Source organism: Neolamprologus brichardi, chromosome 22 (genome assembly GCF_056152115.1).
Source record: "Neolamprologus brichardi isolate AB-2024 chromosome 22, ASM5615211v1, whole genome shotgun sequence".
Taxonomy (NCBI): Eukaryota; Metazoa; Chordata; class Actinopteri; order Cichliformes; family Cichlidae; genus Neolamprologus; species Neolamprologus brichardi.
The window spans coordinates 16,113,692-16,242,853 of record NC_142124.1 but is presented as its reverse complement, the minus strand read 5'-3'; the positions used below and the strand labels follow the sequence as shown (position 1 = coordinate 16,242,853).

General features: G+C 40.8%; 8 protein-coding genes and 1 non-coding gene across 15 annotated transcripts; 6 read left to right on the top strand and 3 right to left on the bottom strand.

Moving 5' to 3' along the window:
* Positions 1 to 3,440: 3,440 nt before the first annotated feature.
* On the bottom strand, positions 3,441 to 13,177 carry zgc:136493 (uncharacterized). 4 transcript variants are annotated; one of them, XM_087834946.1, is made up of 6 exons: positions 13,140 to 13,177; positions 6,975 to 7,353; positions 6,709 to 6,880; positions 5,192 to 5,370; positions 5,020 to 5,116; positions 3,441 to 3,986 (listed from the first exon to the last, which is right to left on the bottom strand). In XM_087834946.1, exons 2-6 carry the CDS (start codon positions 7,348 to 7,350, stop codon positions 3,830 to 3,832), a joined length of 981 nt encoding a protein of 326 aa, XP_087691072.1. In that variant the 5' UTR covers positions 7,351 to 7,353; positions 13,140 to 13,177; the 3' UTR covers positions 3,441 to 3,829. The 4 variants fall into 4 exon arrangements, with proteins under 4 accessions (XP_087691072.1, XP_087691074.1, XP_087691073.1 ...); XM_087834948.1 differs by lacking the exon at positions 13,140 to 13,177 and adding an exon at positions 12,934 to 13,102; XM_087834947.1 differs by lacking the exon at positions 13,140 to 13,177 and having other exon boundaries at positions 6,975 to 7,476.
* Positions 13,178 to 23,340: 10,163 nt separating this feature from the next.
* On the top strand, positions 23,341 to 42,537 carry LOC102789872 (neurocalcin-delta B). Of its 2 annotated transcripts, none has more exons than XM_006787893.3 (4): positions 23,341 to 23,527; positions 36,454 to 36,884; positions 38,704 to 38,809; positions 40,342 to 42,537. In XM_006787893.3, the coding sequence occupies exons 2-4, from the start codon at positions 36,507 to 36,509 to the stop codon at positions 40,434 to 40,436; spliced, it is 579 nt and encodes a 192-aa protein (XP_006787956.1). In that variant the 5' UTR covers positions 23,341 to 23,527; positions 36,454 to 36,506; the 3' UTR covers positions 40,437 to 42,537. The 2 variants fall into 2 exon arrangements, with proteins under 2 accessions (XP_006787956.1, XP_006787955.1); XM_006787892.3 differs by having other exon boundaries at positions 36,451 to 36,884.
* An 11,101-nt stretch (positions 42,538 to 53,638) lies between these two features.
* Positions 53,639 to 73,546, bottom strand: grhl2b (grainyhead-like transcription factor 2b). 3 transcript variants are annotated; one of them, XM_006787894.3, is made up of 16 exons: positions 73,192 to 73,546; positions 71,363 to 71,534; positions 70,516 to 70,583; positions 68,758 to 69,130; positions 68,100 to 68,158; positions 67,805 to 67,961; positions 66,922 to 67,033; positions 63,231 to 63,325; positions 59,443 to 59,601; positions 58,539 to 58,596; positions 58,223 to 58,362; positions 56,042 to 56,079; positions 55,789 to 55,880; positions 54,930 to 55,015; positions 54,736 to 54,800; positions 53,639 to 54,646 (listed from the first exon to the last, which is right to left on the bottom strand). In XM_006787894.3, the coding sequence occupies exons 1-16, from the start codon at positions 73,209 to 73,211 to the stop codon at positions 54,532 to 54,534; spliced, it is 1,809 nt and encodes a 602-aa protein (XP_006787957.1). In that variant the 5' UTR covers positions 73,212 to 73,546; the 3' UTR covers positions 53,639 to 54,531. The 3 variants fall into 3 exon arrangements, with proteins under 3 accessions (XP_006787957.1, XP_035762402.1, XP_035762403.1); XM_035906509.2 differs by having other exon boundaries at positions 68,100 to 68,155; XM_035906510.2 differs by lacking the exon at positions 73,192 to 73,546 and adding an exon at positions 72,905 to 73,162.
* Positions 73,547 to 81,675: 8,129 nt separating this feature from the next.
* znf706 (zinc finger protein 706) lies at positions 81,676 to 84,337 on the top strand. The gene is made up of 3 exons (XM_006787895.2): positions 81,676 to 81,767; positions 83,341 to 83,476; positions 83,593 to 84,337. Exons 2-3 carry the CDS (start codon positions 83,342 to 83,344, stop codon positions 83,686 to 83,688), a joined length of 231 nt encoding a protein of 76 aa, XP_006787958.1. The 5' UTR covers positions 81,676 to 81,767; position 83,341; the 3' UTR covers positions 83,689 to 84,337.
* A 4,505-nt stretch (positions 84,338 to 88,842) lies between these two features.
* LOC102790930 (14-3-3 protein beta/alpha-A-like) lies at positions 88,843 to 97,779 on the top strand. Its single transcript, XM_006787896.3, has 6 exons — positions 88,843 to 88,940; positions 90,776 to 91,125; positions 92,630 to 92,753; positions 93,400 to 93,563; positions 96,017 to 96,112; positions 96,217 to 97,779. Exons 2-6 carry the CDS (start codon positions 90,778 to 90,780, stop codon positions 96,292 to 96,294), a joined length of 810 nt encoding a protein of 269 aa, XP_006787959.1. The 5' UTR covers positions 88,843 to 88,940; positions 90,776 to 90,777; the 3' UTR covers positions 96,295 to 97,779.
* A 1,553-nt stretch (positions 97,780 to 99,332) lies between these two features.
* Positions 99,333 to 105,961, top strand: LOC102791215 (polyadenylate-binding protein 1A-like). Its single transcript, XM_006787897.3, has 14 exons — positions 99,333 to 100,097; positions 101,316 to 101,509; positions 102,280 to 102,395; positions 102,641 to 102,780; positions 102,896 to 102,990; positions 103,084 to 103,221; positions 103,464 to 103,559; positions 103,679 to 104,045; positions 104,424 to 104,534; positions 104,649 to 104,794; positions 104,900 to 104,984; positions 105,113 to 105,243; positions 105,366 to 105,458; positions 105,573 to 105,961. The coding sequence occupies exons 1-13, from the start codon at positions 99,905 to 99,907 to the stop codon at positions 105,456 to 105,458; spliced, it is 1,905 nt and encodes a 634-aa protein (XP_006787960.1). The 5' UTR covers positions 99,333 to 99,904; the 3' UTR covers positions 105,573 to 105,961.
* Positions 103,255 to 103,391, top strand: LOC118454007 (small nucleolar RNA SNORA5). The gene has a single exon (XR_004843537.1). It is a non-coding gene; the product is annotated as a small nucleolar RNA SNORA5 (small nucleolar RNA).
* A 65-nt stretch (positions 105,962 to 106,026) lies between the features above and the next one.
* On the bottom strand, positions 106,027 to 108,341 carry LOC102791506 (type-4 ice-structuring protein-like). Its single transcript, XM_006787899.3, has 4 exons — positions 108,249 to 108,341; positions 107,432 to 107,500; positions 107,210 to 107,333; positions 106,027 to 106,423 (listed from the first exon to the last, which is right to left on the bottom strand). The coding sequence occupies exons 2-4, from the start codon at positions 107,478 to 107,480 to the stop codon at positions 106,222 to 106,224; spliced, it is 375 nt and encodes a 124-aa protein (XP_006787962.3). The 5' UTR covers positions 107,481 to 107,500; positions 108,249 to 108,341; the 3' UTR covers positions 106,027 to 106,221.
* A 7,846-nt stretch (positions 108,342 to 116,187) lies between these two features.
* Positions 116,188 to 128,480, top strand: lix1l (limb and CNS expressed 1 like). The gene is made up of 6 exons (XM_006787900.3): positions 116,188 to 116,754; positions 118,964 to 119,127; positions 120,729 to 120,869; positions 121,240 to 121,335; positions 121,561 to 121,638; positions 124,809 to 128,480. Exons 1-6 carry the CDS (start codon positions 116,415 to 116,417, stop codon positions 125,058 to 125,060), a joined length of 1,071 nt encoding a protein of 356 aa, XP_006787963.1. The 5' UTR covers positions 116,188 to 116,414; the 3' UTR covers positions 125,061 to 128,480.
* The last annotated feature ends 682 nt before the right edge of the window (positions 128,481 to 129,162 follow it).

Genomic DNA, 129,162 nt, shown 5'->3' with positions numbered 1-129,162 from the left:
CAATTAATTGTATTTGTGTGTGTGTGTGTGTGTGTGTGTGTGTGTGTGTGTGTGTGTGTGTGTGTGTGTGTGTGTGTGGTAGAAGTATCGTTTTTTGTACTCTGTATTGGCAAGTACTCAGATCCAAGTATCGGTATCGTATCGGTTTGAAAAAAATTGGTATTGTTGCATCCCTAGTGCAGTGTCCGCATTTCTGCAGCTGCAGCCCCAATCCGTTTGTTGATCTCCGGCTCCCTTCTCCCATCACTCGCGAACAAGACCCCGAGATACTTGAACTCCTCCACTTGGGGCAAGAACTCATCCCCGACCCGGAGTGGGCACTCCACCCTTTTCCGGCTGAGAACCATGGCCTCAGATTTGGAGGTGCTGATCCTCATTCCCGCTGCTTCACACTCGGCTGCGAACCGCTCCAGTGCGAGCTGGAGGCCCTCACCTGATGAAGCCAACAGAACCACATCATCCGCAAAAATCAGAGATGAGATTCTGAGGCCACCAAAGCGAAAGCCCTCCGCCACTTGGCTGCGCCTAGAAATCCTGCCCATAAAAATTATGAACAGAACCGGTGACAAAGGGCAGCCCTGGCGGAGCCCATCACCCACAGGGAACGAGTCCGACTTATTGCCAGCAATGCGAACCAAGCTCTTGCAATGGTTGTATAGGGATTGATGGCCCGTAGCAATGGGCCAGACACCCCATACTCCCGCAACACCTCCCACAGGACACCCCGAGGGACACGGTCGAATGCCTTCTCCAAGTCCACAAAACACATGTAGACTGGTTGGGCAAACTCCCATGCACCCTCAAGTATCCTCGAGAGGATAAAGAGCTGGTCCAGTGTTCCGCGACCAGGACGAAAACCGCATTGTTCCTCCTGCATCAGAGGTTCGACCAGCGGACGAACTCCAGCACACTGGCATAGACTTTCCCAGGGAGGCTGAGGAGTGTGATCCCCCTGTAGTTGGAACACACCCTCCGGTCCCCCTTCTTAAAGATGGGGACCACCACCCCGGTCTGCCAATCCACGGGTACTGCCCCTGATCTCCACGCAACATTGCAGAGGCGTGTCAACCAGGACAGCCCTACAACGTCCAGAGCCTTCAGGAACTCGGGGCGGACCTCATCAACACCAGGGGCTCTGCCACCAAGGAGTTGTTTAACTGCCTCAGTGACCTCGCCCCCGGAAATTGGCGGGTCATTCCCCTCATCCCCAGACTCTGCTTCCTCCTCGGAAGACGTGTCAGTGGGATTAAGGAGGTCCTCGAAGTATTCCTTCCACCGCCTGACAATTTTCTCAGTCGACGTCAGCAGCGCTTCGCCAGCACTATACACAGTGCAGGTAGAGCACCGCTTTCCCCTCCTGAGACGCCTGACGGTTTGCCAGAATCTCTTCGAGGCAGTCCGAAAGTCTTTTTCCATGGCCTCTCCGAACTCCCCCCACACCCGAGTTTTTGCTTCAGCCACTGCCCGAGCCGCCTTCCGCTTGGCCTGTCGATACCTGTCGGCTGCCTCCGGAGTCCCACAGGCTAACCAAGCCCGATAGGACTCCTTCTTCAGCCTGGTGGCTCCCTTCACCTCTGGTGTCCACCATTTGGTTCGGGGATTACCACCACGGCAGGCACCAACCACCTTGCGGCCGCAGCTCAATGCAGCAGCTTCGGCAATGGAGACGCTGAACATGGTCCCTTCGGACTCAATGTCCCCAGTCTCCCACGGAATGCTGTTGAAGCTCTGCCGGAGGTGTGCGTTGAAGATCTCGCGGACTGGGGCCTCTGCTAGACGTTCCCAGCACACCCTCACTGCACGTTTAGGTGCACCAGGTCTGTCCAGCGTCCTCCCCCACCACCTGATCCAACTCACCACCAGGTGGTGATCAGTTGACAGCTCAGCCCCTCTCTTTACCCGAGTGTCCAGAACATATGGTCGCAGGTCTGGTGATACGATTACAAAATCGATCATCGACCTACGGCCTAGAGCGTCCTGGTGCACTTATGGACACTCTTATGTTCGAACAAGGTGTTCGTTATGGCCAAACTGTGATTAGCACAGAAGTCCAATAACAAAGCACCGCTCGGGTTCAGATCAGGGAGGCCGTTCCTCCCAATCACGCCCCTCCAGGTCTCACTGTCGTTACCCACGTGAGCATTGAAGTCTCCCAGCAGGACAACAGAGTCTCCAGGTGGAGCACCTTCCAGGGCAAAAGCCCCCAGACAACATAGCCCCTGGGATCCCTGGGACACACAAACCCCTCCACCACGATAAGGTAGTGATTCACGGAGGAGCCTGGTTAACATGCAATAGAATACCAGAATTGGCAGGTCCAGGGTGGGCGCCCTGTGCTTCACACTGAGATCTGATTTAATTTTGTGTTAAAGTGTTCCTTTAATTCTTTCTTTTGAATAGTGTGTATTCAATTCACTGTAGCAGGACATTTTCAATCAGTTATTACAGAATTTTCTGTCACATAAACTCATAAACTGTCCAAACTGTGCTTACCTTTTGTTTCTGTTGTGATACAGGATCTTCATATCAAACCATTTGCTTCTCTGAGCAATTCTGTATCCGATGTGTCCCATTCCAATGATCCCCCATCAACTCTCATCGGGTTTTGTGGTATACTGGTAGTATTGGGGTAAACAGCTATTTGGAGACCTATGAGAAACATTTTTCTGCTTGTAATAAGGTTGCTTTTCTGCAACCTTATTACATTATTACCACTAGCGGCCCAGCAAATTTTAGGGTTGCAGTTATGCTGCAGTAGGTCTAAACTGCTGGGGGATTCCCATTATGCACTGAGTTTTTCTTCTTCAGTCAACTTTTTCACTCGTATTCTGTTTATACACCTCTCTACATTCAATTATTTAATCATTATTAATCTCTGGCTCTCGTCCACAGCATGTCTTTATTCTGTCTTCCTCCCTTAATCCCAACCAGTTGCGGATTAAGGGAGCTGCCCCTCCCAGAGCCTGGTTATTCTTCTTGTTGAAAAGGAGTTCTTCCTTCCCACTGTCACCAAAGCAAAATTAATGAATTAAAAAGTAGGCAACACAATGGTCTCAGTAAAGGAAAGAAATGAGTTCCAATAGTGACCAGTAGAAAACCACCACATTCACACGGAAAATGGGGTACACAAGCTTTATTTTTCTTTCAAAGCTGGAGATTTAATTCTGGCCAGCAGTCCAGGGCATAAGGGCACCATGGTCAGAGTTATCAGCCTGGTTCCAAACAGGAAAAGATGGTCACTCATAAGGACAAGCAGTCACATATCAGCCTTGCAACTTCCCCAAAAAGACTTTCCACCCACCTAAAAGGCCTTGTGTTAGTAGGAAGTGAGTAATAATGAGTAAAAATTATAATAATAATTACACATATTTTCCACTGAAATGATATCAACATACTTTAAAAACATGTGACATGTAAAAATAAGAAGTTTAAAAAAAAAAAATTATTAATTAAACTGTCATACTTCACATACATACTGGATTAATAAACTAAGAGTGGTTGCATTCAAGCTGAAACTTTTCTTTTGTTCTTTGACTTTTATTGCAAGTTTTTTGCTAACGTGAACATGAAACAGTTTTTCCTCAAACTAATTAAAGTTTCAACAGTCATTAGGTTTTCTTAGAGGAAGTCAGAGATTCAACACAGTTTATCCTATAGCAGGAATATTGTCCTATTCTTCACAAAAACCTACGTTTTTACAGTTTGTTGCCCAACAAGTGTCCACAATAAAACCAAAGAGCCAAAAATAAATCTCTAACTAACACCAGCTCACCTTCTTTTATAGGAGGGACAGAAAAATAGAAAAAATTCTTGGCAATATTAATTAAAATCATTTCAACTTGACTTCATTGGGAACAGGTAGGCCATTCACAGCTGCTACGGCGTTATCCACCATGCACTGAACCATCTGTTTTATTGTAGCATAGGTGTAGGTGCCAACGTGGGGTGTGATGAGTACATTAGGCAGGCTGAGGAGAGGGTGATCCCTGCACGGAACACAGCAAGAAAAGCATCAGGAGACAGCTGATGTTCATTCATGCTTCCTTTAATTTTCATTCCATTTTGTGTGACTGCATGCACAGGCTGGTAAAGGGGGGATATTTTCCTCTCCAAACAAAATGAACACATCAGAGAGAAAGAAAAAACGGCTCCGACTGAAACACCACAGAAGACAACAAAAGTGCATGATGACAGAATCATTTCCATTGTTAATACCTAACCAAATCACGAACACTCTCAGGGAGGTAGGTGGAATATTGTCACAATCTACAATGAAAAAATACTCTCATGAATTTCTCAAGGCAAAAAAATTGAATACTATTCAATGGCCAAGTCAGTCACATAATCTGAACCCAATAAAACATCCTTTTCAGATAGTGAAGACAAAACTGAAAGAAGAGAGACCCACAAACAAGCTGAAAAAGAAGGCAGATGCAGTAAAGCTCTGGCAGAGTAGAAAACACAGCATCTGGTGACACTCATTGGTTCTAGACTTCAGTAAGTCATTGACAGCAGAGGATTTTTAAACAACTGTTGAAACCCGTCCTTATATTTAGCTTTTGTTTTTAGTTTTTTTAATTAATTTTGAGTGTCTAAAAATGTGTAAATGTATATATAAACATGTCTGTAATTCCTAAAGAGTTAATCTATTACTTCTGTTGAACCCCTTGAATTAAAGCTGAAAGTCTGCGTCTTAATCAGACTGTTTGATTTAAAAATCCACTGGGTGGTGAACAGAGGGAAAATTACAAAGATTTTGTCTTTGTCTGACAAATAATGGACTTAACTGTACATCTTGAAAAAATATTAAATGTAAGATTCTTCAAGCATCACACTGAAACCAGCACTGCATGGCTTAAAACACAACTTAAAGGCTCTGTTTTGTTCTAATAAGAGTCTGTTTACACTGTACGCAAGAAGCCATTAACCTTGAGTACCTCACATGTAAGAGTTCATCATTATTATTATGTGATGTACCGCTCTGGCTGCAGAGCGTGGGTGTCTTCAGAGACATATTACCTGGGTAAAGGTTCAGGATGAGTCACATCTAAAGCTGCTGCTCGAATTTCTCCAGACTGCAGAGCTTTGACTAAAGCATCCTGATCAACAACCAGACCTAAAACATGAAAAGTCACAAAATCAGACTGAAAGCCCAGAGACTGGTGAAGACTCGCAGTCACAGTATCCTCACCTCTGCTGACGTTGACCAGGGTTGCAGTGGGTTTCATGAGGGACAGCTCCCTGTGGCTGATCAGGCCTTTGGTTTCAGGGGAAAGGTTGACAACGAGCACAACAAAGTCGGACTCCCTCAGCAGGTCATCCATGTTCTCACAGTAACTCGCCCCCACTGACTGCTCATCTGCAACGCTCCTGAACAGCACAAGAAAAAAGCAATCACAAATGTACAGTTAATGCTGCTGCATTTATTAATGTCAGATTTCTTTAAAAGCTGGGATTCAAAAACACTATAGTGTAAAAGCATTTGCTTGTTTTCCTTCACACGAATACAAACTTGAGTGACATCCCATTCGGAATCTATTCAACTTTTCTAGGAAGAAAAGAAAACCGGTTCCCACTGTTTCAATTGCTTGGAATTGTTTGCCATTTTTGCAAACGATTCCCTTATCGATTCCAGTCGCCCCGAATGACGTCACCACATTGCTGAGCGTCATTTACCTGGCAGGAAACACGGCGCCTAAGCGGCTCAAACGCTCAAAAGTTTGATTATACTTTACGAGAACAGAAGACAACAGGGCAACTTGCAATACTTGCAAAGTGGATATTTCATTTAAGGGAGGAAACACTACGAATATGCAAAAGCATTTGCTCACAAAACACGCGATAACCTTAAATGAATGTCGTGTTTTTAATTCCGCTCCGGACTCGTGAATCTCAACCCAGCAGCAGCGGTAACGTTTGCACGTCCTCTCCCGTTAATGCGGCAGGTGAATAATCAACTAACAGTGCATATTATGTTAGCGCGATCTGCCTTATTACAAAACCTGCCATTACTGTGCATTTAGGTGACCATGATGAGAGAGACAGACAGAGTCTGGCTGGCTCAGATGCTGGCAGTTCTCGCTGCAGTCTACCGGTATCGTCTCCTTTCAGGCCAGGATAGACGAATGTCACCGAGCAGTGACTAAGTTTGTGGTCAAAGGCTGCCACAGCAGATGGCCCCGATTTTCAGTAAGTGAATGTGTTTAATTGTAGGCAGGGACATTACTGGATATTCTTGTGTAATTGCTACAGAATAATTTATGTTATACTTTGTTATTGCTACAGAAGAATATTTATTTTATTATTTTACGTTTACAATTTTTTTTTCCTGGGGACCCTGTGACACCACATTGAAGAGCCGTAGGCTGTGGATCTCTTAAGATCTCACTGTTGGGTTTGTAAGGCCATATTACTCCTAAATTTCTATTTTGTTCAAAGAGAAGTTATAAAACAAAGTTCTAAGCTATTCAACCTTAGTGTTCTCCTTTTTTAAAAAGAATTGATAAGAGAATCGATAAAGAATCGAATCAATAAACAGAATCGAAAACAGAATCGTGAAAATCTTATCAATACCCATCCCTATTTACAGCGCTACATCTGAGGTTTTCCATTGGGTGAGTGAATACTTCTGGCAGTAGTGAAGTACTGTGTATCTATTCAAGTCACTTTAGCAGGATTTTTTTGATCTGTTCGATGAATTGGTCTTACCTTCTGTGTCTGTTGTGATACAGGATCTTCATATCAAACCCTTTGCTTCTCTGAGCAATTTTGTATCCGATGTGTCCCATTCCGATGATCCCCAGAGTCGACCCGGTGACTTCGACTCCCATCAGGCTTTGTGGTATACTGGTAGTGTTGGGGTCAACAGCTATTTGGTGACCTATGAGAAACATTGCCATATTTCCCGTTTAAATATCTTTGGGTTTTACTCAAACTGCTCCACCCTGGGATCAGATTTGAACCTTTGACCTCACCTTCAACTATCTTTCTTGCGGATGCCAGCAGCAGACCCATAGCCATATCTGCAGTGGCGACACTCACCACGCCATGCGTGTTGGCCACCTTCACCCCGAGACTGGTGATGTACGGCACATCCAGGTGGTCGATGCCCACTCCTCCATTGGCGACCACTTTTAGTGATGGAAGCGAGCTGAGCAGCAACGGCTCGGCTGCAGGGTAGTTGTTCCACATCAGTATGGCCTGGATCTTTGGGCCGTGCTGCTGGGGGTTTTGTAGAAAGTCTCTGAGGCAGATTATGTTGAAGTGTTGTTTTATTATGTCAGTGACCTCTTCGATGAAACCCTGCTCGCCCACCTCTGAGATCAGAGCCCACGGTTTGTCCTCTGCCATCGTCTGATTGGATAAAGCACAGGATTCATAAGGGAGAGGGTAACCAGCAAAGAAAGGCACTGGGACCAGTTCCCACCTGTTTCCAAACTTTACACTATGATCTGGATTATTGCTTAGCATTGACATTAGTTAAAATCCAGTTTTATCTTTTTTTATTATCCCCAAATGTATCATCCAGATGACTAGAACCACTGACAGGTAAAGTGAATGACAGTGGTAACCAATGCTACGGTGGTACCTGTCAAACGTTGACGTGTATTTTGTAAATAGTTAGTATTAAGTACATAAGAATTGCTTTTTCTAGTCCATTTCCTGAACATTGAAGTTTCACTACGGCAGACCCACGTCATTGACAGCTGCCGTGACACAATTACGTAGCCAAGCTTGTAGTGCATTTTGCTTGGGAAGGTTTCTAATGAATCGCTGCATTCTTAAAGATTTTGAATGGAGTCAGGTGACCAAACAGAAAAAAAACCTTTTCAAATGGAGTTTAAAAAATTAATAAATAAATAAATAATAATAATAATAATAATAATAATAATAATAATAATAATAATAATAATAATAATAATAATAATAATAATAATAAATGTTATTTATGAGCACCTTTCAAGTCACCCAAGGACACTTTACAATAGGATAAAACACTTAGTAAAACAATGGCAGAATAGGAACAATAAAATAAAAGCACAAAATAAAATTAACAAACAGTGGATTCACAGTGAATATGCAGATTTGAACAGATAAGTTTTGAGTTGGGATTTAAACTGTGGGAGAGAACCAATGTTTATTATTTCTGGGGGCAGAGAGTTCCACAGTCTGGGAGCAGAGCAGCTGAAAGCTCTGCTTCCCATGGTGGTGAGGCAGAAGGAAGGTACAGCAAGCTGGATAGAAGAAGAAGAACGAAGTGAACGGGCAGAACAGGTAGTGGTTAACAGATCAGAAAGGTAAGGAGGAGCGAGGTTATGAATGGCCTTAAAGGTGAGCAGAAGAAGTTTGAAAATTATCCGGAATTTTACAGGGAGCCAGTGAAGTTCTTGAAGAACAGAGGTGATGTGCTGGTAGGAGGGGGTTCTGGTGATAATGCGAGCAGCAGAGTTCTGAACCAGTTGAAGCTTATGGAGGGATTTTTGGGGGAGACCATGCAAAAGAGAATTGCAGTAGTCAATACGGGAGGTAACAAGACTATGGACAAGAATGGACGTAGACTGGGTGGAAAGAGAAGGAAGCAATCTGTTAATGTTACGTAGATGGAAGTAGGCAGAACGGGTGAGATTATTGATGTGAGATTTATAGGAAAGTGAACTGTCTAGGATGACACCAAGGCTCTTAACCTGAGGAGAAGGGAAAACTGTGGAGTTATCGATGGTGAGTGAGAAATGGTTTGCCTTCAAAAGGTTGGATTTGGTGCCAATAAGGAGGATCTCAGTTTTATCCTCATTGAGCTTTAGAAAATTAGAGGTAAACCAGGATTTTAACTCGGATAGACATTCTGTAAGGGAAGAAGGTGGGAGGGAGGAATCAGGTTTGCAAGAGAGATATAACTGGGTGTCATCAGCAAAACAGTGAAAATGAAGATCAAATTTGCAGAAGATGGTACCTAGAGGGAGGATGTATATTATGAAGAGAAGAGGGCCTAAAACTGAGCCTTGGGGTACACCAGAGGTGACGGGGAATAGACGAGAGCGGAATGATCTTAGTTGAATAAACTGGGAACGGTCGAGGAGATATGATTGAAACCAGGCGAGGGGTGTGTCAGAGATGCCGAGAGAGGAAAGTCTGCTTAGAAGTACAGAGTGAGAAATGGTGTCGAAGGCTGAGCTCAGATCTAAAAGGACGAGAATGGTGAGAAGACCAGAGTCAGCTCCAATTAGAAGATCGTTAGTGACTTTAAGTAGAGCAGTTTCAGTACTGTGACATGAGCGAAAACCAGATTGAAATCTCTCGTAGATGTTATTATTAACCAGGTGTAAATGAAGTTGAGCTGCAACCACTTTTTCAAGTATCTTAGAAATGAAGGGTAAATTGGAAATCGGACGGAGGTTGTTAAAGTTGTTAGGATCTAAAGAAGGTTTTTTCAATATAGGAGTGACTAGAGCAGTCTTCAATAAGGAGGGAACGATACCGGTGGTGAGAGAAGAGTGAATGATAGCAGAGATGAGTGGGAGTAAAGAAGAGAGGCAGGATTTCACAAGCCCTGTGGGCATGGGGTCAAGATGACATGTGGCAGGCTTTGATTTACATATGAACTTGGAAATATCAGATAAATCAGGAAGATGAAAAGTGGAAAATGGCTCAAAAAGGAGATAAGGTTCTGGAGAGGGCGTAGACACAACATTTGATCTGAGTTGCTGGTGGATGTTATTGATTTCCGTAGTCCAGAACAGCATCAAGGAGTTGCAGGTTTCAGAGGAATAGAAGTGCAGTGGTTAAGCATTGGGGGGTTGAATTAGTTTGTTGAGAACTGAAAACAGAGTCCTTGCATTACCCTCATAAGAACTGATAATACCAGAGTAGAAGCTTTGTTTGGCCTTGTTGATGGAGTCTTTATACTGAAGTACGTGGTATTTATAGATTTCTGAATCAACAGTTAAACCAGATTTCTTATATTTATGCTCTAGCTGCCGAGCTTTGGCCTTCAGAGCTCGGAGGTCAGAGATAAACCAGGGAGCAGAGCGAGCCAAGGAAACACAGTGGGTTTTTACAGGAGCCAGAGAATCAAGGACAGTGCGTAGACAATTATTATAATATAACAACAAATCATCAGGAGTAGAATAGAAGTCCGGAATCTGAACATTGTCCAAACTGGTAGTGAGAAAGTCCATATCAATGTTCTTGATGTTGCAGAACAAGATGAGACGGGTTGGCTTGGTAGAAGAGCAGCAGAGAGTGACATTAAATGAAAGGAGGAAGTGGTCAGTTATGGGGATTTCAGTAGCAGAAAGATTTGAGGGAGTAAGACCAGAACAGCAGACCAAGTCCAGGGTGTGTCCTTTAGAGTGAGTGGGAAAGTCGATAAATTGTTTAAATTCAGAGCCTTCGAGACAGGAGGAAAAGTCTCTGGTGAGCAGAAGGTCATTATTGTCCATGTGAATGTTGAAATCTCCCACCAAGATCACATTTTGGGGAGAGAGATGAAAGATGGGTTAGTAGATTAGCAAAGTCACTGAGGAAGACAGGGTTAGGTTTGGGGGGGCGGTATACAGTAGCTATGATGGTGGGAATGGGTCCAGTCAGCTCACATGCAACGACCTCTAGAGAACTAAAGGTATCAACGTCAACTGGCAGGACTTAACGTTGGAGCAGATTCGTTTAGCTGAGAAAAGTCATCAGGTTGTTGCCAAGTTTCAGTTATCTGACCGTAAGTCAAACTTACGGTCAGATAGGAGGTCTTGGATGAGAGGTCCCTTATTTGTCAACGAACGAATGTTTAGAAGACCGAAGTTGAGTGGAGTATCTTCTTTTTTGCTAATTACGGCGGGCGCCCTGGGCAGGTGGGCTAGAGATCGATGGTTGACAGCCCGATCAGGGTTCCTGCGAGGGCGGCGAGTAGCAGACCAGAACGATTTAGTTCCATTGGAGTTATGGAAAATCCTGCGGGACCCGCGATGGATGTATCTCCGGCGAGGCTGGAAAGTGATGCCCGGGTGGTAGTGGAGCTCCGCCGGCGACGGGAGCGATAGCTGCCCGCGAAGGCGCAGGAGCTCAGCGGCTGTATAGCGGAGCAGTCCAGCCGTAGGATGGTAGACGAGCGTCAGGAGAATCCAAAATAGTGCCGACCAGCTCAGGAGCATCTTGGTCCACATCTTCGATTGTGTGGAGGAAAAGGAGCCGAGCCGGCCGGAGCAGTGAACAGGTAGGCTAAAATAGCTCAAACAGTTAAGCTAGTGCAGCTCACTGAGAAGAAGACGTGAGAACACATTCAGCTGAAATAACAGAAGTTGAGGACAAGCGTTGCAAATCAATCCCTGGCAGAGATCAATCTGGTCCTGAGTGTGAATGTCCCTGTTCATTCAAATCTGAATCCAAATAATCCAATTAGTCCAAATAAATCCAAATAATTGAAAAATGTACCGGTGAGTAGCGGCAGCCAGACGCGCCAGCGTTCACTCAAGCCGGAAGTCCGGCTTCCGGCTTGAAATAGATGTACATGGTTGTATTTTCTGTGATAGTGAGTTGGCAAATCTTTTATTTCAGTGTATTACAATGCAGTCCTTATAGTTGCAGGCCAGGGGACTCATCGTGCCCCAGGATGTGAAATAACTGTGAAAATAATCAAGATTGGAATCTGTTCAATGAATACTACCAATTTGCTTTTAACTGAAATATTTGTATTCACAAATGCAGAATTTTCAAGGCTAACCCTGACTTGACTGGAAGAATTATCTAAATCTGTTTAGTAAGTTTCCGAAGGTATTTAAAAATGGATCAGCCCTTAAATTATTCTCATTACTTAATCATTTTAAGTTAATCTTACTGAGTGACCCAGAATTATGAAGAACAATTACCAATTAACAAAAAAAGTTTCAACTAATTCCTCTTGTGGGACACCCACACTGTATGTGTGCAGAGCTTCAGCTCCATGCACTCAATGACTCTGGAGAAATTAAAGGACATAATAGTTGGCATGAAATTCTCAGTTGATTACTCTACCTGTGCGCCAACATTCACAAAGATGCCACAAGATTCCAGAGAAATTAAAGGAAATTTCTTCTCAACTTCAAGAAGATTTGACTGAATTTCCAATAGAGGTAAATCAAATGAAAAATTAAAAAACATATTCTCTTCATATCCTCACTTTCATTTCTTCATTTACACACACACACACACACACACACACACACACACACCTTTACTGTGTCTTCAAAGGCACACTATAATAAACGTAATTCTGATGTGTCAATCCTTTTTTTAGTCTGTTGAACAAAAATAAGCAACGAAGGAGAAGTGCTACCATGCTACCATAAAACTTAGTGCAGAAGCGCAAGAAAATTTAAGCCGCAGATAAGCGGCGGTTAGCTTCACGGAGACCATTTTAAGGTCGTTAGGATTCTCAGCTCTCTTTTCCCTACTCCCTTATGTACCATCCTACTCGCTTTCCTTGACCTCGATGACATTTTGAAGTCAAAGAAAATGAGTTAAGAAAAGGAGACAAGGTGTGCTTTTGGAAGGTAGCCCTAATGTTTTCTTAAAATCACCACTTTTTCATTGGCTCGGTGTTTTAGGTTAAACGCTCTGTGAGACTGTCCGGTCACAGCCCACCCCTGGACTAGGCTCAGCAGGATAGTCCTCCCCCAGCTGCTATCAGGGCAGGAGATGTTCACACCTATGCGTCCAAACTGCAAATGAATCGTGCATGAGCGAAGCCGCTGCCCCCGCACTGTCTGTAACGCAATCAGTTCTTCTTTTACTGTTATGCTGTTTTGTGGATCACAAGGTTTAAAACTACTTAATGCCTTAAGTCCAAGCCCGGATAAAGGAGCAGGGTTGGAATTGTGACATTAAAAAACAATAATTGCTAAAAGAAATTACATTTGTATTTCTAAATAAATTCTAAATGCATTTAGGACGTTTTTTACTCACTTTATGTCTCTTCCACGATGTTTTTTCTCTCTCCAACAACCTAGGTTACAATTACATTAGCAAGACCAATTATGCAAATTAGGCGATGAGGTCATTTAGCGACTTCTAGCGACTTTTAGCTAGAAGCGATTTTCCTTACTGTGGAGTTGGCAACACTGCTCAGCAGCACGACCCACAAAACCTATTAATGTTGTAAATTCACTCACAGTTGTTGAGCTCTTTCCCGGCTGCTCCTCAGAGAGGAAGAACTCTTTAAGGAACGCGCGGGATTTCAAAATAAGGGCTCTTAAAAGCAGCGTGACTTGAAACGACAGGAGTCATTCTAAAGAAAGATGTCTCCTTAACATGGATTTCTTATTCCAACATTTAAACTTAGATCATATTATTACATAACTGGACGTCTTTATTTACTAAAAATGACAGCTCACTTATTGTTTTTAATCTTTTTTCTATATTTACTTAAAGACCTCATATGCAATCTTTTGTCACTAGTGTAACTTTACTATTTTTAAATTTTAATTTAATTTTAATTTCAAAGCTTTTAAGCATTATTAATACCTCAGGCTCTTCATGCAAACAGAGTCAGAGAGAGTTATTTCGATCACGTTTGTTCATAATGTGATTGTTTACTTATTACCGTAACAACGACAATAATCAAAGAACAATTAAAAATTAGTAACGAGGCAATCCTTTATATCTTAACCCTTATGTGTAACCAAATTCAACAGGTGTAGACTTATTAAACAACGCGTGGGGACATGTATGACAGTTATAGACAGATATACTTGACAAAAGGAGCTTTAACAACAACAACAACAGCAATAAAAGCAGCTAGCATTCAATATTATTATCTTATTTTTTTTATTCATCATTTCATAAGAAGCTTTTAGTTAAGGTCACTGCCCCACTTGAGTGGCTCCAAATTGTGGTGGTTTTACACACTTGCCTAACAAGTGAAAGACCCCCAGAGATGCAAATCCCTTTGGGGTTGTGTCAGGACGAGCATCCCACATAAAAATAAAGGAAGAAATTAAGAAATCATCCTTAAGGTGTGTGGAGAGGAGCAACAAAGTAGTGAAAAGAAATAGGTTTGCATAAAAATTAAGAATTGTTGAACACAGGAAAATAGATGCTCCTGCTGAAAAATAGTATTATCACTGTTTAAGGAAGTTAATTTGATTTGAAAGATCATATTTGTTAAGCAAAAATACAGAGAGACTGAAAGAGTCTGAGGCAAAACTGACTAGAAGAGAATAATAAAATAGGAATAAATGGGGATAGTAGATCCCTTACTGGATTATCAGCCTAATAAAAGATTAAAAGCTAAATAAGTTGAAAATGGAGCTGATTGAATTGAATAAATACAAGTGCAAAAAGGATGAATTGGATCTGAAGCATAAAATAAACTAGATCATAATTATAATATATACAAATTAATAATAGCAATAATAACAAATTTAAACTAATATTAATACTATTAATAATAACATAGCTGGGATGAAAACCAGATAAATAAATCACACAAACACATAATAAATGAAATAGGGAGGTTTGTGTGGTGTTTGGCAAATATAGAAGGTAGTGGTGATGATCTAAGAACATCTGAACAACTTGGTGTGGAAGGTGTGACAGAAAAAAAAAATAAGAGCCTATTTTGGTTAGAAAGAAGATACAAGAATCAAGATGCCATCAATAAATAGATCTAAGTGAAATGCAGGAGTGTAGAGGATTTCTAATAATGTCTCAGAGATTGCATGTCAAATGTACAGGGGGGTTTAGTTATCACTTAGCTTAGCTTTGCTATGTGTTGTCTTGCTGTTCATATGACTTGGTTTAATAAACTCTGTTCTTTGATTTTAATTGGATCTAAAAACTTGGTTACTTTCTTTAGCTGGCACACAGGTTTGTGCGGGATCGTCGCCTTAAGAACCCAAGAGGCAAGTGCTGGAGCCCACAGGTTCCTTACACGCCGGGTATAGCACAGACTGCTCATTCTGGCTGAAAAGTTATTGATATTATACATATTAATTACGAGCTCAGTAACAAAGAGCTTGTGGGCTGACAAAATTATTCCAAACATTCCAGTGCGCTTGGAGAGCAAGTGTTTTTAAAATAAGTAAGAGAGATACCTTTCAGCTGAAACCTGGGTGGTTTGTCTCTGCTGCGTCCTCAAACTGGTATGAAGAGCGAGCTGGTGGGAAAAGAGTTTGTTCTAGAGAAATATTAAACACATGACCATAAGAGGATGATTTCTTTGGCAGCACATTGTGAAATGTACTCCCTCCAGCACGGAGAAGAGAGAACGGGAAGAAACCATTGTTCCCAACGACTGGGCAGGTGGCTGTTTATTAGATGTTGATTAGTGCACCAGCCTTAGAGAACGATCAAAGGTCAGTCGCCACTGTCCATAAAGAGACAGTCCATGAAACGTCTTATATTTGCTTCAGTTATGTACACACTCGGTTTTCTTCAAGCTCAAAGGAAGTTTAGAGTACATGTGGTTTTTAAGTAATCTGGAGACCATTTAATGACCAGGCCAGTGTAAAAAGAAAAACTGTGATTAGCACAAGATCACATAACAAATGTTTACATTATGAACAGTGTTTAAACCCCCTAAATATTATGCATTGTACACGTGCAATTCATCCAAATTAGCATAACTGGAGGCTATAAAAGCTTTATTTTTTTTCACCAAACAACCAACATATGCTCAACCATAAGAATATAAGCCAGTGTAATTTATTATTAGTCTGTGTATTTCATGACGTTATTAAAAGGTATTTACATTTGCAGTATGAGTCTAACATATGGAAGAATGCTGTGATATTCCCTGTGCCTGCATCCAGTTATCCCAAATTTCTAAAAGAGTTCAGATGGGTCACGTTCACATCAGTCATGATGAAAGTCCTGAAAAACTGGTGAAGTCAGAAATTTTAAGGAAAACTGAGGCTGTGGGAGATGAAGAAGATGTTACAGTAACTCAGACATTTCTTTTCCTGCTTATCCAATTCAGGGTCACAGAAAAGGCTGGAATCTACCCCAGCTGTAGGAGGGGAGGCAGGTTACACTTAAAACAGGTCACCAGTCTGCCTCGAGGCTAACACAACTGCTCCCACCCTTACATCATTTACCCTGAACACACATATGTGTCAGAGCAGGATGGAAACAGGAGCATCTTTAAACATGCAAGACTGGGACCAGTCGCAGTTCTCGATGATTTTGTTGAACGGTGAGATGAGCCCAAATTTCAATTAAACAGTCTGACACAATGATCACTGCTTTCAGAAAATGCACTCATACACAAGAAGTCACGTACTTTAAGGGACGGAGGGCAGAATTTTTTGAGTCTAATAAATATCTTAAAAGATTTACTGATTGAAAGCTGAACTTTGAAACAAACTATGAAGCTGCCAGCAGAGGAAGAGAAACTGTCCTCTTTGTGCTGACTAAGAGCTCTTAACGACCAAAAGCTTCTTACAGCACTGAACTCCTCTCTGAGCCTCAAATACTTGGATTTCCACAAGGACACAGATTACTTTGAGCATGCAACCACTAGGTGGCATCCAGACATTAATCTGTGACTCTGGAGTAAGTGGAGTGGAGTGGAGACCTGCTTGAGACTCTGCAACAAATTAAAGCTATGAATCTTCAGGCAGCAGCCATGCTCTATCACGCAGTTTGCTAAATATATATGTAACATTATATATACATTTTAAAGATTTTATTACATTTTTAAAATCTCTTGTAAACAACTGTTCTTTAGGGAGATAGAAGACATGCTCACTTAGCATTTTAGCCTCTTAAATTTAAAATAATGACAAAGTACATGAGCGGAGAAAGACTCTTGTTCTAAGTCTGCATGTCAGTAAGTAAAGTTAGAGAAAGGTACACAGACAGTGTGAAATACTTACTTTTTTACTAAAGACAGTAAGAAAGTAATGCATGTATTTTGGTTTGAAGTGTTGTGAAATGTTGTGTCATCACATGATTTCGCATTACATCATTTAAAACTATTGATACTTTCCTTTTTAAATAATATAAAATGATCATTTTCAAATTAATGCAGGGTTTGTAGCAAAATGTAAAAATGTAGTGTCTTGTTTTGGTTTGATATTTTTTTCATGTGTATATGTGTGCATGTGTGTGTGTGTGTGTACACTTGCATATGGTCTGGTTATGAATCAGTGAACAATGATTTGTAAATTATTAAATAGTATTGAGCAGTGTAGGATCACATACGTGTAAACATCACCCTACTCTTTTTCAGACATGTAAATTGTGTTGTATAAAAAACTCAACGTTGTATTTCTTTTGCTTTGTTTATTTTCTGTTTTCATATTTACATGTCAGAAATAAAATATTTAATCAGTCAATCAGTCAAGTATCACGCTTGTCATAAATACACAGCGATAAATACATAAATACACAGTGATAACACCCCTAGTTTGGACGGTAAAATATTTGCAAAGCTTGCATACAAAGCTTGTCTAACCACCTGTCATGCACGCATTGTAAGCAAACACAAGTTTGCCAGGAATATTGCTCTGCAGCTGTAATTCTTTGAGATAAGGTAGAAATGCTAAAATTGAAGAGGGATATTTTAGGGCCACTTTTCTTGTTTGATCAAACACTTTTTGTAGTGTTGCTGCAGAGTTTTACATATCACCCTCACCTGATGAAGCTGAGGTGTTTGCTTTGATGTAATTGCTTGTGTGTGTGTGTGTGTGTGTGTGTTATGCATCAAAGCATCAGGGAAGGTCATGTGTGCAAGGCGACTGCAGATCAGCAGCTTACTTGCTTTTTACTGTTGCATAATCTCAGGCTCTCCTCTTCTTCTCCCTCTGTCCTTTCACTCCTCCTCCACACCTGTGTCTGTCTATACTTTTCTCTTTCTCCTCTTCACCGGCTCCTCCCATCCAGCTCGACCTCACCCTTAAGCGTGTACGGAGCTGCAAGCTTCTCTCTTTCTGTGGCCAAGAGTCATTTAGGCTTTCATTAAGCCAGTTCAGATCTCCAGCCAAGCTCCACTTCCATCTGCTGCCACATCTGACAGCAGGTGGCCTTTTAGCAAAGTGCTGACTCACATGGTAAATGCAGCGATTACATCTCTGCCTCATTGCACAGCACTTTCAGTGCTCTTCGTCTCTGATCACGTGATTCATGTCAGATGAGAAGGTCAAAGGAGAGTTTGGATTTTTGGGGAAATACCAGTTCTTCCAAATAAACACGTCACAATTCATTATGACAGAGTTTGTGGCGTTGCATGTTCGAGTTTCATGTCTAAAGAAAGGTGACAGGTGTTACAGCTGGCCTTAGGTGTCACACTTCACATGACACAGCAAAGAGAGAACAGAGAAAGGAAAAGTCCTTAACTACACTGCCTGTAATAGATCGCTGACATGAGGCCCATCCTTACTCTGCTTATCGGCAGCACACAGCTCTGAAGTCGGGCCTTTTTTTCTCTGTCTGAGCAGATAAAAATAAAACAAAAAACCATGCAGAGGACACAGGACTTTTATATTTATTCAGTGCTGTCTTATCTACTTCAACATTTTTTATTTTTGCTTTTCATGCATATTTGAAATGTGGAGGAAAACACAAAAATGTGCTTCATTTAGATGATTTTTTCCCCTTGCATGAAAGTACCCATGAGGGCAATTAGTGGACTTTGATATTACCATGTGAACCATAGTCAAGAACCAAAGCAAAACATAGAGCTCCGGCAGTAAAAAGTTCACATTTACACAGTTTCTTCTAGATTGTAAGGTGCAAAGGTTTGTGTTCATTTAAATATAAAAAGAAATGCAATAAAAACTCATATTTACTCTTAGATTTAAAAGCATTTACTATTTATTCAAGCTCTGTCAAATAAATGTTCCCAAAGTTACACATCTCAAAGGTGCTCTACTGGATTTAGATTGTTGTTGAACATTGTAATGTTCAAGAAACCAGTTTGAGATGATCTCAGCCATCATATGATGCAAGCAACATTTTTTTCTAATCTTCTGTTATCCAATTTCAATCAGCCTGTGTGAACTGCAGCCTCAGTCTCCTGCACTTAGCTGACAGGAGCGGAGGTTGGTGTGGTCTTCTGCTGCTTCAAAGTTCAGAGATGCTCTTCTGTATATGTTGGTTTTAACGGGTAGCGACGCTCAGTTTGAATTTCAGCTGCGTGCCTGAATGCCGTGAACTGCTGCTATACGATTGTGCTAACAAGGAAAATGAACAGGTGTACCTAATGAAGTGGACAATGTGTGCATATTGGCCTTGTTACCTCACGGCACAAACTTTCTTTACTCCCTGCATGTGCCTGGTGGTTGTAGGTTCAGACATGAGCTTCAGTGAAAACTCTGAGTGGTTGGTGAGGCCAGAAAAGCAAACCCATTTCCAGGTGTAATGAGTACCGCATACCTGACCTTTATTTAAAGGTCAGTTTTTCTTCACTTGCATTAATGTTCAAAATCCTGGAGACTTATCTCTACAACGTACAAACTGCAACAATGCAAACAAGTACATCATATCAAATGTACTTTTAAAGGTACAAAAAGGTACTCTACATTGTTTCACTACTATTATTTGAACAAACAAAAGTATCTGATTATTTGGCTGTTCAATGCTAAAAAATGAACAATAACTGAGTAAATAAATAAATGAAAACAGATGGAAGATCTCACGGCTAATTAGGGTAATAGTGACATGAACAAACGAGGGAGGCAGAGACTGACAGCTGAGAAGAAAGGATAGGGTTGGCTTCATCGCTCTGTGAATAACTACACGGGGGACAAAAGTTAGTTGTGCGTGCATCAAAATGAAACTTTTTATTGGTTAAACAACAGGACAAGTGCTCCTGAATCCCTGCTGAGATTTCCATCACAGGAACATGTTTGTTTTTAGTACCATTGGTATTGGTTTCGGGCCTTTTCTCTTTCTTGCAAAGATTTCTCTGTATTCTCTAAATCTTGGTAATCTTATGATGACAAATATTAGGTTGGTGAAGTGTTTGCATACACAGCGGCAAACCCCTTCTGATAGACTTCTAATATTGCACTTTATCTTTTGTCCCCAAAATTATGTTGTTGGCATCACATTCAGAAATCCATCCACAAATAACTGATGTGCTGACTTTGTGCCTAAAATAATTTACAAATCACAGCATTCTGTTTGCATAAACTGTATATTTTACACAAGATCCAGACAACTCTGTCGTTGCTAGAGGACATCTGCAATCCATTTCTGTCAGTAAAAAGTTGGACTATTTCATATACATAAAACACCTGTCTTCAATGACTCAGGCCACTCTGTGAAGCTGGGCTATTCTTTCAGAGGGCATCCCCTCTTGCAGGTGCTGATGTCGTGCAGAAGCAGAAACCACACACATACATGCAAAGCTGACACCTGAGTCGCTGTGAAGAAGCCTGGCACGCAACGCTCATCGTGTTCTGGTTGAGAATAAATTCACCTGCTGGGTAATCCAGTCAGCCTGAGCATTAGCCTGCCGTGCATGACGTACAGCGCAGCACAGTGAAGTCGCAGGTCAACTCAGTGAAGCTGCTTTTGTGTTCTCATTGCTTCTCTCTGAACTAGCATTTGTCTGCAAATACAAAGAGACATAAATAATACTTGGAAATCAGACATGTCTATACAGCATCAGTTTGTTAATAACTTTTCGGGCCAGTGGCTGGAGAAATTTTTGAAAATAAGAATATAAACTCACTGAGCAGCAAAGACATCATGATGCAATCCTCCATGAGAATCTGAGTGCAAGTTTTTTGAATGTGCAACTTTTCCTTAATAAGATAACAATCCTCAGCCTGTCGACTGCCAAACAGCTTAGCTCACCTCCAAACTTTGGCCACACTCCTCAGCAGGTTCAGCAGCTCAAGGCTGGCTCTGTCTGATTAGGTAACAGATAATCATTAAGAAGAGGTTGTTGGGCCTCTGCTGTGCTGCTCAGTGGCTTCTCCATCCCGAACCGCCTACTTAGCCTCGTCTGTAAAGCCGCTGTTACCTAATGATGGAGCCCGTGTAGAGCCATGGGCTGGCTGATTTAGAAAGACTCTTTGCTGTTTGAGCTGGGGCACACCAGGCTTCACTAGTGTGCGTGTGTGTGTGTGTGTGTAGCTCTTCAATGGACAGCCAGTCAGATCAATGTTATGCAAACCTATTAGTCAGAGGTTGCAGTGTTGGCTTCACACAATACTCAGGGACTCTAGCCCAGGGTCAAACATGCTGATGAGCTCTCACCTCAGTTAAGAGTAACAATCGGTTAAAGGCAGCAACAGAGAACTGCGGCTTTATATCATCAAACAGTGCTAGAAAGACATTAGTGTTACTGCATAAACTGCAGTTTGTCCTTAAACAAGCATTCGTGTTTAAATTTGCACCAATTTCAAACTTAAAAATGGACGCAATTGACGTTTGCATATATGGTTAAAACCAAAACTTTTAAATGCAGTCTAATTTTGTTATATTTTTGTACAATCACATTTCCAGAAACATGATTTCAATCGAAGATTTCTGTGTAACACATAGTTAATAACGCAATGCAATGATCCAGGTGTGTAGTGAGTGGCAATGTTCTTATACAGTGCAATACTATCTTAAATGATTTTATTTCACTTATCATTGTGACTGTTTCACTATAATCGCTTATAAAATTGTGATTTTCTGTGTGTTTGCATTGGACAATTCACAATAAAGGAATCTGAACCTGAACCTGATGTGACTTTGAATGTGATCTACTGGGATTTTCCACAAAAACATTTCTAGAGTTTGCAGATTATGATCTGAAAAACAGAAAATAACCAGTGAGAGGCAACAGTGACTTAAAAAAAACCCCACTTGTTACAAAGTATGCAGAAGAGCATCTCTGAATCACAACATCATGAACTGTGAAGCAGCGGGCTACAGCGGCAGAAGAGCACACTGAATGCCACGCCTGTAAACTGGTACAGGAAACTGAGGCTACAATTCACAAAAACTCACCAGAAGTAAACAATAGAAGACTGCAAAAATGATGATGAGCCTTTATGTTTGTTGTTTTTGCTAAACAACATAAAGGCATGGATCCATCCTACCTTGTATCAACAGTTGAAGCTGCTTATGTTGTGATCATACTGATTGCACAAAACTGTATTTGTTAAACTTTGAATGATCTACTGGGTGTGCTTGCTATCTCCCTATTTCAACAGATGGTGTTTCATGATCAGATTTTGTTGTTGCAAGCACCACCGCTATGTTTATAAGCTTATCTATTCAGGAAACAAAGTTAAGTGAATCTGAGCAAGGGAGGCCATCACCCTGCTGAATAATTATTCTGAATTACTATTGTAATCCTTTATTGCATATCTCAACACTAGAAAGAGATCAAAAGAAGCCGCGATGATTCCTGTGCATGGATATGTGATTAATGTTCATTGAACATTGTTTTGTACACGTAATGGATTGCTGTGATCAGTGATGAGCATTTTGCTGACTCGACAGGAGGGAGGGGGTTCTCGGTGTACTTCATAAGGCCATTAAGAATATACTCCCTGGAACACAGTCTGAATAATCCCTGTGGCTTTGACTTCCTTTAATCATCTTAGCCAAAGCATGGCTCCCAATGTGCCTGCATGGGAACACCTGTACTGGGCCACAGCAAATGGATGGTGGTTATCATCGTAATCACCCTCCTGTTCCTCATGCAATACTCAGAAATAAGCAAGCTCATTTATGCTGATCAAGAGAATGCAAAACAAAGCAAGTAAGCTGAACTTTAATGCAAATGACTGAAAATGTAGTCTTAGTGTCAGCTGTTTATCTTTATCATTTGAATCCATCCGAAGGTCTAGTTTGCACACATCCCACATTAGGGGAGAAACAAACACCACGGCAGGTAAAAGATACAGAATGCATGCAAAACTGGAGAAAACGTTTAAATAAGAGCCGGAGCTGCTATAAACTGTGGAAATATTCAGTGAAATGTGGCGCTGTATGTGCAGCGTTATTTTATTTTTTTAATGGTAAATTATTTGCAAGCAGTGAATAAGTAAGTAAAAGTATAAGTTATTTGAATGCTTTTTAAATTATTTTAAAGAAGTTCTTGATCAGTATTCTTGTGTGTGTGCATCAGGTGGCCATTAGCCACAAAATGACTTATAAAACAATTACTTATATATATTATATATGTTTATAGACCATTATAAAACATTAATAAACATTAATAAGCACATAGATGCTAATAAATACAGTGGGGTTATGTTTCATTTGATATACTCTTTAGTAAACGAACAACTTGTAGCTACAGTTTTTAAATGCTAATCGCCATTCAGGTGCCGGGCTCCTGTTGCCAGGAAACCGTGGCTTCCCATTGGCCGCTGCCGCTCCACGTGATGCCGAGCCTTGACGTCACGCCCAGAGGCTGTGGGGCTAAGCAGAGTGTGTACAGCGGATCGGGAAAAGAGCCTGGTAGAGTTTGGACTGCGAGCACCCGGGAAACTCCAGCTCACCTACCACACAGCTCTGCTTCCTCTGAAACGTTCACCGTCCTCGTACTAATAATGGACTTCTAAAGAGACTCCTAACGAGCCCTGCACAGCAACTTGAAAGCGAGGTAAGCTGTCGCTGATGTTGTGTTCGTCTCTTCCTTCGCAGTTTGCCCGCTTCCTCATACTTTGTTTCCCACTCCTCCTCAGTTTTCCCTCCCCGCAGCTCAGGTGAGATGACTTTACAGGTTGAAGAAGCGTCCTTGTACCGCTTCCAAAGCGCTTGCCTCCACTTTTATTCGCTTGTCTTAAATGATCAAAACAAGCAGCCTTTTTTGCACATGTTTTTCTAACATAACTTTGCAGTTACAGAGGTATTTCGCGACGCTAGCAGCGGATAAAGCTTTACCTACATTTCTAATCGGATGAAGGTGCTTCTTCTTGTCCTACATGAGCCCCCGAGAGGAGGAGTAGGAGAAGAGAGGTGTTCGTTTTCAGTCTTTGCACTCTCCATTTGATTGAAGCAGGAGTGAGAACAGGAAGTGAAAAAAGAAGGGAGTCCTGCTACCACACAAGGCTGAGTGAAGCAGGGTATCTCATTTCAGCAAATGCACATCAGTTAGCCAGTGGATTAAAGCAGGGCAAGGGTAGCTTTACTGGACTGGTGGTGCTGCTTCACCTTTGTCAGGTGAGTGGGCAATCTGCTTTCTGCAGAGTTTCTGGTTAAAGTGTGGGGTGTCTGGTCAGTGCACTAATAAGCTGTTGGAAGAAGACCCAGAAGGAAAACGCACAAAAAGGAAAGCCACTGAGAAATCACCAGAAAGCGTTTCAAATATTTGCAGGCTTCTGCTTCTCTTATCTGAGTCTTTTGCTTTTTGTTTGTTTAGTGTAGTTGCATGCACTGCAGACCACATATAAGCCTGCTTGAGCTGCATATACTTAAGGCAAAAAGTCTCTGTTAGCTTAAATAACAGAAGTCTGAGCATTTTGACAAACATAACGTGTATTTTAATTTAGAATAAAATAAATCCCACTTGTAGAGGCTGTCCTTTTAATTTCTTTTGAGGGATGGTAAAGGCTTCAATTTTATATAAGTAAAACTGAAATGAATTGAATCTTTTGCTTTATCAAGAGACTATGGCTTAACCTGACAAAAATCATGTTTAGTTTTTCCTATAGAACACACATAAAACATCCCTCTCACTCTTCCTGAGGTTGAGCAAAAGTAATTAATAAATTTAATGCGAGTTAAATGGGTATGGATTGATTAATTTGGTTAGCTCATAACAAAAAAGCTGAATATTTTTGCTGTTTAATAGCAATCAATTGGTAGCAATTGGTGCCCATTATGTGAAGATTTCCTCCCAACAGCATGTAGAGTAAATAATTAATATATAAAATATTGACTCTGTTGGTTTCAGGTTTCCATGAGACAGACCAGCAGCTAATGTAGGATTAAACTGACTGAAGCTGCATCTCTAAGTAGCTCCTCCAGGCTTCAGTTGAACTCGTGCAAATTTCTTTCTTTTTTAAGGCGTCTTTTTGGTTTCATTTTTGGATGTAAACACTGCGGCGCATTACGGTTGGGTTTCCTCTGATGGTTCCAGTGAAGTGGCCACGGGGGGATCAGACTGGGAGGTGGTGTGAGGGGGAAAACATTAACGGACACAGAAGCCGAGAAATAAATCCGAGAGTTCAGTGGTCCAGAAGAAATGGGAGAAAGGAGGTTCATTCGCATGCAAAGAAAACAGAAAACACACTCACACACGAAACCTCTAGCTTCCAGACTTCTGATTCGATTTTAGTAATTCAACAGCTCGAGCGGCCAATACAGCATAACAAGATAATTGAAAGACCTGTGGAGGGTGGAGTCGAGATAATGGCCCCCTTGGTGTCAAAAGCTTTCAGGATGTTCACAGATGTGTGCTAAATTTGAACAGATGTTCTATTTTCACCGGCGTGGGTGTCTTCTCAGTTTGTTTTGGGCCAGACTGACCGCACTGGCAGCCTGGTCTGTAGTTAGGCTTGTCTGAGCAGCAGTCTGCGCCTCTTTGAATTGAATTACACTTTTTTAGAGAGAGTAGACTGGAGGGGGGGGGGGGGGATAAAAGGAAGTGAAGGAGAGAGCTGGAGATAACACGTGAGAGAAGAAACAGATTCCGACCTGTCACATGGACTGTGTTTTGGATAGAAAGCCACATTTCTGGCATGCAGATATCTCTGACTGAGAGGGGTGGGAGTTGTTTAGTCATCTGATAGATTGACATTTCCATCTCTGTAGCCTTTTGTCTTTACAACAGGCTGTTTCAGGGAGAGACTCACATTTAGAGACTCGGTGCAAAAATAAGCGGCCCTCTCATGCAATCAGTGGCATTTTGCTGTGAGTGTGTGATGGCGTTTGTCCGTTCTGCAGCTCTGCCTCCTTTGGAGTCGTTGTCAGAGACGCTCCTTTTTTTTCTTCTTTTTTTCGTTTTTATCTTGTTCTCATTCGCTCCCTCATAATGGCTTCGGTGTCATGATTGTGGTTTTCTGCAGCGCCTTGACGCACAACGCTGTCTCACAATGGGAGCTCATGTGCGCTGAATTATGATGAAGTTGTTGCCGTGGGAAGGGAAGAAGTCATTTTTGACATTAGAGAGCAAAGTGCACATTAAGCATATGTCAAACGCCAAAAGGTTAGTCGCGCAAGCATGAAGTTAAAGCTAGAGGAGCAGATGGATTAACTGTCTGTTCTCTATATCCATTAATAAAACTGGATATTTTTCAGCTAGGCACATAAATTTGGTTTTATTTTATTTACTTATTTATTTTCTGGGGATTTACCAATAAATTGCTGGAATATTGGCTCCCTTGTCTGATATGTATCCTTGAAAAAAACAGTAGCTGTTATTTTTCTGTTATTTCACATCAGATTTGTGCTCGCTGAGTTTTTAAAGAGTATGCAGTGAAAGGCAGAAGGACTTTCTTTTGTTTACATGAACAAATGAGAAAACAAAATGGTTATTTAAAACACCAGCATCATCCCAGACTTTCACAGTCAGAAACTGGAGCTCCATCAGAGACATAATGATGTTTTCCCCCCAGATGAAATGACACACAGGTAGTAATAAAGGCATTGTTAGGATAAACACAAACAATAGGGGGTGTTAGAAGACAGAAGTGGCTAACTTTAAAACTTTAAAGCTGTTGCTCACACTGAAGGTTAGTCGCTAGGCCCAGGTTACCCTGGAAACCCTCTGATGTATTTATATATCTTGTCATAAGTCAATCACCAGTATCCTGTCATCGGCAGTGGCTTCATTTATGCGTCTCAGAGTCGAGAAAAGTGTTTCATTATTTTCTTGGAGTTGAAGGTTGTTGACTTTCAGCACTCTGGTTGCCACGTCACTGAGAATCACTTCCTGTGTGGATGAAGAACTTTAGTTTTTGTTTTAAGAGTAACTTGAGTTTTTGTCTCGGTTTTAATACCAAACTTTTACATTTTATGCAGCGAGTGATTGTTTCATCATCTGAATCATTTCTCCTTTATTTGATGATTAAGATTAATGATTAAGGGTCTGTGTGTTTTGACCAGTGGTCTATAAATATGTTTGGGATCATGTCACCATAAAAATCACGAAGTGATCAAATCTGAGAATCCAAAGCCAGAACATTTCAGCTGAATAGTCATTGATTCAGCTCTGGATGATGTTTCACATGTAATTGGAGTTGATTAAGTTTACCAACCTGCTTTGACTTTTAAGTTATTTCACTTTTCCTAAACCTAAACCTTGAGTCGCTGTCGTACTAAGTTACTACAACTGAGTTTCACTGTTGGTCTGTGCATCCTGTTTCACCGACAGAAACCCAGTGAAACCTCACTCACATCCTCAGACTGTGTTGGATAATCAGCAGCTACACTCTGACCTTACGCTAAATAACACGGCAGATAGAGTTGCTCGGAGACATTCAAGGAGCTGCTAAGGCATGCTGCACCGAACAGCCGTCGTCACTTGTAACGTGAGTGTGTGTGCTCCCAGAGCTATGCGGGCTGCAGCAGATATCCGAGGTGCTTTGAGATGTTCGGGATCATCAAGCATGTGATCGCTGATGGATGGTGGCCAGAAGATGTTTATATTTATGTGTTTTAACCTTTGACATGAGTGAAACCTCACTTTTCCAGCTGCATGAGACTACCTATGATGCTTCAGTGTGTCTTTGTGCTTCGTTTCTCCCATAAAAAATGCAGGAGTTTGTCGGCTTTGCACTTCACTCCGCTGGAATAACTCCGAAGTTCATCTATAACTAAAACTGCGCTTGTAAATAAGGCTTTCAAGGCCTTGTTGTTTGTTTTCATACTTCATTTTCATGCACCAAACGTCAGTCAAGTTGAACCCAACAAAGCAAACTGGCAGCGAGGATGAAATGAATTTAATAGAAACAGAAAGGACGCGAGATGAAGAACATTTTAAAGCTGCCAGCTGCTTGAATCTCGTCCAGTATTTCCCTTTCATTTGGAATATGTGTCGCAGCTTCCTCTTGGCACGTCTCCTGCAGAAATAAGACAGTTTATTCGTTTTTTTTTTTGTTTATCATTTTTGCCTCATGCTTCATCAAATCACCTGGTAACATCTTTGACCATTTATCCATTAAAGTGGTGGATTTACGTGCTAGTTAACGTGGACTGGCCTGAATTTTTGAATATGGAAGCACTTTAAAAAACCCCACTAAAAATAACATGGGGACAAAGATCTGTGATTTTCAGGTTTGAAGGTCATACTAAAGCCTAGAAGGCAGCATATAGAAGAGTTTTAAAGAGTTATACAGCCACAATCATCTGATCACAAATTCTTTCAAACGCAGATGAAGTGGAAGAGAACTGCAGATAAGCTACTCAAAGACGAAAGAGGCTGGTTGTGACGTCGGTTTGCCGTTGCGTAAACCGAGCCTCTGGGGGCGTTCACATGTGTCCTCGTTTAATGTGAGATGATAAAAGTGTCATTTTTAATATCTTATCACAGCTGAGATGAAACAAACTTTTGAATTGCGGGTGGAGATTGGATTGCCGTCCCCGTAGGTCTAATAATTGCTTGCTTGTTAGGTCGAGGATAGCCGCCCTCAGCTCTGCAGCGCGGGTACAGATGCATCATATTTCATTATGAATGTGTCATTCATAAACTGCCTATCTGCGATCGTGTCTCTTTCGGCCTCTCGCGCACTCCGTTGACCTCCTCAGTTCTCTGTTCTTGGATTATCTGTTGGACTGTGGGGTTAAGATTTACCTGCAGGATATAAATGGAGCCTTGTGGCTGTTGCGTAAGTGGGCAATAAGATGTTCTGGGACGAATGCCGTGTGGAGGCCCTTTGAGTCAAACAGCACGAATGAGTCAAGTGTAGTACAGTGCGAAGAGCTGTCTGCATACTAGGGCTGTGCAATTCGTTGGATTTTGTTTTCAAGACTATAAAAAGATAAAACGGGGATTGTGGTGATGCTCAAATCCATCTTTACAGCAGCGGCTTTTGACTTTCTCGAAAAACTAAGCCCACTTGCTGTCAGACTGATGCATTTTAAGCATGTTAAGATCTATTTTATGCCAAAAAAAAAAAAGGTTAAATATGTGTGTAAGTACTGAATCTTCCTTTCTACATGCGGTTGATTTCGGTGCAGTTCTTGGTAGATTTAAAGGTGTATTTTCTCTTCTCTTGGCTTTGATCCTCCTGTTGGTGCCACTGATGATGCTGGTGCTGCAGGTGTGCAGTTTGTTTGTTGGGCTGTTTTTGGAGTTAAATCTGCCTGGAGGCCCAGCAGGTGTATCCTGTCTTCTGCTAAAGACCTCAAACCTCGAACACTAAAGCTCATGGTGGCTGTGTGTGCACCGTCAAGGCCGCACTGAAAGTGACAGCCTGTTCTGGAGAGCTTCACTAACACCTGTGCAGCCTGAGGTCAGCGGCTCTATCTCAGGCCCGTTCTCCCCTCCTAGGGTGAGACTAGCGTCACACTCTTGTGCTGACCTTACGAGATGGTTGAGGGAGAGCCCGGCTAAACCGCAAAATCCGTCTACTTGTCAAAGCATTAGTTATGTAACGGTGCCATCGCTGGTCCACCTGCAGCACCAGGTAAGAGCCTTACCGGTTAATTGTTGGCAGTGATCTCACAGAGCTAGAAATAGCGGAGTTCTTAGGGTGACTGGCTGAAGAGATGTTCAGCTTTTTTCCCATCAGTATTTCTACTAAAATACACACAGACCTTCAACCAAGAGCCGTTCCTCTCGACTGTCTCAGAGGGCTGCATGAACTGTGCATGATAGTGGAAGATAGAGAGCCATCCATGCCTGAATCAAAAACACATCATTAATGGCAAACCTGCTGCAGCTAAGCTTTAATTTAAGTTGGATTTAATTACATCTGATTAACTGAGGGAGACGGTGGTCAGAGCAAAAGGTTAATGTAACATTAGCGATGTTTACATGTGCAAAATTTCTTCAATCTCATTAAAGCTCAGATCAGAACTTCACTGTTTACACGGACCCTAAATAAAATGATCGTGACCCATCATGATGTGTGTTTACTTGCCAAATAAATTGTTTTGACATCAGAATTTTCTAACCATCCGGAAATAGTAGAAGAAGAAGTTGATGTCCGATATTAAACAAACACCACTGTTTGGATTTCTCTGGCTAATGTAGCTCCTGCAGTTAAAATGTAGTGCCACCGAGATGGTTTCTAATGTGCTTTCAGATGCTTGTGAGCAAATAATGATGGTAGTAAAGTGGGTTTGTTTGCAGCTGTAACTCCTGTGGTTACCCATAATTGCAGGGTGGTGTGTAAACGGCCTCACATATCATCATAGGAGTAATACTGTGCATTGCTAAATACTTTATGTGCTTAAATCTGTCTTGTAGTTTTATACATATGTTTGTATGAAATAGTTTGTTAGTTTTTTATGAGCGGTAATAAAAAGGACAGTAAAACATTTGCTCTAATTGGCCTGTGCTTACTTACCAATTAAACTGTAAATCATCTCATCAGTCACAGATCACAGTGGAGAGAAAAGAAAAGCTCAGAGGAGATGCAAACTAGACACAGATAAACCTAAAGTTAAGTTTTCATTATATTAATTATTTGGCTCGTAATAAGTGTGCAACACAGCTCTGTGAGAGAAATGTGCAAATACAAATTAGACTGGGACAAAGGGGATTGGAGCATTAATTCATAGCCTCAAAGCATGCAAACGGTCTAATTTTTCAAGGCTGCTGTGTCCTCATCAGCCTTTGTGCCGTTCGAAGTTTAGTCTGATTGAGCTGCTTTTCGCTGGAAGATGTGGTGAAATCACTGATTTTATTAGTCTGAGAACTCTTCATCATCATCATCATCATCATCACTTTATTTCTAAAGCACTTAAAAAACCCCAACATAACAGCTCACCAAAGTGATGTATAAAAATGAGAAAACCAGAATAAAACAATAAATCAGCTATAAGTTAATTCATAAAAGCTATTGAATTAATTAGCTTTTATGAATTAACTTATAATTGTATGTGCCTGCGTATGGTACAGGTACATACAAAGGGCCAGAGTACAAGACAGATAACAGCTCACACTGGGTAAAAGCCAAGAAGTTTTAAAATCAACAAGAGATGGAACCTGTCTGACCTCCAACAGCAGCTCAATCCACATTTTAGGAGCCAAAACTGCAAAAGCTCTGTGTCCTCTGGATTTATAAAATATCTTTGGGACAGTCAAAAGCATCTGGTTAGCTGATCTAAGAGCACACAATGGTGTGTAAAGGTGAAGCAGCTCAGACAAATCAGAAAGGTTCAAGACCATTAAGTTGTGTGCTCTCTTGTTTGTACCAATTAAAAATAGTGCAGCGCCGTTTTGTACCAGCTGTGAGAGGGAGGCCTGGCTAATTCCAATCAAAAGACAGTTAAAATAATCCAGGCAAGAGGCATGGATCAGTGTCTCTGGGTGGCTTCTAGACAGGATGGACTTGAATTTTGATAGCCACCTAATCTGAAAGATAGACGACTTAACCACAGTGTTGACATGTGACTCAAGTTTTATACTTAGATTAGTGATGCTGGATTTTTTTTTATGTGGGGCCAAAGAAGAAAAGTCAAAGGTAGGGATACAGCTGGAGCCACAGGATTTAAAAAGGATGACCTCAGTCTTTTTTTCTGTAAAAATTATGGATATTTAGCGCTGTCCATCCCCTGATGTCATCGAGACAATCAAGAAAATGCTGAACAGAACCAATATTTTAAAGGAAAATAGATTTGACAGTCATCAGCATATAAATGAACACTTTCAAAATTTGATATTCATTCAGGAAGGCCTTCAGCTGGGTGTAAATAGCTTTTTTTCCCCTAAGGTAACTTGGAGATCGGCCTAAAGTCTTTCAATGATGAGGATGTACAGATCCTGAACTGGGAGGAACACTGGCTTGAGTTGAGTTGCCAGTTTTGTCTCTGCTATATCAGTTTATTCTTGTGTGATTATTTCAGCTCTTTAATGGTATGTACGGAAAATTAGCAACGATAAGCAAATTTTATGTAGAGTGAAAATAAGCTTAAAAGCAACACATAAACATATTTAAACTGTCAACATGCTTTAATCCACCTCTGCTGTTTCCTTTTTTTGTAAAGCCATTAAGGGCAATACTAATTAACCTTCCCCTTCTGGTTTAAAGTAATGGAGAGCGGACGTATTAGCTGGCTCAGTTCCTCCATATTAATGTTTAAACAGCGAAGCTGGAGGGACTCTGTGTGATTAGGACCGCAGCTAAAAGCAAGCAAACTAACAAGCAAGCAAACTAACAAGCCATCAGTCGTAGGAAGTGCCGTTTCATTCTTTTCTGAGTAATAATTCGCTTTTTTTTTCTTGTTTATTTGGGCCCACTCACAGCGATGAACGGGAGTGATTGCAGGGTCAGTCGTCATGACTACGCAGGACCAAATAATCAAAAAAATGTACCCGAATCCATCGAGCAATTAAAATGCAGATTTGAGGCTGTGGTGGCACCAGTCAACGTGTCAGATAAAGGATGAGTTTATGAATGAAGTGGAAATGTCAGAAAATGTAGGAGAAAAATAAATGTTCAGAAAGGCAGATAAGCTAAATATATAAGCTTATATAAAAGATAAGCTTCTTGTCACAGTCGAGCTGAAGGAAAAAACAAAATAAAGAGCAGCTAAACTAGTCAAATTTATCAGAAGTGCAATATATATTTCAATAACATGCAATACTTTTTCATACCACAGTCAATTCATAAGTTACTGTTTAATACTTGAAATGACTTCACATATTGTCCCCACATATTTGTAAACATATTTGAATTTATTTGGCTTTGTATGTGTACAAATGGCAAATAAAATATTTTATCTTTTTAAGCTGAAACTAAACTAAACCAGAGGGTTGGGCACACATACGTAACAGAAGCTGTGTTTTTGTATGTTAGGCGTAAAAATGTATTTTGGATGTGATAAGATTTCTTATAAAGATGGATTTTAAATTTGGGGTTCAAAGACACTTGGGGGTCTGGAATTCATAGCCGGAAATGATTTGATGTCATAAAACTGATGGGGGACTGTTTAGACCATTAATGGGTACTACTGGTTATTAACATTGATTGCCTTCAAGTTCCAACAAACCTGGATCATCTATTCACTCTGTTTGCAGTTGTCTTAGCAATCCTGGGTATGCAGAACTTGCTTCTTAGTCCTAAGCTGTAAATACTGTGTTATCTTTTCTTGGATGATAAAATGTCTGTAAGGAACCACTACTTCTTCCAGGACAACCATTCACTAGGGGGCAGAGTGACTGCTTCATGACTCTTTGGGGTCGTACAGAAATGAACTAACAAAACCTTTCAGTATCGCAGGATGTTTCTAATTTTAGAGATATTGCACTCTGATTCTTACATGTGAATCAGCAACATGATGTGAGGTTTTTATTTTTGCTCTAAATGCGGTGAACAAGTAAAATAAGCAAATAAACAAAATAAGCTGATAAGTTTTTTTGCAGGCTCAATAATTTATCAACTGATACCCTTTCATACAGTAACTTTTAGGACTATTAAAGCTTATTAGAAGTAGGATAATTAACAGATGTGCCTGACAAAGGAGAGCCGTAAAGGTCACCAGACTCAGTATAGGAATCACTGAATGCCCATAGGCTGTATATAAAAGATGGTCACAGTGCCTCAAACCTGCATTCTTTTTGATGTCCAGCAGGGGGCTGGTGCAGATTCCACAGAAGTCTGTGGGAAATCAGACTTAATGCTTGCTTACTAAGGCTTCAGTGGGAAAGGGTTCAATCTGTATCCTCCTCCTGCTTTTTTCACATTCATTTTCACTTCACCACAAAGACATTGTGACTTCTGCTACATCTCCAGGGGCTGAGCTGAAGGATCAACAGCAGTACAAACATGAACGAGAGCAGCCCACATTACCAATTGGTCGAGCTGTTTTTGCCCTCATGTAACCATACACAGCTAATGTGCTCTGTTACTTATACAACAAACACTGGTAAAATTCTGTGTAGCATACACAGACTACCAATTTTCCACAAAAACATGTGTTCCACAGCAGGCTATAGTCTGCAGGTTAAGCAAAAAAGCAGCATTCCTTAAAATCTGGTTTAAAAAGGGTTAAAAATAACGCCAAAGATCTAGAAGTCATCCTGCAGATACCAGAAGAATCCTGAGGAGCGTAATGTTTAGGGAACGGTGTCCTCAGATTAGTGTGTGTCTTTAATGGGTTTATGAAAGGATAAAGCCCCCCTCTCTGTCCATATATCAGCTATACCCTTCAGCTCCAGACTGTTTGCGTCTGTCTAATTTAACGTACATCCACCGTGCAGTCAGAGACCCCCTCCCCTCTGTGTAGCGTTTTGCTCCGGGATAGGTGTGTAAACAGGTGCTAATCTCTGTTCCCGCTGCCGCAGAATGGGAGTGAACTACTGGTAAAACAGCAGGGAGCTCTTCTGAGGTGGCTGCCACACTGTCTGCGCTCATTGTTTACTCTGAGTTAATTAAAGGATTATAGCCGCCTGTTTATGGAACATGTGTGAGTGTGAAATAAAAGAAGACGAAATTGGATTTAAGAAAAACCAATAAAAACACAGACTGTTTAATTCAAGGCGCGCGCACACACTTTCACACTTGCTGCAGGATTACTTAAACTACTGTCACTGCTAAATGAACTGATGAGGGTTAAATCTGTTTCCTGCCTTTTTTTTAATTTTATTTTTTTTCTGTAGCAGAAGTTTGATTTAATCCTCTTAGCTATAAGAGCTCATGCTGTTTCCACAGTGTGCATGAAGCTCTGTTAATGGATTAATGGATCAGCTAAATGAGCAGAAAACTGTCTGCATACATGATGATGATGATGATGATGATTAAGAAACTGAAGACTGTACCTGTATGTTTCACTCAAGAGCTTACAATAGACTAACATGTAGTTATTGTGAGCTAATAAAGTTCACATGTGTTTGTTTCTGCTACATTTTATGAGGTTTACAAGTTTCATTGTTAAGATTTGGAATAGGAAAAAGGCCAAAAGCCTGAGTGTAAACAGAGAGGTCCTGGAACTTTATTACCCTTCCTGGAGCAAAGTACCTCCACTGCTTCGACCCGACCTGACATTGCTGATTGTATCTGTCATTATCCTCGGCTAAGCTTTTTACAGCTTCCCTCTTTCTTTAGCCTGAAGAACTCAGCAGCAAGCAGTGTCACAAGGGAGGGTGCTAAACATATTAGCTACAGGGGAAGACGATGAACTGTGTCCTCTGCTGAGTTTCCTTTCCTTTCTGCACCAAATTATTAGTTATGGAGGAGTGCAACATCTGTCACACTGTGTTTATCTTACTTTCCTCAATCAAAATGAAAGAAATGCTGTCAGATGTTTTGATATCAGCTCAATAAGCCATCTCGGCTGCGATTACAGAGGATGTTGATAGCTGTGTCTGCGAATGAGCCTCAGAGTTCATGCAGGAAATGAAAGATGCATCTGCAGAGATGCATGCACAGGCAGAAAGGCATGTTATAGGTGTGGTTGTGCATCTGTCGTAGTGCTACACCATGAGAACATACAATGGTCTTGTGTTGCAGTTGCTTGTGCACAAGATCAAGCTTATGCTTTCCTTTTATCGTGTGTGTGTGTGTGTGTGTGTGATAACGTTGCATTTTTCCATTTAATCAGCCACCAAATAAATGAAAAAGATAAGATCACATAAGATAAGAGAGCATGTGCTAGTTCAGCACCACATAAGTGATTCCCCTGCAGAAAGATAAGACAGAACAGTGGAGAATATAAACAGATTTAATAAGTGACATTAATTTAATCAAAGGCATTAAATATAATTTATAAGTGGTACAAATTATTATTATTATTATTATTATTATTATTATTATTATTATTTGTATACTGTTTTTGTCCTTCCTATTTTTCATTCTTCCTGACCCTTGTGCTGCTCTAACATGTGAATTTTCTGGGTGTGGGGTTAGTAAAGTCTTCATCCAAGGGAAAAATTTATAAATGCACATTTTACCAAAGTTTGTTTGACATGAGCAGCACAAGTAAATGTGACGTTACAATGCTAGGACATGCCAAAACTCCTTAAGGGATAGGTTTACTGCAGTTTACTGTTTTTTGCTCTCATCAGGCTCATTTCTGGCTGCAGCATGCACTGATAAACACGGAGGGAGACCAGCATTTAGCAGATAATATTGGACTTTATGTTTATCAGCTGATGGCAAACTCGACTCAGCGAATGAAGCTGCTGTTCCGTGGGTGATGAATGTATATTGAGCTATTCACTCACTCATATGACAGTGCAAAACCGTTTTTCGGCTGTAAAATGCGGATTTATTGCCTTGCCTAAAAATAAAAGCTTGTGATGAATGGTTTTATGTAAATATGAGATATTTGCGTGGAAAAGTTAAAGTGTGAAAATGCATTAAGCGCTTTTATTCCCATTTATATCCGCTTCCCGCCTCCTGTCTCAGTAAGCCTTGAGGTCACTGCAGATGATTTTCTAACAATCTTTTAATGTCTTCTGTTTTCCGCTGTCAGCAGTCTAAAGCATCGCTGCCCTCACACCGACCACAGCCTCAACGCAAGCAGTGACCATGGGTAAACAGAACAGCAAGCTCCGTCCCGACGTCATGCAAGACCTGGTGGAGAACACGGACTTCACCGAGCACGAGATCACCGAGTGGTACAAGGGCTTCCTGCGGGACTGCCCCAGCGGCTCTCTGTCCATGGAGGAGTTCAAGAAGATCTACGCCAACTTCTTCCCTTACGGCGACGCCTCAAAGTTTGCTGAGCACGTCTTCCGCACATTTGACGCCAACGGAGACGGGACTATAGACTTCAGGGAGTTCATCATCGCCCTGAGCGTGACCTCACGTGGTCGGCTGGACCAGAAACTGAAGTGGGCGTTCAGTATGTACGACCTGGACGGGAATGGGTACATAAGCAAGGCCGAGATGCTCGAGATCGTAACGGTGGGTCTTGCTTTGTTTTTTTTGTTCCTTTCTAACTTTATTTCCCTCCATCTTTCTGCTTCTCTAGCTCTATGTACCCCTCAGTCTTTTTAGAGGGAGCTGCATGCCATCATGCTCCCCTGCTCATGAAACTATTCCTGCAGTGGAGCAATATTTTGCTCAGCCATCCATACCAGCTGGTGCATCATATCTGCTTTTGTGCTCTGAACCATTTCACTGCCCACAGCGGGGAAAGCAACGATGTGTAATTTAAGAAACCAGCAGTTCCTCTCTGCTTCCCTAAAAAAGCCTCGGCTGCGATGTGTCGTCCACCTTCTGATTGTCATATTGGCTCAACACTAGTTGGGACAGCTGCGCACTTCCCCATCGTTACTCTACAGGAAACAGGCTCCTCGCCTTATTGGACGAATGCTTCAGACGTCAGTCGGAGCATCACGCACGTTCTCACACAACCCAGCAATCCTGTACACATGTTGTTACATCACACGTTGCGGTGCTAAATTGAGCCGAGTACCAAAGAAGGTGTAATCCCATTCTCCAAAGTCGGTGTTGTTTATTTAAAGCGCATGCGTAAGGTGAGATGGAGCCTATATCTGGACATGATCCGATACATTAGCTGTTCCACGCCGAGTTTGAATTTAGTCTGTAAGACACAGGGTGGCTGTAGCTACAATGTAGCTTACCATCACCAGTGTGTGAATGTGTGTGTGAATGGGTGGATGACTGGATATGTAAAGCGCTTTGGGGTCCTTAGGGACTAGTAAAGCGCTATACAAATACAGACCATTTACCATGTACCATGATGAATTAAGTTTCTTTGTAGTAAAACTGTTTTTAAAAAAAAGTTATAGTCATATTATGAGGAAAAAGAGCGGTGAACTAGAAATTTTTAGCTAATCCAGTCGAAGGACCTATTTGTCCATTCATAAATTACAAGAACTACTATGCTTTCATGACTCATCCAGTGGGAAAGCTTTCTGGCCAATCAGTGGCAAGCATTCTGTTGACGTCACATTTGTGGGTTGACTCAGCTCACCTGGAATCCTGGCAGAGATAGTGGGGGGATACCAGGGTCTGCCACCTCATGGCACACCCTAAAATTCGGGCCGAGTGGGTACTAGTGGAAAAGAAGTAGCTTATGAGATGATGAAAGGAATCACCATCTAATTTTCAGTTGCAATGATGAGAAAATTCCTCACGATAACAACAAATGTTTCACTTGTTCTCCCATTAAAATCATCCCATGCAGAGATGCAGTAATGAAAGGAAGGTGGGAGAAAAACCCCACACCTGCAACCCTTCAGATTTAACAAAATCTGAATTAACAAAAGTGATTTTCTTTTCTTTTTTTTAAACCTTTTTTTTAATTGCGTAAATTTTCTTCTGCTCCATATATTTAATAAAACCTAAAACAATAATGTCAAAGAGTCTATTTTTTTTTTCTTCTGTTTTTTTTTTTTTTTTTTTTTTTTACATGAACGCTTTCTGTTTATTTCTCTGCGGTGAAATCAGACAGCAAAGAGTGAAAAATAAATGAAAGGGCCACTCTATCTTGCTTCTTCCCTGCAGAGATAAGTTGATCAATGGGTCACTAAGATGATCTTTTTTTGTGCACTTTGCAGTTGTGCTTAATGGACTCCAGTTTTCCACTGAGATATCATCTGTTTGTAATGCATTACAGCCACTCTTAGAAAGTTTGAACCTGCATAAATGGACATTAAGGTTATTTTGTTGTTCAGTGCACGAAACACTATTTCGGCACTATTTTTCCTTCAAAATGTACATACTGAAACTGTTTTCTTCCCCCATCTGTCTTCAGGCCATTTACAAGATGGTTTCCTCTGTGATGAAGATGCCTGAGGATGAATCCACACCTGAGAAACGCACAGATAAGATTTTCAGGCAGATGGACACAAATAGAGATGGTAAGGCTTCCTTATTATCTGTTCTTATTATTTCCATTTATTAATGTCAGCAAAGGATGCTCATGTTCAACATTGCAGTTTTTAAATAGTTTGTCTACAATACTTATACTCAGCATGAGTATGTATAAGCTCTGGTAGTGGAGAGAGGACACTAAGTTTAATCAAAAGCAAGCACTTTATTGGCTGTTTGTAGTCCAAATACTACATTAAGTAAAGAAAATCAGAAATCAACACAGAAAACATGGACAACATCAATAGATGATCTGCAAGGAAAATGGGACTGTTTATACACTGAGAGCTGATGGGGAGTGAAACAAATGTGAAGGCAATCAAGACGATTGTAAAGGCGGAAAGTAAAAAGGTCGAAAGCAAGGAATTTAAAAAAGGTGAAACTGCACTTCTATAAGGAGGCAAACGCTAAATAAGATCTAAAGAGGAAGAAGAGCCACAGGGTTGAACAGAGGGAACTAAAAAACCCAGGAAGAGGAATTCAAAAAACCAAGAATTCAAAACTGACACTAGACCACTAAAACTCCATAAATTCAATAAGAAGTAAAGCCTCGTCCAGACAGGAAGTGATTCCCTCATCGCCAACAGACTCCAGTCGCCACGGTAACCCTGCAACCTATGCATTACCTTGCAGTCACTTATAATCTGTGCCGCCATGGGTAGACGCTTGTATCGCTCGCCTTGTAGTTGAGAAAAGTTCATCTTAGGATCCGCCCACTTTGCGTTGCCATTTAGTAATTACAAATGATTTCCTGTGTGGACGCAGCCTCACGATCACATTTACAAGTATGGAAACCCTCAACCTGACAGTAACAACAACAAAAAAACTAGCAATTCTTAAACAGCAGTGAAACTAAAGAGAAATCACAACTTAATAATAACATTAACGGTGATGTTAATAATAAAAGCAAACAAAAAAGCTCAAAATCCACACAAAACCCTGGAATCATGACAGGATCTCCCTACAATGAGTTCAGTCAGCTATGACTGTGTCTACAGCAGCCCCACCCACCTTCTGTTCAAACCTTCTGTTTGCATGGGTTGTCTTATAAAGAGAGCCAGATTACGACACCACCCCACACACACAATGCACATCTAAATTTTGAAGGTGCTCTTCAGATTTAGAGGAAACTGTTTCACTGGCAGCAGCAGCAGTTATCAGTCTTTTTAACTGCTTTGTTTTAAATTGCACCATTACAGGAGAGGAGGCCTGTTACTTCATGACTCACTGCTTTTTCCAATTTTTTTTTTTTTAGTTTTATTGCAGCTACATTTTAAGCACAAATCCATTTCTTGATTTTTCTGTGTCTGTCCTTTAAAACTGGTTCCCACTCACAGTTGGTGTGGTTGTGCTTGTTGTCTCTTCCTCCTCCTGCCAGCGTTTGCAGCAGTTCATGGATTATAAAAAAGAGCTGAAAAAATAGTGAATATTTATTTATTTATTTATTTATTTTTGAAGCTGCTTTTTAAAATTGAACGATTCATATTGCAGCACCTGTTAAAGTCATTTATGTCTTTCACAGGTAAACTGTCCCTGGAGGAGTTCGTCGAGGGAGCGAAGAACGATCCCTCCATTGTCCGACTGCTTCAGTGTGATCCCAGCAGCGCTGGGCAGTAAAATGAAAAAAGGACTTTTTCCACTGCAGTTTAATAGATTTAACACATTTTCAAAATCTCTCCCATCTGACACACCTGAGATTTTTCTCTTCCACATGGGATACCTCGAGCTTTAGAGGCACATGAACGCAAACAGACACAGATTAACATGCACATGCTACAAATAGTATATAATCTTTCAGACTCCTACATGCACACACAGCTCATGCGCCTCTACGCCTGGTCAAAAACTCCAGACAAACACATGTGGGTTATCTCACATAAGGTACAGATATAAGTCAAAAGAACTGAAATCCCATCAAAGACTTGTGAAACGCAGAGTGAAAGCTGTGCTTTGTGTCTGAGAGGACGGCCAGTGAGGATAATTCAGCACATTTGTGAGGTACTTTGAGCCAAATCAAGTTTTGGCTGTTTGTTTTCCTCCCCTTTGTTGTTATTGAAAGCATTATTCCTGATGTAAAGGGAGTCATGCTGGCTTTGTTCTATGTGACTGACTGACTGGGTGGTTCTTTAAGTATTGCAGTGTAAATCCATGTCAACACTGGAAAAAATGAAGTAAGTAAGTGTGGGACTAAAAGCGTTCTGAGCTTACAGTAGACTGAAGATCTGGGAATTGTAGTTTTTAACCAAAGAGTAATTGTAGATGGGGATGAAAGATTATTATTTTTTGTTAATTTTTGTCTTTTGTTTGAATTTTTTTTGTACATTTTGGAGGAATGTTACATGGAACCAAAACTGACTCAGATGTCTAAATGAAGGGGAATATCGTGACTACAGATTACAACCATCTGCTTCTTTGAAAGTGACTTTTCATGCCAAGTTCTGTGTCCACACCCACACATACAGTATGTACACACATTAATTTTAACTACAAATACACAAACTTGGCATATGCATAGAAACCGAGCTGTGATTCTCCTTCAACTATAGTTCAACAAGTGTATAATTTGAAAATCAAAGATAGATGTTATATGAATATATATAGTACGTACTTATATATTCTTTTACTCTGTGGTAACATTGTAGCAATTTGCTGCAATGGAAGAGATTCATTTTAAAATGTTGACATATAAATTATTGGAATGTGATGATGAACATTTTCTTTTCTTTTTCTTGACAAACATGATGTGGAAGAAAGTTGTACAGTATATTCACTCATATTTATGCTAGAGATGTTAAAAAAAAGGAGAGGACCACACATATTGCTATGCATTCAGCTTTGAATATCATCTGCTGCATTTTAAAACTTTTAAAAGTCTCCTACACTGATGTAAGATAATAAAATGCCGGCAGTTAAGTTTTTCCACTTCTCAGCGTCGATGTTTAAATTTCAATGTAATCTTACATTTTTGCGCAAATGTGACGTCGTGTCCTGAACGTGCAATTTTTGTCTCACGTGCAAAAAATAAAAATCAATCAATTTCAAATTGATGCTGTGACAGATGTAAATGATAACGGTTGCTTAACTGACAGGTCGATGTACTGACGTTACCGTACATAACCACCTTTATTTGTGAAGCACTTTAAAATGACCACAATGGACCAAAGTGCTGTGCGGAGGAATAAATTATACATAGTAAAGAACTACAACACACTAGCTCACATGAGGTATAGAATACACATTAAAAATACAAGTGAAATTAATAAAACACACAAAACATTAAAAGTAAAACAGCCATACAATATTACAGATGAAACAAGGTGAAATAAAGTCAGCATCTCTCAAGCAAAAGGTTTTTTAGGATTTAAAGCTGAACATGATGTAAAGGAAGTCTTCTTGTCTGGATAAATGTGATATTAAGGTGGAAAAATGATAATTTAATTAACGCTGTTAACATTTCAATGAGGTAATTGGTACTACAGTCTCACATGTCATTTCAATAGCATCTTGTGGTCAAGTGCCAAATGTAGAGGAATTTTAAAAAAGGAAAAGAAAAAAACAGTATTGTATCTGTTTATACTGTACAGCTGTGACCTGTCGAACAAAAAAAATAAAATCCAAAAAACTGTCATTTTGTAGATTTTGTATTGTTAACTTGCAAAATGTGTTCTGTGTAGGATGTCCATTTTGTTATTGAAATAAAGATAAAATGGGGAAAAAGGCTTATTGTTTTTTCACTGTCTTTAATGAATATTTAATTTGAAGACACACTGTTAAGGAAGTTGACTGGAAAAATGTCTACGTCCATTAATTGCTTTGTAATTTTCTCTGCAGGCACCTCCATATGGGTTATATTTGTGATGTTACCAGCGGTCCCCAACCTTTTTTGCGCCACGGACCGGTTTATGCCGAACATCATTTTCACGGACCGGCCTTTAAGGTGTCGCGGATAAATACAACAAAATAAAACTAGTACCAGTACCGAAAAAAAGATTTATTCATAACACACGTGAAAAGACCCAGGAAAACCGAGTTAACGATAAAAACGATAACAAAATAACGCTGAAAACCGATAAAAACCCTGAAAACCATACATTTCACACCTGAGCCTCAACTCTCGCGGCCCGGTACCAAACAACTCACGTACCGGTCCGAGGCCCGGGGGTTGGGGACCGCTGATGTTATGACAGCTACAAATACATGTTTCTCCACAGGATTAATTAGTTATATTTGTGGCCTTTTGACTCCTCATGCCATAGCAGTCTTATAATCCCCAACAGATTATATACAAGGCTTAAAAAAAGTGGAAAACAATAATGCTGGATATCTGTATTCATATGGTCTGGGTAATGTGTTAGGAACTAAAGAATGCCATATTGTTTGATGGAAATGGAAATGACCAACCCACAGTGGGCCCCCATGTGGTTGTGCGTGTGCCTGACAATGTCGGGGCATGCTACTAATGAGTTGATGGATGATGAGAGATCTCCTCCCACATCTGGATCCGGGCATTACTGAGCTCCTGGACAGTCTGAGGGGCAACCTGGTGTTGTCGGATGGACCAAAAAAATAATGTCCCAGAGATGTTCAGTTGGATTTAGGTCAGGCAGCCTTGGGGGCCAATCAGTGTATCAATTCCCTTGTCCTCCAGGAACTGCCTGGATACCCTCTCCACATGACCCCGGGCATGATACCAGTCCTGCTAATGGGTTAAGGACCTTCTAAGGTCCTTTTCAGGACTCCCTGTCTCCTGGAATTTCCTCCATGCTCTTGAGACTGTAACTTTTTCTAGAGGACTGCCGGTGCAGCCTTTGGTAGGGTCCAGGTATGGCCTCATGCTACTACTAGTAACACAGATCCTAGCCAAATACAAAGCTAGTAAAAACAAAACAAAAACCAACAACAGAAAAGATGAGGAATGACAAAAATGTCCTCCAACTGTAAAACCACTCCTGTTTTGGAGGTTTGAACAGAGGGCCCTTTATCATGTTTCCACTGAGTGCAATATTTTTTGGTGATGTAAAATGGGGAAACAGAATGACTCCAACCAATTTATATAAAGTCTTATTCGTTTTAGTGTGTGGTTTGTGTTTAGTGCTAATTGGTAAAGGCTAACATGGTGATAAGCTATGAAAAAATGGCATGCTAGCATACCTGACAGGTGCCAATACTAATGCCAAAATGAAATAATTAATAATTAATAGAAATTACAAAGCATCATGAAATAAACTGTCACTGCAATTCAGGGGCGATTCTAGGATCAGAGCTTTGGGGGTGCTGAGCACCCAGAGAGCTGCTCATCCAGGCAAGGTAAACTTTACTCATCACAATGAGACTTCATCCCCGTCTCTGTCAGTCCCTGCATCCCTAAATGCCTCCAGTTGTCCCGAGTTCTCTCTGACTGCCTCCTTGGTGCATTTAAACCCCTGTTCCTCCCTGTCCTCATCGTCTGTTGTCTTCATCTCCATTATCAGTCATCATAATTTTACCCTCTCTGTGCAAGTCTACAAATTTCTTTATTAAATCACAAGTTTCTTAAATTCATCGAGTCTCTCTGTGCCTGGGTCCTCGTCACAAAACATGACATCACTGTTTTGTACATTTTAACACAATTTAATCCCCACATTTTTGAAAGACTAGCAAAACACTTTTTTGAAAAGTCTGTAACAAAACCATCAAATCTGATCAAGGTTATTAAAATGCTGCCAAAGAAGAATGGATTGGAATAAAAAAAAAAAATACATATCCTAACCTTAATTACTGGGGAAAAATGATAAATGATGCTCATAGTGAGTAAAAAGTAAACTGTGTGCATTTTTTGGACAGAGATTCACTTCTAAAGTGTATGTATAATACAATACAGATACATAAAAAATACACTCCAAAAATAGAAGAGTCCTTGAAATATACAAAATATTATTAGAAAATGGAGACACTTGGCCTTCGGTACAATGTATACAATGTATGAAAAGATCTTTACTACAGATACTACTGTGGCTCTGCAGATTTTTTCTTTTCTTTTAACCTATGTCGCCTCACCTTGAGGTTGGTAAATCTGTCACATTTTGGTGGTCAAGTCTCTCACGCATCTCTTTCTCAACTGACATCACAGCCAGGTGCTGGAGTCTGCTTTGACCCATGGTCCTTCTCAGCCAGGTATGGAGCTGACTCAAGACACTAAAAGACCTTTCACAGCTACAGCTGCTAACTGGGTTTGTTAGGGCAACCTGAATAACAGTTTTCAGTTTGGGGAAGATCTGATTATCCAGAAGACTGTACAATGTTAACATATCTGGAATGGCACCAGCCTCACTCTTGAGCTTTATAAAGTCTTTGGCAACCGTGACTTCCTCTGACTGAAGCTCAATATGGTAATGCAGTGCCAGGGCTGACAACCCAGTTTGTTTTGCAGATTCTGTATAGCAGCTTCAATATAGGGAGAACACAACTTCCAGATTGTATGAGTTGTTTGTATTAGTTGTTTGTCTTTCTTTTTCTTTGCCAGTTTAATAGTTACTGTTTTGCCTGTTAGTACTCCCTGTCTGTTTTCTTACCTGGTACTTCCTGATCTCGTACTTTGTCCTCATGTTCCCCTCTTTCCTCTCTCCCTCTTTGGACTGACAATCTGTACACACACACACACACACACACACACACACACACACACACACACACACAACAGGAGTTATAAGGTTAATGGGCATCCATTCAGTTAGCTAGTTAGTACCTTGGGTTCAATATCGGCACATGCACATATGGCAAAATAACCAGTTTCTCTCATTACATTTCAAACAGGACAGTGGTAACAACAGCAGGCTACGGACAATGTTAAGTTTTAGATTTTAAATAGGCTGTATACATTTCAATGAGATCAACAGGGCAATCAAATATCGCTAATTTTACTACAGAGCAAACATCATCGGAAAACACGTTTTCAACTAGGGCTGCCACAAACAATTATTTTGATAGTCGACTAGTCACCGATTATTATTGCAATTAGTTGACTAATCAGATCATGCATCCATTGGATGTACAGCGTACAGCTTATTGCACCAGCATTCATCTGCTCTGATATAACTATCATTAGCTTACAGCTTTAAGTGTTTAAGGTATGTGCTAACTAAAAATAAAGACAAGATGATAGTTTATTAAATTTGAATGAAATTTGCAGATTGTTTCGGTGAAGTTTAATAAACTCATTGTTATCTAAAATATAACGGGACACCGGAGTATATTCTCGAGCATCTCACACTTCTGATAATCAGTTGTCTGCTTGACGTTTATTCAGCTGTGTAAAAACTATAACTTTAATCTCAGCCTAACCGATTTACTCAGGAACAAATAAAATACTAAAAAAAACCCAAACAATAACATTTTTAAGTTATCTAAGTGACTTATATATGTTTAACCTGAGTAGCAAAAGACCGCAGTGGGTTTGAAAACGATTTGGCAGGAGTCCGGTGTTCTCACGGGCTCTAGTGAGCCTTGCCCCCGGCTAGCTATCAAGCTAGTGGGTAACAGACGTCTCCGAAAACGTCGGAGCGCTTTTGAAAATATGTGGTGTCTTGATAAACTGAGGAGATATTTGAGGTTTACCCAGCTACATTCTCGCCTGAAAATATGCTAAACCTTTATTTTGTGACCCAGAAAGAATAATAAGAGTAATATTAAAACTAACTAGCTGCCGCCATTGTTGGAAACTGAGCTGGGCTGCGCTATGAATTCTGGGACACAGCTCCTTCTTCTTCGTTGGGGTTTGGCAGCTGGCATCCTTGTACATGCAGTGCTGCCATCTTCTGTTTCAGTCCGTTATTACACTCTTAAATTCTACTACTTGTTCCTGCGTCTTTTATGATCTTACAAAGCTTCAAAGAGACATCGACTATTAAATCAGTCGTCGATGATTGTGATAGTCGACATAATCGTGACTAGTCGACTAATCGTGGCAGCCCTATTTTCAACACAGCAGGTTACCTGGTGTAATGTTTTTCAGTTAAAAAGAAACATGGTCTGACTCCTACCTAACTATATAAAGAGTAACTGAAAGTTAAATGCAGGTAATATGTCCTGTTTTAAGCCAGGCACTTCCACCTCTGCTCCGCTGCATCTCAGTCACCATCGCTCTGGCAGCAATGGTAATACGGTGGCTGGGAAGTGCAAAGCGCAACAAATTAAAAAACCGCAACAAATTAAAAATCCACAACAAATTAAAAATCCACAACAAATTAAAAAACGGCAACAAATTAAAAAACCGCAACAAATTAAAAATCCACAACAAATTAAAAATCCACAACAAATTAAAAAACGGCAACAAATTAAAAATCCACAACAAATTAAAAATCCGCAACAAATTTAAAATCCACAACAAATTTAAAATCCACAACAAATTAAAAAACCGCAACAAATTAAAAATCCACAACAAATTAAAAAACCGCAACAAATTAAAAATCCACAACAAATTAAAAAACCACAACAAATTAAAAAACCGCAACAAATTAAAAATCCTTGACGGAAAGGGATTGTCTGAAATACCGGAAGTGACACAACGATTAGCCTAATAGGGCTTTTGGAGACTGATGTCACGAGAGGGGCGTGGCCAGGATTTTTGGTTGAGGCGCCATGTTTCTGGGCCGAACAAAGCGCTAGCGAAAGAGGAGCGAAAGTACACGGATAGCACCAGCTATGGTTCGTACTTGCTGTGCGGTCGGTTGTAAAGTTAGATCGCACGACTGGCAAGGGAATAAGGTTGAAATGGTTTATCTTTTCATTCTTTCCCCACCTGGAAGCAACATGAGGCAGCTCATGTGTCGGATGTTACCAAAGACGGCGTCTAGTCTGGATAGCAGCTGTGAGACGAGCTGATATCTCTTCTTTTCCATCTCCAAATATCTGTTGGTGCTCCAGACATTTTCATTCCGGTAAGTTATAGATATGTTCATATCACTCTTTATCCGGTCTTTTAAGTCTGACATCACTAGCCGTGTCTTGGCTCAAACTCTGCTACAGGTCCATAAATCACACGATCACTGTAGCATCACTGAGTGTTGAAAAACTAAAGTCTTTCATCTGTAATAAAATGATCAGCGTTCTGCTCAACCATGTGTAATAATTGAGTTTATCATCCAGGCATCCATGAAAACGAAATTAGCAGGAAGTTAGCTCGCTAGATTCCATCTAAATAGAATATAGCATGTCCTGACTGCGGGGTTTTGGAAACAAATTCAAACGTACAGCTCTGCTATCACTTCCAACATAAATGAAGACAGAAAACTAAACAGCAGTGACGTTTGTAGGGTTACTGAAGTTTGGCTAGCTGGTGTATAACGATGTGCTACGTGACCGCTAGCGACACAGCTATGTGAGCATAATATAAACACTAACTTTTTCCACTTGATAAAAGTTATCGTGAGGATTCTCGGTGGTCAGGAACAAATGTAATCTCATGGCAGGATGCTGTAAACGGACCAAACTTCAGCCAGGAGAACTGAGATAATCCATCCACAAGGATGAATAGGATTAGTCATTCATATACTGCTGCATGGGCTGGGCTGTAGCTACATCGTAAGGTTTTAAAAACTGAGCTTTCAAATGATTAGTGGTGATAGAAGCCGAGGGAGGCCAACAGTGATCACTTACTGTTTTTAGGAGTTTGAGATTAAATAGAAGACAATACAAAACATTAAACATGTTAACAACACAAAACCCATATTAAACGCAGACTACTTTAGGCCTGGAAGCAGGATTTGTCACGCCATCACTTAAAGACCAGATAGCCTATTAGTTTTCTTTTCGATGGACTCTGAGGTCATAGCAAATTATAAAAAAAAAACATCCTAATGAGTGATTTTGCAGAACTACATTCTATTTATAGCCTTGTTAATTATTTGGCATTATTGCAGCAAACCAGCCTATGAAATGGATGAAACACATCGTGACTGGGTTCCAGCGCTACACAAGGGACCTGCTTCAAACAAACCACCATGCCAATCAGATTACTTCTTCCATGTGAGGGTGAAGAGGTGACCCTTCTGGATAAGATGGTGAAGGTTTGCTGCCGTTTTGGTGAACAGTGTGGTAGTAAAACCAGGGAAAAATGAAACTTGCTCCTGTTAAATATTCTTAAGTCTTGTGCTGTATAGATAGTGGTAATTTTTCAGAAGATAAATTGAAGTAATTGATAGTAAATTAAGTAGTATAATAGTGGGTGATATCGTGTAAATGCTGTCATGATTTTGTGTAAACATTTTGTCTTTTATAAACTATAAATGACATGGATTCTACATTGTAACTGATGTGATGTTCTATAATAAAAAAGAGGCAAAAATTAGTTTGTTTCTTTATTGAACTTTTGAACAGTGGTACTCAGTCAGTACATATTCAGTAAATGCAAATTATTTACATGGCAGTGCACTACAGGCATAAATCTAGACCCCTAGATAAAACATTATGGCATTAGAGCAGTGACAACTCCTCCACAGTAGCAGGTGGGATTTTTCTATTTTGAGGACGGCTCCTTTTACCTTTCAATATGGATGGTCTGTTTATGTTTTGATCCAGAGCTGTTTTTGGGCAGCTGAAGAGGAGAAGTCCATCTTATGGCCAACCTCTGGCTGTATCTTGGTCATATTACCAGGCAAAACCCAGTATGCAGGTTCATCTGTAACAGCCCTTGTGCCACAGATCCGTACTGTTGCTTCTACTTTAAAAAGAAGAACAGCGACATGGCTGCAGGTCTCCACGACTCCGGCCATACAGGTGCAGTGGGCGGCTTCAACCTTCCCTGTGATGCTCACAATGACCCATGGCTGTAATGCTGGTTCATTCAGTCTTTGAGAGTGCAGGACCTGAAACACACAAAGTTAATTTAAAGACAAAGACTCTAATGAGCCAAGGCCGACATAAATGTGTTTTTTATCTACTTTGTTACATTTATGATAAATGGATTGGAAAGTGTTTAGAAAGTTAGCACATACATTTAATTTTCCTTTTTTTATGTATCCATCTATAGAACGCTGCATGTTATATTCCAAATCTGCCTGTTCTCTTTCAGAAACCTGCCTTCAGAAAATGAAACTAAAGTATGTAATCACTTTCAAGATGGAGAAAGCATAAAGTTTGACTTTAGGTGACAATCATGGACACGTAACATGATAAGGAGATTCTGCAGGTCATTAATCAATGTATTATAGTAAAAAATGTATTTTTTGTGACATAGGACACAAACATGGAAGCAAGATATGTAATTAGGATTATTTCTAATAAATATGAATAAATAATTGCAATTTATTTAACCACTGAGAATAACTAAATTCTTCAGGACAAAGGCACATCAATGCACTGAACTCACTATGGCTATGTTCACACTGCAGGTCTTAATGCTCAATTCCGATTTTTTGTCTGCTTGTTCACACTACAAATAAAATGTGACAGCAAACGCGCTCCTTTGTGAACCCTCAAAGTGGCAAGTGACATATGCAAAAGCTGATGTCACACGCAACACGCTCTGTTTAGACCCAGACCAATCAGTATTGTTTGACTGATGGCCCTTAATATAAAGACTTGTTTCAGACTTTGCTTTAAGTTATTTTGTTATTTACATATGGCCCAATAATTATCATTATTGCCATTTTAGAGAGGAGCGGTGCTTCAAAGGATATGCAGATTTCTGTCAGAATCTGCAGATTATACAGTATAAATAAAATGTTCATGTTGTCTTCCCAACAGTTTCACTAACATCTACACGGGATGGACACGAAGCGCTCATGTGTTCTCAATGTCTTCTCGGACGCTTCTCCAGAGCTGATAATTGGCATATGTTTCGTGTCAGTGACGTAAAAGACGGATTCAATGCCACAGGACCATTCAATCAGCAGTTGCTTTCTAAAACATCAGATATGTATCGGATTCAGTACCACATACGAAAGTGACCCAGATCGGATTTGTGCTGTTTTTACACTGTCATACCATGATTGGATATGGGTCGCATACGGTCAAAAAAGTCCGATTTGATGCGCTTTCGCGTGCAGTGTGAACATAGCCAGAGCCTCCACATGCTCTCCCTGTAATTTGTCCCTCGTGAATGAATTTATGATTGCACTAATTTGAATGTTCGGGGGAAAATCAAACGCATTTTACTCACAGTACCCTACAAACGTCACTGCTGTTTAGTTTTCTGTCTTCATTTATGTTGGAAGTGATAGCAGAGCTGTACGTTTGAATTTGTTTCCAAAACCCTGCAGTCAGGACATGCTATATTGTATTTAGATGGAATCTAGCGAGCTAACCTGCTAATTTCGTTTTCATGGATGCCTGGATGATAAACTCAATTATTACACATGGTTGAGCAGAACGCTGATCATTTTATTACAGATGAAAGACTTTAGTTTTTCAACACTCAGTGATGCTACAGTGATCGTGTGATTTATGGATCTGCAGCAGAGTTTGAGCCAAGACACGGCTAGTGATGTCAGACTTAAAAGACCGGATAAAGAGTGATATGAACATATCTATAACTTACCGGAATGAAAATGTCTGGAGCACCAACAGATATTTGGAGATGGAAAAGAAGAGATATCAGCTCGTCTCACAGCTGCTATCCAGACTAGACGCCGTCTTTGGTAACATCCGATACACGAGCTGCCTCATGTTGCTTCCAGGTGGGGAAAGAATGAAAAGATAAACCATGTCAACCTTATTCCCTTGCCGGTCGTGCGATCTAACTTTACAACCGACCGCACAGCAAGTACAAACCATAGCTGGTGCTATCCGTGTACTTTCGCTCCTCTTTCGCTAGCGCTTTGTTCGGCCCAGAAACATGGCGCCTCAACCAAAAATCCTGGCCACGCCCCTCTCGTGACATCAGTCTCCAAAAGCCCTATTAGGCTAATCGTTGTGTCACTTCCGGTATTTCAGACAATCCCTTTCCGTCAAGGATTTTTAATTTGTTGCGGTTTTTTAATTTGTTGTGGTTTTTTAATTTGTTGTGGATTTTTAATTTGTTGCGGTTTTTTAATTTGTTGTGGATTTTTAATTTGTTGTGGATTTTTAATTTGTTGCGGTTTTTTAATTTGTTGTGGATTTTTAATTTGTTGCAGTTTTTTAATTTGTTGTGGATTTTTAATTTGTTGCGGTTTTTTAATTTGTTGCGGATTTTTAATTTGTTGTGGATTTTTAATTTGTTGTGGATTTTTAATTTGTTGCGGTTTTTTAATTTGTTGTGGATTTTTAATTTGTTGCGGTTTTTTAATTTGTTGTGGATTTTTAATTTGTTGCGGTTTTTTAATTTGTTGTGGATTTTTAATTTGTTGTGGATTTTTAATTTGTTGCGGTTTTTTAATTTGTTGCGGTTTTTTAATTTGTTGCGGTTTTTTAATTTGTTGTGGATTTTTAATTTGTTGCGGTTTTTTAATTTGTTGCGCTTTGCACTTCCCAGCCACCGTAAATGGTGCTAGAGCGAGTAGGAGAGAGCCGAGCTGGAACAAACCATTTTGGGAGGGGGGAGGGGTTATCTATACTTTTGTTGTTAAAATGTTCCATCTCAATTAAGTACTGTATGCTTTTTATACTTTTAGTAGTGTGTCCCACAAACGGCAAATATTTTCAAAAAAAGTAAGACATCTTTGGGGGTGCTTTGATTCATTTTGGGGGTGCTGAAGCACCTCCAAAACTGGGCTAAAATCGCCCCTGCTGCAATTCATCCAGACCCTAACGTGCTGGTACCCTGCACAGCAAGTAAAGGTAAACAGATCCCAAATAAAAGACTAAAGCAGAGGACATCAGGTAACCAGTTATCCCAGAATGCATTCTTAATTAAATCACAATGGTGGCAGAAAGTACTACAAACTATATGTGATTTTTTTTGTGTTTCTGTGTTACCAAATATACTTTCAAGATTTGTTTTTAGGTGACAATGTAGTGGTGTGACCTTTAAACATCTCTTGGAATTGTCAAGCTAGCTATTTGCAAATGTGCTCTGATATTTATGGAGATGCAAAGTCATGCCGGCCTAACAGCCACCTTGCCTTGCCAACATTCGGCTGCCCAGGCGGTTGGAAGTAACAATACTCACTGAGAACAGCCTGGTCCGGGCACACTGTGTTCAAGACCCCATTCACTGTAAGGACTTCTGTTAAACTGAAAGCATATTCATGAAAACTGTTCACCAAGTCACAGCAACATCTTGGATAGCTTCTTAGCTGTTATGAAACTGCAATGAAACTCAAACATTTGGAACCTCTCTGAGAACAAAAGTTGAACTAAATATTTTATAAAAAATATCAGTGGCTCCACATTATAGTTTATACATTCACTGAACAAGCTAAAAGAAAATGCCTGGATCAATCCTGGGAGGAGAAATAAAATCCCCTTTGCATTACATTAATAAGTAACATAGTAACATAAAAGAACATAGTCGCTTTGATGATCCCTTGTGAATAAACTAGCAGCTGAAAGCTTAAATATTATTGGAATAAAATAAACTCTTATTAGCTTTAGCTAACTAGTGTACCGCGCTAACTGGAAAATGTTAGCATGCTAACATTCCACATTACATCCTCTAGATTACAAATAATATTAGTTCAAATGTAGACAACTCACCTAAACTTTAAAAGTTTTAATAAAAAAAAAGTTTTTAATTAAAAAAAATATATATATAATTTTTTTTTTTTTTTTACATTTTTTTCAAACTGAAAAACCAAATGGTTTAACAAGTTTGATAAAAAATACACCTACCCTAACATAGTACAGCTCTAGCTGCTGTCTTTGACTCCAGTTCTATTCATTGTGTTTAATGTTGAGCTGCTTTAAAATGCACAAAGAAAACACACTTGTATATGTAATTTATTAGTTTGGCAACCAGACTTTTCTATGTTTAGTCTAACAGTCTTTCCTTGTGTACTAGTGAGCATGCTAGCATTTAACTCACAGACTCCTAATCACAGTTTTGCCAAAAAATGATATCGCCATATCTTTATTAATTTTTCAACACAACCAAACACTTGAGTTTCCAACAACAACAGCATATTGCTTGTCTCCAGTGAGATTGTTTTTAGTCTTCAAATGTTATTCTCATTTAGGACTAGAAATCATATTTATTTTGACCTGTAAATACTACAACACGGCTGAAATGAAGGGATATGACATTTTAAAACTTAACGAGTACTGTTAAAGAGTACTAGTTAAAAGTCACTAAAATGTAGCACTTGAAATTCTTGGATAAATTGCTGAAGAAATTTAAAATCTCATTAAAGCATTAATAAATAACATCTAACAAAAAAAAAGGCCAGCATGCAAAGCTACTAAATTACTTGGGGTAAACTAAATCAAGCTGCAGCTAAATACAGTACATCAGGCATTTCACAAGTCTACTCCTGATGTGTTATTTGGCAACATAAAGTCTGTACAGAATGAGGATAAGCATACATATTCTTTTATACAAAACAAACATGCTGTAAAACTGGAGAATATGAATCTGTGGTCCATCATTTCACCCTAAACCAGTTCATAGGAACGTCCTTTCAACAAGACAATCAGGAAATGCAATTTGCTTCATAGTGTAACAGTGTGGGAGAGATATCACGTGTTTCCACGTTGACCTCAAAGCATCTGTACAGTTCCAGTGGACTGTCTCCAGTAATGCCAGTCAGCTTATCAACCAGTCACAGCGTCTCTTTTGATTTTTTTCCCCCCACAGTCTCTTGAGTCAGTTAACAAGCTGTCAAATCTCCGTCAGCATGATCTTGAAGGCGTCTGCGTAGCTCTCGATGCTGAGGATGAAGGTGTCTTCGTTGGAGTAGTGCTCGATGATGTTATCGTCCATGTTCACCAGGATCCTGCCGCAAAAACAGCAAAAGTTTGATTTCGTGTGGAAAAAGTTCAAGCTCCAAGTTAGTTTACTCTTCCTTTTGTTTGCCTCACTCACCCTTTCTTACTTTTCTTGTACACCTTGGCTATCCTCTCCGTGGGCACGCCATATTTCTCTGATATCTACCGATGAGAAAAAACCCCAGAAAAGCAGGAAAAATAAAAAAGCAGCTTATGAACAGGCACTCGGGCTGCAAACAAACTGTGCCTTTGACATTTGTTCCCACGTACAAACAGAGAGGCATCACTCACAGCATCCATCAGGCCTCTGAGCGTGGGAGACTTCAGCATCAGAGCGTCGAACACCTCGTCTGTCTCCTTTCTGACATACAGCAGCACTGCAGACAGGAAGGAGGAGAGCAGGCCACCTTTTAGTTTATATACATAATAATGTGCCTATGATTGGAGTGCACAGACGGAAGCACTTAGAGGTATTGTGTTTGCGCGTTTGTCAAACTAATCAGCAACCATTTATAAATCCTTTTACTACTTTTCATCTGATGTCAACAGTCCTTCGGGGCCACACAAACACATTTTGTTTTTGTGACATTTTACAGACTAAATAAGCGATCGGAAATTTGAAAAATGCAGTTTCATAACAGCCGGGAGGCTGCAAAAGGAGGTGGTGTGACTCAGTGAACCTTGCAAGGAATGAACTTTCAGTCTCACAGAAGAAGAAGAAGAAGAAGTGCTTGGAAGAAATGAAAACGTAAGCATCAGTGAAGCTCCAGAACAGCTGCTAAATGTACCTCTATCTGCTAACATACAGAAGATTACCCGGTGAGACAAATCATAGATGCTTCTGAGAACGGTTTCATGTTGCTTATCCAAATAATCAGTTAAATCAAAATGATCGAATTGTTATTAAGTGTAAATAGTGCTGCTCGTATTACGTATGATGGAAAATATCTGAATGGAAAAGGTTCTGGGCACGGTGTATCCCTTTCTCGGGCCTGATTTGTTATAAATTGCATCGTTAATCATTAGAAATGTCAAACTCTCTTGCGTATTTCCCTGCTCTCCTTCCTGGACTTTGTCATTTCTAGAAGGTCACTTAAAGAAGACAGAAGAGATGACGTCCAGGTGTAGGAGAAGGCGGCCGTGCTCGTACCTCTCTTGTGCGCCTCCTCTTTGATCTGCTTGTGAGGAGACGGGCACAGATCTTCATCTGACGACCTGAACATCCTCTTCACCACCACACTCCTGTAAACACAGAACAGCGTCAGGTCAAGCGCAAGCACGTTTTCTTTTTTCCATTGCGGTGATGTGCACTTCCCCTGCCTGAGGCGGCTATCTTCAACTGCTTTCATTTCCATGACTTATATTTGTATGAAAACAGGAGTTTCGTGTTGATGCGTACTCACCCTTCTCTCTCAATCTCCTCTGTGTTGAAGGTAAACACCTGAAAAGGAAGCGTTGGGTATTAGTGGCAGAAATTAATCTTATTGAAAATATAAATACATGCAGAAATAAATCTAAAAGTCTTTGGAATTTTCTATATTTATGCACATATACGATTTACATGGCTCCTAAAAAAACAGTTAAGCAAATGAGAGGAGAATATTTTGCTCGGTTGTTTTTGGAGAAACTTCTCGAGTAGTACAGATTTCTGTTGGGGTATGTATGTGAACCTTCTAAGATGACTTCACCCCGTGTTCGAGGTAACTCATCAGGTGTAATGCTCAGAGTATATTTAACTCCACAATGTTGATGGATTTCTGAATATAAACTGGAGGTCCATTTCTACTGGATTAGGAACTTTTAGGACTTGGATAGCAGGGCTTAGCTCAAGCCGTGTTTGGTTTGGGAGGAGAACCTCTGACCAAGGAACTCCTAAACCCTGCCAAAAGTCCTCTGTGAAGAAGGAAGACTTTTACAATGGCAGAGGTCGCTGGGGAAGTTAAGAAGCTGCCCAGTAGCAAGGCACCAGGTTTGGATGAGATTATAAAGGCAACAACTGGTGAACCATCTGGTTCTTATATAGCTTTTCTAAAGTCAAAGCACTTTACGCAACCTGCTCATTCACACAAGCCCTTCTTCTATCTAAGATTCACACAGATTTATATTCCGATGGATGCATTAGATTGAAGCAACCAGGGATCCAAACCACCAGCCTTCCAGTTAACAGGTGACCTGCTCTACCTCCTGAGTTACGGCCACCCCAAATGATTTTCATGAGCAGGGAAGCTGGGCTGAGCCTTAGGGATAGGGTGAGGCTCTTGAAGGAGCCTGGAGTAGAACTGTTGATCCTCCAGGTCAAAAAGAGTTTGTTGATATGCTTTGAGATTTTGGTTAGAATGCCTCTTGGGGGCCGTAACACTATTATACAGGGTGGTGTATCTTGCAGTAAATTTTAAAATCCATGCTGAATGAAAAGTTTTACATGCAAATGTGTAATGTGTCCCATTCCAGACACGCAGCATATTTCCATACAGTAGTCAAACTCGTCTCATGCAAGTATGTCTGGAGTCACGGCTGCTGTTCTGCTTCCCCAGCAAAGAGGACGTGTTTTGATCGTTACTGGTTAAATGGCTGAGGAATGAAAGCACTTTGAAATCGGATTATTCTTTTTGATACACCCTGTATATCTCGTCAACCCTGGGAATGCCCCAGGTTCCCCCAGGAAATACTGGGAAGTGTTGCTGGAGAAAAGGATGTCTCGAATACTGACTTCCAGAAAGCAGGTTAATTTTATTCTTCTTTGACTGTATAATTTATAATTATAATTTGCTTCTTATATTCATTGTTTCATCCTTCCGGGCACAGATCCAGCAAAATATGGAAGGATGTTGAATTCTTGCGTGTTTGGATTCAGTGTTTTCATTTCTCCAAACACAATGCTTCTTATTTATACCCTTAAACTTTATTTTGGGCTCCTCTGGCCAAGAGCAGATGGACAGCAGTATCGTTCTCTTGTAGCCTTCTTGTGCACACCTTTGTTTTTCAGTCTTGTGCTACAGCTGTTACACATCTGGAGTGATTTTTATGAACCCACTGAGTCTTTATTTGTGTCTGACTGTATATTGATGGAGTTAAAACTCCTCAGAGACGCTTCAGTAACCTTTTCCAGCCGTAGGAGCAACAAAAACCATTTTTCATAGGTCTTGTTTGCTCATGCCACGATACACTGCCTCCACAATATTAAAAAGATCAGACCTTGATCCTTGCTCGCTATATAAAAACATGGTATCACTTCACACCCGATTCTCATTTCACCTGCTAATCCTCAAGGTTCACATACTTTTACCACTCACAGATAATATTAATGACTGAACATTTTCATATATTTTCATCTCTTTTGTTTAATTCTGCCAAAGACAGACTCGAGGTAAGCTTCCTCTCAGCCTGTAGGCTCTGCAGGCACGCCATTATTTGTTCCTTTTATTCAGTTTTCTTAATAGGTCTTTGTTTATCCCATTGTGTTTCCTCTTTCATGTTGCAACCTACTGAGTTGGGGTTACATTTTTGCAAAAATACAAAGTTTGCTTTTTTTCTTTTTTTTTTTTTAAAAAAAAGAAAAAGAAGAAAAAGAGGAGGTGACCTACCTGTCCGGCTCTCTGCAGGTTTCCAAAGTGAACATCGGGGATGAAGAGCACGGGCTGGGCATCCAAGTCGGTCATGGTCTTGAAATAGGTGGTGTCGGACTTCTTGGTGGCACTTATCACCCCGACGCCTCCGTCTTTCCCTGGAGATAAGTCCAAATGAAAAAAGCAGAATATGAATAGCAACAATTATTACTTATGAAGGGGAGATATATTCACAGTGATTTGCAAACTTCAAACTGAACCCTGGAGCTATAATTTTCTCTGATAATTTTTTCATTTTCATTCAAAACTAAATTATTTCTCACTCGGCTCGTACCTTTTGACTTCTTGCGTAACAGTTTTCTCTCCTCATCCCTTATTTTCCTCTCAGCTCCCTGGAAACAAAAAGAAAAGAGACATCAGTTTGTGTATACGAACAAGCCTCAGAAAAAAACACATCTGTGTGTGTGTGTGTGTGTGTGTGTAAGCTTCATTTTGTGCAGAGGATGCATAAGCTGACCACTAGAGGGAGGACTGATGTCATGATATAACTGCCTCACTGCAGCTACCTGTCTGAATATTTTACAGTGAGTGCGCCTCTTACTGGTAACTCCCAGCAGCTCAGAACACACAAGTAACTTCAGCTTAATGACTTCACGTCAATGCCACATGAACTGAGACAAAACCAGACAGCAGTTAAACTCACAGAAGCGTATTTCTGTTCAAGCTTCTGAATTTAGTTCACTGTTTGAGCTGTTATGTAATCTGTACAGAAAATGAAGGCACAAACTTCATTTATAGTCCTTTAAACTACAACTTCTTTAAGTCACACATTTTAGGCGCCTTTAATTATTAAATAAACAGCTCACAACAAAGATTAATGAGGTTTTTTTTTAAGTAAACAGGTCACAGTTCATGAAAAGAGTTTTTGAGGGTATTTATTGTCACCCTGAGCAACACAAGGCAAGTGCATTTTTATATCCATTGTATTCAAGAAAAGGCAGACACCTGATATCTCCATAACTGGGCAACTCACACCAAAACAATCTAGATGGACAAAATAGGCCAGAGGGTAAACATGCACATGTGCAATTGGAGTGGACTGTCCCTTTAAAATCTCTCCTGAGAAATGAATGAGTCAAGAAAATAAGAATAATCAAACTCACTAAACAAATATGGCGCATTTGGTTCTGGCTAAAGGACTCCACATATAAAGAAATACAGAAGAAGTGATCTATCACCTTGTCACAGAAGACCTTGATCTGTGAGTAGGCCCTGTGCAGCGGCCTGTTGCTCCGGTTGTTGTAGCTATAAGTGTCAATCTGGATCATCAGAGGAAGACCCTTCACCCCCTTCTGAGACGAGAAGTCTGTGCTCAGGCAGTTCACTGTGATGAAGATCTTCAGGGACACAGAACAAGGAAGGAGAGGTGGAAATGTTAAAATACTTTAACTCTGCAATTTAGGAATAAAAGTACACTCAGTCCTCACTTTTTTAGATACGCTGCTCTTTAACACAGATATCCAATCGGCCAATCACATTGCAGCAACTCAGTTCATTTATGCATGCAGACATGGTCAAGACAACCAGCATCAGACAGCTGTCAGACAGTATTTCAGAAACGGATTTACTGGGATTTTCCCACACAATCATCTCTAGGCTTCACAGGATGGCATCACGAGCTCGAATAACTATCTTTACAACCAAGGTATGCAGAAGAGCATCTCTGAATGGGCTACAGCAGCAGAAGACCACACTGGGTGACACTTCTGTCAGCTGACAACAGAAAATTTAGGCTGACCAAAATTGTACTCTGGAAGATTGGAAGAATGTCGCCCGGTCTGATGAGTCTCAACTTCTGCTGCAACTTTTAGATGGTGGAGTCAGAATTCGACATAAACACCATGAAACCATGGATCCATCTTGTCTTGCATCAATGATTTAGGCTGCTTGTAGGTGTAATGGTGTGGGGAAATTTTCTTGGCACACTTTGGGCCCCTTAGTACCAATTGAGTATCATTTAAACACAATGTACCCATCTTCTAATTGCTGCTTCCAGAAGTATAACACACAAAATCTCAGATCACCCCAATGAGTTCAGATGTACTCTGATGGCCTCCACAGCCATCACATCTCAATCCCACAGAGCACCTTTGGGATGTTGTGAAATGAGAGATTCACATCACGGACGTGCAGCCAGCAAACGTGCAGCAACTGTGTGATGCTAACATTTCAATATGAATCTAAATGTCTGAGGAATGTTTCCAGCACCTTGTTAGAGTCTGTCCATATTTAAATCCCAAAGCGAGCCAATATGTTTTAATTTTCAAACTCACATGTTCGGCATACATAGTTTTGTCAGCTCTGAAACACCTTTAGTTAGCCAGTGGGAGCCTTTCCCCCCCTTTTTTTTGACAGACACTTGGCTGTTAAGTGTCTAACAAACAAAATTCCTTTCCCCTGCGATGTGTTTTCTTCTCAGCAGATAAAAATCAAAAGTACAGAGATAACAGATCAGTGAGAAACTCTTTCTTTTTCATGTGGTGGTGTTCCCATCAGTTAGAAAAAAAAAACGCTGTTATGTTTCTGCTTTTCTTGTTCGTCAAGCCTCGGCACACATCGCCATCAATCTTTGGTCTGTGTTATAAATGTGCAGTACAACAAAAGCCAAGGAGGTTGGTCATTAACTTGAACCATAAAAACTCCATTAGCTACAGCAGCCAAGAGGAAAGCCTGTGGAGAAGAGGCAGGGTCAATGCTAAAGCGCCATTCTTCTATTATTCTCTGCTCTGCAGTACTTCTCTCACTTTTATTTTGTCTGATTTTTCTATTTAAACACCAAAGCTACAACCGTTAACTGCACCACCCGTTTATAAATGCATGGCAGAGCAAGGTGAGCCGCTAAAAAGAAAAGAAGAAAATTGATAAAGATCGAGTAACTGTTTCTCAACAGCACCCTGTTGGAAGACTACCAGCTTAAATCTTGAGATGACTCAGTTCTACTCATGTACTTTAGTGACATGTGGGAAGATTACTCGGCCTCATAAAATGAAAATAAAATATTACACGGGAACTTATGCTGTGCACTCTCTCTGGTTTCTACTTATGATGCAATCAACTTCATTAAAAGTTTAAAATAATAAATAAATATAATAAAAATAATCAACTACTTGTGCAAAAGGCTAATAAAAAAAATCTCCCATTTCTCTCAGAGTAGTTTGTTTGTCTTCCCGTACAATAATAACTTTTCTCTCTAGACAGATGGGCTCTTGTGTCTAAATATTATGTAGCATTGGTCCATTTTTATGCTCGGGCGGGTCAAATACTTCTGTTTTAACAAAGCTGTGTCTCTCTGATAGACACAAGGTGTTTTTAGGCTTCAGTGCCGTGACCCACGGGCATTAGAAAATAGTGAAACAGGTATGTTACACTCAACTCATTACAAGGTGGTGCTTGCAAACGTCCCTGGCTGTCACTGGGCAGGCATCATTTTTCAGTCTGCAGGGATAATGGTGTAAACAACCATATTGTAACCCAAACCACAACCTCTTCTTAAACCTAACCAAGGAGTTTTTGGTATCTGCACCTAACCTGTGACTAAAAGCAAAGGTTAAACTGAATGGAAACAAATAGAAATAAATCTCCCAAAACTGGGACAAAAACTGTGATTTCTTGGTGACAGAACTGTGACTTCTGAATGCAGCTCAACAAAAGAAGGCCAATAACTCTTAATATTTAATATTTTCCACTGCTGATGAGTCAAATCAACAATGTCAAAGGACATGCTGACATTATGCAGGGCACACTATTTAAACGTTGCATCTGCAAGCCACTGTGCAACCCACCATCACCCAAGCCCCTCTTTTTTCTGCTGTGTCTGATGTCGCAACTGTTGTTCTGGGTTTTGCAGCTGTTTTGATCTCTTTAGGCTTCACACAATAGAACAGTATAACAGTTGTAATCTTCCTTTGACTAAAGCAGCACCTGATATAAGTTTTTCTTCAAATAAAAAGCACTTAAAGCAGGAACCTCTGTTTCAGGCGTGCACACCATATCATTTGCGCTTTACTCTGAAAATAGTTCTATTGTGTTTAATTGAGGCTCAGCCTCTGGGTGTTGTATTCTTCTTTATTGCCTTACATCTTATTCATTTGACAAGCAGTGTTTTTCAACTTGCTATCAGGCATATCAGGCGTGTAAAAACATATCATGGAAGTGAAAAAGACTCTGTCTCTTTAAAGTCCTCCTGGTTTTCTTTTAGTTCTGACAGAGAAGAGCAAATACACTAAACTAGCAGGGCAGTACACCTGTTTCCGTGGTTCAACATGCATACGTTCAGGCTCAATAGTTGTGCAGATTCAGAGAGGCAAAAAGAGTGACAGAAGGAAAGAAAGACAGGAAAAGATGAACAGACAGAGCAAATATTTATCTAGAGAAGTGAGCTTGCATTTTCTCCAGCACTGTCTTTGTCCCCAGGCTGCTATTACAATGAAAGAGGCACACAACACGGAGTGATTCACATAGTCGCTGGTGCTCACACAGAAATGAGGGCAAAACAAACAACAGAGGGTGGGGACGGAGACTAGTGTGTGTGTTGGCCCTTGGGGGCACTCTGGAGTTCAAACACCGGCGGGGCTCCGTTTAAGGAGTGGCCACAAAGGAGGACAAACAGAGCAAAGCTACGCAACACTGCCCGGCAGTTTTATGACACGCAGTCAAAACCACTCCGATCACAGCGGCAGAAACCATTTGCCAACGTTTTAGGAATCAGTCGTCGATTTCAAAATGAGCGCAAGAGCGTTAGTGATGCCTACGGGTCGGGCAGGTGTTTGCATCACATTCGAAAGTGCTTTTGTTTGCCAACAACTGAATCAGCTCAAAAAACCTGTCCCACTGCTTTTTCTTATTTCCAACACGCCTCCAGCAAGAGTAAATACTATGGAGTAGTTTCTGGGAAAATTACAATGACATTTATTTCCTACACACACACACACATGCACACACACACACAGCCGTAATAAATTTGTACCTTGGCCTCTTCGTTCACATCCCAGGTGAAGGAGATGGCGTTGTAGGCGATTTCTTCAATGTTGCTGATCGTGTTGAAGCTCTCCTTGTAATCAGCTGTGGGGACACACAGGGACACGATTCATTTCAAGTATGAGTTCTTCAGCAAACAGTCATACCGCCCCTCAAACCGGTCAATAAAAGCAGGTAGCTATTGTTGTTTAAGATAAGCAATGAAATGACACGCTTCACTTTTGTGAGATAAAGCCTTATCAGCAAGAGCAAACAGAGTCTCGGGCTTCAAAGGCAGCAGGAGGAAACACAGAAGACTATTGGCCTCAGAGGACCACATTAAAAGCCAGTCAGATGAGTGCATCAGATTCATATTGTTGACCTGAGACTTACAAACAGGATGGACTTGCAGGGCTGTGGTATGCTGGCATAATGACTCATATGTGGCCTGGGATTTTATTTCAATGTAAAGAGTGAATCATGACTATCATTACTGTAAGAATGAATTTACATCTGTCTATTTTAGCAAAGAGATTTCACGCGTCCCTTCATTTTGAGCATTTAGACTGTAAAACTGTGGCGAGATTTGTGCTCATGTGGCCCATTTCCAAAGGTTTATATCGTTATTCGGAAGGAACGCCACAAATATGCAGATAATGAAGAAAGCATTGCCTGCCACGCAATTTTTTGCCACTAAGTAAAGTATAAAATGACTCCATCCATCATCTCCAAGAAATAGCCTTGGAATAAAAATCTTCGTGTGGGAGGATGAGATCCAATTGTGATCTAGGGCGAACTGTTCAGTTCAATGCCCCCCGCCCCCTTCTGTCAGTGACTGCTCATCTCCTCCCTCAACCTAACCACCGTTACAGCAATACTTCCTGCTTTCTGAACAGGTGCACAAAGCTGCAAGGCGAGCAGCAACATGCCTGTCTGCTAACAGCCCACTTTAAATAGGCCCATTCAAATGATCCATTCTGTGACGCTGCCCAGGGGCACGACGGATCCCACCTCATCCCCACTAACCCCCACGACTCGCTATTCACCTCAGATCACCGAATATCTTCGAGTTACAGGCTGCGCGCAGTCTGAGCTAGCTGTAGCTGCGGGGACGATGGCCCGTCCTCGATCGCTGGCCTGGTTTGTCAGCATGATCTTTAACGAATGTATACTTGTAGAAAGATGAGCGTGTCCGTCTGCAGATAATATCTCTCGTCTCTCTGTTGATACATGATAACGATCTTTGTATCATATATGCACACCTATAAACAGAAACTCATTACACTAGCAAATGCCAAACAGGGTGTCAAAGAATTGCAGGCTGAAAAAGCTGCCACACTTCCTCCAAACAGACGCACACATGCGATTACATGAAACCAGCAGTAAAATACCTTTAATCTCCAAGTAATCATGTTAATGATGAGATGAATTCAAGTTCTTGCTTTGCAGTTATCTGAAGACTATTTATGTATTTGGATAATAAAATTACTCTTTCTATAAACTGTGACAGTTAATGCTTAACTGTGTTTTCCTATGTGTCTATGAAGGGACCAGGAAAGCAGACAGCTACATTTGGTGCACCTGGGCAAAGCAGTCCTGGATAACAGAAACTTGCAAACTGAAGTTTTATCTTCTAGGATTGACTGGGTGCCTTGTCACAGCAGTAGCACAGTGGCTCTAGATCCCTTTAGAAGTACAGTTCAGCATTTTGAGAAATGTTGTTATTAGATGCCTCATATCACTTTCAAATCCGTGGTCACAGTCAGGAAACAGGAGGCTCTGTTTATCATCAAGACTACTATACTTTCTGTCTGCCCTTAATACACAGTAAACCAAACAAACACGACTAAAAGTCAATAATGGATCTTCCACAGGGCTTTAGGAAAACATTTAATGCCAAGATACTGGATCCTGAGTTGGCCCATGTGAATCCTAGAAAGTGCTTTAAGTGCTCAACTCAGTTGCTGCCTCTGCAAGCTGCTTTGCAACCCATCCTCCATTCTAGCTCCTTGTCCTCATGCTATAACCAAGTTGCTGTGTATACCTTTATCTCGGAAATCAGATGTCACTCCTGACCTTTGTGGGTCCAGACTTTATTTTGCTCTTGAGCTCCATGTGTATTTGTGACACACTAAATAAGCAAGCCACAAATACATAGCAGTGGTTGCACAGATTTCTAGTTTTACAGTTTTACTAATGTTAACATGCATTTGGATTGTGAAGTTGGAGTTGCTGGGGTTTCTCCAACTTCCTGAGTTGGAAATCTGACTTGATGGGTGTTCCAGTTGAAAATTCTGATTTGGAAGTTGGGATTTCCCACTTCAAATTGAATCCTACTGTAGCTGCAACCTTCAAATCTTCTTTGTAAAGTAAAGTTTTTAACCCAAACTTTTCAGGAGGAAGCGTGCATGTCATTACGTAATAAAAAGCAAGGTGGATGTAAAGGAAAAAAGGGGAAAGGTTATTTATTCCACACATAACTACAACTACAAAACAAGCCTCCAGTTGAACTCTTGGTTATATGTTTATCTTGCTTTTATACCTTAAACAACTGTCAGAAAACTGTTGCTCCACATCGTGCTTACTTGCCTAACTTAATCTAGGCATGCTGGGCCGGCCCAACCACACAGACCAACAGACAGACAAACAGAACAGACTCACAAAACCAGGGAGAAAAAATGGAGCACAACATTTACAAAATCAGCTTAAAAAATCAAGAACAAACATTAAAAAGTTAAAGCTCATAACATATTATTTAAATGTGACTTAATATATTCAAGCTAAATATTGGCCTGAATTCTGACCAATATTTTCTTGACTAAAAACGAAAGAAGTCCAAAATGTTAACGGGTTTGGCATCCTCTGGATCGTCTCTCCCGGCAGATGTAAAGATGTGTGTGAATTGTAGGCTGATTGGGACTTGTCTCGGGTTGTATAAATATAAGAATTAAGATGAAGATCTAAACTGGGGAAGAATTACTTCCAACAGACCACGACCAGCTAAGGTAACAGTGTAGCTAGCATTCCTCTCCCTGTCCCGACAAGCTGCCTATGTCTGTGTGTGCTTCTCCCATCGAATTCTCCCACATACCTCTACAGCTCCGCTCTCCGAGCAGGCCCTAGCTTGTCAAAAGGCAAACCGCCTACTCGCTTCTCACACACACTCATTCAACAAGGCGTAGAAAAAGACGGTTCAAATTCAAATGCATCAACTGAAAATCGACGGCAGACAAAAGGTCAAAAGTGTGACGATTACGAGTCTTCAGATGAGAACGCGTTTACCCGTGGGAAACGCTGTGAGACGGAGTTTCACAACTTCAAGTTGAACCCTGCTTTGGATTATTGTTTTTCTCTCTTTTCACAATTTAGTATTCTGCTCAGTCTCTCAGGTAATGTGAAAGAGATTAGAGGATTTAAGTGGTGGGTCTGAGCCATACGTAGACATTAAGAGACTCAGGTGTGTGTGCGCGTGCGACGGCCCAGCCTCTTGTCTGATGGTGGGCAGCTGTACGGCCACAGACAGACATCTGGGTGGAGGCTTGTTTGCTCTCAGTTTAGCAATGCTGTGTTTATTGGTTAAGCACATTCCAGCATAAATGTGTCATCTTGTCCTTTGCTTTGTGTGTTTTCATTCACTCATCTGTTCAACATGGGAAGGAACATGAAGACAAAAAGATGGAGGGAGGCAGTGAAAGTCTCACCGATGTCCAGGACTCGCTGTTTGGCCGTGTGCTGCCGGGAGTGCCAGTACTTCCAGTATTTAAGCTGCTCGTCTCGGTTCTTATCCTCACTGAACACCACCATGATCACACTCTGAGGAGGGAGACGAGACAGAAAACAAAACGTGACTTATGAGTCAGGCAACACCAGTCCTATCTGACATTCATTTTTATATTACAGCTTGGCTTTTATTTGTAACTTTGGACTCAGATTATCTCCAGAGATTTGCATCAATATAACAACAAAAAGGGGATGATCACCTCAAAATTTACCCAAGTTTTAATAAACTCTGTCCGAGTGATTAGGGTTAACTGTTTCCTGCTTATCCTAGCCAAACTGCTCACATCATAATGGCCAAGCTATGAAAGAAAAATCACATTTTATGAAGTTAAAGGCACATATTTTGCCTTTTCACAACTTCATACTGGACTCTATCTTAATCTGAGAGTTTATCTGCACTCTCCATCTGCAGCCAGAGCCGGGCCTTGAGATGACTACATTAGCGATAATACTCTTATTGACACCACAAAGAGAAAATAGCAGAAAATCCACTTTAAAAGTGAACATTTGGAGGAGCTTGAAACCTTTTAGCTCAAGGGGATTACTCCTGCATATGGTGACCTCATTTGGGAGTTTGGAAATGTGTAATACGATCAGCAGCCAATCACATAAAATAAGGAAAAGAACAACAGATTCCCCTTAATTTCTTACCTTTGTTTTAGCTCTGTTTTTGATCTCCACATATTCTTCTGGGCAGTATCCAATTCATAACATCTGAGTTTATATTTTTTTATTTTAGCAATTTTACTTGCTACAGGTCATGATGCCGAAACAGAGATTAAAGACAGATGTGGACATGCTCACCCGGACTTTACTGATGGGGTGTCGGAGGCGCTTGTTGGCGCTGAGCTCGTTGAGCGTCACAGCGTAGAACTGGCCTTTGTTCAAGTAGGTCATCGGCCCTTCGCCCTGCTTCTGACGCAGCGAGCGCGTGGCGTCCAGCGTGTACTGGAAGCTGTCGCTGTACACACAAACACATCGAGAGCCCCGTGACTGGAAATGACAATCGCACCGAAAGGCTCTTCTGGTTACAAAATGGTCTGCATGTGAACATTTACGCCACAGACACTGTGATAGCAGGTGGGCTTGAGTCACTTACATTCCCTCCTGATGAAATAAGAAGTCACCTGTGGCTAGAGAGGAAGGCGAGTGGTACTTCTGTTGAAAAGGCACAAAAACACAGAAAAAGAGGAAATTATTCAATATAAAGGCACATTTTAGAGGAACTGCTCAAACAATGCTGCAGGTGGAAAGACGTGAAGGTCCTGGTCAGCTGGAGACACATCGGATGGCCAAATGTAGTGAGCCTTTAACCTCTGAGTGATTCATATTTGTACATTTATCAGTCTCTGTCCAGCATATACGGTTACAAATCATCAGCAGTCCTCTTGTGTTACATTTCCTGTTTTAGTGCCTGCTTTATTTCTCTTCCCGGCATGCCTTCTAGCACCTCATCATTCATGCAGCGGTGGTTTATAGGATTATAATAACAACACAGCAAAAAGAAGAAAAGAAGCAGACCTGATCCTGTCATTGCAATGCATTCTGGTCTACTGCGCAGCTTTGGACAGTTGCTATCTTCACTGATTATCTTGTAGATTTAGGCTTTTACTGGCATCAACAGCACATAAACTACAATGCCCAATAAGTTTAACTCCAACAGTGTGCTTTTTTTGTTCAGTGTTCCCTTAAAAAGAAGCCGATTCTATGTTTATCTTCATCAGTGTCTGTTCATGTCACACTCTTTCCATTCTCACCGCGTCTCGTTCCTCTTCGTACGGACTGTCAGGCGGGCTCTGCTCGTCGTCTTTGGCGTACGAGTTGTGACTGACCGTGGTCACCTCATACGGACTCTGTTCGTAGATCACCCGCGCCGAGTCTTCTCCTTCCACCCTGTAGTGAGCCCCCCCTCCTGGCATAAAGACGGGCGCGTATACCTCGGCCTTCACCACGGCAACAGCCGGAGAGCCTCCGTCCCCCGACCCCGTCGAGCCGCTGAACTGCTCGCGCTTGGTCTCCTGGTGCTCGGTGTTCAAGGACAGGTTGACGGGGACAGACTTGAGGACCTGAACGCGGTTGTCCACCATCTCCACCTCGCTTTGGCTGCTGGGGTTGTTTTGCAACATCGGCCTGAATAAAAACATGGAATTAATAGGATTACATGCATTTCCTTGTGAAACGCACAAACTATTAGATAGTAAAATTATTGGGTGAGCTACATCTGGAGGTAAATGTCTGCTGCTCTCTTTACGGCCTCAACAAAAAATAATAATAATAAAAAAAAAAATCATAACTAGCCCTAAAACTGATGTTCGTTTTAGTAAAAGAAAGGTTCCCTGTGGTGTCTTTTGTGACCTCTAGCAGCACTGTAGGTTTGAGTTTGATGTACGCTAAAGCAACAAATGGAACAAAACAGGTAAAACATATCACTATAAATAGATATCTGTATATGAATATGCAAAATCTGTCTGCAGGAGGCAAAAGCTTTGACACTTTAGGAAGCTTTTTGGTTTGTGAACAATCAGGTTTTGGTTGCATGCAGGTAAAAAGCCTGCATGGAGGGCATAAAAGGCTAAGCATTTGATGAACTGCGATCTCAAGACCATTGATTATTATCTGATGATGTTTAATGCAGGTTTTTGTAATTTATATGAATACACAGCAGTGATTTAGCTGATTCCCAGAAAAATCACATTGCGACTGTATTTTGTGCTTCTTTTCTGTTTTTTTTAACTTCAGGGGGTCGCTTTTTGGCTTAACTCTAATAAACATGGTTACAGAGGGTTAATGCAGGTCTTTAAAAAAAATCTTTTTCAAAAAAAGTCCCTTTTTCATATTTTAAGATGTAAAAATGTAAAAATGCGCAACTAAAATACAACACATGCAGGTTTATGTAGAAGAAGAAAACTCCAATGAGAAGCTGCTTTCACTTAAAGGTTAGCACTAATTGGCAAGTCAGCGTTGAAGAGCTGAAAAATAATAATAAAATAAATGTAATGATGCTTTCAGGCACAGTTTCTCTAAACACTCACGCAGCATGTTGTCTAAATGGAAATGAGGCGATGTTTCCCTTTTTACAGATCAGTAAGTAGATAACAGCAGTTTGCTCCCAGAGCCGGAGCGTATTATATCATCAAATCTTTTGTATTCTTCTTTTTTCCTCAGGGAGCGGGAGCCTTTCATTGGCTTCAGTCCAGTCTGGGCTTCTTTCTTTCAGTATCAGTGCTTGGAGTGAAACAAGACTCACTGATCTGTGATATTTTCACACGTTCATGCTCCTGGTGTTTGTCTCATATCACTGCGACCTTAGATTAGATGACTCGCTACTATTGTAACGTAAAGCAATTTTTGAAGAAATGGCTTTTCGTATTAAACAGTTTTCATAGAACATCTTTTTAACTGTCTACTTTTATCACACTGAGCGCCCTTGTTTGTTTCCACCTGCTGCTGGAAACGTCGACCACCATGGCGGGTGCATTTTCGTGGTGTTTCGAGCAAGGCGAGTGTTCACTGACCTCTTCTCCTGTTCCTCTGTAATTTCAGTGGCTTTGGAAAGTTGCAGAAGTCTCTTTTCTTTGGGCACCTACAGAGAAAAGGAGGACAGTCAAGTCACTCTCGGTCAAGCCTATAAGGGCGCTGTAGCTCCCAGTTTAGTGTCCCACATGTCACCTGTTTACGTCAGACCTCTGTGCTGTGTAATGTTTCAGTCGGTTCAGTTAAAACAGTTGTCATTGTGGTCTGATTTAACTTATTTGACAAATTTAAATAGAAAGGAAATATGTTAATTAATATGCTGCTCTATTTTAATTAAAAAAAAGATGTAATCATTTTCGCATATTTGAGTTTATGTCCTCTAAAGTAAAAAAAAAGAAAACTTTAAAGTGTGAGACACTGAAAAGCATACAGTCCCCTCGGACATTAGCATTGTTATTTTGTATTTATGCTTTAAAGTTGACCTGTCATGCTCATTTCTAGCTCTGTATTTCTATCTTTGGACTTTGCTCAAGTGTCTTTACATGACAGTTGAAATGATCTTTATTTAGCTTTTTTAAATTATTATTTCATCTCCTTTCAGCCAGCTTTCCTCTGATTGGCTGCCCCTCACAAACAAAAAGCTCTGATCAGCAGGTGAGTGCCTGAGATGACCATATTGGGGATATCTGATCTCAGTGACATCATAAACGTCAAGCAGTAGAAAAACTGTCTAAAACAGAGTGTTTAGAGCTTTTAGACAGGTCTTACTTGCACACACACCGAGTTCATTATCACTTTTGCTATGTTGAATGTTTCATTAATGGTACAGATGCATGAAAGAATCAAAGGCGAAGGACAATAGGTGCTCTTTATGAGGGTTTTGGGCACCTTGTAGTAGTCGTAGAGCAGACCCAGGGCGTTGGCACTGTCCTCGTCTCCATTGATGCTCATCATCGCCTTGGTGGCGGCTGTCAGCGGGTTCTCCAGGTACGACCGCCACGCCTCATCCTCGCTGGTGTACGCCCTCCTCTCGTTGGGGACCACCACTACCAGACGTTTGCTTGAGAAGCACAGGGATTTAAACACTGTTTTAAACATGTACAGTTTTTTTTTGGTAGGCGATCAAAAAAACATGACAACTGTTATTTTCAAGGCTGAACTGTGATGGATGAACTGATTAGCTAGAGCAGCGTTCACGCCTGTCTGTTTTTCTCTGTGTGTTTTCCTCTTTGCTCTTTAGGCTCACTTAAGATCAGATCAGAGACCAGTTAAATACATACAGTGTTGCCACAACATCTCTCTGAGCTCAGCCAATCACAGGAAAGGCTCTAAATGTGGCAACTTGCACAATGAAATGCTCCTGTCATGTCTGACAGTGGCCATTTTTCATTTGGCTTTTATGTTTGTGGCTTCAACACACTTCTAGACATTTACACAGGAAATATTAATGAGGATTTTTTTTCTTTCATAGATCTCTGTGTAAGTGTATGAAAGATCCGCTTTCTCTATTTGACATTCGTCCCTCCTGCGACCAGTGATGCAAACCTTTATACAGAAAATAAAGGGCTAACTGCAAAAGAGAAGCTCCACTGTGTCTTCCTTATACTGAATCACACAAAAAGGCACGATGGCATGCTTTCTTTACCCGGCTGCAAACAAATAATGCTCCTGCCTTTGGATCGAGCTTGTATTGTGAAAAAGGGTCGATGAGCGATGTTTAGGAGTTTTGGAGCTTTAATCTACTGGGTTGGAGTAAATGTTAACGCTGTGTGTCAAAATAGAGGCAGACACCTGCTGCTTCCACTTATGCGGGAGACAGCAGCTCTGCAGGAAAACTGGAAAATCAACTATGGGCAGCCACACTTTGACAACCATATTTGTTGCAACATATACTTCTAATAGTGATAACGGATGAAATAATAATTGATTATCGTGTTAGGAATGATCTAGGTAAATGAAATAAGGTATAAGATTATTATGTTATAACAATATTAGACACAATTACAATTTAAATTACACAGAATTTGGAGAAAGCAGGACACCTGTAACATCTGGTCTGTATTATTAATATTATTATGACTGTTAAGGAAAAAATAACAATTTCAATTTTTAATTTTCAACAGCAAAATCCTTCTGACTCTATTAAAAATTTAGCGCTGCAGTCCAAAGGTTGATTTCTTTAAAAGAATTGTTAATAAATAAAGGAGTTTGTATATCCCGTTAGAAAACAACAGAAGAGGCCAGCAGGCTTTACAAACTGTTCACACGCAGATCCAACACGCTCTCTAGGCCTTAAATAGGAGGAGGGAAGGAAACGATGCAATGATATCCAAAAGCAGCACAAAAAGTATATTTTTTAGTTAAAGTGTTTAAAAATAACAGTCCTTGCACCCTGAAGGTTTTCCCATCAGTCAAAAATGGCGAATTCACCTCTAATGAAATCCACGGCGCCAAGCTTGTCAGCTTCTCCTCGAGGCCCTAGAACAGCTTCATATCTGTCATAAACAGTCCAAACGGAGCGAAACCGGTACGCGAGCCCCATTTTACACCCCCCTTATTATTATTTTTTTTTAAGTGTGTGTGTCCTAAACAAAGGTAATCCCGGGTTTAAAGCAGCTTCGTTTTAATAACAGACTCAAAAGAAAACACTTGAACAACTTTCTCCCCCCCGCATGTAGAAATCAGCAAAGATCCTCTCCTCTGGCTCGATCACTTACTTGTCTGTCTCCTGTGACATATTTAGCTTCCTCTACGATTCTTCCTTGTGAAACTGGACTTTCAAGTCGGAGCAGGTAATAGAGTGAGAGTGAGTTGCCAGAAGTTGGGCTACAGGTAAGTCGACTTTTTCTCGCCCCGCTTCTTTTCTCCCTGCCCCTCTCTCCCTCTCTCCTCTCTCTCTCCCTGTGTTTGTGTTTGGCTTGCCTCTCCTCCGCTCCTTCCACCTGGGCAGGTAAGGCAGCAGCCAATCCCTCTGCGTCTCCCTCGCTCACCTTAAACGTAGATTACGATGACAAACATCAGCGTGTCATACTTAGCGCATTGCGATATTTGCCTTGACTCTCTTTTAATGGCAGCCGGTCAACTTTGTGGCTCTGAATTCTTTCACAGTGGAACAATTGAGGCTGAGGGCGAGTCTGCCCGCTGATTGGCTGCTGTCGAGGGGAGAGGAGATCCGATTGGCTGCTGGGGGCAGGTAGGGGCCCACCTTACCTGCGAGCGAAGCAAAGACGCCGCAGTGACACAGAAAACGAAGACACACAGGAAACTGATTAGATTTACGGATTTTTACGGCTTCCGATTTGATTTGATTTGATTCTGTTATGATTGATTATGTTTGAAACAGGAGGACTCGAGGCGTGACTGCACAGCCTCGAACTGGCCACTCACTGCCTCAGGCTGTCTTTCATTCCCCCATCGGCTGATTTTACTTCTGACCCCTCAGATTTCAATAGTGACTCTTGTGTGTGTGTGTGTGTGTGTTCCAGGTAATCTCAGAGCAGAGCGAAGGCAGGGAGGAGCCCTGTCATTAGCTGACACAATGCCATTGTCCCCTTAATGAAGCTATTGTATAAGGAGATCCCAGTGTTTAGGAATACTCTGCCAGAGCAAACAGTGTGTGTGTGTGTGTGTGTGTGTCATACAATGACTGTGGAAGTGGTCAGGTGGGGTGCAAACAATCTGTAATTGATGAATATAAAACTTCATTTTTCTTTTTTTTTAATGAAGACGGTTGATGGACACAAGTGTCCATTCACAGAGCAGAGACACAGCAAATAAAACTATACTATATATACTCAGTATATAAACAATATGTCGACTTGTTTGGTCACAGAGAAACAAAAACAGGATGAGTGGTAGGAAATAAATTATTTGAGAACAATTCTGATATATGTTATTTTTGAAAGCTGAATAAATGGTAACATAGTTTAAGATTTTAAACAGATAAGGCTGTAAACAGATTTACAGCTTCTTCTTTTTTTAGGTTGTGACCCCCTGGACATGAGCTTTAATGTGTATTGCAATAATGAATTTAATACCATGAAGTCTAAGTAAAAGAGAATGATGACAGGTAATCTAACCCCATACTATAAGAATATCTCATTTCTATCTTTCTCCCAAGTCCTGAGTGTCAGAGAGTCAAACATATGAATCCAGCTGACATGCATCAAAAATGATTTCCTTTTATTTGCACCTCCCCCTCCCCCTCCCCCCCCCCCCCTTTCTTAGCTTTTCTTAGCTCTTAGGGAGTTACTAAGACTGTAACACATGTTCACAGTAGCCTCACCATAATTTGCTTTTACAACAAAAAAATGAGTATAATTTAATTTACATTGTTACATCTTTTTGTATGTTTTTAGTCGCAGGATTAAGAAGTGTTGCTTTATTTAAAATGTGCATATTTACCCACAAAAAACGCAGTCAAAATCTGTAAAAATACAGTTCAGTGCACCAGTTTGAAGCATTTTTAACCATGCTACTTTTTTACTGTTCATTTTCCTGTGTTTTTTTAACCTCTCATTGAGTTATACAATTTACCATTTTGGGAAATTTCCATAAAAATTGGCAATAAACTGAGTGTTGCTCATATATAAAGAAAATCCCAGCAGACCTGTGATTCTGTTTAATCAGCATTACTGATACAGCTTAAAGTATAAAACTCCTTTATTTTACTCAAAGAGAAGTTTAAAAGAAGGACCTGTATATCTATATGTTATTATAGGGTATTAGTGGTATTAGTATTTAAGTAAGCGTATAAAAAGTGAAATTCTTCTGCTGCCTTTGTTTTCTCCTTTGCATTTCAGGGGGAAACAAACCACGTTTCATCTCCTCCGAACCCGAGCAGTTGTTTAACTCTGCACCTGAGTTTTGTTGAAGCTTGAGAAACGGCTGGGGAGACGTTTCCAAACTGGTTTGATGGAAGTGTTTGCATGACAACATGCCAGCCTTTTGCTTATGAATGCTTTCGGGCGCTTTTATATGGAAATCCAAAAATTACGTTTCAGATTCAGTTAAACCGTCAGCAGTGTGTGTGCGTGCATGTGTGTTCCTGTTTGTGTGTCTGAGGATGCGTGTGTTTGCGTGCCCTGTTGGTGATTACTATCCTCCCTTGTCCAATTTGTTTTACAGAGCACCTGGGCCTTGGCTGAGCTCTCTCTGTGTACGTGTGTGTGTAAATGGGACTGCTAGATAAATACAGGTGGGGTCCCTTTCTTCTGACAACACACAGACTGAGTGAAAGAGCAACAGAGAGACAAAAGAAGGAAATAAAAATGTTCTATTCAGCTCTGTTGCCTACCTCCTTCCAGCTTTATTGCTGCATTTTAAGATGCATGTGATTAGAGAAGAAATAGATTAAACAACACCAGAGAGGTGCAAAATTACAGCGAGGGCTGTTACATTACAGAAGAGCGGCTTTTACCTAAATGCACCCAAGTCTGTGTTGACTCATAATCCATGCACGACTCATTAACGCTGCACAGAAAACAGAGTGAGATCAAAATAATGGTTGTGCATGAGCTTTTCTCTTATCTTTACCTTCCCCTACATGACTCCCGCCTGCTGGAATCTCAGCCATGGGGCGAGATGACAGCTGAAATCGTGCGAGGGCTAACGTACAAGCTGCCACAAGCAGGCCAAAGCAAGACTGGAAAGTCAGGGGCCACGAGCCACCACATACTTTTCGTGTGTGTTTGTGTGTGTGTCCAACTGTGAGGTGAAAGGTGTATCCTGCATTCCAGGCGTTTTTTCGCAGGAGCAGCAGCTTGTCTGGACTTGGCTGGGATTTTGTGTCTGAGTCTACCTGTTTGAGTTGAGAAGCACACAGCTGAGAAGGAGACAGGGGTGTGGGTATGTGTGCATGTAGGAGGGGGGATGTTGACATTCAGATGGAGGTTAGATCAAGAAGAGGTGGAGGGAGGGGTGGATGAATGACACGAGGGGTTGCAAACACATGCTTGAACATGAATGAAGTCAAACATAGAGGATAAGGTTGACTGCAGCATGGGTACTCGAATAATATTAGCTTTGGTGTCAGAATTAATACTGATGACATCCATTAAGCTTCTTCTGGTTATCCAGTTCAAGGTTTGGAGGGGATCATAGGCCTAAAGGGTACACACTGGACACGGTGCCACCCAAAATTGAACAAGCAGTTAAGAAAATGGATGGATTGACTTTGTCAGTGTAACGAGCCGATGTTGGCTCAATGCATATTTATTATTGGTATGAACTATCCAAAATGTGATGACATGATTATCAGGTGTTGTGTTTTGTTTTGTCTTTTTGCAAATCCTACAACAGAAAAGTTGGGGTTCATGGGGCTGGAGCCTATCCCAGGTGTCTCTGTGCTGCTGATGCAGTGGGTGTCATTGATGCCAGCTCTGGCCTCCCTGTGTCTGCACGCGTGGGTTTTCCTCATACAATCCACTGAGAGACTTCTCTGGTTAACTGGTGATTCTAATTTGAAGTGTTGTGTGATAGACTCTCAACCTCTGCAGCTTGCCCAATGACATTCAAACTACTACTTTAAGTTGCTCCCATATTCACCAAGGGTCACTAGAGCAGTTAAGTCTGCATTTTTGATTTGGCAGGTTTTTGCACCAGACACCTCGCAGGACCAAATCGGGGCATTTTCACTCATTAGGTGAATGTGTGACTGTGCAAACCACTACACTGCAAAACCACAACAGAAAAGGATCCTTGAGGTAATTTAGAAACCACAATTTCTCCAGCATTGCACCTCTGATGGTGTGCAGCACATGCAGGCAGTCCAACCACTCTTAAGCCCAATTTTTCTTAGTAATGAAACAAAGCGTTGCAGTGGTACTGACACAGTGCCTTTTTACTCAATTTGAGCACGCAAAGTGCTTCCTGCTACAAGTCACATTCACCCAATCACCCAAACATTCATACACCACTTTTCTCTTTGCGAGAGCACTTCTGGTAACATTCACTCCTTGATGGATGCTTTAGGGGAAATTTGGGACTTTTGCCCAAAAGATACTTCAGTGTATTAATGGTCTCTACTGGTCTCTGGTTTAATCTTTCAGTATTTCTTTGTGTGTGTCCGTGTGTGTGTGTGTGTGCCATAGTCTCCAACCTATTTACTTGCCCTCTTTCTACCCTTTAATTAGTCTGTCAGAGCACTTTAAACTAACCGTGTGCAACGTACAAACCTCAGTTTCACATCGTCAGATTTTGGTAAATTCCAGGAGCGTAAAAAAGATCTGCTTTGTCTGATAAACTACAAATTCCTTTAAATTTGTGCTAAAGCTGCCTTCCAGTGCTGCTGACTCCGTTCACCAACGGTCACAGTTGAAATATCAGAGAGCTGCTGCTGGTGAGCTGTCACCACCTTCACAATCAGCCTCTGTTTGACCAGCTTATGTCTGCCTGACCCAAGACCTCACCTCTCCTTCAGCTGCACTCTGTGCGAGGATGTAGGCGTGTGTGACTGCGCGGAGGTAAGAAATTAACTTCCCTCTCCCTGAAGGCATGATTTGCCCTTGTGATGTGATTTCTCAGAATCAGTTTTAATGAAACAATGAACAGAAACACTCGTTTCCTCGGACTGGGTTGATATCGGCGGTTTAATCTTTAATCGGGTTGATGTCTCTTTCTTCTTTTCTTCTTTCTTTTCTTGCCGTGAAATAACCTTTCGAGCGCTTCCCGTGTTGTTTACATCAATAAAGCCGGGCTGCTGAAGGAGCAGTGAAAGTTGTCGGCTAGTGGATTTGTTGTGACTGTGTCACCGCTTGTGTACAGCCTGACTGGTCTGGCAACATTGTGGCATGTCACAGTGACGCGAGCCGTGGTGTGGACTGCGGCTAAACCTGTTGGTTCGGAAAAAAAGGGAAAGCGTGAAAGGGGGAGCAGGGAGAGGAAGTGGCTAATGGGGAAGATGAAATCCAACTTCCTCTACACTAAACAGCCTCCAGAGGAGAAAAGGAGGCCTTGTTCACCTCTGACAGGGGACGTTTCTCCCTCTGTGTGAGGTTTTGCTGCCAGCCTCTTTTTATTTTTCTTCTTAATTCTGCTTAACCTCGTATAAAGTGTACAAACAACCAAAAAAAAAGTAAACATTTGACAGCAACATAGCAAAAAAGTAATTTACAACATGATCTGAGTGTGAGGAAGGAAAGCCCTCATGGTGGGAGGAGAAGACCCAAATGGAGGAGAAAAAAAAACACATCTCTTGCTGTCTGTGGCAAACCCTGCTTATTCATACTCACAATGGACAGCCAGATAATATTCTCCTCCACTGTTGAAGCTGACACCTGGAAGATTTGCTTTCACACAGCCCCTAAGGCTGGAGAACCCCACCCCAAACCTAAGCTAGCAAGTCCCTGCACAACATCCTCCAGGGTGGGGGAATCTGAGCAATGTGTGGCTTTTGTCAACCCCCCCTACACACGCTTTTCTTTCTTTTACTGTCTGCCCCCCTTCTCAAAGCATAATCACATCCTTCTCTCTTGAGAGATATTTCCCTCTTTTCACAAAAGACTGAAAAGATTATCTCTCTTTTCTTGGTATGGGGAGGTGTAGGGGGTGCGCAACAGGCCTGCTGGAGGCTTTTCTCACAATGATAATATTTCTCTCAAGAAATTCACGACACCTGTTGAGATGATCTCCGACAGGAATATGGACCATAGTGCCTGATAGTGGATAAAAATAGATCCTCCTCTCTCTCTCCTACCCAAACACAGTGGCTGGATTACTCTAATGTGATGAAATGAACAAAAACACACAAACAGCAAGTTTTTTCCTGTTTTCTTCACACTCTTTTTTATAATTTGGTGTTATCGAGACAGCTTGTCTGTGTATCCATCGTGTGATGACTGCAGCTGCAGAACATTTACATATTAGCTGAATTTAGTCAAATAACGAGTGGCGGTGAACAGCTTCACTGTGACCAGTGTCAACGACAGAAGAGATAAACATCTAATGCAGCACAGTGAACCACATGATGGTGCGTACAGGCCGTGCTGCTGCAGTGTTTGCATAGCACTGCGTGGTTAAAATATGTATAATAAATGTAAAAGTGCAGCAAACCTTTGAGGTGAGATTGTTACGATGATACGTCAGGATGTTAAATTTTACTCCTGGTATCATGTGCGTTTCAGTGTTAGTGGACGCTGGTGGCACACTAACAAATTCCCCCACACATCATACCAGTGTTCACTGTGGAGCACGGCCGGTTCCTCCTCCAAAGAGGCCCCCTAGTGTTTTTCTGAGGAAGCTCATTTCTTTTACTGTGGAGATTTTTGGACTCTTTCTGTACCAACTGTTTGCTTGTGTAGCAAGCAAGCAAACATCCACCTGTAATCCCAGTGAAAGACACAGAGAAGAGACAACACCAGTGATGAAACACTTCATAATAATTACAGCAGAATGAAAATATCACAGCTTATCCCTTTATTCTAGTGTAAGTATTTGTAGGTAAATATTTTGTTATTTCAAATAAAGTGCGTTGAAATTCCATTTAATTACATGTGAATTACACCCTTAGTAATGGACCTTATTATGAAGTGTTACCTGACCTGACATATATAAAATAGCACCATCAGCACCACCAGCTGAAAACCTGGCATATCTCTGCATGGCGTGGAGTGTGGCCTCAAAAAATTTGAGGAACCCGGATAAGTGGAGGACAAAGAAGAAGTGGCAGACCTAAAAAATCTACAGGAGATGAGCAGTATCTGAAAGTCGTGTTCTTAAGAAACCGTAAGAAATGTTTGATTGAAATCATTGTGATGGATGAGAGTCCTTCAAGAAGCTGGAGAACTATTCCTCAAGAAATTGCAAGAAATTTTGGCTAAGAGAGTTCAGGCAGTGTTGAAGGACAAAGATGTTCATACTTTGGTATGAACATCATTGTCCTTCTGCCTTTTATCTTGTATTTCCATATGTGTTTACATATGTTTCAATAAATTGCTGCACCTGCTTCCCATTTTCATAACTCAAGATACAGAAATGAGGGGTGGCTCGAGACTTTACTGTGCACACAGCTTAAGGGAAAACTTTACAGGGAAAACTTTTCAAGGTTGATGATTTAGAGTTGAAAATGCAGAAGTTGATAATTATTCTTCATTTGCTCACAACAAATTAAATATTGTAAATAAAGATTTTCTATTTGAATATTTCATTCATCAAGATTTTATTCTTTTTGAGCAGTGTATACAATAGTAAGATTACCATGTGTCAGTACAGAGGAATAATGTCCAATTTTGACTAATGTCCAATTTTAATTAATGGTAATAAAATAAGTCCAATTATGTGAAACGATTACTTTTACATTTTCACAAAGTGAAATATCTTGTGATATTAGCTGATTTAAAAGAAACAACACAACGCAATTGACATAATTGGTTAGGAAGTATGTTTTTCTGGTAATAAGCGTCTTTCTTTCTTTTTTCTTTTGTTAATTCTTGAGCACATTCCTTATTTCATTGGAGTTCTTCTGAAAAACTGGAAATAAATGTGGAAAAACTTCAAACATGGAGATTTACATATGATTAATAGATATAATAAATGAATGAAGATGAAAACCCAAGCGTAATATTTGCACTCTTGTGCTCTAAAGAGCAGTACTATTGATACAAAACTGGGTACACAATGAATTTTAACTCAAGGCTCATCATATTATGTTTAAATCAAAAAGCTTGACTTGATTTCTCAGTCAGTGTGGGTGTGGAATCCTGTACATGAAACTACAGTGACTGATCTAAACACTTGTACCTCTGTAATTCAGACACTAGGGGGCGACAGTGGCAACATTCTGTGTTTTCAGCACGTCGATTTGAACAACGGTGCATTCAGGGATCCCTTCTATATTTGTACATATCAGCCCACCTTTTACTTAGATTTGGTTAATCTCGTATGCTGTTCCTTTACTTTCTGCATCTCAGAAAAAGAATTTTGGCTGACCACGAAGAGGACTTTATGGTATATTAAAAGTCCTCTTCGTTTGTTCATGATAGTTAATGAACAAACGAACACAGGTGCACTTCTGATATCTTTAATGACTGATTATTACCTTATCCTGCAATTCGCAATGCAGTTTTATATACGATGAGAAAATGTTTTATCTTGTATGTTGTTTTATAATTTTTGTCCAAATACAATCTCTTAAGCAAACATTTTAGTCGCTAAAATCAGTGAAAGTATATAATTACCGAATCTTTTCATGGTCAATGAACGGAGCGTGACGTTCACCTGTCAGTGTGAACTGTGCAGCTGTCACATTTGAGTGTGCAGGCACCTAGCAAACGACACGTACTCCCATTTTTAAAAGGTAAGGGCTCTTATCTCTGTAAACATTTATTCGCTATAATATAAGAGTATATAGCTTGTCCGTAAGAATGCTACTCCCGGCGAGCAGTGAAATCTCCATATGGTTAAACCGGCGAAGCTAACACGAATAGCACGTACAGTGTAAACGCTACCAACTGTCAGCTAGCAGCTGGATTAGTGAAGACAAAGTGGCGTTAACATGAGAGGACGATTGCAAATTATGTTGTAAAACAGAGGAGAGCAGCAGACAAACGACGAAACCTCAAAAAACAGTAAGAGCTGAGTAAATATATCACCGACATTAGCCATTTTAATGACTAACTAACAGGAACCAATGGAGCTACTTAGTTTTTAAAGAGCAGCTTGTTTAAAAAAAATGGCGTTAGCGTGGTTTTACAACACTTCACAACATTGCTGACCAACAGAGGGCTATTTATGGAAGCGTCTAGTGAGCAAGGCCGCATTACCAAGTCCCTGGACCCCCACAGTGCTGTCTGTCAGTCACAGTGGGGGGTTATTTGATTAACGTGCCCCCTAAAAGCAATCTAAATGATAAAATCTGTTGCTTTTTTTGTGGCCCAGCATTGAGTTGTTGTTCAGCAGAACCTTATTTTTGGTCTATGGGTTAAAGGTACCACACACACAGTGACTGTTTGTCCTGTAGTTATGAGCCTCGACAGACATCTTGGTTACATAACCAAACCTTTACTGGTATCCACCCAAACTTTTATCAAGCAAGTTTCTCACTCACTGACAATATGATCTGCAGAGAACAGGCTAAACTAGTCAATTAAAGCTAAGATCAACATGTAAAAGCCTGTAAGAGCATGAGAAAACTTGTTCCTTTGGTTGTAAAGCTTGTAAAAATGCCAAAATGCAATTACCTTGTAGCATAAAGCTGACAAACCTGGTTCTGGTCCCCCCAAAAGGGGGAAAGTTACTTTCTCTTTGAAATGAGAAAATCACAATGGTAAGTGTTTATAATGTTTAGTGCACTAATACTGTCAAACTTATTTTACATTGTGGGCCACATAAAGCTCGTGTTGATCTTAAGTGGGCCGAAGCAGTGAAATCAGTGTTTCTGTCAGCATAAAGAAGTTTAACTACTTACTATCTATAGTAGACCGTAAAAAAAAAAAAAAACATGTTTTTTTTTTTTTTTTGTCATGTGATTGTTTATCTATAACTTAATTTGGTGTAATATGACCATTAGGGTGATGTTTATCAGTGAAGGTAATGCTGTAAAACTGAAACTTAAAATACAGTTAAAAGTCCAAAATTTATGCCATACTTCACATTTTTCAAAGCCATTCAGTGGGCTCGTTTGAGTCTGTGCCAGGCCTCTTTTGACCCCCAGGCCTTATGTTTGACACTGCTGCATTAAACCCTAAACTGCATTTAACAAAGTCCTTGCACTGTCCTTGATTGATCACTGTTTTCTCATTGTTTATGAGCAAACATGGTATTATTAAGCTGCTCCTTACACACAAAAATAACCGTAATTAGTTGTTTACTTACCGATTGCTCATGCATAAGTATTCTGTCCTTACATCTTCCTCTCTCTGCATTCCCAGCATGGCACGAGGGCATCAAAAGATTCAGTCCCAGCAGAAAAACGCCAAGAAGCAGGCGGAGATGAAGAAGGCCAAAGGTCACGATCAAAAGACGGCGGCCAAGGCAGCGCTCGTATTCACCTGCGCTGTGTGCAGAGTAAGTATGACCCCTCAGAACTCCCAAATGAGGGCGGGAGTCAAATTTGAAACCAAATGCAGTGCCTTTTCCTCCAAATCCTCCTTTCCTTTAACAACTGTCATCTCTTCTCACAGTCTCAGATGCCGGACCCCAAAACCTTCAAGCAGCACTTTGAGAGCAAACACCCAAAATCCCCTCTGCCCCCCGAGTTAGAGGGAGTGGAGGCGTAGGTGGTCGTCGACATGGATACTAAACTCTTCAACCCTGTGCCGGCTCTGCTCTCGTCTCAGTCTGACAGCAACGGATGATTTCACGTGACCAACATGAAGCACTTGTCTATTAATTCTTTAACAGGCCGGGTCGAGTCCAGTGTGCTCGTCTTCAAATACATGTCACAGCAGACCTGTACGACCTGTGAACGATGAAAAGTTGTAAAAGGAGATAGCTTCTTATTCAGCTTCCCTGAACAAACTGGCGTATCGGAGTCTTTCTTGCTGCCCACTCTTGTCTCTTTACGCTTTAGCTTTGGTGGATTGATTGAACCTTTACGCGCTCGAGGTAAACGCACAGTGTTTGCTGAAGTTACAGCGGTGACAAAACTGACCTCATCTTCTTAATTAGTGCTTTGAGCGCTGAATGGAAACGGGGACTGTGAATCTTTATCCATAAGTGCTCAGAGCGTAAATCGTCCTCAGTCGTGTCTGCCTGGTTATTACTGCATATTCTCATTTTAATTCATCGTAATTTCGTAATTGTTTCAGTAAGAAAAAGTGACATTTTGATAGCCATTTCCAAGCTGCTGGATGAATTGTAAACCAATGAATGTACGCTCCAATGATGAATTGTTAAGTCATTTTATTAAAGGTTCACTTTGTTGTAGCTCTGCTTTGTGTGATAATGTTTTCTGGCAAGGATGAATTTCACTGATACATTATATGTTTAAGCAGGTAATGTTATCACAAACAGTCCCTGTGTTCCTTCACTCTGCTTGTGTGTCGGTTGTTTAATTTTGTGCCGAGTAATTTATTGTCTTCCTTCCAAAGTGACAGCACTTCTCTGCTTCTCTTTTTTACTTTCTCCTGCCCTCTAAACCTGACTGTTTCTTTTCTTATTACTCAGCAAGGCTGCATGTGCGAACCTGTTTGCCCTTCGGGATTAATGGTCTTTGACTCAGAATCTGGGCAGAACAAAGTCTGTGCGATGTCCGATTGTGAGACTAGCTTGGGCAATTACCGTGGATTCACAGCGAGCGAGTGGGTGTCTAGCTCTACTCTTTCCAGGCACCGCCTTTTCTTAAACCAAACTGAGTATTTCCAATAGTGTAATGGGATTATCTACTGTTTTGGGCTATAAGTGAGGAAAGGACAACCTTGAACAAGTCCTGGCGTGAGTCTATCAACAATGCCTCAATTCCATTTGTGAAAACGGCTTTACAGTGGATCTCTGGAGATCATTTCCAGTGCCATGTTTTTATTTTTTGCACTCTGCTAGATGCAGTTCAAATTCTTTCTTATGCACCTTATATTGAGCCTCTGTACAGCTCAGTGCATCCTGTGTAAAACAAGCTCTGTGAGCTCCTTCAACTTTAATCTGACTTTCTCTGCTTTGCTGCTTCTCATGTCTTAGTCATGTAGACATGGTTAAGATAACTTGCTGAAGTTCAAACTGAGCATCAGAATGGGGAAAAAATGTGATTTAACCGGTTTATGGTGATTGGTATTAGACGGGCTACTCTTGAGTATTTCAGAAACTGCTGATCTACTGGGATTTTCCCACATTTCCTCTTTTTGACAGATGGCTATGTCCAGTGAAATTTCTCTGTGTGAAATCAGCTTTTTGATGTCACAGTTCAGAGGAGAATGGCCAGACTGCTTCAAGCTAATAGGAAGGCAACAGCAACTCAAGTAACCATTCACTATAATAAAGATATGCAAAAGAGCATCTCTGAATGCAAACATTGAGCATAAAAGCAGATGAGCTACAGCAGCAGAATACCACACAGGGTGCTGCTCCTGTCAGGTAGGAACAGGAAACTGAGGCTACAATTCACACAAGCTCACCAAAACTGAAAGAAGACTGGGCAATCGTTCGGTCTCAAATTCTTTTGTGACATTAGGATGGTAGAATCAGAACTTGGTGTCAATAATGTGAAGGTATAGACCGATCATGCTTTGTATCAATAGTTCAGGCTGCACATGGTTTAAACCCCACAGCCTACCTGAGTATTATGGCTAACCATGGCCATCCCTTTATAACCAGTGTACCCATCTGATACGTGTTTATATCATATCACAAAGCTCAAATAATGTCAAACTTTTTTGTTGAACATCACAATAAGATCAGTGTACTCAAATGGCTTCCATAGTCACCAGATTTCAAACCAATAGAGCATCGTTGGGATGCTCTATTGACAAATCTGCAGTAACTGTGATGCTATCGTGTCAGCATTGACATTAATCCTGTGATAATTCTGTGATACCTCTTTAATCATTAGGTGTACCTAATAAAATAGCCAGTGAGTTTACAGTGATCACTGATCACGTCATTTTCTCTGTGCTGTTAGTTACATAGTAACTGTCGAGCAAAACGGATGAAAACAGGCTGGATAAATAAATACTGGTAGTTACACAGTTATTACATTTTTAGTCTTGTGACTGTAAGGCTGTCTTTTTTACTTCAGTTCATTGCATGACAGCATACAGTGCTTGGATAATGATCACTGGTTTTACACTCCTTTTTGTGAGGCAGTGTGGGACGCTTTGGGTGTGCTGCATAGGCTGAGTGAGTAATACCGGACACACCCCGGGAGTAGAAAAAAATGTGTGAAGCCTGAGTTTTTGGCTTACGGCTTACTCACATGTAGGCTGGCCCGGTTTATTATAAGCATCCACCACTTTAATAGTATTTACTGTGTGACAGAAAATGAGGAAAATCATAAAACTTTTATGTAAATAAATGTCATTTATGTGTCATCAGCTCTCACCCACCAAGAACTGAATGTATCTGGATACAGAGCTTGAAATGTAGGGATGGCAGGATGACTCACAGAGAGTAACTGGCAGCTGACATAAACATCATCCCAGGAGGTTCTGACATTTTTAACTGAATAAATTAATCTCCTCTCCCAGCTACACAGAGCTTTACTCACCGGTTTAAACACAAATATGTACAGGAAGTGACAGAATCGGTACCAAATGTCAAAAACAAGTTCAAATTGTGCATCTGTTACCTTGGATCAGCTGAAATGCTCAATGTGCAGCAGTTAACAATCAAAAACCTCTAAACCATTATGCAACTCAGTCTGCATAAAGAGGTCTTTAACATGTCCAGTAATGACAAACGCTTCACTTCAGCTGAAACACAATAACTGCAAGAATATAGTGTGTAAGCCAACCATGCAGACATGGCTACAACCACACCATTGCACTTCATGTGTGAAGTCACTCAAACCATAAAGACCACACCATCTGTCTTCTTTGTCATAATTAAATCATTTAGGGGGAAATGTGGCTTGACTTCCTTTAATTCGGACTACTCAGAAGTAACAAACACACACACACACACACACACCACGGTCAGTGACACGCTGCCTGTTGTTTTAGTTGTTTGAGCAGCTCGGCCAAATGACTCACAACCCACATTGTTCCCCAGCCTCCTCACACATAATCCACATCCTGCCTTCCCATCTGTAAACTTGTGAATCAAAAACACAACACATGTTCATTCATATAAACACATACACATATCTAAGATTTTTTTTTCTACAGCCTGTCTTTGATCTCAACATGCAAGAGTCACAGGAAAAGAAATGAGAGCACTCGTACAAACTCGTTACAACTTAATTAGGTTAAGAATTTCCCTGTGGCTATAGATCATCTATTTTCAGCTCTCATCGCACTAGTGAGAAAGAAACACTGAAGCACCAGCTCAACTCCAGTGTCTGGGCATCGTGGCACCTGCTGTGTTGTTTCGGTGTTTCTGTGGAACAATATTTTGGAGAGCACCGCTTTCATTTAGTTTATGTGTGGTGTAATAATAGCTAGTGATCAACATGTCCAGCAGGAGTTTGGGAATATTTATTTGTATTTGTCAAACACTGCTTATCTACCTTACTCTAGTTCTGCTTGGCCACTGATTAGCACACCTCCAATTCTAAAACTTCTGTGCATGATTTATGTCTCTAAGAAAGTACTGCAGCGTCTGATTGGTGTCTTTGTCCATCCCCAACCCTGATAACAGACTTGCTCGGATCGCTGCTACTTTCAACCAGTTTTACAAGGTCAGGGGAAGTGATCCATCACAATAGACCTAAATCTGAAATTTGTAAAACTAGAATATCTAGAAAAACATGACAGATATCTGGACTACTGAATGGGTCAAGGCATTTGAATGAAGAAGCCTTTCTACTGAGAAGAGCCACAGTACCTCAGTATTTATATAGGCATTAGATAAAACAGTTCCAGTATACATAATATTAGCCTGACACCAACATTATTTTGCATAATTTCCTCATGTTATCAGTTCCTCTCTATACATGTTAGACCACTCCTTGTAGAAAGCTCTGATGGGTATAGTTTTACATGATAAAGGTGTACAAAGACACCGCTATTTGCAGCTTTTTCTGGATTAAAAACAATTAAATTCCATTTTGCGATTTTAGTGTTTTTTCTAAAAGTAATGCCATATAATGAGAGCACACGTTATCATAATAGTTTTTATCACGTTTTCAGTCTCAGTAAAAATGCATATTCTTTGTGGGCAGGTGTGCGCAGCTAACACAAACGGCCGTAAAGGCAGATTAAACGGCAAATTATGAGAGTGAAACTGAAATTACATTAACATCTAAGCCACTGGCCAATAATATGCTCGTTTGAAAATATAATAAGGTAGACAAAACCACTTTATGTCAATCCTGCCCCACTTCCGGGTTCCTCCTCCTGGCTTCTATCTTCTTGCATAATGACCTTTCACACACACAAACACATACACTCACAAAGGATTTTTTTTTTTTTAAAACACAAACGTTTTTCCTTCCAGTGTCTTAATAGATATAAGTATGGTAGATATAAGTATAAATTCTCCTGAAATGTTTCATTTGATTTATAATAACTATAAACTACATCTCCCAAGCATCCTTGCGGGCGTACCGGACAAACCAAGCGTTTATGCCGTTTGTACGTAAATATAAAAAAATCTAATCTATATTTAGAAGATTTTTTACACAGTGTTTTACATTATCATAATCATATTTTTTATTAATTTTCTGTGAAATTCGTTTGTTTGTTTTTTGCTCATTCGGCCAAGTCTTAAAAAAATTTGCCCTTAGATTTGGCTACCATAGCAACTCCCTTCTTACGTCATCCATCCGGGCTCGACCCTGCTGCCGTGTCTTTGATTGGAGGGAAACCCCGTGGATGAGCGGGAGAGATCGTCAGCTGTGCGGCCGGGAATCAGGAACAACACCGTCTAACGACACTCGCAGGTTAGTTACATCTATTTACTGCTGTTGCTCGGTGGTGTTTTTATACTCAAAGAGTCCCTGCTTGTGCTTCTGGTAAGGTATCTTTTTAAACCCTGCATTAATCGCCGCATCTAGCGGCTGTAAGTGGAAATCGTTGATGCTCCGCGCTGCTCAGTCATTGTTCGGCGCTCGCCTGACAGGGAAGCGTTACTTACGGCAACGTTAACCCATCTATTTTTTTTTCACTCGCTGTTTTTAGAGGACGCCTCTCGGTCCTGCTAAGCGGCCTTTTTTTGTGAATGAAGCAGTCTAAAATATGAGAATAACTGTGGCTAGAAGAAGCGGTCTGGTTTGCTTTCCGGGAAGCGAAAAAGGGCGTTCACTGAGGACTGAACGAAGCGAGGCTCCTTTCATTCCTCTAACCGACTCAGTGACACACTTATTATCCTATAGCCGCCCGCAGCGTTAGGAAGCTTTCCCCAAATTAAACGCAGAGACTGTGTAATCCATATCGTTTATTAAGCTCTTGAAAATGATTTTTTTGTTCGGTCTGCATTCTTGCCTTACATGGTACGCGCTGGGTGGGCAGGTGTGTGAATGAGTGTGACGTGAAACTGGGTGGCCGACATTCCTCTAAGGGGTGCAGGTGGCAGCGTGCAGGGAAAATTTTCTCACCCATTTTGTGGCTTTTGAAATGATGAATTCATAGGTTTGGGATTTTTTTTCTTTTATATATTTTTTAATTCAAGGCAGCTTTGTAAACAGGCTGCACATCTATTCGCACACGTAGTCCTTTTATACTGCAGCATCTTTTACCTGTGAAGGGGTCTACATATTTTTTTTTAAAAAGGAAGCGAGTTCCGCAGCATAGGTGACTGTCTGCATTCTAGTACAGTAAATTAGACTTCCTGTCCTGTGCTATGAGCCGATTTACAATCATCTAAGTTAAAACTAAAACAGATCGTTGCCTGACAGAAGTTAATATGCAACTAGTCTGAGATCAGCACTGTGGCATGCGTGTTAACTGGCTGTAGAGGAAAACGGACAATGTTGTCAACTTATGCTGTGGGACATTTTGATGGAAGGACTAAATGATATAAAATAGTCTGTAGACTGATTTCTGGGGAAATGTCCATCATCTAATGTAAATTTTCTGGAATTTCATAACCACTTATAATTTTTTTTTTTACATGCCGGCTACACTTTTCCTGCCATCTATTATGACATTTTGCCTATTCTTGTCTTCAGGATAGTGAGTCAGAAGAAGCCTAAAACTTTGTCTGCTGTACAAGTCGTGATTATAGGCACTTTCCCCCTTTGTATTTCTAAAGACTTAGAGTCCAAATGATTTAGTCACCACTTTAAATCAAGTCTGTGCCCGATCGAGTGCAGACGAGACAAGCAGATTGATTTGTATTTAAGAAAGCAAAAGGTGCTTTGCTGGTGTGGACACACCCAGTGTTCCCATGAATTCTTAACAGCCGACACACTGTTGTTTTAGCTACAGTCCTGTCAGAGTTTTTGATTATGTAATATGCTTCAAGGTTATAAATGTTCTATTTTCTCACAGTTAACTAACTGTAATATATACATATATTTTTTTTGTTAAAAATGGGGATGTTTTCACAGTCAAAATGTTTAACACATACCTGAGAATTGAGGTTATGCTGGAATAACAGCACATTTACTTGCACAGTAGTCCTCCATTATTCACATTTAGTAATGAAATCTATTTTTTCTCTCTCTGCAATTTCTTTGCTTGGCCTCCCTTAACGCACCGTTCTTAACTCCTGTCCTGTTTGTTTTGTCCTTCCTGACTCCCTTTCCTCTCTCCTTCCTCCACCCCCACATGACAGTCATGGCAGACAGAGAGGAGCTGGTACAGAAGGCCAAACTGGCCGAGCAGGCTGAGCGCTACGAGGACATGGCTGCAGCCATGAAGGCTGTCACAGAGCTGGACCAGGAGCTCAACAACGAGGAGCGCAATCTGCTCTCTGTTGCCTACAAGAATGTGGTCGGAGCTCGAAGGTCCTCCTGGAGGGTGATCTCCAGCATCGAGCAGAAGGCTGAAGCGGAAAAGAAGGCTGAAGCGGAAAAGAAGGGTGAAGCCGAACAGACGCCTGAAAGCGAAAAGAAGGCCGCACTGGTCAAGGAGTACAGAGAGAAGATCGAGGCGGAGCTCAAACAGATCTGCCAGGAAGTTCGGGTAAGGAGCAGAGGTGTTGAAGCTAAATGCTTGTTGCAAGAAAATATAAATGCACAGCAGCTGCTCCTCTTTGTATTAGTCCAACCTGTATTCAGATAGTGGCCGGTCTTGGTCACCTCTGTCTAGTGTGTATATATATATATATATATTTTAATAATCATAATCAAGCTGCAAAAGCCAACATCAACAGCAGTTTAAAAAGAAAAAGAACAGCTTCCTTATGAATGGAAGCAAACACACATCCCTTACAAAAAGTAGTAGTAGAACCATGCTTTTTACACATTAGTGACACCTACAGGTATGTTGTGGTGCTTGTGTTTATGTGGTAGGGATCTAAAGAGGGACAATATAAACCTGCAGCTAACAGGATTTAAATATTAGTCATAGTTCTCAGCATACAAGCACTTGTCTAGGTTAATATGGCTTTACTTACGTCGCTGTTCACCTCTGAATATCTTAGCTGTAGTATTTAGGCCCATCTTACACAGTTGGAACTATGAACACCAAGCACCAAGTAGGCAAATGAAGGCTCTCTTCCTAGCAGTTGTTTGAATATCACACAGATAAACTTCAGTATTTGGGTAGTTTGGATACATCCTGTATTTGCGGATTCACAGCCTTGTGACCTTTAAAAGGAAACTTAAACATATAGGCCAACTACACTGATTCAACTCCATAGACGAAAGTTTGCATGTTGTAAAGCATATCTAGCTCTACTATAAGGTAAGGTGACTTTTTACTCAAATGAAACTGTCTTTGATGTTTTATATTAACTTATACACAGGAAGCGTCCAGTACGCATTAAAATTACAGCGCATAAAATAGGACTAAAAAGTTCAGCCCTTCCTGCCAAAGTCCACATGACGCATCAGATGGGTGTAGCCTAGAATTTTAAGGCCTAGAATATGATCGGCAGCTACGTTAAAGGAAGAGGAATGTTCCCTGCTCATAGTTTCACTGGACAGGTGTGTACTCTTAACATACCTGTCCAGTGTTTCCTACATATTTGGATGTTAATTGTGGTGGAAATGGGGAAATGCACATATAAAGGGGGACACATTCACTCTTAAATATCTTTTTATAAGTTTGTAAATTATTTACCAAGTATACTTTGTAAAGAAAAAATAGCAAAGCTCTGTTGGACTGCAGTAAACAGTAGTTCTTGTTCTGCAGTGCAGCCTGGGTGAGCTCTACATAGCAGCATGTGGAGCACTTCTCCATCTGCTGCAGATACGTGATCGCTGTTGATCTCAAAAGCATGAGAACTGCTGTTGCGACTTCCAGTGTATGGTGGTGGATTTGGAATACATTCAACCATGTGAGGAAATCCCCTCTGGATGAAGTAACTGAATGATACGGAGCACCTCCATAACAGCACCCTGGCCCAGTGAGGCAGCCATGAGGGAAAAGGAGTTAAAAATGTCACTGGCTCACTTATAACTGCTGGGGTTTGTGTGTGTTGCACGTGTTCTTTAGAGTTAAACTTCCACATTTCTTTTCGCAGGACCTGCTCGACAAATATCTGATCCCCAAAGCATCAGGCGCAGAGGGCAAAGTCTTCTACCTGAAGATGAAGGGAGATTACTTCCGCTACCTGGCTGAGGTGGCTACCGGAAACGAGAGGAACGGTAAATAAAACAGACGTCATACATCGCCCCTTCTTCTTATCCTGTCGTGCAGTCACTCAAGGTAGTGATAGTGAGTGCTTATGCTCAGGGTTTATGAAAACCATGCGGTGGTGTGTCACACAGCTGCCGGTCGGTGGGCTGACTGGGTGTCCTGAAAATCCTTTTTAGGGTAGGAGACCCTAGGACTGGTTCAGGTGTTGTTTTTAGCCAGAATGCTAACGCGCTTCTCGTCCTTGACCTACAACTGTCCGCCAAAATGCTGGCAAGTGCTGCTGCGAGGTTGTCATGGCAACTGCAGCAGCAGCAGGGTGTTGGCTGCTGCTAGTTGCCAGAAGGCATTTTAGATTAATTTTCTTTTGTTAATTTTGGGTGGTTTTGTAAAAGATTGTGTTTTGTTACATATTTCATAAAATATCCATCACATCCACTTTCAAATGATTGGATACTTCATCTTTTTGGTTCTGAGGACCTGTACTTGACAGTAGAGCTGAATAGAAATATTAATCAGATGATTTTACTTCTTTTTTTTTTTTTTTTTTTTTTTAAATGTATTTTTGTTGTTGTCTAACTTCTAAAAATTCAGTGTGTGGTTTCCAAGAAAAAATTTTTCTCATTTGAAACCATATCTGCTTTTTTGCTTGTGCAGAGATTGTTAAGAACTCACAAGGTGGCTACCAGGATGCCTATGACATCAGCCTAAAGGAAATGGAGGCTACACATCCCATCCGCCTGGGCCTTGCGCTGAACTTCTCCGTCTTCTACTACGAGATTGCAAACCTGCCTGAGGAGGCTTGCAAACTGGCCAAGACGGTAAGAAGGGTCCTCTGTTTGTTGTCCCTCTCTTTAAGAAGCACTGAAGCATCATGAAAAGGATGTTAGTACCACTTTTCCACCAGAGGTGTACAGGTACTAATTTTGAGGCCATTATTAATGTCATGCATATCACCCTATAGATACATAAAAATAATAAATACACTTATTTGCACGAGTGCACTCTCTCGTAGCTGAGTGTCACTCAGTGGTTTCTTTGCCTATCATTGCCATGAGTCTGAAGATTAAATTGATATTCTGCTATCTCCGGTCGTCACACTGCTGCTAATCTCCATGTCTCTGACTTGACTCTGATTGGTATGACCCTAACCCTTTGGTGGAAATAAGGTTATGCTTGAAACTACACTGTTAGTTTGTCAGCGGAAAGGATGATGACTCTTTTAAATTTTTCTGCTTGCAGTACTCTTTATACTTTAGGATTTTGTTAAAGGAGACCTTGAAAAATGGGGGAATAAAGGCAGTGTTTCTTTTTCACAGCATTCTGAGGAATTGTTGATAAAAGTACAGACCCTTGATTAATGTAATTGATACCAAAGACAACATTAAGCCTTTCCACTTCCACGACTCTGTTAGGGTCCACTTGTGTCCAAATGATCGGACAGTAAGTGCTCGAATGGGTGTCTTTGTGCCTGCCTGTATTCTTTTGTTTTTTTGTGACCATGCTTAGTTAATGCACTGTAATGCACAAACTATGAATGTGTTACAGCCAGCACACTTCAGAGAAGTAAAACAGGTATAACAGGAGTGACTCCTCGGCCGTTGGGTCTTCTGTTGTCCGTGTCACTCAAAGACTAAAGATAGGGGTAACAGTGTAACTGTCGGGTGTGGGATAAAGCTTTAAATTTTTTAAAATGGTGATATAATTCATTCAGACTTTTATTTCACGGTGACCAATGAAATCAAGATAAAGTTTGCCAAAGTGAGATTTAAGTTTAGATGGAATCTGTTAGTATCGCCACACACTATTAAACCAAAGTCACTGCTATAAAGTAAAATAAAGCTGCTAATGATTATCATTTAGAAATTTCTTGTAATTTCCATGTTAACCTATGGCAACCACATGTCAGGATCCCACAAATTTACTGTGCCCAGGCAAGAAGACTAAAACCCTCCAATAAAGCAACAGACTCTTATTTTGAATTCAATTTCAGCTCAGTTCAGATTTATTTATAAATACACCAAATCACAACAAAGGTCGCTTCAAGGAAAAAAACTAATTCAAGAGGAAGATAATTCTGGCAGCGGGAGTACCCGGGGAGAAACCACGCGAATATAGTCCAAAGACATGCAGTTAGTGGGGACAAGTTAATTGGAAACACTAAATTGCCCATAGGTGTGAATGGGGGAGTGAATGTGAATGCGACTGCTTGTCTCCAATCTATGTGTTAGCCCTGCGACAGACTGGCGACCTGTCCAGGGAGTACCCTGCCTCTCGCCCTAAGACAGCTGGGATAGGTTCCAGCTCCCCCCGCGACCCTGAAAATGATAAGCGGAAGCGAACAGCCAACAACCAACACTGAAATTCCCCAGCAGCATAACCATGGAAGAGTTTGTGACCACCTGATCCAGCCCTAACTATAAGCTTTATCAAAAAGGGAAGTTTTAAGCCTAATTATAAAAGTAAAGAGGGTGTTTATCTCCCGAATCCAAACTGGGAGCTGGTTCCACAGAAGAGGAGCCTGAAAGCTTAAGGTTCTGCCTTCTGTTCTACTTTTAAATATCCTAGCAACCACAGGTAAAGCTGCACCTCGCTGCAATACCTTTCATGACACTATGAGAGAACATACTATTGAAAGAAAAAATAGTAGTAGTAGTAGTCTGGACATTCCTGGCGTCACATAACAACAGCTCGCCGCTAGATTTTTATATAACTTCTTGTGTTGACGTCTTTAGGACACTTTTCTTTTTTGTCATTCGATACAGTAGGTTATCCATGCTGTGCTTATCATTTAGTTCGTTTGAACAGTGAACACACTATTCACCTGCCCAGGTCACAGGAAACACATGCGAGGTGCACACCTGGTGTGATCATTTACCAGATATGACAAGGGACGCTCGCATCACCTGCCTCTATGCAGCATGGATGGAATTGTCTGCATTAAATAATTAGTAATTTATTAAGTTAGGAAAAGGCTAAAATAATTCAGAAAGTTTATGGATTTGTGAATAAATGGTCTGTCGGAGCAGTTTTGTGCAAACACTTGTACTTGTTTCTAAAAGACCACCCCATATAATCACTGTGAAAGTAGTTTACAGTATCAGGCACAACACAGATGTACCCTTTTATCCTAGAGATCTATAAATGGCTGCTTGTTGTTGCTTTCTGTTTAGCTTATTGTTTTTGGCCCTGCCAATGCAAGCTCACTGTAGGCACTTTTAAGACTGTACTCTGGGTTTTGGAAGTCCTGATTGTTTCACTGTGTGTCTTCCAGGCCTTTGATGATGCCATCGCCAAGCTGGACTCACTCAACACTGAATCTTACAAAGACAGCACCTTGATCATGCAGCTGCTCCGTGACAACCTGACTGTGAGTGTCTCCTCTTGATGAAACTATTAAAATTTGGCGTTAGGCCTGAAAGTTTATACGTGAGCGCTAAATTTATTATCTTGCACTTTTTTTTTTAAATGCAGCTGTGGATGTCGGACGCAGGCGGTGAGGGCGGGATTGAGGTAGAAGAGGGGGAGCAGCCAGCTGAAGACAAGAACTGAACTTCAGAGGAGAAAAGAAACCCCACAGTTTTCTTTCCTTTTTTCTTTTTTTCTTTTTTTTTTACCTCTCACCAGCCTAAGTTGTGTGTGTGGTTGTGTGTCCACATACATGCACAAATATGTATGTTTACACTCCACTCTGTGTGTAAAGTACAGTATGTGTGTGCAGATACATTGAAGCATTGAAGTGTATGTGTTAAGTGTATCAACACCTCCACAGGGAAAAGAATGGAATAGATTGGTTGTTTTTATTTTTTTTTTAACATAACTCATTGTGTGACCCAGTGGATGTTCATTTCCTTTAGAATTCTTTTCCTTTAAATAATTTTGTCTCTTTTAGTCCAAATGAAATCCCTCCTTTAGATCCAAATCTGCCCCATTCTCTCGAACCTTATTCACTGTAGCAAACCGCTGCTGTTGCAGGAAAGCAAACCAACCAACCTCGAAGTGTAACTTTGATAATAATTTGTATGTTTTTACTTGAACTGAACATTTACAACCTTTGTGACACTTTGGTCCACAAAACTCCTTTGAGGCACGTGTTAAAAAGGAAAAAAATGGTCACAGTAGTCTGAATTCATTACTTCTTTTTTTTTCTTCATCTGACAATAGCAGTACACACATACTGTTGGCAGGTTTCACCTATTACGGTATTGCTTGTATCCATACGGCCCTGTCAGTGTCCAGTGTAGCAGGTAGAGATTTTTTTTTTTTTTTTTTTTTAAATGGATGGTACATGTGTCATGGCTCAATGGGTTTTTACAGTGCTTTCAGGCATAGGAAAGGTTTTCTATATGAATGACCACTTACAAAAGCTGTAATTTACTTTTGGTTTGTTGAGAGGGTTACATTCCATTTTACTGACATCTTTTCACTCATCAGTGAAACGAGTAGACTGTAATGTCCTGCAGTTTTGCATACCACGTGACAAGCTATATAGACAGCCTAAGATAAAGTTAACAACTTGATAAAATGGCTCGATACTGTAACTTTTGATATTTTATCTCTTCAGCAGTGCAGAGGATACTTTTTGCCATGTGCTTTTATGTGGCTTTCTACTCTTTTTCTATTCAGGTGTTTTTTGTATTTTCTTTTGTTTATTTTATTCCCTTATTGAGTATTGATTTGACTCCTGGAATGTATGTGGTTCTCAGTAGTCTGGTGTGAGGGTTAGGCATCGCTTTTAAAACTGGCAATCTCTGCTTAGGATTAGGTGGAATACAGTTACATTTATCTTCCTTGAAAGTACATTTTGAAAAGGCAAAATTTCAAACCATGGCAAATATAAAAATGAAAATTTAGGTAAGTTGATAGGAAATTGCATTAAGGTCATTTAGTGATCACAAAGTAGTGCCAGTTTCTTCTAAGTACAGTATCTTGGTTTTAAAAAAAAAAGTTGGGATGCAGGATTCGGCGAGTAACGCTCTTGGGTATGTTATTTGGTTATGTGCTTTCATGTAAGTGGAATTAAAACATTCAAATTAAGATTGTGTGCTCGGTTTCTCTGTTCTTAACATGTGTGATGTGAATTGTTGGTTCACAGATTGCACTGAGACAAACCCATAAATGGCCTGAGCATGAAATAATGTTTAAAGCAAAGAAATGAGGGCTTTTCCATACAGTCATGTGAAAAGTTTCCACAGGGCTTCAAGCAGTCATGTGGAAAAAGTCAAGCACATCCTATGACTCAATAGCTTGTAGAACAGACCTCGGCTACGTTAATTTGAACTTTATCACTCTCACATTGTTATGGAGGAATTTTGGCCCACTTTTATTTACAATGTTAGGGTGTTGCTTCAGTTCATGGAGATTTGCAGGCATTCACACCTCTGTAGAAAGTCCCACCACAGCATTTGAATGAGGTTGAGGTGTGGACTTTGACTGAGCCATTGTAACACCTTGATTCCTTCTGATTCTGTTGTAGAGTTCCTGCTGTGCTTGCGTCTGCAGCAAGACAATGGCCACAGTTTTGGTCAAGCTTGAGTTATCAGACAAATCATTTTGGTATATAGAGGAGTTCATAGTTAGATGAGTGAGTGCAATTTGCCCATTTTATGACCCCTCCACTGCCATGCTTAATCTTAATCATCTGTGCAAAGAACATTGTTCCAGAACTCTTCCATCTTTGTTTCGACTCAATTAAACAAAGACCTACAGTCCACGTGTTCTTTTGAGAGAGAAGAGGGTTTCTCCTAAGTAAACTTTAAAACAAGCCATACTTGTTCCTTGTTCCGGCTGGGATGTCCACTCCTGGGAAGGTTGTGGCATTGTGTTCATACACATAAATGTCAAAATGTCTGCTTTTATAGAAGCGCTCACACTTACTCGAGTGTATTTGAGCATCTGCACCATAGCTGCTACTTGACCAATTAATTCCTATGGAAGATTTAAGGGATTTTAGGTGGCTGAAGTGAATACAGTTTGAATGGCATGTCATATTTCACCCTTTATAGGGGATAAAACCTTGTGCTCTCATCCTATCACTGCCTGTAGAAGAATTATAAAGCAGTTTGAGGTGCAAAATTAACACTAAAGACCAGACACAGTTGTATACTGGTCTGACGAGAGATGGATGCTTCCTGGACTGAAAACACTGCCCTCTGCAGATAGTGATGTATTAAAGGGCACATTAAAAACCCTTAAAACCCTTACATATCACAAGTCCTAAATAACCTCAGACTCTTGCCAAATGAGGGAGGGGTGTCTCAGCCATGCCTATCGCAGTTTCAGTGTTAAAACTGATTAGCAGTTAGGAGTTTTGCACGTATGTATATGAATATGGGCATTGCCTTTCCCGCCAGTAGATACTAAAGAGCGCGAATTTAGCTCGATTTTCTGCATCATCACTTAACAAGTGAGCTTTCTGGTGGGCACAATCAGGCATTTTGAGGATTTAACAAAACGTTTTTCATGATTTTATCATCACGCGTAGAGTAGTGGTCAACGCCCCTTTGTTATCTTTTTTTTCTTTCGCTCTCGCCAACCAATCTCGGAAAGATGATTGGTCCATTTCGGTGACGCGCTCACTAGTATATATCAGACAACTTCCCGAGGACTTCCTCCCCCTCAACCCCGGCTGTCAGTGCTGTGTGAGTGCGCGTGTGCTCCTGAGCTCGCTCGGCACACATTCTATAAAAAAATAAAAATACAAAAAAAATTTAAAACATAAAAAACGCCAAAAAATCGTTTTTTTTCCTTTCCTTTTCTTTTTGTAACAAGTCGGTGAAGCTGGAGGAGACATTCGAGGACTGGACGGTAACGTACAAGCAGGGGCTGCCTAACGTATCGAATTTTTTTAGTGGACGTGTTATTGATTCCGTAGCGAGGCCGAGTACCGCTGTATTTGCTTTTATTTCTGCATGTCAGGTTTGAATGACAGTTTTAAGCCAATAAGAAGTCGACGTTTTGCCATTTTAGCATCTCCGTCTTATAAATTCTTTTAGCCGAAAACACTTGACTGTAGTCAACGGTTGTATCACGTTCTGCCCCGAACCGTCGTGACGCTAGCGACCGTTGGACAACCGAGGTATTGGCTCATCGTCGCAAACTTTTTCTTTAAGAACATATAGCTTCGTACGATTATTCTACTAGCCTCCACAGCCAAGGGAAAATGAACCCCAGTGCTCCCAGTTACCCCATGGCCTCCCTGTACGTCGGAGATCTGCATCAAGATGTGACCGAGGCCATGCTGTACGAGAAATTCAGCCCAGCCGGAGCAATCCTCTCTATCCGGGTCTGTAGGGACATGATCACCCGGCGTTCCTTGGGATACGCCTATGTAAACTTCCAGCAACCGGCGGACGGTAAGTAATTTATTTAAATATAACATTTGAGAAAATGTGCTTTATAAGAAATCAGTGACAAGTGAGAGCTAGCCTATTTCTACTACACGTGACTGCGGCCGACATGTTGTCGGTAGGGTCTCCTCATGTGAACCTCCCAGCAGTGGCGTAGCAGCACCGAGTCCGCCCAGCCCTCCCCAGTAATGTAGCAGTGCTGCAGGCTGCCGAGCAAATACTTGGTCCACTTTTATCTCCCTTCTGTGCGGACAACACCCCAACTCTTACCCTTAAAACGATTAGACAACAGTTTAGAAGTGGTGGTGTGAACATTTATCAGCATCAGGGAAAAATAAGTAAGTAAAGAAAGTAAAATTTTATTTGTATAGCACCTTTCAAGACAAAAATCAAAAGTGCTTCACAGAAAAACAGAAATCAACTTTCAAACAAGTTTCTTTTTGCAAAATGGTTTTCTGTCTAGAGACCACAAATCTGCCTCCATCCACCTCTATAAACGTTTTCTGCCTAACACTGTTTGAGCAAAGGGAAAGGGACTCTTTAGTATGTTTCTAATCTTCAACAGTGATGGCCAGAATTTTGACCATGTTTCAGTTTGTTCAGATGTTGTTCCATCATCTCATATCTACCTAATGGTTTGACTCCACTTGTGTTTTCCCCCCACTTTATTTGTAGGATGTTTTCTGATTTTAAAGTTGTTGCCAGTTGAAATGCATATGTACAGCAACGTCTTCAGGTTTATTTGTCTAAGTTTGGGGAAACTAGTGGGGATGCTTGACAGCATCTAGATGCACCAGAGGGGTTTAATATTGAGATTAAGGTGCAGATGAACTAAGGTTACCCCCAATTAATGCACAGGATGTAACATTTGCTGCGCTGCTCTTAGTGGGGAGAAAGCAAGAGGTTACTAATGTACATATTCTAATGTACATATTCTGATGTACTTGTGACCAGAAGGACCAGTTTGGTCACATGCTAATGTGCCTTAACACCTTTACAGAAATGCCTGCTGTTTTCATTTCTTTGAAATGGCTCAGGGGAAAAAAATCTTGTAAATCAAGTTTTCTCACATTGGTTTGCTAAACAGCTTTTCACAAACCCCCTCTCAAGACTAATCTGCATATCAGCTGGTTGCTATCACACCCAAACACAATGGATGACTCAGACCTAATCAATTCATTTACCACCCCCCCCCCCCCACCCCCCTTCTCTGTCTCTCTTCAGCTGAGCGTGCACTGGACACCATGAACTTTGACGTGATAAAGGGGCAGCCTGTACGCATCATGTGGTCGCAGCGTGATCCATCACTGAGAAAAAGCGGCGTGGGAAACATCTTCATCAAGAATCTTGACAAGTCCATTGACAACAAGGCTCTTTATGACACCTTCTCCGCTTTTGGCAACATCCTGTCCTGCAAGGTAAAGCTTTTCTGCCCCTTTCTCTCCCTTTTGTTACGGGTAACCCGAAAGCAGAGGTGGGGGTGGCTCAGCAGGTCGTATGATTGTATTCGCATGCAAGAGCTCTACTAGAGACTATGTGCTTCAAAGTTGTGAAAAGCATTCTCTCATTAACACATTTTTTCACCTTTTCTGCTGACACCAGAATACTCACTCCTCACGTCAAAGATGAAAAACGCGTCAATTTGGATCTGTAGCTGCAACATAGTAATGTGGAGATGTAGAGAAAAACGGGTTATAAGGAGGAGAGGGTTTGCATCCCCGAACCAGTCAGTTTGGATGGAAAGTGACACACTGGATCCAGAGAAAGATAGACCGTGTTTAGATTTTCTAATTGGTTTATTACAAATCATAATATGCAGGTTATTTTTCAGGATATACTTTTCGTGATAAAACTGGCTGCAAAGCCAGAAATATTAGAAAAGGTAACAGTGAGACAAATTAGATTCAACGTATCATCGCTGGAAAAATGCATAACTCAAAATAATAAAATGCAGAATTTTAAACAATATATGTACATAGAATATTTCCACACAAATATACACAACCAATAACAATATGAACATGATTGTGCAGTGTAATTGTACATGCATATACAATAACATGACCATATAATAACAATGTTTTAATGCGAGTGTGATCCTACAGACTGTTCAGGTTAAGTATACTTGTTGCTGCATGTTTGTGTCTGTGTGTGTTTTTAAAAGCTGCATGTGTTCTCTTCCTGTAAGGTGGTTTGTGACGAGAATGGCTCTAAAGGCTACGGCTTTGTGCATTTTGAGACTCAGGAGGCGGCTGAACGAGCCATTGAGAAAATGAATGGCATGCTGCTCAATGACCGGAAAGTGTAAGTGAATGTATTCACTGGCTTCCATGTGTTTGGGTGTATAATTTCTGAAGGCTGCTGAGTCATGTTAACCAACGGTGTTGGATGTTTCAGTGCAATGTTGATGAAGTTTGTTTGTGATAAAAGTGTATAGCTGTAATATACAAATAAGTCATAACAAGTATGCAGTAATTAAACTGTACTAATTTTTACTGCCCCCCCATAATGAATGCACTTGTAAGTTTTAAAATATCCTTTTAATGCAGGTTTGTGGGCCGCTTCAAATCTCGCAAAGAGCGCGAGGCTGAGTTGGGTGCCCGAGCCAAAGAGTTTACAAATGTCTACATTAAAAACTTTGGCGATGAGATGGACGATGAGAAGCTGAGGGAGCTCTTCAGTAAATACGGTAAGTTGGCGTGTCCCAACGTTAAAATGGTTTCAACTGCTCCAGTGTTGGCATAAAGAGGTATTTAAAAAGAAAAAGAAAAAAGGAAGGCAATAAGTTTTTTTTTGTTTCTTAGGTAATGCCATGAGTATCCGGGTCATGACGGACGAAAATGGAAAGTCTCGAGGGTTTGGGTTCGTTAGCTTTGAAAGACACGAGGACGCCCAAAAGGTGAGCCACGTTTAATTTCTTTCAACAAAAAAGCAAACATCGTATCCGCCAGAAAATGTTCACAAACTTGACCCAATTTCATGCTTTCTTCAGGCGGTGGATGAGATGAACGGGAAGGAGATGAACGGCAAGCTTATGTATGTCGGCCGCGCCCAGAAGAAGGTGGAGCGACAGACTGAGCTGAAGCGCAAATTTGAGCAGATGAAGCAAGACCGCATGACTCGCTACCAGGTTCGTTTCTTCTTGACAAGTCTGCCCAGAGACCGCAGCTTTGTCAAATTCAGTGCTCCCTCCTTGGTGGGCTGCACTGGCCAAAATGGCTGCAACAGTGACACTGTAGTTCATGGGCCCCACTTTCCTTCACCGTGGATCCTGGGGATAAAAATGTGCTGCAGACAAAAACATCTGCTGGAGATCAGTTTGTATATGTAATGTTTATAAGAAGGTACGAGATTACTTTTGGTTATTTGCAGGGTGTTAATTTGTATGTGAAGAACCTTGACGATGGAATAGACGACGAACGTCTGAGGAAGGAGTTCTCGCCATTCGGCACCATAACCAGTGCCAAGGTAGGACTGATAATAGAATTTTATGAGCTGGCACTAATGATCTTTTAATGCTCTCTATTATGACACTGGCAGTTGGTGACTATGTAGTATTTATAAATGCCTTTTCTCTTGTCTCTCAGGTGATGATGGAAGGAGGGCGCAGTAAAGGCTTTGGCTTTGTCTGCTTCTCGTCCCCAGAGGAGGCCACCAAAGCTGTGACAGAAATGAACGGACGTATCGTAGCCACCAAGCCGCTGTACGTGGCCCTGGCCCAGAGGAAAGAGGAGCGTCAAGCCCACCTGACCAACCAGTACATGCAGCGCATGGCCAGTGTGCGCGCAGTGCCAAATCCAGTCATTAACCCGTACCAGGCCGCCCCGCCGTCCGGCTACTTCATGGCAGCCATCCCCCAGGCCCAGAACCGCGCCGCTTACTACCCAGCTGCTGGCCAGATGGCCCAGCTCCGCCCGAGCCCACGCTGGGCCACCCAAAATGTTCGACCACAGCGTGAGTATTTAGAGGTTGTCCTTTTGTAATATTTGTGTTGATATTTATTCTTGTTTTAAAAGAGACTTGAAAGATATGACCACCTGCGTTTTGCGTCCATAGTCTACTTCAGTTGAACGGCTCATTTAGAGATGTTCAGAGACAACACTGTTTGTTAATATAGTCAAATTCCCAATACAGCTGTTTTCATTTACATACTTTTCACTTTATCTGGTCAGAAAGCAGAACAAGTATGAAAAGAAGCTGAAATGAGAATGAGATGTTTGTGCTGCTAAAATATTCAAATGCACCTTCTGGAGTGTGTGTTGGGCTTGAATGAATTTAACTAATGAACTATAAATGGGATATTAATGGCAGTTTGATTTTATTTGTCCATAGACTTCCAGAACATGTCGGGTGGAATACGTCCCTCAGGCCCTCGCCCTCAAACCTTCAGCACAGTGCGGCCTTCCTCCCAGGTGCCCCGCATGATGACCACCCAGCGAGTCGGTCAGTCCACTGACACTGTCCACACACAGTTGAATCCTGTGACTCTTCTGCTTGTTAGTTATTATTTTTAATGCTCATCCTTTTTGTTTTTACTTTTCTTTTTCCCCCCTTCAGCCGCTCAGACCATGGGCCCCCGACCAGCCACTGCAGCTGCCGCAGCAGCCACCCCCGTGCGTGGAGTACCTCAGTACAAGTATGCAGCAGGAGTTCGCAATACCCAACAGCACATGAACACTCAGCCACAAGTTAACATGCAGCAGGTAGGAATGCTCATTATCTAGAACTAATGGCTTTTTTTCCCTGCCCTACAACTGAGGAAAAACTGGGATGTTCATTAAAATTTTTTATTTCTGATCTTCCCAAAGCCTGCAGTCCACGTCCAGGGACAGGAGCCTCTGACTGCCTCCATGCTGGCTGCTGCTCCTCCTCAGGAGCAGAAGCAGATGCTGGGTAAGGTTTAGTAGCAACTCTCCATGAATAAATGTAGCCTTAGCCTAACTATAGCAGTAGTACGGAGTACAGGCACAGCCTTTCTTTGTTCATCCTGTCTTTAAATCTCTTATGTGTCCCTCCAATAGGTGAGCGTCTGTTTCCACTGATCCAGAACATGCACCCCAGCCTGGCAGGCAAGATCACAGGCATGCTGCTGGAGATCGACAACTCGGAGCTGCTCCACATGCTGGAGTCCCCAGAGTCTCTCCGCTCCAAGGTCAGTACTTACGCAAGTTAATATCAACAATGTCAGGCGGTTAATTCTTTTAAGAGTCTTCCTCTTAAAAAGGAGAGCAGAGTGCTCGCTGTTGCTAACATTAGGTGACCTGCTGTGTTTAGGTGGATGAGGCTGTGGCTGTACTGCAGGCTCATCAGGCCAAGGAGGCCGCCCAGAAGACAGTGACCAATTCAGCTGGTGTCCCAAGTGTCTAGGTATGACTTTTCAGAGCTGCTGTAACAAGGAGAGGCTAGTGCTTTCATTTCATTTAGAGCCTCTTGTAAATAGAAAATGTCACATAACTTTTTTTCCTTTTTTTTCCCCCACAGGAGTGTGGAACCTTGAGACCAGCTTCACCGATGGACAAAAGAATTTCACAGTGGAAAAAGTTGAAAAACACACAAAACAAAGTAAAAAGAAAATAAATAATATATTAAAAAAATAACAATGAAAACAAGTCTCCAGCCAGGCCTACAATTAACAGAAACATCAGGTCTGGTTTGTTGAATGAAAGAGGAAAAAAAAGAGGAAAAAAGGGAAAAAGTTCAAATAAAAAATGCTCAGTTTTGAGGTGTTTTAAAGGAGAATTCTGTGGAAAAAAAGATTGAAAGCATTCCTTTCTGCCATTTTATCAATTTCTTTTTTGAATGTTTGGACTCTGTTGTTGTCAATTTTCCCCTGACCTTTGCTTGCTTGAATAAAACAAATAATAAAACAAGTGTCTGTCTGTTACATGCTCGATCTGAGGCATCACTAGTTCACATTATGAAACCACCACACAAGTTGTGTTTCAAGTCTTTTTCTTTATTTGTGCTTTTGTGACAGGAGGAACAGTCAAACATTAACAAGCACTGAAACACATTTTTAGGCTCCCTGATGTCAAGTCAGCCATCCAACACAAGCAGCTGTATGAATTCAGTCCACGACAAAAGATGGTGATGTGGTGGCACGTCTGCTAGAGAAGCTGATCGTTTTCATTTAGTTGCCGATGGCAGCGGCCTGATCTCTCATCGTCTGGACCATAGCCTCGACCTGCTTCTGGAGGTTCTCAAACATGGGCTGCAACTGGGTGGCCAAAGGTTTGAGCTGCTCCTCCATGTTGGTGGAAGCGGCCCTCAGTTGTTCCTGGATCTGAACGGCCAGAGGCTCCAGCTGGGCTTTTCTCTCCTCCAAGAAAGTCCTGTTAGGGTAGAAAATGACTCACTGTTACATTTAGAAATCAGAAACGCACCAGACTGGCCATGTTTACTGGCAGGCTTCTTTACATGCTCACACCTCTCATTTATTGACAATCTAGGTATAAATACATGTAAAGTATGAGTGGTAGAAATACTCATATTTCAGCTACTTGTACTGCATATTAATCACAGTAGTCATGGAGGATGGCTGACCCTCTGAGCCTGGTTCTGTTGGAGATTACTTCCTATTAAAGGGAGTTTTTCCTTCCCACTGTTGCCAAGTGCTTGCTCATAGAGGGATCATCTGATTGTTGAGGTTTTCTCTTTATTATTGTAGGGTCTTCACCTTATAGTATAAAGCATCTTGGCGATATATAAATAAATCTAATTAATAAATCTTATTTTATTTAAAAAGTGCTTGATAATCATAATTACAAACTGCTTGGTTTATATGATCACATATTAATGACTATTTCATTTTTATATGCAAAAAAATGCCAAGTAATTGTAAATAAATACAGTAACTAGTCTATTAATCTGTTATTACAATAAGCTTCCCTGCACTTATCGCATCTAGTAAAAACACAAAGAGATAAGAACATCTCTATCACACACGCAGTGCTCAGGGTTATTGTGTGGGTCTGGTCTGCCTTGCATGATTACGTTATCACTGAGAGGCACAGAGGAGCTGTTGGCTGGTTATTTAACAGTGGACAAAGTCCAGTTTTAATCATTCTGAACACGTCTACGTGCGTGTGAAGACGTGTTGCAGATAGTTGGTTACTCACCGAGCCTGGTTCACCAGATCTGGGTTGCGGATGATCTCACCCAGGTCTTGAGGCATTTTGTTCTTCAGGTCCTCAAAGTACTGACTGAGGTTGTCAAGATTTAAGGCGTCCTGTGCAAAGCTTCCTGTTGGAAAAAAAGAAAAGAAATAAAGTGTTTTGTTTGTTTTTAAACTTCCCACCCCCCGATAGATATTTAACAAAAATGTCAAAATCTGATCATACCTTGTGCCAGGGCGAGCACGACAACGGCGACAATGAGGGAGAATTTCATGACTGCTGACTGGATTACACCTGCACAACACATAACGTTTGGTGAGCAGTGCGCTTGAGGCGTTAGATGTTAAAAAGCAGTATTTGCCTGAAGTCACTCACAAAATCCACACCATGTTTAATCAGGTGAGTCAATGACAAAGGTATTGTCTAGGAATCCTGGTTTGACTTGTTGTCACATGGAAACAGAATCAATGTTTTGTGTATTTTTTCAAACTTCAGCAGTCAGTTATTATAGCTTATATACTCTAAACCTTTGAAATAATTTATCACAGAGAAAATTAAGCCTTGAAGCTCAACCTGGGTAAAAACTGGAATGAGGTTTTTTTGTTTATTTTTTAATGAGCTTCTTGCTTCTTTGGTTGTTAACAAGCAAAAGAAATGCTATAATTTACTTAAAGCACATAAAAAGTGCCTCTTACAGATTTTTATGTGAAAATATAACTTTAAGGATCAATCCTACACATGAGAGTACTTTTAAAAGTCATTTTCTTTACATTTCCAGCATTTATATTGCGTTCTGCTCTATTATTGCATTTAAGTAGCATAATAAATGTTTGTAGGAGTTGGCTTATTTAATGCCTGTCTTTAAATAAACTTTTGTTGCCTCTGAGCTCTGCCTCACGTCACTTTTAAATGCTGACATTTCACATACTGCGAGGTGCACTTTTACAGCAAGTCTCAGAAAATATAAACGAGTTAAGGCTTTTTGGGGGAAAGGAGAGGAAAGGTTTTAATTCAAACCTATTAGAAAAGAAATCAGACTCACCTGTGCTGCAGGAGAATGTGGACCAGATGGTGGCTTCACTCAGGACTCTTACACTTCTTATAGCCCAGTGTGATGATGCAGTCCTGTCAGACTGAGATCTGATTGGATGAGACAAAGAAAGAAAGAAAAAAAAACATTACTGGATGCTGAACCTTGCTGCTCTGTCTGCCAGCTGGGCAAACCCAAGCAAAGTCCAACAGCCAACATGAGTGTGGCTCTTATCATGATGATTAGGCAAAAATATTTAATCATCAAGAACAGTATCAAGGTTACCACAGTGAGGCCAGTGAGGTTGGGGGAACTTTTGGTGACATCATCTTTAACAGATATGATACCATGTAATTATAAAATCAGGGTTGATGTCAGTGTTGTGCTTCTGTGTTCAGTTCTCAGTAAGATGTGCACACATTGTGAAAGCTCAGGAGTATATTGAGTAAACTGAGTTCTTATTACTGATTAGTTTATTGATGTGTTCTTCAGTGTGTGTACAAAGCACTGGACTCTTTGTAAACTATGGAGTTCTCTAAAGACAGACCACTTTGGTCCAGATCGAATCATCTTATTGGATAAATTCAATAAATCCATGTGTGGTTCACAGAGGTTAAATAAAAAAATCTTGCCATTTGTATATTCTGTTTCTATAGTTCCCTAAGCCAGGAGTCTTTCTACGATTTTTGGACTGGGTGGCACCAAACTAAAGCAGCTGAAGAACTATTGGAAATCCATGGTGTAGTAATATGTAAGCCACATACTGAAGCACACGTTTCTACCGTCTGCCGGGTTTTGTTATTTTATGTTCATCTTTGAAAAGTAAAACAGTTACAGGAAGCAACTAGAGACGACCTGGTGACATAAAACCAACGAACAATGAGTGAAATAATATAGCTTTGCCTTTTAAGAAGCATAGGTGGTATAAAAGATGGATGCAGCTGTCGTGATGTCATCCATTAGTTTATTTAGTCCCGTTTTGAAAACTTATGAGTCTTTTTGTCATTGGTGTTTCAAAACTGGATGTAGCGATCAAGGGGCAGGTCTTACTGTGAAACCGTAATGTCTGAATAACTCTGCTCTCTGAAAAAAGCTTCTTTTTTGTTTTTTAAATGTCCTAATATTTTATAATAATATAATGAGTCCCAGAAACCACAAAGTCAACAGCAACATATTAACGAAGATCATGTTTGAGAGCTAGTTTCTCTCAGACTTCTTCAGGGCTGAAATTTGTTTTTGGCTTTTTTTTTTTTTGTTTTTTTTGCCATCACAGCTGTCGCCCCCTGGTGGCCAGTACGAAGAATGGAGGTCTGAGTTACTTTTTGGCTTCACATCCACTGATCCACTGATCACAGGCATGGACGTTATTGTAATTTGGGGCTTTTAACTTTACAGGCCAATGCCTATTAACCTTTCATTAGAGAACAACTGGTAGTTTCTTTTTGACATCATAAAAACGTTTAATTACTGCAAAGTCTTTAGATAAACCTATACTCAGAACAATGGGAAAGTCCAAGGAACTCAGTAAACACATGACTGTGCATCTTATCACGCTGATTGAAGAAAACACTTGATCACAACTAACAGCGTCAGCATTATGACAGCAAGGCCATCTCTGAGAAGACTGTTGGTGACATTAACATCAACATATATGGCAACAGATTATCATAGGCTTGATGGCAGTGTTGTGCTCCTGTTTTCAGGAACTCAGTGAAGATCTAAGAAAGGGAATTGTAGATTTACACTAGTTGGGAAGGTCTCTTCAAGCCATTTCTAAACATAAATACAAGTTATTTGAACGTGGCACCACTTTTACAAGGTTTGGAGAAGACTCATACTGTCACCCTCAAATGAGAGGAAATTGGTTAAGATGTTCTGGAACAACCCAGGAACTACTAAGGCTCAAGCCTGTCATGAACTGCTTCCAGTTTTAAGTCTCCATAGACTGAGAGATTGCTGACCAAATAAGAAATGTTGCCATAAAATCAACACCTTTAACCTCAACTAAAATTTGCTGCTGCCCACATGGAGGAGCCAAATGCTTTCTGGAGGAAAGCTTTATAGTTAGATGAGACAAAGATTGTGCTATTTGTCCACAATGACAAGAGGTATGTTTGGAAGAGTAAATGTAAAGCTTTGAAACCTAAGAACACTGAACTGTACCAACTGTCGAGGATGTTGGTGGTAGCATCATGCTTTGGGGTTGTTTTGTTACCAGTACTGTTACATTGCGCAAAGAATAATGATGGAGGAGGACTACTCTTCAACTTCCCCTCAAATCAACAGCTGAAACTTGGACACAGTTGGGTTTTGCAACAGAGTAATGATCCCAAACACATCAAAATTGGTTTTGGAATGGATAAAGCTGGCTAACATTAAGCTTCAGGAATGGTCTTCCCAAAGCCTAAACCTCAACTCTATTGAAACTCCGTGTACTACACTTCAAAGCTGGTTTCATACCAGGAAACCAACAAATTTAAATGAACCTTTCTGCCAAGAAGAGTGGTCGAATATTCAGCCAGAACTATACCAGAAGCTTGCTCATGCCTACCAAAACCATCTGGCTGATGTGCATCTTGCTGAGGGACATCTAACCGATTATAAACACTTATAAGTCTGTATTTATACTTTCGACCCCATGGGGATTGGAGAAGATCCAAAGTGAATTAAGTAACACTCAGCCATTGTCTTTTAAAGTCATTAAAGATTTACGCTGTACAATCATTCCACCCCGGATAAAAAAACAGTTCAATAAATCACTAAAAGCTAAAATTACCATGAAATTTGAAATGACCATGATGAGTGGATGTAAGAACTTTTGACCATAACGGTAAATGTTAGCATGCTAAATTCATGCTGTATAATACAAAATATCACCCTTTTTGAATTTGTTCATCTGTAATTAGTCTAATTAATTACTAAGCAGAACATTTTTTTATTAAGTGGGAAAAAAATATTTCAAGCTGCCTCTTTCAGCTGTTCTTTAGGAAGCACTGTTATGGATTACACTCATTCATGTGAATGTAAACCTTCTACCTTTGGCTTACATCCAGCAGGGTGTTATTGCCTCCAATCTATCTTTATAGCTGCTGTAAAATGATTAATTCCCGACTGCTTCCCACCCCAGCCAGTAATAAACAATCTCATACATGTGTTTGGATAGAAATATGTGAGCAGGGAGCATAAACAACATGAGCTGTTTAATAAACCTTGTACAAATGTATCGTGAGCCTCTATTCATCTGGTGGGAAAAGTCTGCAGTGGAGTTTTAAAAATGAGATTATGACCGTAAAGCTTTGATCAAAACCAGATGTGGAAACATGCACCATGTTTGCAACCCAGCGTTTATTCTCTGTGTCCAGGCCTGCACTGTCCTATTCGCTTAAGCTGTTTACGTCTCTCAAAAGTGCTCCAGACACAGAACCATCTGCTTTGTGGTATGCAATTGACGTGAGGATGCATCACTTGACATTAAAGTGTGTGCAGCAGGAATAAGTAGCGAAAGTAGTTCAGCAGAGCTACGACGTGAACAATGGGGGCATTTACACGAAAAGATGTCAGCATGAAAAAATAAAAAGTGTCCTGATTCTGTCTTTCCTTTAAGCTTTGACCCCCTGAGGCTCTCGCTCATCCATAAAAATGATTGATTGCATTACGCGCTCAACTCAGCGGGAAAGAAGCACTAACGTACTCAGAGCTGTAATAACATTCAGTAAAGCAGCTGCTGCTAAAGTGAATCATGTACTAAGCTGTCCTCTTATATTAAAATAGACAAAACTGATGTCCTGCTATCAACTTTTTAAATGTTGTACCCGATTGTGGAAGAGCTATATACAAGAGCATCTTAATGCTGTTAAGTTATGCCTGAAAGGAAAACCTTTATGTTATTGTCATTATATCTAAAGTGAAACATATGAAGTTTTTTGTTTTAATTGTGATGGTTATGGCTTATAGCTCACGAAAAACAGAAATCCAGTGTCTCAGATTGTTAGAATCTTTCATTTCATCCAGTTAATTTATATACTCAGTACTTGACTGTGGCTCTGTTAGCAAGAATTACTGCGTCAGTGTGGTGTAACACGGAGGTGATCGGGTTTTGGCGCTGCTGAGGCCAGGCTGTTTTCATGTTTCCCCCAGACTCTCTGTGAGGTTCAGATTAGGCGACCCGGCGGTAATAACACAGTGAGAAAAACATGCTAGGTTTGGTACCGTGGGCTGGTACTTATTCCTCCTGGAACAGGAAACCTGCACCTCCATAAATCCTGTCCACAGACGGAAGCATGAAGTGCTCTAAAATATCTCAGTGGACGCTGCATTGACTCTGGACGTGATAAAACACAGTGCGCTAACCACCTCCAACAGCAGCAGATGACATGGCATGCCAACTCATCACAGCCTGCAGAAACTTCACCCTGGACTTCAAACACATTGGATTCTGTGGCTTTCCACTCTCCTTCCAGACTCCAGGACTTTGACTTCCAAGCGAAATGCAAAATTTACTTTCACCTGAAGAGCACTTTGGACCAATGAGCAACAATCCAGTTCCTTTTTCTTCTTTGCCCACTTCTGACTTTGTCTCTAGCTCAAGAGCAGCTTGATATTAGGAATACAACAGCTGTAGCTCCTTTTCTGAAGACATCTGTGCACTGAGCTGTTCAATTGGGTTCAAGTGTGGGATCTGGCTTGCATACATACATTCGCAGAGTGGTCCTGAAGGCACTCCTTTGTTATATTGGCTGTGTGCTTAGGGTCATTGTCCTGCTGGAAGATGAACCCTCGTCTCAGTCTGAAGTCCAGAGTGCTGTGCAGCAGTTTATCATAAAGGATGTCTATTTACATAGCTGCATTCATCTTTCCCTTGACCCTGACTAGTCTCCCAGTCCCTCCTGTTGAAAACTGTCCCCACAGCATGATGGTGCCACCGCCATGGTTTACTGTCGGGATGGTATTGGCCAGGTGATGAGCGATGCCTGGTTTCCTTGGTATTCAAGTTCAATCTTTGTTTCATTAGACCAGAGGGTTTTATTTCTCGTGGTCTGAGATTCCTTCAGGTGCCTTATGACAAACTCCAGAGAGGCTGTAATGTGCCTGTTACTGAGGAGTGGCTTCCGCCTGGCTGTTCTACCATACAGGCCTGATTAATGAAGTGCTGGAGAAATGATGGCTCTATGCTTCTCATCTCACCCCAGAGCAGCTGGAGCTCTGTCAGTGTAACCGTCAGGTTCTTGGTCACCTGACTAAAGGCTAGCTCTAAGAAGCTCCAAATTTCTTCCATTTATGGGTGATGGAGGAGGCCACTGTGTTCATTGGGACTTTCAATCCTGCAGAATTTTTTTGTACCCTTCCCCAGATCTGCGCCTCGGTACAATCCTGTCTCTGAGATCTAAAGACAATTTGTTGGACTTCATGGCTTGGTTTGTGCGCTGACCTGTACTGTCAACTATGGGACCTCATTTATACAAGTGTGTGCCTTTCCAAATCACATCCAATTAACTGTCACAGGACTCCTGTTAAGCTATAGGAACAACAACGGATTGTAAGTTGAAACAGGATACACCTCACTTCAAGTCTGAGTGTCATGACACAGGCTGTGAATACTTAGGTACATGTTAAACTTTTGTTCTTTATATTCAATAAAGTTTCAAGAATTTTAAACAAAGTTTTTCACTCAGAATTTTGAGGTACAAATTAATTTAATGCACATTGGAATAAAGTTGTAACATGACAAAATGTGGAACTAGAGAAGTGCTGTGAATACTTTCTAGATGCACTGCATTCCCCAAAACAAAATTAAATACATTCTAATAATTATTCTACTAGTTTGTGCTACCAGATTTTGCATTTTCATGAGCTACTACAAGCTGTAATCACAAAAATTTAAATGTGTAATGGCTTGAAATGTAAGTGTAGATAGATACTGAAATAGACAAGTTGCCAGTCCATTACAGGGATTGGCTCTGACAGCTGTAAACACTCATTTTCTGCCAGTTTCTTTTTTTATTCTTGTCTTTGTGTGATGTCTATAATCATCAGATGCACAGTTGTAAGCACAGAAGCCCCACCAACCTGCTGCTTAAACCCTTTGTTTATGAGTGGCAGCCAATCAGAAGAAAGCGAGAGATGCTAAAACAGCTTGTTTCAGAAGTTACTTAAATTTCCTGCATGTCCGCGGTGTTTCTAAAACCAGAAATTTCACAGGTCTCTTTAGAGGGAACAGCACATGTTGAGGGTGTCTGTAAATGATAATAATTGTAATATAGCAACAAATGAGACAAACTGAATATTTAAGAAGGAAAAAAAAGAGTGAGAATGCTCAGTATTTAGGTCAAAGGATCACCCGCTACGCCAAGCTTTGCTTGGACCTAATCTTGAAACCTCCATCATCAAAGTTGTATCCATCGTGGAGTTCAGTCCATGCTGAAACAAGATCCCATTAGAAAACTGGAGAACAGGATCAATGGACAAATGTCAGAGGAAGTGAACATAAGCCATGGACCTTGAAGTTATGAACTGGGGTTGGGAAATAAAAGCATGCACTAGTGAGGCACACACTCATTCACAGTCATAAAGTGTGCATCTGCAGAAATCCTTCAGCTGTTTGCAAACTCTGTAGTAAACACTATTTCTGACGTTTTTTCTTGTCCTTTGTGCGATTTCCAGTTTCTCACTGGGCTCTAATTTGTTTAAAATGTGCTTTTTAGTGGAAACAGATGAGGTTCAATCTTTGACTTAATGCAGATTCAGTTTAACAAAAAAAGTGAGGGAGGACTAGTTCCTCCTTTGGACTTCTCTGGCTTCATCGCAGACCGCAGAAAGAATGAAAAATGACACAAGACCCACAAAGTCCTAAAAAATATTTAGGAGGCACAAGAGGAGGTCCCATTTCCTCTTCAAGTCTTTGTTCTGCTCTAGGTTGGTGGTCTCACCCTCACTCCAGCTCAGAGTTAAGGTAGTACAAAGTTGTATTATGTTTCAGAATTTCAAAGTAAGATCATCATTTTTTTCCACCTCTTATCGAGTAAACTGAGTTAGTCTGATCCAAGTTTTAATCACATGCTTCAGCAGAGTTGGAGCTGTAAACCTGCACTGTAGTTGTTCTCTTTTGGAGCCAGAGGAGAACAGAGGAGGCTCAGATTTCTTGGCTTGACATTTTCTGATTTTCCACTGTTGCCTTCACGTCCTCCGGAAAACATTGGAATTCTCATGACAGTTGCCCAAGGATACTGAGTCGATCCACAAACCTTCCTATTGGTAGACGACACACATCTATTACGTTTTTTGTTTTATTTTAATTTAATTTGATCAAATTAACAAAAAGAAGAACTACTAACATTTTCTCTATTTTTATTTAACTTTAGTTAGCTTTTCAAGTTTACAAAACCGCTTTAGTTAGCTTTAATTTTTTTTCTTCAAATGTCCAGTTCTTTTTCCTTTTATTTAACTTTTTTTTTTTTTTTTTTTTTTTTTTTTTTTTTACATGTAGCTTCACTTTTTAGTTTAGTTTACCATACTAGCTATTATAACCTTGAAGCTGGTTTATTATTTCTGGTAGGATTTCATCACAAAGCTAAACCAGAGCTAAACAAAAAAAAAAAAAAAAAGGAGTTTCGTAGCTGTAGAATATTTTGTGCGCTTGCATTACAATCTGAATGCAAAGATAATATTATAACAACTTAAGGTCGGTGTGTTATTACTATCCCAGGAAGTAAAGCTTCCTGCATCCTTGTATCCTCAGCTAGGATGTGGAAATACTCCACAAAAACAAGCAAACACAGGTGGGGGAAAAGAAAATGAAATTAGCCCATTAAAAACACAGTCCGTGTAACAATGAACAGGTGCAATAAAATAAAAAGAATACCAGCTTGCAAACACACATTAGAAAACGTGTGCAGCCTGACTGTAAATGCATTTCACAGTGTAGAAGAAACAGAATACGAGGGGTCCTTGAAGGCAGCACTTGACTGACAGTCCCGCAGTCTAATCCAGGGAGTGAGGACTCAGCAGCTCCGTTATGTGTCGAATCAACGTCGGCTCGGCGCTTACAGGCTGTGACTGAGAAAAACCCTGCCGTACTTCGCTCATTCAGCTCTTAAAGCTCACTTTTTCAGCTCAAGCCGTCGGGCTCCTCGCTACAGATTTGCTCCAGAGCCGGGACTCCGCAGACGTTACGTCGGGACAATGGAATCCAACGTTATCCCGGACAGTGTCCGCCATCAGCGGCTACAGCCGGGCATCGGATTCAGTTCGGGAGCGACCGGGACCCTCCGCTCCTCTCTCCGGCCCGGGGTTACGGTCCCCATCGCACCGTTGCTGTCCTCTCCGGCCTCTCTGGCGGCTTCCTCCGGGCCTCCTCCCCCGCCGCCTCCGCTGCAGCTCCACAGCCTGTACGGCGGAATGGGAGCGGGGCTGGGGCCGGGGGCTAGCGGTCACTGTAACCCGGGGAACCCGGCCGTGCTGAAGGAGGCGGTGGAGGCTGTGGTTCGCAGCTTCGCCAAACACACGCAGGGTTACGGCAGAGGTAATGTCCGCTGCTGACACTGTCCTGGAAATAGCGGCGTTAACGCGTGTCATACTGCTTCAGGCTGTAGCTGGGGAGGGGACTTTTGGAGAGCTGGAAACCACTTTCAGCTGCGCCATTTGTTTGGAAGGAAGGCACAAAAAACCTCCACCATACTTAGAACAAACTCCTGTAATTTCCACCTTTATCTCCGGTGTGTAAACACACCAGTGGTCATTTGCACCTGATGCAATGTTACCGTGAAGTTTCCTTTGATATTCGTTCCAGTCACTCCATCACAGGATTAACATCCAGGGGCTGCAGGGGTTTGCATTTACGAACAATACACTATTGTTCGTAAATTAGCCGTTACACTCATGTTACACGGTAAATAACAAGAATGGACACTGTGGAAATCGATAATAACCTTGAAAAATGAAAGAGCAGTGTCCCTTATAAGAAAAATAAGGCTTTATATACTTTATATTAAACTTTATATTATTACTTTATGATGTGCAAAATGCACATCATTAGTAATAATTACTTGAAAAATCCAGTTTAATTAAAAGTACTTGACTGATTTCTATCAGAGTTTGCCTAAAACTATCATTAGACCAAAAGCTTAAGTAACGCTAACATGTGTGCCTGTCCCATGCTAATAGGATTTATTTCCAAAAGATGGTCCCCATGTGTCCCTAACTAACAGCCTCTTCCCCCTGCACGCCAGTTAGGCTTCTTAACACAATTATTGGCAGCATTTTTTTGGAAGACTTTTGGCAGTAAAACACACACGAGGTGATGTAATCAGGCTTTCCTATACGTTTGCTTTCAAGCAGCGATTAAGTTGCAATTTCAAAAAGGCCTATTAAGTGTATTTAAAGGAGTACTATAAGAAAAAAAAGGGGGGGGGGGGGTATGTGTGCACATACACCTTTGGAAAAGATTTTGTTGGACTTTCAAGTGGAGTTGCAGGATGTTCTTTGACTGTAGTTTGGATCAGCTTCACATTACATCCTTCGATATCTCCGAGAGTTTCCTGTCTCTTTGCACTTTTGTTATGGAGGAAATCCTCAGAAATGGATAAAAACAGACCAAGAGGCCTTAATAAACCACTGTCACAAGCCTGAATTGGTTTGTTAGCCCCAGTTGCTGCACTACAGGCTGCAGACCTGCAATGCAAATCCAGTATCTCGTCATACCTCCAGACTTTAAAATAGAGTAGATTCTGGACAAAAGCTGCAGTGGAAGTACAAAAAACAGTATTTGTAAAATAAGTCTTTTTTTTTTTAGCTTTATGTAAAAAGAATTAAACACACAAAAAAACTGTCTTTAAAGTAGCACCAACTCTTGCCCACATTAATGAGCAGATTTAGGCTGTTTCCGTTTCTTTAGGCTCTCTCTTTATGTAATCCCAGACTGACTTGACTTTGAGATCAGGGCTCCGTGGGGGCCTGACCATCTGTTGCGCCTCTCCTTGTTCGTCTTGACACTGAAGATGTTTTTTTACAACTCTGGCTGTGTCTTTGGACGCATTATCTGTCATCCTGCAGCGCGAGCTTAGGAGAGATCAGACGCCTCCCTGATGGAAAGCAACCAAAATATTTAGAGTATCTAAAACATTTTAAAACTTTTGATAAAAACTGTATCACAGAGTAAAAGCAAGAGAGCCGTGTGTGTTTAAAAAATGATTTGGATTGTCCTTCAGGGCTCTATAGTGTGGAAAATATGGCTTGTAGTTAGTTGACAGAAGCTTTCATTTTTTGTTTTTAATGTTCGACAAAGTGGCCTGGCCTCCAGACTCGTATAAGAGCAAGATTCAGGCGGTAACTTCGTTCAAATCATGTTGGCTGCACACATATTTCCCAACAGACCCCAAACCCAAGTAATCATTTATGACTCAGTTGCAGAGTTTGCAGCTTTCCATTGTTGTTTTTGTTTCCTTGTGGATGACATGAACTCCGTTCTCTCGTGTGAGGGCCAGAGTCGAGTGTTTTTCTCCAAGCCGCTCCTCTGAGGTGATGCAGAATTTCCTCTGGGCAGCCACCTAAAATCTTTCCGGAAAACCCTGTGGCATCCTGGAGACGACCTTCCCCTGCACCTTTCCATCTTTGTTTAGAGAGGATGTCGCAGAGCTCCCCTAACGGCTACAGACCAAAACATGTAAACTGCACTAATGGTTTGTATTAGTGTGACGTAACAGAGCTTCTTCTTTTATCTGTGTGTCCTGCAGTGAACGTGGTGGAGGCTTTGCAGGAATTTTGGCAGATGAAGCTGACCAGAGGAGCCGACCTGAGGAACGGAGCCCTCGTTGTTTATGAAATGGTCCCGTCCAACAGCCCTCCTTATGTTTGCTATGTTAGCCTTCCAGGCGGCAGCTGCTTTGGAAGTTTCCAGGTGCAGTGTCTGCTTTCTGTTAGCGTGAATATTATGAAATATGCAGTACTGTATGAATTTCTTTATACTTTGCTTCTAAAGGAGCCGGACTTCCTTGGAATTTTTAAAGCGGGTTTGGACATTGGCTGCTTTTTTACTCCGTTTCAAAGGAATGTTTTTTTTATGCATGTCTGCACATAACAGACATCTTACAATTTTAAACTGCTGCCTGTCACAAGAACACATTTCTTTAGTCGAGTATGAAAAATGTGAAAGCTTAGGCATAAAATTATATATATTTGTGATTTCCAAAGAGCTATTACTGGAAAACTTGGTATACGTCTCGATGGTGCGCAGTGTGTCCTTAGAGAATTTGAGGAAACTGGACAAGTGGAGGACAAAAAAGAAGCAGGAAGCATAAAAAACTATCTAGAGCATATGAACAGTATCTGAAGGTCACGTCCTTAAAAAAAAACTAACAAAGACCTGACAGGAGGGATGAACCAGTGCTGTGTCTACACGTAACAGACAACTCGGCAGTTAACCAACTTTAAAGTGTATCTGTAACTACTTTGTTGCTTTCATCCTGCCACAAAAACACATCATTTGTTCAATTTTCTTTAGCCGAGTCTGTAAAAATGCCAACAATAACATAGTTTGACAGACATAAAGTTATATTTTCATATTAACGAGGTGATTCCCAAACATCTGTTGGCTGAAAACTTGGCATAATGCCTTGACAAAAGAAGTGGCCTAAAAACTATCTACATCAGACGAACGGTATTGGAAAGTTATTTACGTAAGAAATAGAAAGGAATCCAAAAAAGACCTGACAGGACCTGAGAGATGCATCTGGACCTTCAGCTGATCCATCTACTGTTCATTGAAGCCTCATCAGAAATGTCTCTGTGGAAGGGTGGCTGTCAAGGAGTCATTCTTAAGGAAGGCTGAGTTATGCCAAATTACATGAGTGTCTACAGTCATCTGTAAAACAAGGTGGAGGCTCTGTCATGGTTTGAGGTTCCATTTTAGTCTTGATGGACTTGTGAACGCAGAAAAGTGCCATTAGATTTTGATTCAACATGCAACACCTTCTGAAAAGGATCCAATTCGCAACAACTTCAGTTTTCAGCACGCACAATGGACCACTATCAGTCATGGATTGGGCTCCCAGGTGCCATCAACATCATTGGGATCATCTTGACATAAAACAGAACAAAAAGGCAGCCAACATCCAAAGAAACTACTTAAAGAAATGACAAGAAAGCTGCCAAAGCGAGCTCAGGATGTGTTGAAGAATAAAGGTAGTCATCCCAAGTACTGACTTTCGAGGTCATTAACTCTAATTTTCCTTCCCGCTTTCCCATCAACATATAACAAAACGAGGAGTGGCTCAAGACTTTTTTTGCACATTGCTGTAAAAACACGCCATTGTCTTTGGTTGAGCATCAGTGAATGTGTTGTGGTTTGGTTATTCTGTTGTAAGCATTCCTAAAACCACAAGACCGAATATGGATGCAAGCTCAAAGCCACAAAGAGTCATTTAAAGACCGGCCGGGTTGTCGTTGGCCTTTTGACTGTTTATCTGTCCACTGATACATGCTCTCTTTGCTGTTTGACAGTTCTGTCCCACAAAGGCAGAGGCGAGACGCAGCGCCGCCAAAATCGCCCTGATGAACTCCGTTTTTAACGAACATCCCTCGCGTCGGATTACAGACGACTTCATTGAGAAGAGCGTGAATGAGGCGTTGGCCTCCTTTAATGTAAGTTTAAAAAAAGAACTGCCGAGAACTCAAAGTTGTGTTTGTACGACTGTCAGTCAAGCAGGATGGTCGATTTGAACGCGCTTCCAAAAACATGATGTATTAGGTTAATTTTGCTCAGTTGCTGGCATCATATGCATGGATTTTTTTTTTTTTACGCATAGTAAATATTATGAAAGTGTATACTATGGATACAAATAGCTGATGCTTCTCAAAATTAAATGAAGGAAATATACACTGCATTGGACTGACTCCCAAACTCAACACAAATATGTGCCAAATATCTGTAGGGACATATGAGGAAGTAGCATTTACTATGTGAGCTCAAACTGTGGCTGACTTGAATTTAAGTGCTTGTCTATGCTCACAGGGAAACAGAGAAGAGGCCGACAACCCCAACACAGGGATCGGGGCGTTTCGCTTCATGCTCGAGTCCAATAAAGGAAAGTCCATGCTGGAGTTTCAGGTGCGTGTTTTAAGTAGCTTTTTAAAAAAACAAACAAAAAAAACCTTATAATAAATGTGAGCCCAGAGCCTGTACGAGAGTAGCTACATACAGAACACATATGCATAAAAGTAGCAGTTTTGTGTGTAAATGTTCGCCCAAAAGTGATAATATGTAGATAGTTTGGCCCCACAGTGTTGAATTACTGGTCTCTTATTCTTGGTCTCGGCTGTGTTTGTCTTCCAGGAGCTGATGACTGTGTTCCAGCTGCTGCACTGGAACGGAAGCCTCAAAGCCATGAGAGAACGACAATGTTCCAGACAGGTAAAGCCAACAAATGCCTTCTATTATACAAAAATAGTAACAGTTTTCAGCTACATTTATTTTATTTTTTTTAATGAACAAATTTCCCAGTAATCGGTCACAAAATTAAACCTACTGAGAGGTGAAGTGAAAAAAAAAGAGATTATCTCCACAGTGCAATGTCCTGCTGTTTCTTAGCTCCTCACCAAAATGCAAAACTTGCTCAGGAACAGCTCAAGGAGCACAACGAAGAGCCCAAATTCCCATTCCTTTCACTCTGTAAGAGTCAGGACAGATTCAATCAATCGAGGCCCCACCCAGCAACCCACATATCCAAAACGATCCACATCCAGCGTCCCAGTGGCAGACACCAAAACACTCCCAAAGAGGTCCTGCGTCCACGCCCAGTTGGGCCACAGCTGTTTTGGTGACCAACACAAAATCTGACTGGTGGTTTTAATGTTGTGGCCGATCAGCGTTTAGCAGGGCTTTTTCTCTGTGACAGTGCTGTTCTAGATAAATTTGCAGTTATCTTTCTCACCATGAGCAGTAAGTGAAAAAAGAGCAAAAACAGAATGTGCCTCCTAAAATATGTGTGTTAAGACTCAGTCAATCTTAAGTTTCAATATAATCCCCATTTATCTCAAATTGGGCTTTTGTGCAGCCCCTTAGTCCATCCTCTGAAACTTGCTGTTGCAGCTCCAGTTAGGGTCTCCCTCCTTTTAAGGCAGCCACATGAAGCCGCCTTAAAAGGAGGTGCGGTGTAGTCGGAGCTTTGTGCATGATATGATCATAAAAAGGAATTCTTTGCATTTTTCTTCTAATTTAAAACTCTTTTTTGGCATCATACAGAGCCAAGAGTAGAAAAAACTGTCTGCACATACGTTGACCTCTCTTGAGAGACAACAGAGAGTGCCTACAGCCATCTGTGAAATATGGTGGAGGCTCTGTCATGGTTTGGGGCAGCATTTCAGCCAGTGGTGATGGAGCTCTTGTCAAAAATGATGGAATTATGAATGCATGACAGTGTGACAATGATCACAAACACACTGCCAGTGCAGTGAAAGCATACCTGCATAGAAAAACACACAGCGGAGCACTATCAGGGCCATGGATTGGCCTCCCCACAGGCTGGATTTCAGCATTACTGCAGCAGTGTGGGATCATCTAAAATAGCGAACATCCAAAATAGAGCTTTTCATGTTTTTCAAGAAGTCTAGAGGACAAATAAGAATAAAGGTGGTCCAAATGTTGACTTTCAACCTTGTTAGGATTGTACAACTCTGTTTTTGTCTTATATATACTGTATTTCTGTGCATGTTTACTGTGCCTATTTCATGTCTTATGAAATTTAAAATGATGAAGTTTTATTAGGTTCAGCATCAGAATCTGGATAATTGGAGGAATATCTGATTGGGAATGCTGTTTCCCACTATCACATTCAATTCAATTCAATTCAATTCAATTTTATTTATATAGCGCCAGATCACAACAAATGTCGCCTCAAGGCGCTTCATAGATACAGAGAAAAGCCCAACAATCATATGACCCCCTATGAGCAAGCACTTTGGCGACAGTGGGAAGGAAAAACTCCCTTTTAACAGGAAGAAACCTCCGGCAGAACCAGGCTCAGGGAGGGGCGGCCATCTGCTGCGACCGGTTGGGGTGAGAGAAGGAAGACAGGATAAAGACATGCTGTGGAAGAGAGACAGAGATTAATAACAGATACGATTCAATGCAGAGAGGTCTGTTAATACATAGTGAGTGAGAAAGGTGACTGGAAAGGAAAAACTCAATGCATCATGGGAATCCCCCGGCAGCCTACATCTATTGCAGCATAACTAAGGGAGGATTCAGGGTCACCTGGTCCAGCCCTAACTATATGCTTTAGCAAAAAGGAAAGTTTTAAGCCTAATCTTAAAAGTAGAGATAGTGTCTGTCTCCCGAATCCAAACTGGAAGCTGGTTCCACAGAAGAGGGGCCTGAAAACTGAAGGCTCTCCCTCCCATTCTACTTTTAAATACTCTAGGAACAACAAGTAGGCCTGCAGAGCGAGAGCGAAGTGCTCTAATAGGGTGATATGGTACTACAAGGTCATTAAGATAAGATGGGGCCTGATTATTTAAGACCTTGTATGTGAGGAGCAGGATTTTGAATTCAATTCTGGATTTAACAGGAAGCCAATGAAGGGAAGCCAAAACAGGAGAAATATGCTCTCTCTTTCTAGTCCCTGTCAGTACTCTTGCTGCAGCATTTTGGATTAACTGAAGGCTTTTCAGTGAGTTTTTTGGACATCCTGATAATAATGAATTGCAGTAGTCCAGCCTGGAAGTAATAAATGCATGAACTAGTTTTTCAGCGTCACTCTGAGACAGGATATTTCTAATTTTAGAGATGTTGCGCAAATGGAAGAACGCAGTCTTACATATTTGTTTAATATGTGCGTTGAAGGACATATCCTGGTCAAAAATGACTCCAAGGTTCCTCACAGTGTTACTGGAGGCCAAGGTAATGCCATCCAGAGTAAGAATCTGGTTAGATACCAAATTTCTAAGCTTTTCAGCGCCGAGTACAATGACCTCAGTTTTATCTGAGTTGAGAAGCAGAAAGTTAGTGGCCATCCAAGTCTTTATGTCTTTAAGACATTCCTGCAGTTTAACTAATTGGTGTGTGTTATCTGGCTTCATGGACAGATAGAGCTGGGTGTCATCTGCATAGCAGTGAAAATGTATGCTATGTCTTCTAATGATGCTGCCTAGGGGAAGCATGTATAATGTAAACAGAATTGGTCCTAGCACTGAACCCTGTGGAACTCCATAATTAACCTCAGTGTGTGAAGAGGACTCTCCATTTACATGCACAAATTGGAGTCTATTAGATAGATATGATACAAACCACTGCAGTGCAATACCTGTAATACCTACAGCATGTTCTAATCGCTCTAACAGGATATTATGGTCAACAGTATCGAATGCTGCACTAAGGTCAAGAAGGACAAGCACAGAGATGAGTCCACTGTCAGAGGCCATAAGAAGATCATTTGTAACCTTCACTAAAGCTGTTTCTGTGCTGTGATGAGCTCTGAAACCTGACTGAAACTCTTCAAATAAACCATTCCTCTGCAGATGATCTGTTAGCTGTTTGTGTATCACATCTTCTGACTCTTTATGACTTTCTGGCTGAACTTGCAGGAGGTGCTGGCTCACTACTCCCATCGGGCTCTGGATGATGACATGCGCACTCAGATGGCCGCCGACTGGGTGAACCGAGAGCAGAGCATAGCGGGCACCATCGCGCAGGAGCTGGCCACGACAGAGCGGGAACTAGAGGACGCCAGGCTGGCGGGCAGAGAACTGCGTTTTTACAAAGAGAAGAAGGACATCCTCATGTTAGCTGTGGGTCAGCTCAGTGCAGCCAACACCGCCACTCTGCCATCACACTAAACCAACCGTATGGAAACATGCCTTCGCACTCCGTAGGATTCCTGGTAACAGTATTGATCACTTCATAGGTGACTTCTCAGAACGTTTTAGGTTTTGTTTTGTTTCGCGTACCAGGTAATCAAGCCTTGACTTACAGTATGCACATCTTGTCCATAAAACAAATACTAGCCGCTATAGCCCGTTACCTCTTTGTGCCTAGTAATTACAGGATAACAGTGCTTTTTCTCTAGATGCCTGTAAAAGTGCTCGGCATTCAATGTGACTGGGATTTACATGTTTTGTTTTCATTATTTCATACTGTACTTACTCAAAGTAGACCTATGGAGACAAAACCTTTATGGATCAGTGAATGTACGGGGCATAAAATGACCCATCAGACCAAAACCTAATGAGGTATAGCTCCTGTGTTTCTTCTCGGCTTCGGTTTGTTTTGGTTGGTTGTAGTATTTGGGATGGGAAGATGCCAAAATTGATGACGCAAGAAGCCTGTGTTTGTTCATGAATAAAGCACAGGAACAGAGGTCACCCACTCAGCAAGATATGAATGAAGGGTCCCAATGAAAAAGATCCCAGCTAATATCACCGGTTTTCTGTAATGGATGTGCAACCTGCTCCTACAGGTTTTTTATGGGAAGCAGCCTCAAATAATACTAGACTTCCAGTAAGCACAGAAATACACTTATTGACTCATGTAATAATAATTTGTGGGTAATTTGCAAAAGAAGAAACATGTCAGCAGGTAATTGATGCTCTGACAGCAGCTCAGGTTAAAAAAAAAAGATCAAATATTAAACCACCACTATGCCGTTTTACTTCAGCTTTTCTTGCAAAGGCGTTTTTTTTAAGCTTCGTCTCTTGCTTGGCGACGATGACACTAGCCGAATGTATCATTTTTAATGCGTTATCAGCAAAAAGGACCTGCAAAGCAACACGACTTACAAAAACTGCAAAATCTGCTCTTGTGATGCAGATTGTGTTGGTCAACTAGTGGAGTTCAAACAAAGTGAGTGTTTGTTAGGACTTAAATGTAGGTCAGGGTCTCAGCAGTTAAAAAATTGAGGCCAGAGAATGAGTTGGGCTTTTTTTCTCTTTTTTTTTTTTAAAGCTGAACCATCAGTTTTGAGTCATTGTAGTCAGAACAGTGCCAGCTTCTGTGGTCTAAGTGTTTTTGAGATACTAGAAGAAGGAATTGGGTTTTGGCAGCGTTGTAATGTCTGCATGCCAAAAAAATGTAATATAACAGGCATTTATTACCATTTTTTCCCGTAAATGTCATAACTTTATATTTGTTCGTCTTTATAAAATGCATTTTTATACGTTGTAGGGATAAAGGCGTTTTAACAAGCATCATTAAAAAGACCCCACACAAGTTTTAATTGATGTGATATGGTTCTTTTGGATGTAATGAAAGTCAGACAGCAGGAGGGCTCGTTCTTGCTGCTGAATGCTGGATTATTAGCAGGAGCAGAACCCGATTACACGAAATATAAAGAAAGAACAAACAAAGAAAAAGTGCAGGAAGTTTCTATAACTCATCTCTGGAGTCTTTGTGCCTTTATGAAAATGGTAGCTAGCAATGTTTGAACAGTCATCTTTACACATGCGGTTAATTTCTTACTGTTACAGCATTTTAAAAGAATAGTTCAAACATTTGGGGGAAATTTACTCTAAGAATTTGATTGATGTTACACGAAGGGCGGTCTGGTTAATATGAAGCTAAATAAAGCCGCTTCGCTTAGATTAGCATAAAGACTGAAAACGGATGTAAACAAGTTCCCACACTCGGCCCCAAAGGTAACAAAATCTGACCAATGTTACTTCATTGGTCTGAATCACAGACTGTATATAAAAGATTGACATAGCTTCTCTGTCTAATGTAGACGCTTGTGAGCTACCAATGTATAGCAAACGTTGAATGCCTCTTTGCAGAAATGGATAAAGGTGTGTTCATGTCGAAGTGTTAGACAGCTGATGACAAGGAAATGATCTGCCTTCGCAGGGCTTTCTGATTGGCAGAGCTAGCTAAATTTCAACTTAACTTGAAATTTCAAGTTAGGAATGGCGATTCTTTAATTTTTTTTTCCAGCAAATAAGCCCCTGTAGTCTGAAAAGTGAAGCCAGTGCAGAAGTGCCTTCAACCTGCATTCTTTATAATTGTCAACTCCTCTGGAATGACTGACCCCAGTCACTACTTTCCTTATGTCATTGTGGTCCCTTTTAACACACAGCTGTTGGTAAATTATGAGCTGGTGTTGACTATGATAAAATACGGCGTGTGCTAGACCAGGACTGTTGTGGAGGGCCGGATCAATAAGCTGAACTACTTTCTGCTCAGTATTCATTTTATCTCTTCATAAGCTTATTGATCCGGCCGTCCACAACAGTCCCAGTTTCTCACCACTTGTTTGTTATGTCTGGTATCAAAAAAGTCCAAAATGCCAAATGCAGGGCTTCCAAACCAGTGGGTGATGACATGGTGGCTACGTCCATCTTTTAATTACAGTCTGAAGTGGCGTCTGTGCTGGGTAATACTTCCAGTACCTGCAGAGTGTTTTATTCAGATCATTTCCTTAATATGCTACATGCCGATTGTGAAGGATGTATTTAATATTATTACCTTTGGTATAAATTTATAAACATTATATACTGATTTTGTTTTTGTTTTTGTTTTCTTTTTTTGTGCCCACTTTGCAGCATATGTGTGTGGTGCAAATATGAAAATGTTGACTTTGCAGTTCTCTTTAATTAATAATGCAAATTTATAATTGACAGAAAAAGTTATCATTATATATCCTGGTTAATATCTTCAACTTTTTCAAATGTGTAAATTTCAAATCAGTAAATTTTAAACTTGGTACTAAACAGATTGCCAGGATTTCATATGCAGAAACACTTTCAGGGATTTTATCCTTCTTTGACTCAATTAAGAAAAGTAAATGTGATTAATGAGGAAATCTCAAGCAGTGTTTTAATGAACTGCTTAACGGGAAGGAGGCTGAGGCTGTTTGTTTCAATTTAGATGCTCAACTTCTGGTTTGTTTTTTTTTTTTTGTTTGTTTGTTTTTATAGCCACAAGCCATTAATCTCAAGGCTCCTTCTGTAAAAATGCCTTTGATCTTTCTTTGTTATCTATATAATTGAAGTTTTTTTGAACCGTATGTTTGTTTTTTGCCATTTGTTTGCTAAAAAACAGTTTTGGCTCTACATGTTTTTGTATTGTTTTGTTTTTTCGTATTTCTTTTTGCTTTGATGCATGATGTGTTGATTAAGTTCTGGTTTTATATGTTTCATATTCTATACAGTATTGTTTTATAAGAGTGTTTCTCGAGGTCCTTACTGTTTGTATTTTCTATGAACATTTTGTATTCCATGTTTATACTTTTAGTAGATTTATATGTATATGTAATAAATTTTCTGTTACAAATGGCACTGTGTCGAGCCACTTGTTTTCAGTGACTGAAAATCAAGGCCACACACACACAGTGGTAATAATTTAATATTCCAAATGAATAAAAATGCATATTCCAGATTTTTAGAGTATAAAAGCACTGATTTCATTCACTTTATTTTTTTTTAAATTATGCAATTACTTGCAAATGCCACCAGAAGGCATAACAGATATATCCCACCCACAGTCTTAGTTAGGCACCGTAGGCATCAAAACCAAACACAATTAACATTACAGAGCAATACTGGTGCATTTATCTTTCCTCTTTCAGAGCCCACAAGAGTTATCAAAGTAAAAACAACTTTAATAGACTAATTGCCTCTATTACCTCAGATGATCAAAGGACTTGATACCCCTGTCTAGGTTGCTCAGGGTCTTGAATGGCAGCATCACCAACTGGATAGGGAGCTGCGCCTGACTGAGATCACTTGGTTCTCATGGGGGTCGTTTTAAATCGAGAGAACCATTAAGTTCGATCTTCTAAATCTGGGTGACATATAAATCAAATTCTGCAGCCAAGAGGATCGCATGGGATCCAGACTGTTGTCCATGCTACCATCAACGAAATGCTACCCTACCGTGTGCAGGACAGAAAGAAAGAGGAAGAGCTTTTAACCTGAAGCCTTTAGAATCCTAAATGAGACTACAACCCCA

What these genes read in the sequence shown, in the direction of transcription:
- zgc:136493 (XM_087834947.1), bottom strand. Translation starts at nt 7,476, where the DNA reads ATGTCAATGCTAAGCAATAATCCAGATCATAGTGTAAAGTTTGGAAAC. An exon ending in TATCACAACAGACACAGAAG is followed by an intron (nt 5,371 to 6,708) that starts GTAAGACCAATT and finishes TGTGCTGTTCAG; the next exon opens with GAGCGTTGCAGATGAGCAGT. An exon ending in CCTGGTCAACGTCAGCAGAG is followed by an intron (nt 5,117 to 5,191) that starts GTGAGGATACTG and finishes TTCATGTTTTAG; the next exon opens with GTCTGGTTGTTGATCAGGAT.
- LOC102789872 (XM_006787893.3), top strand. Translation starts at nt 36,507, where the DNA reads ATGGGTAAACAGAACAGCAAGCTCCGTCCCGACGTCATGCAAGACCTG. An exon ending in AGATGCTCGAGATCGTAACG is followed by an intron (nt 36,885 to 38,703) that starts GTGGGTCTTGCT and finishes ATCTGTCTTCAG; the next exon opens with GCCATTTACAAGATGGTTTC. An exon ending in GATGGACACAAATAGAGATG is followed by an intron (nt 38,810 to 40,341) that starts GTAAGGCTTCCT and finishes TGTCTTTCACAG; the next exon opens with GTAAACTGTCCCTGGAGGAG.
- grhl2b (XM_006787894.3), bottom strand. Translation starts at nt 73,211, where the DNA reads ATGTCACAGGAGACAGACAA. An exon ending in GAGGAGATTGAGAGAGAAGG is followed by an intron (nt 55,881 to 56,041) that starts GTGAGTACGCAT and finishes CTGTGTTTACAG; the next exon opens with GAGTGTGGTGGTGAAGAGGA. An exon ending in TACAAGAAAAGTAAGAAAGG is followed by an intron (nt 54,647 to 54,735) that starts GTGAGTGAGGCA and finishes TTTTTGCGGCAG; the next exon opens with GATCCTGGTGAACATGGACG.
- znf706 (XM_006787895.2), top strand. Translation starts at nt 83,342, where the DNA reads ATGGCACGAGGGCATCAAAAGATTCAGTCCCAGCAGAAAAACGCCAAG. An exon ending in TCACCTGCGCTGTGTGCAGA is followed by an intron (nt 83,477 to 83,592) that starts GTAAGTATGACC and finishes CTCTTCTCACAG; the next exon opens with TCTCAGATGCCGGACCCCAA.
- LOC102790930 (XM_006787896.3), top strand. Translation starts at nt 90,778, where the DNA reads ATGGCAGACAGAGAGGAGCTGGTACAGAAGGCCAAACTGGCCGAGCAG. An exon ending in AGATCTGCCAGGAAGTTCGG is followed by an intron (nt 91,126 to 92,629) that starts GTAAGGAGCAGA and finishes TTCTTTTCGCAG; the next exon opens with GACCTGCTCGACAAATATCT. An exon ending in TACCGGAAACGAGAGGAACG is followed by an intron (nt 92,754 to 93,399) that starts GTAAATAAAACA and finishes TTGCTTGTGCAG; the next exon opens with AGATTGTTAAGAACTCACAA.
- LOC102791215 (XM_006787897.3), top strand. Translation starts at nt 99,905, where the DNA reads ATGAACCCCAGTGCTCCCAGTTACCCCATGGCCTCCCTGTACGTCGGA. An exon ending in CTTCCAGCAACCGGCGGACG is followed by an intron (nt 100,098 to 101,315) that starts GTAAGTAATTTA and finishes GTCTCTCTTCAG; the next exon opens with CTGAGCGTGCACTGGACACC. An exon ending in GATGACCACCCAGCGAGTCG is followed by an intron (nt 104,535 to 104,648) that starts GTCAGTCCACTG and finishes TCCCCCCTTCAG; the next exon opens with CCGCTCAGACCATGGGCCCC.
- LOC102791506 (XM_006787899.3), bottom strand. Translation starts at nt 107,480, where the DNA reads ATGAAATTCTCCCTCATTGTCGCCGTTGTCGTGCTCGCCCTGGCACAA. An exon ending in CGTGCTCGCCCTGGCACAAG is followed by an intron (nt 107,334 to 107,431) that starts GTATGATCAGAT and finishes TTTTTCCAACAG; the next exon opens with GAAGCTTTGCACAGGACGCC. An exon ending in GATCTGGTGAACCAGGCTCG is followed by an intron (nt 106,424 to 107,209) that starts GTGAGTAACCAA and finishes CTACCCTAACAG; the next exon opens with GACTTTCTTGGAGGAGAGAA.
- lix1l (XM_006787900.3), top strand. Translation starts at nt 116,415, where the DNA reads ATGGAATCCAACGTTATCCCGGACAGTGTCCGCCATCAGCGGCTACAG. An exon ending in AGGCGTTGGCCTCCTTTAAT is followed by an intron (nt 120,870 to 121,239) that starts GTAAGTTTAAAA and finishes CTATGCTCACAG; the next exon opens with GGAAACAGAGAAGAGGCCGA. An exon ending in AACGACAATGTTCCAGACAG is followed by an intron (nt 121,639 to 124,808) that starts GTAAAGCCAACA and finishes CTGAACTTGCAG; the next exon opens with GAGGTGCTGGCTCACTACTC.